The sequence below is a fragment of the Anolis sagrei genome, chromosome 1, assembly GCF_037176765.1.
Source record: "Anolis sagrei isolate rAnoSag1 chromosome 1, rAnoSag1.mat, whole genome shotgun sequence".
NCBI classification, from domain to species: Eukaryota; Metazoa; Chordata; class Lepidosauria; order Squamata; family Dactyloidae; genus Anolis; species Anolis sagrei.
This window is the reverse complement of record NC_090021.1, coordinates 99289347-99424638: the sequence shown is the minus strand read 5'-3', so window position 1 is coordinate 99424638 and position 135292 is coordinate 99289347. Positions and strand designations below refer to the sequence as shown.

The window sequence follows — 135292 nt, the reverse complement described above, 5'->3', positions numbered from 1 at the left end:
GCATCCCTCTTGAAACCCTGTGTCTGCTTCCTTCCTGCAGAATCCAATCAAAGAGCTGGTCACCCCTAAAATTAGTTTACATTGATATTTATGACTTTCATTGAAAACAGAAGGCACAGCTTAATTGGTATACAAAAAAAAATCTCATTGGTTTTGGCTGACAATTATGGAATCTCATTGGTTCTTCTACGAGGGTTGAATGAAAAGTAATGCCTCCACCTTCGTAACTCTTCAACAGATGGCAGTACTGGTATGTGGCAGGTACTGGCTTGTTCAGTAGACTCTCCTCTACTTTGGCCGGGAAAGTCTTAGCATTGAACAGTTATGTTGTTAAAGTGCGAAGTATCGAACCCTGTCCAGATGGTCGGTCAATGCGACTTAAGCAACTTGTAGTCATTGAATTCTTCCATTCTTCTTTCTCTGCCTCAATAAACTGCAACTCCCAGGATTCCCAAGCACTGGGCCGTGGCTTTTTAAAAGTGGTGCCAAACAGCATTTGTACTGAGAAGTATAGATCTGTGCTTTCCAAACTGTAGCCGGTAGTCTGCTAGAACAAAAAGTGTACTCATTCCATTTGAAGCCATGTGTCTGCCCCCTTCCTGCAAAATCCTGGGGCCTGTAGTTTAGGGGCAGGCCTATGAATGCTCGGCCAGAGAAGCCCTGGGCTTCCCTAAACTACAAGCCCCAGGATTCTGCAGGAAGGAGGCAGACTTCAAGGTGTTCAGCAGCTTTTCCCAAATCATTTTTGGAGCAAGACCTTGGTTTATCATTTTAAAATGGAATTTCAAGTATTATTTTAGCATAGTGCACTGTGAGCCCTTGCAATGCAGAAGATGCTGCATTCAAGAACTTTAATATTAATCTGTTAAAAGCCAGGGAAGAAAGCAACATGGTGGAGCAATTCGAACATTGGAATGGAGATGCACCTACGCTGTAGAATTAATGCAGTTTGAACCCACTTTTATTGCCATGGCTCAATACTGTGGAATCATGAGAGCTGTAGTTTTACCAGGCCTTTCACCTTCTCTGCCAATAAGTGCTGGTGCCGTACCAGACCACAAATCCCAGGGTCCCATAGTAATGAGCCATAGTAGCTAAAGTGGTATCAAACTACATTTTACAGTGTAAATACACCCCATGACTCTGGAGATCAGGGTTTAAATGCCATCTCAGCCATGGGTTCTTCCACACAGCCCTATATCCCAGAATATAAAGACAAAAAATCCCACATTATCTAAGCATGGACTCAGATAACCCAGTTCAAAGAGGATATTGTGGGATTTTCTGCCTTGATATTCTGGGATATAGGGCTATGTGGAAGGGCCACATGAAAAGCCTGTGGGTGATCTAGGGCAAGTCACACTTTCTCAGCCTCAGGAAAGCAAAGGTGCCAAATCCACCTCATGAAAACCCTGTGATTGCCATAAGGTGCACAACAAACAATAAAGCATAAGGACCTGTGTTTATTCCCTTATTATAGGCTCATTGTTTGCATATTCTTCCTTTTGTAGTCCCAGGGCCCTTCCACACAGTCATATAATCCAGAATATCATGACAGAATAACCCACAATATCTGTTTTGAACTAGAATATCCGAGTCCATACTGTCATATATCCCAGTTCAAAGCAGATAATGCGGGATTTTATTCAGCTATAGGGAAGGGGCCTCACTTTCTAAAAACCACCATCTCTGAGCTTCTTGTCAAAACTATTTTCTGTATTCCCATTGCCTCATACAGATCCTCCACTTTATTCCACAAGTTTAATGCTTCCTTAAAGGGATGTTTTCCTATTGTAATATATCGTGTTTTCCCCAAAATAAGACACTGTCTATATTTATTTTGCCTCTCAAGAAGACACACTATGGCATATTTTCAGGAGATGTCTTATTTTTTTTAAGTATGGTACAACAATCTGCATTTATAGGATGATCTCTCTAGGCTCAGTAACAGACTGTTTGCCGAAGCTTTCCCCTATCCCCTGATGTTTGTGTGGGGTGAGAGAAACCCACAGGCTGTTGCTGGTCAGTGCTGGGGAGCAACAGCTGTATTGGTGTTTGGGGTGGGTGGGTGAGAGAGACCCACAGACTGTTGCTGGTTGGTGATGGGAGAGAGAGACCCACAGTGCTGAGTAAAATGGCAGCCATGGCTTTACTTCTTCCCGCTGAGGACACACAATACCTAAAACAGAGCATCCTGCTCCTCACTTCACCAAGGAGACTTTTACTTTCCCTCTATGCCTCAGCTTGCATCACACACAGAATGATTAGGACCTGACAGGAGGAGGCGACCTTGTACACTGCATAGCCATGCCTATTACTATGTCTTATTTTCAGGGTATGGCTTATATTGTGCAAATGCTTAGAAATCCCATTAAGGCATATTTTATGGGTATGTCTTATTTTCGGGGACACAGGGTGTGTAAATATCAGAATATGGCTAATTGGACAGATTTTGCATTCAAAAGCGGGTTTTCAGATTGACAACCCCTACCCCAGTCTTCCACTTGTCAAAATACTGACAATCGTATCTTTTCTTTCCCAGTCCACCTCTACTCATGAAATATCCAGACAGCAGCTTCAGTCATTTCCCAGCAATCACTTAATATCTGCACAAATGTTACATTGGACTTTGTAGGGACATACTTCAGAGCAGGCAGCTCCAGGCTATCTGAAGAACGATCCTGACCTAGATATTATCCTGAGGCCTTAATATTGAACTGAATAGGATAAACATTGAAATAGTTATCATTTTAAAATAATTTAAATTAAAAACAAGCTCCAGCATATTTTTGCTTCTTTTTGTTGCACATTTGTGAGCTGGCATGTAAGTTGTTATAATGGTTAGATAGTAAGGAACAAGTTCAAGGCAATGAGATTATCTAATTTCTTAAGGAAATGAGAAGAATGTAGCAAAATCTGCAATGTAATGTAACAAGGAAGGGTAGAGCTACTTGAGTAATGAGTTGCTTATAGGGATTTTCAAATGCTTGTTTTAAAGAGCATTCTGAATTTTTTTTAAAAAGTTTGATGCCATTCAAGTATCCTTTTTGAAACAGAAAAGTAACATGCTGTGCAACAAGCAATGCAATGTTTTCCCAATACAGCACTGTGGGAATTTAACAATGTCTTGGTTTTCAAATACTATAATGAGAAAGTGAAAACAGTTTATTTTTAAAGCTCTACTAACTTTAAGAAATTAACATTGCATGAGTTGTCATGGCTTACCTTCTTGATCTCTTGACTCCTACTTTCTCTAGGCCAGACTAAATACAATTAACAAGCATGGTGCAAACACCGTATCTGTAAAAGACATGGTCCATGACTCCCTGTGGATACCTGAAACTGGGAATTACAGGTATACGGTACCTATGCCATATACCAAAGAACCTCATTGGAGGACCTTAAGAGGCCTACTTTGTTATGTGTGTGAATATATTTTGAAGTGTGGGTAAGCGAAACCATGGATATCAAATCATGGTTAAGGCGAAGGGAGTTACACTGTCCATTTCACAGGGCCAATAATTCTCCAGTCATATTCTAAATATAGAAGAATGGGCGGCACTGGCAGACGTATCAGGTTCAGGCTACTTGAACTGTAGACTCATTGAAATAACAGCACTACAATTCTCTAGGACAGAGTTCTATGTATCAAGGTCATCCTAGAATGGAGTACAACAAGAGTGATATCAAACCCCTCTGAAAGTGTAGTGCAGAAACCCTTTCTAATGCTCCCTGGTGTTCACCTGGTTTCTGTGCTGCTGGAGGAAGCCTAAAGTTGCCTTGACTGATTAGTAGTGAGTTCTTTATACAGGTGAAACATCCCTTATCTGGAATTCCAAAACATTAGCTGATATAATGACACCTTCTGATGTTTCAATGTATACACACTTTGTTTTGTTTAACAATTATAAACATGTATAGGGTGTGAATGAAACATAAAATGAATTTTGTGTTAAACTTGGATCTCATCTCCAAGATATCTCATTATATGCAGGTATTCCAAAATCTGGGGAAAAATATGGAATACTTCTAGTCCTAGGAATTTCAGTTAAAAGGTATACAACGTGTATCAAACATTAGGAGTGAAAACAAGAGCCTCCCATGTCAGCAGTAAAACAGAAGGCTCTTCAAGCTCATAGTGAATTATCATACCCAAGCTGCAAGCCACATACATGGATCTACCTTACACTGTCTAAATATTAAAATAACTCTGAGCTTAAAATGTAGGCCTGATAGTATTTTGAAGAGAGGCTTACTGGATGGTCTCTATATTCTAAAGAACATAGATTTTAATTCAATTGACTCAAGTGTTGTGCAGCCTTATGAAATAACCAGTGGTGTCAACCACCTGGCACAGAATTGGGGGATTTTGTCCACTGCGGATCTCTTCCATAAACTTCCAGTTTACAGGTGATGACGATGAATTTTTTTTTTCTATAAAGAACTGCATTTTGTAAGCCTTTTGACTTTCCACAAACATGAATTCTCTTCAGGTACATCTTCACTCATCAGGTGCCAGCTGTGCGTTACTTGCACTTCCAGTTGGTAGGACAAATGACGCAAATAGCATTGGAGGGGAGAAACAGACACAGAAGTTCAGACAGATGTTGTTGCTATATTGTCTTTTTTGGGAACACAAAACATTGAGACATTTCTCTACACCGGTAAAAAAGCAAGCCATTTCATCTTTCTCTGTACTGTGACTGCACTTTTTATGTCTTATCGATATGACTCAAAATAACTCAAGCCCAGGCCCTGTACATATTAAATCTCTCACTCACTAGAATCTGGTTTTGTAAAAGGGTTAGGTGAGAACAAAGACATTTTTCCCATCTGCACGTTGCTCTCCAATTCTGGGTCCTCGGTTTTACAAGAGATAAAAAAGGGGCACAAGTTTGTAACAGACGGACGCAATAGGCCTGTTGCATAGAGTTCTGCCTGCACTTTCTGGGATAGGAGTCTTTTAATTCATTGGTTTTACTGTGGAAAGGAAAACAACATGATTCCAGGCCAGCCTTCCAAGGCTCAAATAAAGCAAGCTGTACCTTTATTTAAGGCAGACCTTTCCAAACTGTGTGTCATGACACATTAGTGTGTCGTGCAAACTAACGAGAAGTGACAAAAATCTTGGAAATGTGTTATTATTGGACAAGTCATATATATTTTAAAAATACAAATGAGAAGTTTTCATGAGGTATGTTGTGTTCCCATACATTTCATTATTACAATTTATGTCTGTGTCTGTATTTTTTATAATGGGTTGGTTTTACCTCAGGTTTCTCAGTACAAACGAATTACTGGGCTGCAAAATAATGCATGTCTAAAAGGTGTGTCGCCAACATGAAATGTTGGAAAGCTCTGATTAAAAGGCTCATTGCTTTGAAAAATGAAGATGATCCTCAAGTTAACAACGCATTATATATCAAGGAAATAGCTGGAAAATTGCTACAATGACAAAAATATGGGGATGTACAGGATATATTAAACGCTGCCTCTTTCCTTTCAAAATGAAAGCATTCCAACATAAAATGACATTTTCATGTACACAAAAGTCAATTGTTTTTAACTCCAGTGCTTTTTTCTGATGTAAGTGCCATATATATGTATATATACATATATATATACACACACACACACATACCATTGAACAAAAATTTTTTGCTACTGTAAAAACAGAAGAGTAGGCTCTCTTTATTGGCACACAGTGATTACCGAGATCAGTGCACTTGTGTGAAAGGGAAAGCAATTTCCAGGTACAGAAAGTGACAAATCCAGGTAGTGGAATATATAAGAAATGTCATGCACATTATTATTTAACAGATAATAGAAGGCTGGAATTAAAAAAAACAATGAAAAATATCATAGTAAGATGGATTATCATAGTAAGATATATTCCTGATCTGTTCATTTTAAAACAAATGGTAGAAGCTTTTTAAAAACACCTTATTTCCCCAGTTCAGCTTCTGAAATTAGCCTCTTCCTGAGATTCTTGTCTAAAAACTAGTTTGTCAAGTAACAAATTTGATATTTTTCTGAGCTCCTTCTCCCCACAACTACACTGAGTTTATGGGCTGAAGGGAACAAGCCTACAAATGTGTGTTGTGCAACCCTTTCTATGCATAGAACAGTGGTTCCCAACCTTTTTTTGACCAGCAACCACTTGACCAGGGACCACTCTCCAACATTAATACCAAAAGGGTTACGAATCAGTTTTTGGTCAACTTTGGATTTGGTTTGGTTTTTGGGGTGCTGATTCAGAAAATTGCATCGGCTAGACCACATAAACTCTTGTTTCTGATGAAGAACATATGCCATCCAGTAGGTGCCATCTGCTTGCCCACAGAAAACTATATTTATTAAGCACTGTAAGAGGGTTTCGCGAGACCAGTCGCTCTCATGGCAACGGTGTAGTAACAGTGAGGCTGCAGACCATATTTAAGTTCTTCCAGACTACTGGTGGTCCACAGGTTGGACCACAAGTTGGGAACCACTGGCATAGAAGATAAATTCCACTGAATTAGGGATCTTCTCCCAAAAATTCAATTGTATTGTTGTATTCTTAATTAAAATAATTTCTTTGAAAAACAATAAGGTAGATATAGAGTGCATAACTATATTTAAAGAGGAGGGGGAGAACAAAATGCCAATAGTCCCCCATTCAAATTATCTTACATCTTGAAGTTCACAAGAAATGCATGCTGATTATTCATTTCAGCAGGAACATTAATCAATTTTTTTTTAAAAAAACTGTTTTCATAAGAATCCATATTGTTCAGTTCTATCCGTCAAATTCTATTCAATTTTTAATCAATAGAGCAGTTTTTTAAATAGCAAATAAAATTCTAGCAATAGTTACAAGACCAGAGCTAGCTAAGCTTGTTAACTTTGTAATACATTGATGTATTTTAATGTTTTTAATGCAATAGTTAAAGAAAATTAGATTTCCAGCTTCTTAACTATACAAACCATTCATGTTGTGCTTTTGGATACTGAAATATAATACTGAAGAACAGAGTTCCAAATCTACAAACTGATGCCATATGGTTACTCGTATTTGTTGCTATTTGTGTCTGGCTAATTTTATCGTGTTTTACAATCAAAATTATCTACATTTTGTTCACATTACAGTATGATGATTATTCAAGAAAGTTTTTTAAAGAAAAAAAAACCCTCAGTTTTTACCTAGAAACTGACCATGATGCATCCTATCCAAAATGAAACTAAATGTTAAAAACATATGACGTATTTTTAAAAAATCAAAGTGCTCTGTAACCATACTGTAGTTTTATAATAAATTAAAATGCAAGAATTTAAACAAAAATGAACTAAAGAACTTTATTGACATCACAGTACATTCAATAGCAATTTTAAGAACATTACAGCTGAAAGAGAATGGCATATTTTATAGTCTTAGTAAGCACTACTGTTCTGAAAAAAATGTAAATACAAGGAATCCTAGCACGTACTTAACTCCGAGCAGATTTCAAAAAAAAATACAGCTATTTACAGATATTCTTTTAAAAAGGGGTTCAGTTTTCACCTACACAGCCACAATAGTAGCTTCTATAATGAGCCTCTATAATGAGACAAGCCCTTTAAAACTCATGGAATTTTTAAATCATATGACTAGTGCCATATCATTCCTCAGCGTTTACGACGAGGAGTCACTGATCTGAAAAATAAAAAGAAAGGAAAGAAAATTGAAGGACAAAGGTCCACTGACTCAATTCATACTATAGGTTTAATAATATTCACTTTCTTAAAAGTAAAAATAAAATGCTATCAAGTCATTGCCCCACCCACCAAGATAACAATTTGAAGCAATTATCTTAATTTGAAAATTATACACATATATGTTGCAGGCATGATGATGATTAAAAACATAAATAAACATATAAATCAAACAAGATACTTAAAGGAATACTACCTTGATCGTGATTTAGACTTGTGTTTGCGGCTTGCCTTCTTACCAGACCTTTGAGATTTCTCCACGGACCGTGATCGACTATGCTTTGATTTCTTAGGCTTCTTTTCTTTGCTGCTTCCTGGTGACTCCGAACTGCTTCGTGTGCTAGATTCTGAACCTGAACGCTTTTTGCTATCTTTGGTAGAACGTCTCTTGCTTTCCTGCCTAGAATTGTGCCTTAACAATTTTGAAGATACTGAATTGCTGCTAGACAGAGCTCTTTCACTATCCCTTTTCCTCTTTAATCTCTCATCATGGTTGCTCGCTTTACTGTCTTTTTCTTCTTTTCTCTGTTTCTCTTTGCGTTTCTCAGAGTCCCTGTCCTTTTCTCGGTTCTTTTTTTTATCCTTTTCTGTGCTCCTGCTGCGTTCCTTCTTTCTTTCCTGAGCCTTACTATCATGGCTGTGTTTGTGCCTGTTGCCACTTACATTTCTATGCTGGTCCTCACTTCTACGTCTATCTCGACTTCCACTGCGAGTGGAATGACTAGCAAGCCTGTCCCTTGAATGGCTATCGCTTCTACGCCTTTCCCAGTTTCGGTCAAGGGAAGGGCTACGGTTCCTTCTCCTTTCCCCCCGTTCTGCGCTCCTGTGCTTACTAGACCTGCGCCTCTCTCTTACCTTGCCCCTGCTCCTACTCCTCTCTCTCCGGTTTCTATGGGAATAGCTCCTACTTCTGCTACGCCTAACCTTATGCGAAGGGGACCTGCTGCGACTACGCCTCTTTTTCCGTTTAGGGGAGGAAGAATGTGAAGAGCTGCGGCTGCTGCCGGAGCTACTACTGTAGGAGGAACTAGAAGCTGTGCTGCTACTGCTACTACTGCTGCTTCTGCTATTGGCACTTGAGCTACCACTGCTTGAACTTTTTGACCTACTCCTCCTTGTTTTCTCTTTTTCTTTATTAATCTCTTTTTTTGGTTCAGTATCTGGTGTTCTTTCCTTGGGAGATTTTTTCTTTTCACTAAACACATCCTCCTCTTCTACTTCTTTTGCATCCTCTGGTGGTGAATTGATGTTTTGCTCCTTACTGGCAAGTTCACTCATCTCTTTTGCAAATTTCTCATTTTGGAGTTTTTCTTCTGCAAATATACAAAAAGAAACACAAATCATACCAAGTTAGGTGGTAGAGATGTAACGTCTTTTATTATGTTCCAATCACTGTACATGTATTAAACATCAATCAACAAGATAACACAGAGTAACACTATTTGATCTTTCCCTGCTCTTCGCATGCTCATTGGAAAGTCAGTGGAGTTTACTTTAAAATGAACTATCAACCAACATTTCAACCAACTGTTAATAATAAACAAAATCCTATTTTCAGGAGAGACTGACATTAAGAATATTAATGGAGTTTAAACATTTACAATATTAATCATGTTTAAGATCCTAAATACGTTTTTTCATCAAATAATGGAACTTAACTAAAGTGCCCAAAATGAGATCCACTGACCCTTAATAAGGAAATATTTTTGATGACACCAGGAAGATCAGGGCCTTTAAAGCTACAGCAGCAGTGAAAAAAGATTGGCAGTTTAGGTGGGAAGACATTTGTATATAGTGGTTGGAGGTGGGCAGGGTGACTGCCAACAAACTTACTGTATATACTCACGTATAAGTCAAGTGCCGGTTCTGAGGGCAAAATTATGGATACTGATATGACCTGCAGATAAGTCAAAGGTCATTCTATGGAGAGGGGAAAGTACCAATGCCGCCTCAGGGAGTCAGACAACTCTGGCAGGCACCACTATTTCCACACGAAAGCATTCAAAAGTCCCAAAGTGGCACCACAGTGGAGAGAGTGTAGGGGGTTGGTGCTTCTTTTAGGTTCTTCTGGGATGGACTAAACTCTTGCCTTTTACCACTCCACTCAGAAAAGGGTTAAAGTAAAGTAGTCAAATAAGTCAACCCAAATTTTTTGACTGATTTTCTAACTAGCGGTTCTAGACTTAAACAAGAGCAGACAACAGACAAGGAACTGCTGCACCTCCATATCAACATCAGCCAGAAGATGAATTCGCAGGACTGGGACAAAATAGACAACCTCACTTACAGGAAAATGGAGAAAAATGTGGCTGTCCACACCAACAGACAAAAACAAAAATTCCACAAATACCAAAAGCAACAGCCGAAACCAGAACTGGATACATCACGGACCATCATCAACCTTACAGAAAACTCTCTGAAGTCCAAGTATCCATACTAGCGAGAGGAGGAAATTTTGCTGTAACCACCACCAGGATTCCAGCAGAAAACATCATTGCCAATATCAAATCAGCAATTTATCGCCTCCCCGAGGAAGAAGCAGAAGTATGAGCAGAAACAGCAAGGATCCTGAAAAAGGCAAAACTCCCCTCCAGTAACAAGGAAGGAAAGACAAGCCATCAGAGATCTTGACATCATCATTCTCCCAGCAGACAAGGGGAATGTCACAGTAATCATGGATACAGAACAATACAAGGAGAAGATCAGAAAACTCCTGGATCCTACTATATACAGAAAACTTAAACAAGACCTAACTTCCAAAATAACCAGGAAAACCTAAACTCTGATTAAGAACTCTTCAATCAACTTTGACATACGACAACAGCTATGTAAATCGGAAGCCCTTCCACCTAGGCCTTATGGACTCCCAAAAATCCATAAGGACTCCACCCCACTCAGACCCATCGTGAGTGCCATTGGATCCCCCACGTACGACTTAGCAAAATTTCTTGCTGCACAGTTACAAAGCCATATTGGGCTCACTACACACTACATCAAGGACTCAGCCCACTTCATAGAAAAAAACAGCAATCTCAAGCTAAAGACCAACGACAAACTGATCAGCTTCGATGTGGTGTCTCTATTTACCATGGTCCCGGTAGCAGACACCATTGCACTAATCAACCAGAGGTTCCCAGAAGACATCACAACTCTGTTTCATCATTGCCTCACCACCAGCTACTTTCAGTGGGACAATGAATTATATGAACAGAAAGATGGAGTAGCTATGGGGAGCCCTCTCAGCTCGTTCATAGCTAATTTCTACATGGAGCACTTTGAAAAACAATCCCTGGAAACAACAACAAAAAAAGCCCACGATATGGTTCAGATATGTGGATGACACTTTCATCATTTGGAGCCATGGAGAAGAAGAACTCAACAGGTTCCTCGACCATCTTAACAGCATCCACCCAAACATCCAATTCACCATGGAAAAAGAAAATGAAGGAAGACTGCCTTTTCTAGATGTCCTAGTCATCCGCAAACCAGATCAACAATTGGGTCACACAGTTTACAGAAAACCCACACACAGAGATAGATATCTACATAAAAACTCCAACCATCACCCAAGTTAAAAAAGAAGCACCATTAAAGCCTTGGCAGACCGTGCAAAAAGAATCTGCGAACCCCACCTCCTCCAAGATGAACTGAACCACCTCAACTGGGCTCTACAAACCAATGGATACTCCACCTCAGACATCAGAAGAGCTGCAAGACCGAGAACAAGCCACGAGAGTCAGGACAAAGATCCACCAAGAGGAAAAGTGTTCTTGCCATACATCAAGGGAACCACTGACCGCATAGGAAAGCTGATGAGAAAACACAATATAGAAACCATCTACAGACCCACCAAGAAAATCCAACAAATGCTATGTTCAGCAAAGGACAAGAAGCATCCTCTCATCTCTGCAGGAGTCTACCGTGTACCATGCAGCTGTGGACAAGTCTACATAGGGACCACCAAACGCAGTGCCCAAACACGAATCAAGAAACACGAAAGGCACTGCAGACTACTTCAACCAGAGACGTCAGCCATACAGAGCACCTGATGAACCAACCTGGACACAGCATATTATTTGACAACACAGAAATGCTGGACCACTCTCACAACCACCATATCAGACTACACAGAGAAGCCATTGAAATCCACAAGCATGTGGCCAATTTCAACAAAAAGGAGGAAACCATGAAAATGAACAAAATCTGGCTACCAATATTAAAAAACTCAAAAATTACAACAGCAAAACAACAGAGAGTAAACAATCAGGCACATCTAATCACCTCTCAACTAAAGATTCCCCCAGGCACTGCCAAGCCATCAAATGCTAATTAAGGTGGTCAGTTGAAACATTCACACCTAGCTCCAGCAGACATGAGTCCTTTGTCCCACCCTGATATATAAACCCTTATTTCCTAGTTCCAACAGACCTCACTACCTCTGAGGATGCTTGCCATAGATGCATGTGAAACATCAGGAAAAAAATGCCTCTAGAACATAGCCATATAGCCCAGAAAAACCTACAACAACCCAGTGATTCCGGCCATGAAAGCCTTCGACAATACACACATTTTATTGTACTCTACTCAACTGGCAAGTCTTAACCCAGAGGCAGGACTGCCACACTAGCTGACAAATTATTGGGGAGCTGTTGTGCCTTTATGTTTTAAAATTATGCTGAAGTACAATTTTGAGAGACGTTGTGTTCCCAACAAAAAGATAAATTATAGGTTTTGAATCCTATCTGAAGGCTACTTTATGCAGAACAAAAACATAAAATAACATACAGTTTGAAAAGAGAATAACTTCTCTTTTGGAGATATTGGGCAGCTTTCCAGAAAACAGATGTAGCTGAATACAGATAAATTTATTACTCAGACGATAACCCAGGACAGGCAACAGCAGAAACAGAAATGTATGGAAGCCTTTGTTCAATTAGTGTTATAGAAAAAAAAATGCTTCACTGTGGGTTTTTTTCTTTTTGCATGATTGTAGCAAAACAGGCTGTCAACCAACTGCATACTAATATAAGCATAGGATAAAAGGTTATTATGTTTCAACTAAAATGATAAATTAAACCAGCAAAGGAATTAGGGGCTTTTTTGGCATGCTGTATTCAACAAAGAAAATACAGTGAATGCTTTCCTTTCCATGTTTCTTGCATACATCGTTGGTCTCAGAAGAATATATTGGCATTTATTTTCTGTGCTTACTAAGAATACACTTCTTTAGCTCACGTTCAGTGATAGGGATGGGGCCAGGATGCTTTAGCCAGCTCCAGCTCTGGCTCACAGTGCATTCAGAGGAATCTCTGTGTTGTTCCCAGGAGTTTCTGCACCAGAGTTTACAAATTGATCCCTGAGGATATATCTATGCTTTGTTTCTATTGGGTTAGATCCCGTATCCCTCTGTGCTTTAATTCTAGTGGGCTAGCCCTGCAAGGCTGGGAGAAATCAGGTTCCCTCCTCCCAGGAGGCTCTATACAAAATGCTCCAAGGTTTGTGGGACCCTGCTGAATAAAATGGCATGCCACACAGGGAGGACAGCAGGACTCTCTCGGATTATGGTGGAACTATCAAATGGAATTCATTTCTTCCAGACGTGCTACATAAACCTTTACAGCCAACATACTGCTTTGATTGCATTTGTGTTCTGATAGAAGTACCTTATATGAGAGCAAATCAAAAGGATACAGATAATAAATTTTTAAAAAAACTTTGGTGGGCACTTTATCCCACACAGCATAGTTCAGACTGCTATACAATACACTATTGTGTATAAAATATACTTGTCCTAGATGAAAACATAGCATATTGCAAGTATGGGCTACAAATACAGTCAGGGTGAAAATCATCATCATTGTAGTCCATTTTAAACCAAATTCAGAACTTACCTTCCAGCTGTTTCTCGAGCAATAGTTGTTGTTCCCTCTCCTTCCTCCAAAATGCCTCTTGTTTTTGCCTGATCCTGTGTCGCAGTTCCTCATCATCTGTATCAGATGACTCAGAGCCTCTGTCGCTCCTCTCCTCGTCACTGTCTCCTGATCCATAACCACCCAGTCCACCTGCGTGCATAAAGCCTAGTCTATCATGAGGAAGGATTAATCCTACTTCTTAATATTTCTGCAGGGCAAAGAGGAGAGCACATTGCCCATTGTTCACTTCTTCACTGAAGAAGCCACTTATTCTGGAGGAAGTGCCAAAGCTGGTTGAGTGGAGTGTTCAAGGACCACACATTTGACCTGTTGTTCAGTATATGGATTTACTTCTTCTGGAATCGCCTGCCATGTTTTCCAGCAAGCAAGCACTATGGTTACATTGCCACTAAATATATGGGTAGAGCCAAACCACATACTTAGTATACATAAGTGAGAACATATATGCAGAAGTGCAGTGCCTAAAAACCTGTCCTTAAAAGTATCTTTATAGTGATTTCAACCAGTTTCAATATCCAGGGCTTTTAAAAAAAGTCCCATAGGCCAATCAGTGTTTGGATATTTAGAAAAGGCTGTACATGCAAAGGTACAGTTACAGGATAGGAATGGACTTCTCTTCCCCCAAAAGACAGACCTGAAAAACTGACTGCTAGACAGTAATCCTGAACATCTAATACAAAAGCATTTTTACTTTCTTTTCCAGGCTCTCACTCTTACAAAGTTCATTTACACTATTGTGAAAGAAATCATCACTAGTGGTCAGAATATTTATTTATTTCGTATGACACAATCATAAAACACTGCATTACTGATGTTACACTGACATGCAAACATTTCTTAAAAGCCTATTATATTCCAGAATGCAATTCTGAATTCCATATCCAGCATGTCCTGCTGTCAAATAAATGAAAGCTATGAGAATTCACAATGTGCATTGGTTGTGTGAGTTTTTGGCAAGACAAAGGTTATTTAATCAAGTCCATTATACAAACTAACAAAGGTGAATTAAAAACAGAAGGGAAATTACTCAGAACCACTATATCTGGGCAAACCTTGCACTCCAAGTTGCATTCAGAAGACAGGCTTATATTACACTTACAACGGAAATAAGGCTAAGGTACAACTTTGTAGACTTCAGTGTATTTGCAGAATACATTCTTTATAATATGCTTGTATGCTATCAGTTGTGTGCCTAAAGCACCTTGGGTAGTTTCAGTCTACTTTCAATACAGATTCAGAAATGCAATTCAGAGCTATCTCCCCCATATAGTCCCACTCGAAAACCAGGAGCGTACTTACCAAGTCCAGTGAGGGAAGCCAACGCACTGGACTGTGCCAGCTGTTTTGCAGGAGCTTTGTATCACATCAACAACAGGAACAACATGTTAACACAAATAGCCACGGTTTCATAGTCATGAGAGTCTATGGTATTGTTAAATCTACTACTATTGCTGTTTTGTGGAGGAGAGAAAAAACCATTAAAAACGTATCATCCATTGCAAGCCCAATAATATTCTGGCCAAGAAAGTTTAGAAATTTTAACAGAGAGTTACGAGAACAGTGGATAGATTTTTAAAAAGTAAATCCTTTCATAATTACACATTGCCAAGTTAATGAAGTTCAACTTCAATCAGCATATTATTTATACGTAACTTATACGTAAGTTATAATAATATAATAATAATAATAACTTAAGTTTTCTGTTTTGTTAAAAATATAGCTGGCTAAGAAAGAAAACAAGTGTATTGTCTAAAGCTTGCCTTAGTTCTTACTCAACTATATTTAATAGTAGTAATTGTAAGTGGTATATACACATATGAAAATTATAAAAGTTTAAAATAAAATTCTATCAAAAAATGGAATAGCCGAATTTAACTCAATACACTGCACAGAACAACACTGCACAGGACAACTGGTTATTACAACAGAATGATTTCATCCTTTCTACTTTGTAATGTTTTAGGTGCATATATTATGCATTTAAGATGTTCTAGGACATGCAGAAGGCTGTTTAATGGTGCTGCCATAAGTGTACCTTTTATTGCTTTACGGTGAACATCTTTAGCCACATAATAAATTTCTTCATTTGTAACATCAAGGAGAATTTCTGTCAGCAGCATTTTTGTCAGCAACATCTGAACAAAAGAGAATACAAATGCACCTGAATTTGTTCTCAGCTACACACTTAACATTTCACATTAAAAGACGTAATAGCTCTTTTACTCACAATTTTCTTCAGCTATTAAGGATTACATGAAATGCATGCCAAAAAAATTGCTTATTTGATGGTATGTTCAACCACAAGCAGTCTACTGTCTTAACTTTAAAACGTCCTTAACTGTATAAGTATGAGTAAAGAGGGAAGAGATGGAAGAGATCTCTGGAATTTTTCTTCTGCCTTGAAAGAATGTAAGACAAGAACCAAGAGCTTGAATAAGGAGGAAGTTGACTGGATACATACAGGCTTTTCAGCAGGCCAAAAAGACCTGTCCCAACTATAGCCAACATGTATCTCCTGTAAACCTATGCACATTGTCAACTGAATACTGTATCTATAATATGCAGTTCCATCCTATTATACAACTTTCCACTAATGCCATAACTACAGTAAAAAAACATTCCTGTTTCATCCTTTTGTTTGGTTTCAGGTAATAGCAATTTCTAAAGCATAATAGTTGAAACTGATTACCATCATGTTAGGCTACGCATGCAGAAATTTTCTCTTTGCTTTAATAGCTGCAAGCACTTGAAATAGAAGCATAATTTTAAAAACCTATTCATTCAGCTCAGTGCAAGATGGTTGCCAGCAATATTCACAATCACCACTTATTCGAAAGAAACCATCATCCCAATGACTAAGGCCAAGATTCAATGAAAAATTGGAAGTTTCTTCTACTTGCTGCAGTATTGATGGCAGCAAAAACTTTTCCAGAGGATTTCCTAAATTGTCAGCAGGTTTCTGGGATGCACAGACAAATCCAAGAGGGACGGATGGTTGCTGATTCTTGCAGAGGGAGCAGGATCCAGTGGAAGGACACTTCTGGATTCTGGTCTTGCAGTGCATTACTTTGAACTTCATCACACTAGAAAAATCTATTCAAATCCTGTGGCTGCCTCCTGCAGAATACTGGGATTTATAGTTTAGTGAAGTCCAGGACCTGACTGAATAGTTTAAAGCAACCACCCCTAAAAAAAAAAAATCAAAAACATCCCTACCAATCACAGAATTCTGCAAGAAGCAGCCACAAGTGGATGGAGGCTCCAGTGCAGTGGTTCTCGACCTGTAAGTCCCCAGATGTTTTGGCCTTCAACTCCCCGAAATCCTAACAGCTGGTAAACTGGTTGGGATTTCTGGAAGTTGTAGGCCAAAATAACTGGGGACCCACAGGTTGAGAACCACTGGTCTAGTGTGATGAGATCTTTAGAGTAATCATTAAGTTGCTGTAATCAACTAATAAATAATCTCTTGTTTAATAAAGTTTTTTGTTAACATAAGCATAAAAATTTAGATGGCAGTCACCTCACAAATGAGGGAATACTTCTTAAGATGTCATGTGCTATATAAATACAACACATTTTTATAAACTGCTGCCTTATTTCTTTAACTATTTCAATCATATGCAAATTTTATAAAATCTACATGAAAGCAATTAATTCTTACTCAATAGATTTATTGATCAATTTTCTCTTAAATAACCAAGCATATACAGGCAATGTTATTCAAGTTATCACCAAGCTATGCATACCAGCTGAAACTCCTTTTCTTCCTCAGTCATTTCTGGTTCACTTTGCTCCTCTTGTGGAGCCGGAGAGGGACTCCTGCTGACTTTTCCGCTACTTGTAGTCTCTACATTATCAAGATCTTCATCTTCCTCGTCACTATCCTATTTTTAAAAAGGAAACAGAATACTACTTAAAATTCAAGTAATGTATATTGGCAAGCAAGGATACAAGTTCTCTGTACGTATTATCTTTTATGATAGCCCTGGTATCTTTCAGAACAGGAGTGGGAAACTGACAATCCACCCAAAAGTTGAGTGAGAACGACTCTCATAATAGCTGGTGACTGGCCATCCTTGCTGTGACAAACAACATCTGGAGGTCCATGGATTTATCACTCTCCTTTAGTGGACTAAACAAAAGCTAAAAGTGGACTAAACAAATGAAGGAGAAAGTGAACCTTTACTTTCTAAAGGGCAAGACAGAATTAAACAGAAAGATAAGAACAATAACTTTAGGAAAAAAACATCTCCACTTACAAATTTACTTTTCTGGGGTAACCGAGGCCCACCCTCTTCTCCTGGCTCTGAACGTTCCTTCTTTTCTTTTTTAGATAGCTGAGAACGTTGCTGTTCCATTCTCTCTTTCTCCAATTTCTTCTGTTTTTCTCTCTCCATCTTTTCTAAGCCCTCACGTATCCAAGCAGGTAGAGTTCGGCGTTTAACTGCATCTAAAGAATCACAAAAGAAGACAATCTCCTGAACAGATTCCCACAGCAGATAATGTTTTCAATTCATTACAGCTTTACAAATGTATCTCTCTGGGCCAAACTAGATACGTATAGAAGAAATGTATATTTTTATGTATATGAGTTAAGCTGGATCCAAGCTTTGATAAACACGTGGTAGAGAGATGTGTGCCACTTGAAACTGTTTCCCCTGCCTGGTTTGGCCCATTTGGAAAAGCAGCTAGGAAAAGGGGGATCAATCCAGATCCTGCTCATGCTTTCCTGGACATTTTTTCTTCTTAGTGAGGCTCAAGAGACCTGAATCCAGCTGCATCATTTGCCCAACCTCTAACAACAAAGGCGTATTATAGTGAATATGCTGAAAACATACCGATCTGAGGAGGCTCCTGCTTTACAGGTAAAGTGATGGGAGAACGCTGGCGATCTCTGAATGCTGGCCGTTCCCTTCTATTTTGCGGGGGAGCAGGAGGTGCTGGAGGCCCTGGGGGCCCTGGTGGACCAGGCTGCCAGTAAGGCGGATGAAACCCACCTTGGGGTGGACCAAAAGTTGCCCCATGCTGAAAGAGTAATGGAGTTCATTTTCCTTCACATCAATGCCACGCCCTCCCTAACTTTGCAAAAGGTAAGCTGGGGAGAACAGGAAGTCAAGCACACAGAAAACCGCACCGCCTCTTACAAAATGTTTTGTGTTTTCTATTAAGGATCTCAATGTTCCACATTTTGAGTTAGATGCATTAGCTGGGGACCCAGAGCAACTTCATAAGCAGGCAGAATGGGAGTTTAGCCTTTTCAAATTAGAATCCCATCACGTCACAAAACTGGTTTTTGAAAGACCACTTGGTCTAAAAGCAGTTTATAATGCAGCACTGAAGTCTGCCAGTCAAGAAGTACAAGCTCAAAGCATCCATAGAAGCAAGTATTTGAGGCGCTAGCTAATTTTTTAAATAATGACATTGGAATATTCCTTATGCTTCAATTCTTTCTACTGTAGTTAATCCTGAAGAGGAAAGGGGAATGCAGACATTAATTCTAATGAGCATAGTGCATAGACTTTTTGAACTATAACTGAGGTATCATCCAGTTATAGCAAGTACCATCCTATGCAGGTTTATGTGCCTGAAATCAAACTGTCAACTGATTTCCAAGCAAAATGTACTTGGGCACTTTAAATGAGTTCATTATAGCACATTATATGCAATCCAAATCATTTCTCAGAAAACTGATGAGCTGTTGAACATCAATAAAAATAAATAACTTATATGAATGAAACACGTTTTTAATAAAATATTATGCATACCAATTTTTTTTTAAGTAACCGTGTTAGTCTGTTTCAGTGTGAAGTAAGAAAATGTTGGGATAGGGGAAATGAAAGGATCCGAGTCTAAAGATGGCTGAGAATAATCCACTCCTTTAGATGCCCTGGTAGAGTTAACTGAGTTAATAGCCATGGCAGCTCATGCCAAAATAAACCAGGTGGTCTTAAAGGTGCTGATGTTAATGAAGCACAATAATGTCAAGGCATAGAAAGATATCAAGATTGATCCACAAAGATGGGGAAAACAAAATCATCACTGCTGGGGAGCATATCTGTAATCACAAGGATAATGCTTTTTGTTTCAAACTATATCAATTTTGCGAGTGAAATAGAAAGTATGACATATAACACACAAAGCAGAGGAGAGACTTCGGGGTTCCAGACCCAATACTATATTTTGCTACTTGTTGTTTGATATGGTTTTGAGAGTGAATGGTGTTGCCAAATAGGAGATTGTTGGATCTGGAAGGGCATGAACTAAGGTTTGAATAATAGCATGGGTCTTATGATACAGTAAAGTTAAAGTTAACATTTTCTTAGAAATGCCTTACTAAGAATATGGAATAGATACAAATCAAGATCAACTCAAAATGGGTTTAATCACAAAACATTTTATAGGAAAGAAACAACATTCAAAAAAGAGTCCTTGACTTATCAGGATCTTTTCGAATTTGATTATGAAAAATACTGAAATAAGTCCAATGAAGACCTATTAATAGGAGACCATCAATTTTAGTAGAAATGTTATAAACAAAGATTTCAATTATTTAAAATAAAAGAAAAATCAAGATTTCATACAGTTGTGTACTGATGAACACTGGACCGGTAAAATAAACAAACTTTTAAAAAAATGGACATGGAAGAGCAAGTTAAAGATTGTATGATAAAGTGGGTACAATATTTTGGACATAGCATAGTTGGAACAACAGGATAAACTATGGCAGAAAGGAATGATATTTATATTTTGGTATTATTTGGAAGAGGATTTTTATAAGATGATGTACCAGTGGTCTCTGACACCAGAAAAAAATGATTAAAATGCATAAATAAGTTTTTTATGTAACAGGAGGGATCTTTTTATCATATGTGGTGGACTTGTTAAAAGGCCAAGAAATTCTAGAGTCAAAAAAGCAGTATAATGCAAAAAGCCCTGCAAGTTAATTTTTAAATGACACCTGGATAATATTTGCTGGAATCTATGGAAAAATAAACAGAAAAGAAATGTTGAAATTACTATGATACAAGGCTACTGTAGAAAGAGAAGTGGAAGAATGGTTGCTGAAACTGTGGTACTTAATTGTAATGCTCAAACTGACAACTTGGATTTAGAAAAATCATTGGGTTTTTTCTGAATGACTGGAAGCATTAATAAATGTTTACCAAAAAAGTGAGAATAACTACTTGTGTGTTAAAAATTTAGCTGAAAAATCTGCCACATACACTAAAGCTTGCAGTCTTTTAAAATGAAAGCAAATTAAAACAGCTAAAATTAAAATTAAACCACAAAAATAAACTGCTCTATTAACAATTACTTATTAGGCAAAAAGGTTCAAGAATGATAATAATTTACTTCACATCTGACAGCTGAATGCCTGACCTCATCTCTAAAAAGCCGGTCATAGTGGCAATTCATGAAAACGTAGACAAACTTAACTGGCACTGAAATGAACTGAGCTCTTGACACCTACTTTCTTAATTAGAGAAGAAAGCTACATTTAAAAGTCCACAGAGCCTCACAAACAGGCATAGAGGCTGTGTACCTTTTCCTTTCATCTATATGCCCAAAGAAATGCATACAGCAGTGCTGCTCCCTCCACTAAAATGAGGGCGCTTCTGTGGGCAGATAAGCTCCCAGCATGCATTGCAGCTCTCTTGTACAGGATATATAGTCAAAGGTCAGTTATGGGATGGAATCTGGCACTACTGTATATTGCTAAATTACACTAATTTCAAAATGGATGAGACACATTTAGTGCGATCTGATTCACTTTTCATCCTCATGGTATACTTCACATCAGGGACAGGCACGTCCAGACCCTGAGTGGGCTGGATCCACAACTGGAAGTGATATTTTTAACAACCAGAAGTAATTTCCAATCATGTGCAGAATCATTTTTGTCTAATTCAGGGTGCCTTCTCAAAGTGCACTTAGGGGCAATATGGTTCCCTAGAGGCTATTTTTAAGCCATAGGGGTGTATTCTGGCTAGTTTATTTTAAAAGAAATTCTGGTTTGTGGGAGTCTGGACAGCCTAAGGGCCACATACAACACAGCCCATAGGCTGCACAATTCCCACCCCTTGTTTTACATACACTAAACACAATTGTTTCCAAGAGTAAAAACAGTGGATAAAAAGTCAACTTTATTCAGAGAATAAACCAGTGAGATGGAAACAATCCACTCAATCGTCTGGGCTGTTTTCTTTAAAAACACCATTCTTACTTACAATACCTTTTGCTCATGTTTTCAAACATTCTGTCCTCTCAGATTTATTGATTTTTCTTTTTTACAAAAAGCATATTGCACTGAAGAACAGGGAGTTATTTAAAACACAGATTATGTTGTAGATTCTGTTGAAAACCGGCACTAGAGGAAGGCTTCCACGGAAGGGACTCCACACGTTTACAACACTTAAGCAACAAATGTTTCACCTGATAGTCAAACTGGTTCACTGGCCCCATTGCAAAGTTATCAGGTGGTGGTCCCCCAAAGTTGTGATTATTCTGGTTAAACATATGCCTGTTGTCAGGGGCAAATTCCCCACTGTCCTGACTGTTACTGTCTTCTGATGGAGGAACAATATCCATTGGCCCTGGGGCTGGAGGAATCCATGGTTGATCTGGAGGTGGATGAGGGGGTTGGTGAGGCATGCTCCATTCTGTTTGGATTTAAACAAAACTATGTTAACAACCCACTTTTAACCAGTCAGATTTTCTTTGTTTCCTCTCTCGGGATTACCAAATGTCAAACAACTGATGTAAAACAAGACATATGAATAAACTACAATAAAACCTCAATGTTTGTGTCATAGTCAGGATAAGACTGGGACTCTCGAATTTCTTTACATCAGCTTAACAAACTATCACATCTACCGCTACCAAAAAAGTGCTGTGCTGCATCACCAGAGATAAGCTAAGCAGTAATTGTGAACTCATAAAAGGGTTATGGTGAAAACTAGGGCAGAGAACAGGACTGTCACCTAGAATTAATCCAAATATTATCCCAAGGCCCTGCTTTTACATTAGCACACACTAGTATCATTTTGGCAAGAGACATTCAGGCAGACAACAGAAAGAAAAACTTAAACTACAGTTTTTCCCAGTATTTAAACAGCTTTTAATCTGTATCATAACACACACACTAGGCACAAGACCTGAGACGTCCTTTATGCCTCCAGCCTAGGAACATACAATGCAATATCACGTGGAATGCAAAACTTTAAATAGCTTTCGGCCAAGATTAGTTTCCAGTTTCCTTACAAAGGAGATGAACAAGCTGTAAATCTAGGCTTACAGCTAAAACCTGTTGGTAGATAAGGCTAACAGCCCATCACCAAGGAAAGCTGGGATTTATACTGACCACCCCTTATTTGTGAAAGTAGTTTAAAAAGAGCTGCAGTTTCTACTGGCAGTAAATTGTGTTATAGGAAGGGCAGACCATTTGCTCTAGGCTGAAGGCGGCCTATGGTGTTGGGTTGCTGGATGTCCAGAGACTATGTATTTGAAGTTGTGTATACACTGAAGAATATACATTCTCTCTCACACACCCTCCATAAAGCCTACTACAAGTTCCTGGAAAGGAAGTTTAGAAATGGTAAGGCTCAAAAGCAGAAAGAAGTATAACAAAAACAAAAACAAACCTGGCTGCCACATTCTGTTGAAGTTTGGATCACCTTGAAAGTTACCATGGTTGTTTGGGCCTGGCTCCATTCCTTGCATCTCCTGGCCATTTGGCACCATCCCTTGTTGATCCACTACACCCTGCTGACCCGATGCTTCCCGCTGTGCAATCCATGCTTGAGCTAATGCAGCCCAGTCTATTTGGCCTAGAATTAAAACCAGATTTTCAATTTACAGATTTCCATAGCAGAATTGGTGAGATGCAATCCCATGAAAACATCTCCTTCATTACACGAAAGCAATAGAAGTTCTAATGCTAAGTGCCCATCCAGGATATACCACTGGTGTTCTTAACATGATTTGCCCATTTACTCTGGGACTACAGAAGACCACACTCTGACTTTTACCATTTGTCAGAAGGCAAAGGCCACTCCCTTAGAATAATACACTGGGAAGTCGGCAGACCAGCTGGATCACATTCAGCAGCCAGAGAAGGCACCATTACAAGAGGCTTCCTTCTGTCTTGCCTATGAGAATGTTTAACTAATGAACTAGTGTGTCCGTTTGTTTGCTTCCCTACCTCTTTTATAATCCCTTCTCCTTTATATGTGTTTTACACTCTAGGCCTGAGGAGGTATTAATGATGGTAAAAATTCTTTAAATAATAACTGGAAGTACTAACCTACTTCATAACTAATCTATTGTCTCCCTTATACACATGAATGATACTTCAAATAATCTCTAGATATACAGTACCTGACAAATGCAATCCTTTGAAAATTTACACAAGAAGAAACCCCATTAAACAAAGGGGGAAATCTCGATGGTTTTACATCTTAAAGCATTTTATTATCATATGCTGTTGATAATTCAGCTTCAATCCTCCAAAATGTGATCCATTAAAATGTTGTATTCATTAAGCTGCTACAATGCTTTCTGCTTCTAACACTGGAGTGAAACAACACAAGTACTCTCCTGGAAACGGCTGCAGTCAATCAATGTCCAAATAAAACTGTTAGTTCCCAAAAGGCAACAGAATATGGAAACTTGGTGGTCCAACACTTACATAAATTACAAAAATTGAGTAGGTCTACTTTAAATGGGACTAAATCAGATTCTGGCTCAAATCTTATTGCACTACAATTATAACACCTTGATATGATTACAGTGGCCACTATACCCATACTTTTAAAAAAGAAACAAGGGATACAGACAGAGACTAGAGCACCACCTAGAAAAACCGGAAATCAATGTATTACACCAGGATTAAACATGGGTCTGAAAGTGTGGAAGGCTACTTCACCAAATGGAGGATTCCCATCAGCAGTCACGGCTTTATTTCTCCATTTTAATCTAATGGATATTTATGAGCCAAAGACAATGATCACTCTGTGGAAAGATTCTAACAATCCTAGTGTATATATATATATATATATATATATATATATATATATACGCACTAGGATTGTATATAAAACATGGTTGAGTCTTAGTAAGTTTTGAAATATTTACCTTTGCTTTATCACAAATAATTTGGGTTGCTTTTGATTTTGTTTTTCAAATCAACTGATTAAATCTTCCATTTTGACTGACACATGTTAAGACTTCTAAAATCACTAATTCTGCCCCAGTCCTAACCATTATTAATCATGCAGAGACAAGACAACAGAAAAACCCTAGTATGCTTTCACGGGATCTAGAAAATCCAGCAGATGTAGATCTCCACGCAAGCATAGGAAGAAGGAGGGAAGCAATGTGTAGAAAGAAAATGCCCATAAATCATGTACTGCAAAAGTGTGCATTCAGTAATTCTTCTAATATTTGACAGCTTTAGTATACTCAGGAATTGAAGTCTATACTTTTTGTGCATTTTCTTATTCCAATTTATTGATAGCCATGGTACACAAATGATAGAACATGCTGCAGTGGCATGTAGCACATGCACCAATCTAGCAAAATTTATGATCTAAAGAACCATTTGGAAATAGATCATAGTTTGTTTGTTTTTTAAAAACAATGATTCATAACAATGACTGTACAAATTACAAGATATTCCTTATACAAATGCAGTAAGATGAAGGTTACAAAAGGTTACAAACACTAAGGAGATTAGATATATAATTTGTTATGCTGGTATATTTTTAGTTCAACAGTATAATTTCTTTAAGATTGATGACAGATTAGTGCCCTAGATTAATTCCTAACAGGCTACTATGTTGGCTTTTGTCTAGAAAGCCCTATTTCCGCTATTTACTTACTTGGATCTTGCTGGTGCTGAAAGGACTGCATCCACTGCTGTTGATTCAAAGGCCACTGTTGCCAAGGCTGCCCACCTTGATCCCACATCTTTAGTTCTTTATATTTTCTATATTTAATCAAAAATAACATTGCATTTTGAGTTGAGGCTTCATATGTTCTGCAGCATTCAACTGTATAAAGCCACATTCAAAAGACACTCAAAGTGAAGCATTATGAAGGAAAAATATATTGTGCTTTAATAAATGAAAGAAAAAATGCCAAATTGCATGTAATACCTTTTAGTTTAAAGAAGCCACGAGTTATAGAAGAACCACCCAGAATATACCAACAATAACCATCATATAAGTTACCATTACAAGCATCCCAATGTATGGACAAATGTTGCACAATTACCCTCTTTCAAATAAACATATCAATAAGGGAACTGCTCTGCAAATTTGCCTTGATCAAGATTATGGAAATAAGTGTATTGTATTCCACATACAAGCTCACAGAACAAGAAAGAACGAAATGCCCAGTCACAACCTAAACAATTATAGGGTTATTCTACTGAAATATTAACTGCTACCAGCCCTATTGTCCTCAGTTTAAAAATTCTACAGTTTTGTATTGCCTCAAATGACAAAGGGATCTGAAACATGTCAGATCCATTTCCGAAACAGAAATATCCAACTGAAAGCCTCTGATTCGTTAAGGGATAACAAACACAGGTATTTCTGAATGCAAGAAGACCACTATAAATCCTGAGATTAATCCTAATTAACATGCATAAAAGCCGTATCACTCCCCTCCCCCAAAAACCATTTTAATTAACATACAATTCCTTATTCAATTTAGAACAACAAAAACATCACATGGATACTCCGAAACAGTTCTGTCAGTTTTTAAAACAATAGCTCTCCCATCCCAATGTGACTCAGTTTGAAAACAGAAAACAATTGAAAACCAAAAGCTGGGATGGGGGGGGGGGGGGGGGAAGGCTTTTTAAAACAAATATTTTGTATTCTCACAAATACAGACATCTTTGGAATTATAAAATATGGCTGCATTTCTTAAAATGCTATGCATGTGCCCATAAGTAGTGAAACATACTTAAAGAAACAAAATTTCAAAAATAGGTTCCAAAATAGACTTGTTGGACCAGGTCCTCCATGCTAGTCCAGTCACCATAGATGTCATCATCTGAAACCCTTTGTCAGGTAACCTCCTTGACTAAGTTAAATCGCAACCAGTGTGGGCATCTCCCTGCAGAATTTAATCCCCAAGGAACCTCAACCGCTGCAACCATTCCCCCCACCCACTCCCAAACAAGCTATTTAATCTTTTGTTAGTACTGGTGGCTTATTATTCTTTAAGCTGTTATTTTTATTTTTGTCTTTAGTATTTCCTGGGGGACGGGAGACGGGACTGCTGTAGGAATGGGAAGGCAACATATCTTGGTTGCTGCCATGTCAGCCTGAGAGAACATAGCCAACATGGAGAGATGGCAGGAACTACAAGTGAAGCACATTTGGTGCCAAAAATGTGCCTACTCCAGCCTGCAATATTAGGCAAATATAAAATTTACATACACTAGCATAATTATTAGTTTGATTTATCAGGCTAGTCAACTGGAGAAAGTAATTTACTGGACTGTACTTAGTGTCCCTTGAAAAGTCTGTACAGCTTGTCTTCTATCGTGTTTCCAAAAGGTTACTGACAAGAAGTGTAATTATTTTTCTGATGACATTAGACTGAAAATCTGGGAATCCACTAACATCCCAGCTATTCATGTAAGTTTAGACTTGTATTCACTATAGGATTTGATACTATTTTTTGCATGAAACAGAAGATACAACTGTTAATTCTATGGACACACCTGAAAAGCAACCCTATTATCTATTTCCATATGCATCTTTTAAAAGAGGACATTTTCTAAATTACATGTTTTGACTTATTTTCTTCAGCATTATTACTGTTTCCATATATTGGGAACTTTGTTTCCAAAAACATTCTAGCTTCTACTACAACATTAATGTAGTTTTCAGTCTCCTTGGCTTTTATTCCTTTTACTTAAAAAATTAAGCTATATACCATCCAAGGGTTTTTATAAGTGAAGTAACTTTTGTTAGTTTGTTTTCACATGCTGCAACCTGTCAAATAAGGCTTATTTATTTATATTATTCATTGATATTTATTTATATTACTCATTTGTATCCCTTCTTTCTCCCAATAATGGAACCAAAGGCAGCTAACATGTTCAAAACAACAAACAATAGAAAGGCATTAATGAAAGTATAAATATAAAAAACTTACATGATTTCTTAAGTTAAAACTATCAACATTCAGATAATTAAAATTCATTAAATGGCTACATTACAAGACCTTTACAAAAACACCATACAACATGAATTAAAAAAGACTAGTGATACAAAAATATTTTCATGTGCCAGCAGGACAGCAAGAAAGGGGGCCATCTCTCTTAAGAGGGTTCCAAACTTTAGCAGCTGTCACCAAAAAGACCTTCTTCCCTATTCTCACCAGACAATCTTAAAGTTTGAATGAAATTTAATAGACTCATATAGACAGGGTAGCAATTGCCTGAATATTGTTAGTACAACAGTAAATACACAATCCTACAAATGACTAACCCCAAGGTCTTTGAAGAAGTCCCTTCTTCAGTTAAAGAAGCACAGTGACTGGCTAAAGCAGTGGTTCTCAACCTGTGGGTCTACAGGTGTTTTGGACTACAACTCCCAGAAATCCCAGCCAGTTTACCAGTTGTTAGGATTTCTGGGAGTTGAAAGTCAAAACATCTGGGGACCCACAGGTTGAGAACCACTAGGCTAAAAAGAAGGGATTCTTGCCTCAATGGTGGACCCATAAAGGTTCATGTGCTCCAGGAGGGTTCACCTGGCACTACCTTGGTCACTTCTGTATCAGGCAAGGACTCTTATTTCCCAATGCTTGTCAATTACCTGCCCATTGCTTTTATAATGTTAGGTGTTATTAATTTTAAAGGTTTTATATCTATTTAATATTTAATATTTGCAAGTCACCCTGGAAAGCTGTTCAGTAATGAAACATAAATCAAGTATATAACTCCATGTATGTAACTAAATCAGGATCTAGATCTATCTGGAAAACTAGTGACCAGATCCAGTTACAGGCCCCATTTATTTATTATTATTTATTTCATCTACTTATACCCCGCCCTTCTCACCCCGGCGGGGACTCAGGGCGGCTTACAAAGGAGGCACAATTAGATGCCCAAATCACACAACAAACAATGCAAAATATAACAGTTCAACAATTAAAATGAAACATCAATACCTATTAAAATCATAAAAACTATCTCATGTCAGAGTCCATATATCAGAGTCCATATATCCATTCCATTCCATTGTCCTTGTCTATCGATAGGTCCTTTGATCAGTTGTCAGCATGGCCAAAAGCTTGGTCCCACATCCAGGTCTTTAGTTTTTTCCTAAACGCTAGAAGGGAAGTCGTCGATCTGATCTCCCCGGGGAGTGAGTTCCACAGGTGGGGGGCCACCACTGAGAAGGCCCTGCTCCTCGTCCCCGCCAGTTTCACTTGTGCCACTGGCGGGGTCGAGAGCAGGGCCTCCCCAGAAGATCTTAAACTTCGAGGTGGGATGTAGAGGGAGATCCGTTCGGACAGATACACTGGGCCGGAACCGTATAGGGTTTTGTAGGTCAAAACCAGCACTTTGAATTGTGCTCGGAATTGGATCGGCAGCCAGTGGAGCTGACGCAACATGGGGGTGGTGTGCTCCCTGAACGCCGCTCCGGTGAGCAATCTGGCTGCTTCTCGCTGGACTAGTTGAAGTTTCCGAGCGGTCTTCAAAGGCAACCCCACGTAGAGTGCGTTGCAGTAATCCAACCGGGATGTGACAAGAGCGTGGACCACCGTGGCCAGATCCGACTTCCCAAGGTACGGGCGCAGCTGGCACACAAGTTTTAATTGTGCGAAAGCTCTCCCGGCCACCGCTGAGACCTGGGGCTCCAGGCTCGCGATGAGTCCAGGATCACTCCCAAGCTGCGAACCTGTGTCTTCAGGGGGAGTGTAACCCCGTCTAACACAGGCTGTAACCCTATACCCTGTTCGGCCTTCCGACTGACCAGTAGGACCTCTGTCTTGTCTGGATTCAATTTCAATTTGTTAGCTCTCATCCAGTCCGATACAGCGGCTAAACACCGGTTCAAGGTCTGGACAGCCTCCTTGGTGACAGGTGAGAAGGAGTGACAGATTTGGACGTCATCTGCATAGAGATAGCATCTTAGTCCGAAACTCCGAATGATCTCTCCCAGCGGCTTCATGTAGATGTTAAATAACATCGGGGACAAGATAGAACCCTGTGGGACTCCACACAACAACGGTTGTGGGGCCGAACAGGTGTCACCCAGTAACACCTTCTGGGTCCGTCCCTCAAGGAAGGATCGAAGCCACCGCAGAGCAGTGCCTCCGAGCCCCATATCCATGAGGCGGCCCAGAAGGATACCGTAATCGACGGTATCGAAGGCCGCTGAGAGGTCCAGCAGAACTAACAGGGACACACTCCCCCTGTCTAGCTCCCTGCGTAGATCATCTACCAAGGCGACCAAGGCTGTCTCAGTTCCATGTCCCGGCCTAAAGCCAGACTGTGCCGGGTCTAGATAATCAGTGTCTACCAGAAACCCCTGGAGTTGTGTTGCCACCACACGTTCCATTACCTTGCCCAAGTAGGGGAGATTGGAAACAGGCCGATAGTTGTCAAACTGAGTGGGATCCAGTGATGGTTTCTTCAACAGCGGTTTTATAATAGCTTGTTTTAAGCTCGCTGGAAATTTTCCTTCTTGTAAGGAGGCATTAACCATCACCTTCACCCACTCTGCCAAACCCCCTCTGGCTTCCTTGATCAGCCAGGAAGGGCAGGGGTCTAGGATGCATGTGGTGGGTCGCACCTCTCCAAGGATCCTGTCCACATCCTCAAGCTGAACCAATTGAAACGAATCCAACAAAACTGGACAAGCAGATGCTCTCGTTACATCCCCAGAGACTGCCGTTAACATGACGCCAAAACCCGACCGGATCCGCTCAATTTTAACCGCGAAGGATCGAGCAAATGCTTCACAACGAGCCACTGAGTTGTCCGAGGCCTCGCTTTTTGGCGGATTTAACAGGCCCCTGACAACTCGGAAAAGCTCCGCTGGACGATTCTTCGCTGATGCAATATTGGCTGTGATGAATGTTTTCTGAGCTGCCGCTATTGCCACACCGTAGGACCTTAAAAAGGCATTCAGGTGTGTTTGGGCTGGATTGGTGGGATTCTGGCGCCACACGCACTCTAACCTCCTCTTCTTTCGCTTCATCGCTGCCAGCTCCTCGGTAAACCAAGAGGCTGGTTTAGCTCGGTTACTCGAGAGGGGGCGTTCCGGAGCGATAGTGTCAATTGCCCTGGTCAACTCATTATTCCAACGAGAGACCAGAGCTTCAACAGTATCACTAGCCAAGGAGGTGGAAAGATCCCCAAGAGCCGTCAGGAGTCCATTTGGATCCATAAGTCTCCTGGGGCGGACCATTCTAATGGGTCCACCACCCCTGCGGAGGTTAGGAGGCCCAGTTAGTCTAAAACTGATCAGGTGGTGATCGGTCCATGGCAATGGGGCGATGGTCGGCTCCTCCATCCCGTCACCTTCATCCCATCCCTGGGCAAAAACCAAATCTAAAGTGTGCCCGGCACTATGGGTGGGACCAGATATTAATTGGGACAGGCCCATGGTTGCCATGGAGGCCATGAAGTCCTGAGCTGCACCAGAAAGAGGGGCCTCGGCATGGACGTTGAAATCTCCCAAGACCAAGAGCCGTTGGAAGCTCAACGCCATGTCCGAGACCACTCCCGCTAGCTCAGGTAGGGAGACTGTAGTGCAGCGGGGTGGTCGGTACACTAACAGAATCCCTATCCTGTCCCGGTCACCTATCCTAAAGCCGGCACATTCAAAGGAAGATGATTGTGGGATGGGACACCTGATCAGTGGAATAAAGTCCTTATAGACCACTGCGACTCCGCCTCCCCGCTGACCATTTAATGCAGTTTCAAACTGGTATACAGATGATTACGTACACAGATGCACACTAAAGGCTTTCTTTTTGCACACTTTTGTGAGAGTTTGTTATTTGGCTGCAGCAGTTTGAGGTTAGCGTTGAACTGCATTAAATGGTCAGTGTAGATATGGCTTTAGATATCCTTAAAGCAGATCTCCTGAAATCACTGGTATTTAATTGAGCTAATGCTAAGCTATAACTGTTTCTATGAATCTATTCTAAGCACAATTAAACCCAATGTTTCCTATTGACAAAAATATCAATTTAACCATGAATATACAATCATGAAGAAATGCAGCCTACGCTATCCTGATGTCTTCGCCTAAAATTCTCATTATTGCCAACCCAGATATTAATTCCAAGCATTTAGAATATTTATTTATTTCAAGTACTTCTACCCCGCCCTTCTCAACCCCCTAGGGGGGACTCAGCTATTTTAAGCCTAAATATCCCTTATAATTTTTTACAAAATCTAATACAATAGCCTGTCTATTCAAAATTAAGCTTGATAATGTTTCCAGCAAGAAGCCAGGGACATCCATTACTGCTTTAACAAATGGCCTTTCTCAAAGTATTCTACTACTATAAAAAAAATGAATGTACGTGAATTAGCTGAAGACGCAGGATTCTGGTCAACTGTAAACTTGAATGTGAACTATTTTGATGCCCAAAATACTTTCCAGAAATATTTCTGCTTGAACTAATTTTATCAGCCAGATTTAAAAGGTCATTTAAAGTCAGAGCTACCTTACTTTCAGAGTATTTCAACTGGATATCCTGCTCCTACTGCATTTTTCATTCCAATTAGTCATCATAAACTTTTGGAAGTAATGGGATAGGAGCTAAAACAAGCATTTAGTGGGTAGTATTGTGCAAAGAATACTGGGAGTATTTCCAGTGACTTTTTCAAGGTTTCAGTATATGTTTTAGTATTAATGATCAAAAGAACTCTGTGTTACAATGCCAATCAACACAAAGTTATAATAAAGAGTGAATATGCCAGTCTTTTGGGAATTCAAAACATTTCATAAATGCCCCCAAATGATGCAGAAAGGTATACATGGTTACAAGACCTGTAATTTTCTGGGGGAGAAATCCAGTGCATAATTTTTCTGCAAAAAATATTAAAATGCCTCAGGAAGTTAACTAGTAGCAACAAATATAAGCAAATGTAAATGTTAGGCAAGTTTGGCAGCTTCCAAGCTGCAATGAATGTTTTAGGTAGGTATTCCTATGGAATTTGGATGAGAGTACACATGTTTTATTCTTTTATAAACCAGGATAAAATAAAACCACAATGACATGTAATAAATTAAAACTGATGGAATTACAAACTATGAAGAGGAAGTGGAATGTAGAAGTAGATATTGTTACATGTAAATGTTTACAACTAGCCTAATTAAAATAATGTACATATAAAGTACATTAGAACTATTTGAATATAAAATATTTAAATAACATTTTGGCTTTATTTCCTAATAATTTTTTTACTGGTAATCAATTTTTGGAAGTTTATTTTGCAAGCATAAAGAAGAAGCAGGTGTAAATCAAACCATAATTTGTTTGGAGAAAATACTCCATTTCATTTTTTTCCAGAAAGCCCTCATCACCTGCTTTGATAGCATTTTAAGATGTTAGGCAATGTTATTGACCATTTAAATTATACTATTAATATACATGGCACCTCAGAAAACTTCATCAGGAAGAGATATACAAGCAGTCCCCAAGTTACGAAAAAGATACGTTCTGTAGGTTCATTCATACGTTGAATGTGTATGTAGGTCGAAACTGGTACCCTTTAAAGTGTAATTCCAGTCTATCTAACTATCTAAGTTTTGGATAGAATAGGGAAGGGTTTACACGCCTGTGATGCTTGTTTTGCTGTCTGTGCCCCTGTTGAGATTATTTCACTTAACTTTCTGCCCCTCTGATAACTGTATTTTGAAAAATTTGGCTTGTATGGAAACAAGGATTGATGCTAAAGCTTCAGTGGAGACACCTTTTCCTCAAGATAACTCTTTCAGGGGTGATTCTCTCTTCCAAGGGGTAGATTTCTCTCACTTCCTGTTGTCTCACCCCTGTTCTTAACTATGAGATGTTTGTAAACTGAATGTTTATATCTTGGGGACTGCCCACAGTAGTCTGCCCCAAGAAATTTGCAATCTAATATACCAAATCTATTCCACACTCTTTCTTCTGTTGCTTACAAATATGAAATGGTTTTAAATTACTCTTTTCCATGATTTTTTTAAACTCAGCATACTCAAACCAGAAAAGTCTGAGAATGTCAACTGTGAGTTCACTGGTTCAAATCCTACTGCCAAAAACTTGGTGCACAGCATTAGGCAAATCATTAAAACCTTTTCATTTCACTTAGTACACATTTTTTCTAGCATGATACATATGGTTGCAAATACTATCAGCATTTTTTTTGTATTTTATTTACATGCCATCCCTCTTTCATCTTAGAATTATTAGTGAAGTACAAGAGATTCTCAGATTACTCAGATACTCATGGATCCCAGGCTTGATTAACTTCAATCAAGTGGATACATTATGTGCCTTCAGAACATGGTCCAATGTAAGACTCATTTAGGGCTGCTGTAAAGAGCATTGTTGTCTTCTCTTACATTCTGTTAACAAATCTCCAAGTAGTTGGGATAAAATTTTCAACTAATTTTTTTCTGTACAAAAATGATGAAATTACCAACAAAGGCAAGCCAGGATATTGCTAGAATGTTACAGAATCGTAGAGCTAGAAGAGAACACAAGGGCCATCCAGTTCAATCCTCTGCCATGCAGGAATGTGCAATATAGAATCTTTTTCAGGGCTAAAGAAATAACTCATTGCCTCATTCAGTTTTTTTAAAAAAGAATATTTAACTGCAATCTGTAAACAGGACTTAAAACCTAGTTAAGATTCCTAGTTGTCAGCATCTACTTTTAGCCATTTAGGCCCCAGAGAACTGAGGTCTTTTTACAACCTCACTTTGCTAAATCTCATGAGATTTTCCCCCACTGTTTCAGTTCTAATATTTTAAAAATCTTTTCAATATCCCAATTTTCAAAAATTTTGAAAGTGGAAAATCAATAATACCGATGTACCATGTCCTTTCCTTGGGATCAAAATACATGAACTTAGGCTTCAAAGGAGGCATGCAAGCTAAAGCAACACAACTCCTAAGTACAACTATGTGCCCTTCCACACAGCCCTATATCCCAAAATATCAAGGCAAGAAATCCCACAATATCTGCTTTGAACTGGGTTATCTAAGTCCATACTCAGATAACATAGGATTTCCTGCCCTGATATTCTGAGATATAGGGGTGTGTGGAAGGGCTCTATGAAATTTGGATGATTTCACTGGTCCACCAAAAGACTTCACATATTCTGTAGTGAGCAGATCAGGAAAATGATTTGCTTCATACTGTTATTTTTAGAAATAAACCCTCAGGCTCATCACTCTCACTCAAGTCTTATCTATTTCAGAAAAATGAAGTGAGATTGAAACAGGAAAAATCATATGAATGGTGGCTTGAGCTACTGTCAAGAAACATGTATGTTTTTTTTTAAATGGCAATAATTTAAGCAATGCACACCATTGCATACCTCTAACCTAGTGCATCTTAAAGCTATCTGATGTAAAGAATAAGGATCTCCCTCCCCCCAAATGCATCAGAGACCATGGGATCCCATTATGTATATGCATAATGAATAAATAAATAAATAAGGTCTTCCTAATGCTTAAGTGGAACCTTTTCCTTGCAGCTTGAAGCCATTGCTCTATCACCTGGAGCACTTCCAGACGGGCCCTATATCACAGGACCCGATCCCAGGTTTTCTGCATTAATCTCCACTGCCAGATTATCTGGGATAAACAGAAAACCTGGGATCAGATCCTGGGACATACTACGGACGGTATGGAAGCGCCCCTAGCCTCCAGAGCAGCAGCAAACAAGATTGTCCCCTCTTCAATGTGACATCCTTTCAAATATTTAAATATGGCTAGCATGTCATATAAGCTAAACATAAAGCTTACTAAACTGTTGTGCGTGTTTATTTAGAAATAAACCTCCAGCACAGCTTACTTTTGAACAGACACACAGAACCAGATTCCAATAGGGACAACCCTGCAGCTTGAAACCAAAATACAGGTTGAATATTCTTTCTCCAGAATTGAGCCTGCAAAACACAAGAAAATCTATACCAAGGATGGGCAAACTTGGGCCCTCCCTCCGGGTGTTTTGGACTTCAACTCCCACAATTCCATTGTAAGAGTTGAAGTCCAAAACACCCGGAGGGAGGGCCCAAGTTTGCCCATGCCTGATCTATACAAACTGTTCCAAGAACAGCTTTGGGGGAAGAACCCTGTACGATTCCGGACCAGTTTACCTGTCCTAACGTATTCTCCCCTATGAACCATCAAGAGTGTCAAGATGGTCTGGAGAGGCCCTGTTCTTGGTCCCACCACCTTCGCAGGCGCGTCTGGTGGGGACGAGAGACAGGGCCTTTTCTGTGGGGGCCCCTCGGCTATGGAATTCCCTCCCAAATGAAATTAGATCTGCCCCCTCCCTCCTCACCTTTAGGAAGCTAGTGAAAACCTGGCTGTGCAACCAAGGACTTTGATGATGGACAGGAACTGACTAAGTGGAATGGAATTATGGAACTCTGAAAGATGAACGCTGAGCATGAGATTAGTTTTATTGATTGTGTTATTTACCGATTGTTTTTAACTGTGATAATTGTTTTAACTGCTGTTTTGTACGTTTCTGTATTTTGTGTAGGCATCGAATTGTGCCTTTTTGTAAGCCGCCGTGAGTCGTCGTCGTCGTCCCCGGGGGGTTGAGAAGGGCGGGGTAGAAGTACTCGAAATAAATAAATAAATGCTTTTGTGGAATGATGTCTGAGACCGGCAATCGTCTAATGGTACTGATCACAATATATGGACTTGACATATGGACTGAGTTCGACACGATTTTATCTTATGTAATTTATGTAATGTAATTGGTAACTTAATGTGTATTATGTTTTAGATTTTCAGTGTTATCATTGAGTCTTTGTTGTTAGCCGGCCTGAGTCGGCTAACAACAAAGACTAAATGGTAAGTCGCTCGGAGCACCTTGGTGGAGAGCGACTAATTAAGAAATAAAGTGATGACTAATTAAGAAATAAAGTGATGATGATGATGATGATTCCCTCTGCAGAGGTAGAGAAGATCGGGATATAAAAGTTTTAATTAAATAAATAAGAAACGTAAGAAAATCGAGCCAGAGTTGCTTTAGCAACTTAGGATCAGGCATGTCTGAAAAAGGGTTGTGCATTCACCGCCGCTGCAGCCTGAAGCCGGGCGCCCTTCGAGGCAGAACCGGTGCCACCCGATGTGTTCCATGCAGGCCGGCCTGGAGGGCAGTGACGCATGCGCAGTGCAGGCCCGTCACGGGCCCAGGCCCTTCGGTACTTCGGCTAGGGCAGCGGCGCATGCGCACAAAGGGATGGGGTGGAATCGAGGGGTCTGCCCCTGGTTTCGTGACCAGGAGTCCGCGATGGACGCAACCAGCCACCCGGGGAAGAGGCGTTCTCCTCGGCAGCCATTCTCCCGGCCCAAAGCCACTCGCGCCCCTCCCCCTTCGCCGAGGCCGGCCCCCCAAGAGCGGGGAAGAGGCCCAGGCCTCGCCCTCAGCGCCCTTCTCCCCCGAGCCCGACTCACCCCGCCCAGTCCAGTCCTCTCCCGCCGGGCGGTGGGTGACCACTGGCGGCACCGCGACTGCCTCCGTCCCCCGGCCGCCTTTTCGCGAGCCACACAAAATGGCGCCCGCTGGCCCTGCCCCGGAAGAACAACTCGCGTCACCCTGGCCCTTTACTCTGTCAGACATCTTTGGTAAGGGCACGTGACGTCTCCATGGAAAGGGTAGCACGTTTTTAAATATATATATATATATATCGGAAGAGGACTCATCGCTTCTCTACACTACACCCAAACAGAGGAGTCGGTGCTTTGGGACAGTCCTCTACCTTTTTCTCTAGCGGCAAGCCCATCTTTGTTAAGGGTCAATGTCAAGTCGTTTCTTCGGGCGCCATGTTAAGTAGGGGCATCGCTGTGGTCTCTGGCTGTGGCGCATGCGCAGTCAAAAGGGGACGGAGGCGTTCCTCCTGCTTAGAATTGAAGATTAAGGCGAGCTTCTCTCCTCCTCCTCCTCCTCACACAAATACGGGATAGAAGCGAATTGTGGGCCCTTCCACAGAATCAAGGCGGAAAAACCCACAATACCTGCTTTAAACTAGGCTATCTGAGTCCACACTGTCATATATTCTAGTTCAAAGCAGAAAATGGGGGGTTTCATTCAGTTGTGTGGAAGGGGCCTTAGAAAATTATGGCAGAAAATCCCACAATATCTGCTTTGAAGTGGAATATGGCAGTGTGGACTCGGGGCCCTTCCACTCAGCTAGGATATCAAAGCAGAAAATCATTTGAACTGGTTTATCTGAGTCCACATTGCTATATATTCCAGTTCAAAGCAGATAATCTGGGATTGTATTCAGCTGTATGGAAGGGGCCTGTGTCACATGAAAGAAAAATGTACACATTGCAGTCTTACATACTCTAATCAGAATGTCACAGTTGCTTATTTTTTTGTGCAGTTTATTACTAATAAGTGTGCAGAAGCTTGTAGCCTCGTTTCAGGAAATGAGTTTAATTAATTAGGGTTGTATTCAATCCCCTCGTTTGGCTTTTATTAGGGATGTAGTGTTGTACTTTGCTACCTAGCCCCCCCATTAGGGTGTGTCTGCACTTTAGAATTAATGCAGGTGTAGGCTTTTCGACTTAGAAATGGATTGAGCACCACACCCCAGAGTCGGACACAACTGGACTTAATGTCAGGGGGAAACCGTCACCTTCTATCCCACTTACACCAAGGTCAAAGAAGAAAGTGCAAAATATGGGTTGCAGTGAAACGTTAAAAAAACCCAAGATGATGGCAACCAGACTGATTGAGAACTGGCAGACAGAGGGAGAAAACGTGTAGGCAGTGACAGGCTTTGTATTTCTAGGCGCGAAGATTACTGCAGACTCAGGCTGCAGCCAGGAAATCTGAAGATGTTTACTTCTTGGGAGGAGAGCAATGCCCAATCTCAATAAAATAGTGAAGAGTATAGACATTACACCTGCAATGAAGGTCTGCATAGGGTTTTTTTTAATCGTGTCAGAAGTGACTTTAGAAACTGCAAGTCACTTCTGATGTGAGAGAATTGACCGTCTGCAGTGACAGTGCCCAGGGGACGTCCGGATGTGTTACCTCCTGTGGGAGGCTTCTCTCATGTCCTATTTGCATAGTCAGAGCAGTGATATTCCCAGTAGTAACCTTTGGATGCAAGAGCTGGACCATAAGGAAGGCTGAGCGAAAGTAGATGCTTTTGAACTGTGGTGTTGGAGGAAAATTCTGAAAGTGCCTTGGATCGCAAGAAGATCCAACCAGTCCATACTTCAGGAAATAAAACCCAGCTGCTCACTGGAGGCAAAGATATTAGAGGCAAAGACGAAATACTTTGGCCACATAATGAGAAGACAGGAAAGCTTGGAGAAAATAATGATGCTGGGGAAAATGGAAGGAAAAAGGAAGAGGGGCCAACTAAGGGCAAGATGGATGGATGGTATCCTTGAAGTGACTGGCTTGACCTTGAAGGAGCTGGGGGTGATGACAGCCGACAGGGAGCTCTGGCATGGGCTGGTTCATGAGGTCACGAAGAGTCAAGAGCGAATGACTCAGTGGAAACAACAGATTCCACTTCAACTGCCATGGCTCAATGTTATGCAATCGTGGGCAGTTGTAGTCTAGTGAGGCGGCAGCCCTCTTTGGAAGCGAAGGACCAAGACCTTGTAAAACAATTCCATAGCATTTGAACCAGAACAGTTAAAGTGATGTCAAACTTCATTAATTCTACCATGTAGATCAGGAATGGGAAAACTTGGGCCCTCCAGGTGTTTTGGACTTTAACTCTTAGGCTGTTAGGCATTGTGGAAGTTGAAATCCAAAACACTTGGAGGGCCCAAGTTTGCCCATGCCTGGGGTAGATGCAGTTTAAGTCTCAAAAGGGATTGACTGCTGAGTTAAGACACATAGGATACGTTTTCATTGCTTTATGGTGTTTGTTTTCTTACTATTTTCATTTCATTTCTTTGTATAGTATTTTTTATTTTTTTTACAGTTGGCCTCCCTTATCTGTGGATTCAACCAGACATATGCCATGCAAAAAGTATTTCAGCCTTTCATTATGTCATTTTATAGAAGAAACACCAATTTATTATGTTGTTTTATATAATGGGACTTGAATATCCATAGATGTTGATATCCATAGGGGAGTGCCCTGGCAGAAGATATGGAGGTCCCACTATTTAATTTATTTTTTTTTTAAATATTGTATTTCTGGTGTTATTTCTTCTGTTATTTTATTCTGGTCGTCTCTCTCATAGCCCTTTTCTAATGTGGGAGGACAGAGCATCTGCATGTGTTCTGAGCTGCTGGACATGTGATCCAGCTCCTTGCATCAATTATAACAATCTCAGAACGATCTTAGGTTCCTTCTATACTGCAATATAAAATCCAGATTATTTGCTTTGAACTGGCACTGTATGGCACTGTAGACTCATATAATCCAGTTCAAAGCAGATAATATGGATTGTCTGCTTTGATAATTTGGATTATATGGCAGTGCAGAAAATGGCTGACTCAGCATTCTTTCTGGATCTCTTTTCCTCACTGAAAGAAATTTGGGCTTTCTCTGCTTTGCTACGTCATGGTTTGTGAAAAAGAACATACTTTTTTGGTGTGAATACAGAATGAACATGAAATAATACCCCAACAGCAAAAAAATGTTTTTGGGAATCTTCTTTTAGCCCAGTTGTTTTTGTTATTACGAATTTCTTTTCAACTGTACTTAGGAAATATTTGGAATATGGCAAAATTGTTGCAACTCTCAACAGCTTTTGACTATCAATAGCAAGATGATGCTACAATTATTTTTTATTGCAAAAGGACTGCTATAGATTTAGTGTGAAAAAGGCTAGGATGAAAAGTCAGAAAAGAACTGCACAGTCAGCTTTCTACATTTACACATATCACTTTTGCGGATTTGCTTATTTGCTTATTCATTTGATTAATGTTTTCTCTAGATACTCCGACACGACTCTATGGTCAGCTTCCACCATGATGTTGTTCTAGAGGACCTAGAGATTTTTACAAAGATCCTCTAGCATGATTCTTTGATAACGTCCAGAAGAAGTGGACTATGATGTTGCCTTTGAGGATCTAGAGCAGGCATGGGCAAACGTTGGCCCTCCAGGTGTCTTGGATTTCAACAATCAGCTGTTAGGAATTGTGGGAATTGAAGTCCAAGATACCTGGAGGGTTGAAGGTTGCCCATGCTTGATCTAGAGATTCCTAGAGAGGTATTATCTCAGGTTTACTAAAAATAGTACTTTGACTCACTTTTACGGGGCTACTGCTTCATTAATGTCAGCAATGTGATGGGCTGACTGTAAATATTTGATCAGGAGACATTAGATGCTCCATAAATATGGAATGAACTTTTGAAATGGACATTGGTCAAATTATGTTCTTGACTTTAATTTCTTTTCTGTAAAATATATAAATAAAACCATTAAGAACTGTTCTTGTGGTCACCCCTGCCTGCTTGATCCCAAAGGCAAGTTATACAGGACAGGATCTTTCACCTTGATGTGTGGATTCAACCACACACAAATAATGTGTGTGTCTCACAGGTGAGACACACACATTATTTATAAAATACATAATTTATGGGTTGAAATTAATTTTGAAAATTTCTTTTAGAGACATTGTAAAATAAGCCACTTTCCAGCCAATATTAAGATAACTTCAATTAACCAAATTTATGTAAATGAGGCAACCAGGAGAAAAGACAAGAATCCAAAGAGTAGAACTAAACATTTATCTTACAAATAAGACTTACATTTCCTTTAAATAAATGTATATATAACATTTCACTAAACATGTACACTGATCTCATATTTTATGCTGAAAGAACAAAAATAGCATATTTATCTTTGCATCCACAATTAAATATATTTAGCAATCATCTTCAAATTTTGCCCCAAGTCTACTATTTCTATTGACATTTTAGACATTTTATACATTTTATATAAAGTATTTGTAAAAATACAATAGATTTATTCATCACACAAAGTAAATTCTGTTTGCATTTCTATTTGCATCATGAAAGAATGATGGTCTTTGCAACTTTTTGTATCATTCATTACCTGCCAATATATTGTCATTAAATATAATTCAACTGTATAGCAACTGAAGTGCTGTAGAAAATCTATTTTTAAATGTTTTCTGTGGCTTCTTTGATAAAGTATTACCTTGCCACGTCAGTTTGTCTCTTTTCTTGTGAAGAAAAAAATGCATTTTCATCTTTTAATAAGGCAATAGAATTTACATATGTAAAACAAAACATTGATTTTAATATATTTTTTAAAAAAGTTAAATTGCAATACTTTCGTCTAAGTCATGAGAATGTCCCTATGATGTTGATTTAAAAATTGACAGATAATTAGGTATAATAAAACAGTTACAAACCAACCACTGAGTTATAGAAAAGCTTTTTAGTAAAACAAATGAGTAAATACATATGGGATTTGTTTACTAAGCAGCCAATTGAAAGGATCACACAAGGACTTCAAATCCAAGAAGAGTGACACACAACATTGGAGAACCCTAGCAAACAGAGTTGTGCACAGTTCCCTCTGGAGTTTTTTTGCAGGACTGGGAATGCAGGTTAGATCTACCCCTCACTCCTACCAATATTCTTTCACATCACAAATTTACTAATGTTCTGTACTCTGTTTTAAACCATTATTAACTGCTTGTGATACTTCATAGTTTTTGTCCCAATAAAACCAGATTTTAAGGTATGCAGTTTCAAGATCAAGTCAGAAGGTGGTGCTACAATAACTAATGTTCAGTTGCCATTGCTCCTAATAATTTTATTTATGAGTTCAGGAATTTTAATGAAGATGGGATCTCTGTAGGTTGAATTACATCATTGTCAGAAGCAAGTTAAGGAGTAATTTATGAAATGCTGTATCTTCATAAAAAGCGAAGATGGAAGAGTATTGAACAATGGCTGTTTTATGAAAGGTGAGATGGATATTTATAGAATCATAGAGTTGGAAAAGACCTTGTGGGCCATCCAGTTCTACCCTCTGCCAAGAAGCAGGAAAATTGCATTCAAAGCACCTCCGACAGATGCCCTTCCAGCCTCTCTCTAAAAGCCTCCAAAGGAGGAGCCGCTACCACACTCCGGGGCAGAGTTCCACTGTTGAACAGCTCTCAGTCAGGAAGTTCTTCCTAACAATCAGATGGAATCTCCTTTCCTGTACTTTGAAGCCATTGTTTCATGCCCTCGTCTCCAGGGCAACAGAAAAAAAGCCTGCTCCCTCCTCCCTATGATTTCCCCGCACATATTTATACATGGCCCTCATTATGTCTCCTCTCAGCCTTTTCTTCTGCAGGCTAAACATACCCAGTTCTTAAAGCTGCTCCTCATGGGGATTGTTCTCCAGACCCTTCATCATTTTAGTCACCCTCTGATCAGTTTAGGTGCCCTGATGGCGGGGATTTTAATATCAACACAATTTCTAAAAGCTAGATAGAGGCAGTACAAGCTAGAGGCAGTACAAGGGGATTAGCAAAGAAGCATAGGGCAAAATTTGGTTCCTTTCCCAATGTTAAAGAAAATAATATGTTACAATATAGACTTTCCATTTGGTGTCATGGGCCATATCCTGCCTAAGTGAAGTACATTTAAATTTGCTTTGATTTCCATGGAACAATTAAAATGCATTTAAATCTCTCATTTGAGAAGCCTTCAAATCTTTTCCGCTGACAACCATAACAATTCAGCACCATTTGTACACAGATGTGCACATAATTATTAGAGTTCTGTATCTCTGGATTTGAGGAGCTCTGAGCAACTTTCTTTGTTGAGCTCACAAGAAAGTGACAAATCAGGGGTAGCAAAATATTCTTTCCAGGTACAATAAGTGAGAGTTAGATCACACAATTGTACACATGTGAATCCAGCCAGAACTCCCTCTTCTCCTTTCTCTTTCTAGGTTTATTGTGTTTTCTTCTCTCTATGGTTCTTGTTCCAGTCTTCCTCACGCATGCCTTTTGCCTTATTCCAGCTTCCCTCACTTTTCCCCTTTTAATCTTCTTTGTTTTACTTCTTTTGTCCATCTCCTCCTTTCATCGTATATCCAGAATTTTGTATTAAATTGTGAATCGTTTTTATTTTTCTTGAACTTAGTTTATGGTGAGAATGATAAAAGAATGAGTAAATTAAGTGAAGAGGAAAATAATTTTTTTAGAGCAGTGGGGATATTAATTAAGGTGATCCCCCTCCTAATCTGACCTTGCCATGATTTTGGATTAGTGTTTTTGGGGAACTCAAATTTTGGCATATCGTTTCCATACTAAAGTTGTTGTTTTACGAATATGTGTTTGTAAAATGGTCCATGAAGAAACTACTGCACCAGCAATTTTTTTCACGTGCATTAAAAAATGTTCACAGCCACTTAAACTTTTTCTTATTAAAAAGGTAACTAAAATTTGGAATTAAGAACTAGTATTTCAGATAGGGAACAAATTAATGGGAAAATGTATTTTATCAAAACTGATTTGTATAAGAATAATTCTATTGAGACTGATTTGGATATGACGTTAATTTGATGGCTTTGTGTTCCATGAAACTTACATAAATTATATAAATCAGTATATATAGCATTGGTATGAGAGGAGATGTGTGTATTTGTATGCAAATGTCACATAGATTTGAGTTCTATGATCCTTTGGCCTATTTTTGTTAATTAATAACAAAAATAGGCCAACTCCATCAACTAGGATTTTTTTAAACTGTAGCAATAACAAGACTGATACGTTTTATTTGTCATAACCTTTTGTTGGACTGTAGATGTGCTTCATATGTCTGATGACAACCCAAGAAAGTTTAAATCAAAATGTTTTAGGGGCCCAAAGATTTTGATTTTTTTTTTTGTTGCTAAAATTAATGTGGGTTTAGGCAAGCAGCACAGTTGGTCCTGTATCGCTTCCATTACTTAGAGTGTCAAGGCCAAGAAGGTAGACATTGGCAGGTGGGTATCTTTGTAGATTACCCAAACACACACCCCCACCTCTAATACCAATGCTATAGAACATCAAGAAAGAGGTCCACTTCTGCTACCATTAATTTATGAACTGGATCAAAAAAATTAAATCAATGCAACTAGTGGAAGTTATTTCCCCAATTACTCCTTCATTCTCTCCCCAGGACACAGGGAGAGATGGAGGAGCTCAAAATCTAACAAATGCACCTTCAATCTCATCAAATTTTTAAGGGATTCCTCCCACTCATTCTTATACAAGAGCGTATTCCACAATTTAGCAGAATACCTGAGCCTTTGGGAAGAGGATTTTGGAGTAGAGGAGTCTACCAGGAAGAGCTAGGAAATCCATAAACATTAACCTCCATTTGTGTTTATTTCTTGCTCTAACCCAACTGCTACAATTTAAAAGCCCATTTAAGTACAAAGACTTATAGTGCAAAGAGGGACTTTTAGTCCTTCTCACCCTAACAGCAGCGACAAGAATTTGGGAAAGGATAAGGGGAGGGCTTTGGGGAGATTGGGGGGAATATGAGTTTTAAAGGCCATTTCAGTGTGTTTACTGTATTTTAATTCTGTTTTACAACACTGTTACTATTTGTTTTTTAACTTCTGTACTGCACCTTTTAAACTTGTCTAGTGTGGAGTGTTGTGTGCCTTGAGTCCCCATGGGAAGAACGGTGGGGTATAAAAAAGATAATAGTAGTGGTAAAATAATAACAACAATAACCTACACAGAGAAGAAGGTTCCTTTGAGAAATATTCGAAATTTGAAATGCAGATTGAGATGTGATACAATGCTTTGAGGGGGAAGTCCAGTGTCACATTGCCCATGGGAATGGAGTAGGCCAATCTGATTTTGCAAATACTGAGAATAGCAAATGAAAAAATAGAGCCAATTCTTTTAAGAGTCACTGACTAGACTCACTCATATACCTTCATTCCTATTCTTACTACAAAAAAAATGCAAGGGTATCCTTTGGGAACATGTAGAATCAGCGTTCACTTCGGTCATCTGGAGAGGCCCTGCTCGTGATCCCGCCTGCGTCGCAAGCGCGTTTGGTGGGGACACAAGACAGGGCCTTTTCTGTGGTGCCCCCCCCCGACTCTGGAATACCCTCCCCAAAGATCTTAGACAGGTCCCTACATTGGCAGTCTTCAGAAAGAACTTGAAGACCTGGCTGTTCCGATGTGCCTTCCCAGATTAGGAAATCTCCAATACCAAGTCCCATAAGCACTTTACTAGAACTAAGATTGCTGTACACCGCACACTGCACTTGCCCTATAATCCTACATACCTCCTGTCACATCAGCACTTTTAAGCCGGCCCAGTTTTATTGTGTCTTAGTGTATTGTTTATTGTTTATACTGCTTTAATTGTTTTTAATTTGCTTTAGGTTTTGTATTGTTATATTGTATGTTGAGGCCTTGGCCTTTGTAAGCCGCATCGAGTCCTTCGGGAGATGCTAGCGGGGTACAAATAAAGTTTAATAATAATAATTAAAAAAATAATACTATCTAGTATTTCAGCACATTTGAGATTTTCTCTGCAGATATATTTCATCAGTTGTAGAGATTGTAGAGTATCATGTACTACTGGTGTGCCTCAATTTGCCAGGAAGTTTAGACTTCTCTGAGAAAGTCAGAAAAAGTTATGTGATAGAGTTTTCCAAGGTTCGTGCCATCTTCAGAGGTCAAGGGGGTGGAGGTTAGAATACACTGCCATGCTAAGAACTTCCTGAATGTAGAAAGCCCGCATATCTGGGCAAAAGCTTCTCTATTAGCTTGCTCTCTTGCAGGTAAAAATTTCCACATGTAGTGACTTTTGGTTTAGATGCATGCATATTCAGATGTGTAAAATACCACATATATTCTGAAGTGGTTCAGCTATGAGAGAGCTATGCCATGAGAGAGCTTTTTTGAATATATGAACTGATTCATAGCTTTGTCTAGTAAACTTTTATTTCCTGAAACAACTGCTTCCCATTCAATGAAATTATAACTTTGTGCAATACATTCGAGAAAATTCATATGCCAAAGGTGATATGCAATTATCAACATGAACTAGAAAATGCAGGCATTACTCAGTCTTATCAAGGTCTTTTCTGGTATGTTTTTATAATGTTTGTTTTGCTAGCCCACATTGAAATGTTTCGGGTTCAGAGTACATTATTTCTAATGAATCCTGGACATTGAAACATAAATGCTTGGGCTTGGAATCAGAAAAACAAAATTGCCCCATTCAAATATTGGTCTTTTTTTGATGGCAACACTCCGCATTCCACACAAAATAACTAAAGTTTGGGGTATTTTTAAGCAAAATTCTCTTTTGTATGATAGATGACAGACAGCAAAGTTGGCCAGCAGAATCTAAGCATGCATGAAAGTGCTCTGTGCAGACTTCGGCTTTTCTGGATTCAAGCCACAGTTTTAGAGTAATAAATCATCATAAACTTTATACTCAAGAACATATGAAGGCACAACGTTTACACATACTGCCATTGTCTGTTGGGTTTTAGTAAGTCAAGTTAACGGCTACTGTTTTAATGACTTCAGTACTGTTTGTAACTACAACATTCGTTCATAGAAAAGTAAATAAGCTTGTGAATTCAAGACTCTTGATTCAGGAACTGCTTGTACATGGGTATCGCTGACAAAGACCCACTGTCCTATAGATGTTCCTCCTGAGTCTTTTAAACCTGCAACACAACACAGCCATTTGTTAATCCCAGCCAAAAAAGCAGGAGAGAATATGAAGCAGTCAAGTACATTATTATTATTATTATTATTATTAGTAGTAGTAGTAGTAGTAGTAGTAGTAGTAGTAAAGGTAAAGGTGCCCCCTGACATTAAGTCTAGTCGTGTCCGACTCTGGAAGATGGTGCTCATCTCCATTTCTAAGCTGAAGAGCCAGCATTATCTATAGATACCTCCCAGATCATGTGGCCAGCATGACTGCATGGAGAACTGTTACCTTCCTGCAGGAGCAGTACCTATTGATCTATTCACATTTGCATGTTTTCAAACTGCTAGGTTGGCAGAAGCTGGGGCTAACAGCGGGAGCTCATCCTCGCTCCCCAGATTCGAACCACCAACCTTTCGGTCAGCAAGTTCAGCAACTCAGTTGTTTAACCCGCTGCACCACCCTATTATTATTACCATATTATTTTTCAGAAGCAACTATACTATTGTATTCTATTCATGGAAGGCTTTGTTTTCACATCTCAGCTCTACCTGTTGGAGGTTTCCATAGGTGTGAAACTGCCCTAGCAAAAAGACATTTTGAATCAATGAAGCTGCCTATGGAAATGCTTTTCTGCTTGAGGAAGCCAACTAGGCTACTCTGAAAAATGCCTTGAAAGGTGCCAAGTATGTTAAATACCTCTAACACCTCGCTTTTGGGCAGAGAGACAAGGAACATTAGTTGTAAGGGTTTATGCACCAAACCCTCACTACACAAGGAGAAAAAAATCCCCTCCTTAATAACTGATGTTAACACCAGAGAAATGCTCACATTACCAAAATTACCTAGATACTTCCAAGAAATCTAGAACAATGCCAACACTGATTTATTTAAATATTTATATTTCATCCTTTATCACAAGACCTCACAATAGCATGGATATCAGGATGATTTAACATGTATTTAAAACCAAACCACTTGTAGTGCTTCTTTGGAAAAAATTTGACCCTCCTTAGTGTTTTTACAAACTATGCTTTCTTATATGCTGGTCATGATATGATATGTAAAATCAACAAGGCAAAAAATGACTCTACTGAGAACAACCAGACTCATTTGACTCTATAACACTATGTAATATGATTTTTGTTCTTGGGTAATAAATGTCATTTCCTAATTGGTTCTGGAGACCCCGGAGGTGCAGTGGGTTAAACCGCTGAGTTGCTGAACTTGCTGACTGAAAGGTCACAGGTTCGAATCCGGGAGCAGCGTGAACACCCGCTGTTAGCCCCAGCTTAGCCCCTAGCAGTTCAAAAACATGCAAATGTGAGTAGATCAATAGGAACCCCTCTGGCAAGAAGGCAACAGTGGTCCATGCATTCATGCTGGCCACATGACCTTGGAGGTGTCTATGGGCAATGCTGGCTCTTTGACTTAGAAATGGAGATGAGCACCAACCCCCAGAGTTGGATACGTCTGGACTTAATGTCGGGGAAAACCTTTACCTTTACCTAGTTGGTTCTACCACAAAAACATGGAAAAGGTTTATTAAACTGCAAAAAAAAATTGCTATAGTTTTTCAATGAATATCTCATAGGGTTTCACTAATTCAACAGTTTGTGACAGCCACAAAAACAAAGTCTCTGGAGTATAACTACTTTCAAAGTAAGTACCACACAATTAAACAGGAAATAACACTTTAAAATCAGAAACATTTTTTCTAACTTTGTTACATAGTGTAATGTATAATTTTCCATAGGTACCTACCTTGAACATTTTTATTGCTTGAAATGTGTTCCAAAAGCTTTTTTGATGGTGTCCTGACTTTCACATACGCTGCATAGTGACCTCCTCGCATTGACCCACTGTGCTCCACTATTCCATAAAGGGCATAGAGAACTTTCCCACCATCTGTCACGTTCTTATTTGCAAAGCAAAAAGCAAAAAGGAAAATTGTGATTTTTTTCATAACGAATTTGGCAAATGGATTCACTTTCAAAATATGGAAAACCAACAAAAGAATTCACTAGCTAGATTAAGTTGTGCCGTTTTTGTTCTTGCAAGACCATTTCTTACCTATTTCTAATCTAGTATCTCTGGAAGGATGATGAGGACAAGCAAAGCGGCCTTGATTTCATCACCAAAAACTTTTCCTCTCATATTAGCAGCCTATATGACAATGATTTTCCTGTTGCTTCATGGGTTTTTACAATAATACTATACTCATATTACACACTTTTCTTATATTTTATAAAATGTATTATATTTTATTTCTTTTAACTGCTGTTGGTTATTCTGTGTGGCATCTAAACCACAGAAGAATGAGATATACATTTTTACATAACTAAATAAAATAAATTAATACTATGGAACATGGCCATACAGCCCAGAAAACTCATAGCAACCCAGTTAATACTATCTTGACTTCTCAAGAGCATAGAATGCCATAAGACGTTCATTTTCAAACAATATTGGACTTCAAAAACAATGGCTGCAGAATTGCTAATAGAAATATCCTTAAGTAAGTAAATTTTATTATGGTCGATGACCAACAGATAATAACAGGGGGGCCTGTTCCACACATCCACATCAAACCCAAGGGGTTATATACTTCAAACTTCAACACATTTTAAAATCTAAGCTAAAAACCACATGTAAGTAGTTATTAAAACCCAACTCAACCCACAAGATCATCTGAAGGCAGTCTAAAGAGAGGTAGTGGGATGGCACCAGAGAGGGGGGAATATCCAACACTATAAATATCAGTCTATATCTGATTTCCCATCTACATTCCAGAGGTGAAGCTTAGGTCTTTTGACCCCGAATCATCGTCTGCCGAATTTTAATCGCAGCCATGCAGAACTTAGTGACGTTGTACATCACAGCTGAGTTTGTGTCTGAGAGCAGCAGGGCTACGTAGAATTGTCCAGAGCGTCCTGGGTATTTAAATGTCCATGACGAGATAGAATGTCTCTATAAAAAAGGCACTGCAGAAGCACATGCGCCGTTGTTTCTATGTGGCCTGAGTCACAGGGACATAGCTTCTCAGAGTATGAGGTCTTCTGGTAACGACCTTCCAGTATGGCAGAAGGAAGCACATGGCATCGTGCCAAGGTGAAGGCTCTCCGATGGCTGGCTACCACTAACATAGTAAGATATTCCATAAGATATTTCTGTACATATCCCAGAAATATCTGTAAAATTATCCTCTACCTTCTACTATTTCTGAACCATACCTTGCAAAAAGCAGAACAAAACGGAGCCAAGTCCAGAACAAGTGGGAAATCCACATGGCGGTTTACTTTCCTTAGACTCACACCAGCCTTAAAATGAAATGAAAAAATAGTATTTCTACAAGGGTGCCATTCAAATTCAACTGTATTGCAGAATCAATATATTGAACAATTTCAATTCCAAAACTGCACATATCCTAAGGTAATGGCATGCATCAACCTACAAAGCAGATCATTTTTCTTGTAAGTATGAGCAGAGTTTCTAAACCTGGTATGGGCAAACTTCGGCACTCTTACTGACTATTAGGAATTGCGGGAGTTGGAGTCCAAAACACCTGGAGAGCCGGAGTTTGCTCATGCCTGTTCTAAACCATCTCCACATAAAATTTGTCTTGTGTATGATGACAGCATAATGGGCTTTTGTCCCTTATTAAACTTCACATTTTAAATTCAAGGAGACTCATAAAATGATTTAAATTATTACCTAAAAACAGTCCCACAATTACTATAGTATATTAAAGTCTCCATCCCCCCTTTTAAAAATGGCTTGACTTGATCAAATATTCTCCTTTGCCTATTTATAAAATGGTCAAATTGGATCTGAAATACAAATTCACTATTAAAATGTGCCAGGGTTGGTGGGTAATTTTCACAGGAGGAATAACGTATCACCCTGTAGAAACCAAGCCTACTGAGTCATGTATATACACATTATACATCTGAAGTATCAGACAACTGAAAAGATTCCCTCCCAATCCCTTTCTTCTTTCGTCTTCCACACTGTCATCTTGTCTAATTGAGATGATACTGTGTATTGTGGAAAGGACAGTTCTTGCTTTTGATTAATCCTTTGCTTCATTAAGTAATGTGAAAATCTGAAAAGTTTGCATGCTCGCCCCCAAAAATTGTCCAGCCAGCACTCTACCAATTAGGACTCATTTCAAATAGTCCATTTAGAAAGAGGCCTTCACCTGGTGGAATCTTTTCAGATGGAGAACAAGAACAGCAGGAACAGAAGAAATCAACAGCTGCTTCCTGGCATTTGTGTACACACCTTCTGTTTTCTTTTCTGCACAGAGGAAAATGCAGCAGTTTAAATGGCACAGGTCATCACATCAATTCTGTAGTAGCCTTTAGAATATACAGTGCAGTACAAGCCTCACAAAAATCCCTTTTTAACAGGTTACTAACATGCCAGATTTACAGATGGCAGCTCAAGTTGGGCAAATAATGATTTCCCTAAAGCCACCCACATGGCTGAGCAGAGGTCTCCATGTTCTAGATTCATCCGGCTTTCCACTGAGAACATTGTCTCAGAACATACCCAAACGGTCAAATGCAATTACAAAGTAAACAATTTAAAAAGCTGCAATGTCAATTACATTGTGTTAAAAAAAAAAAAGAGGGAAGCAGCTGTATTAATGTGCCACTTCCCAGAGGAAGGTGTGACTTATCCTGGTTATATAGCTGAGTGGGAAATAGGCCAGTCTGGTAGAGATGTAACCATCTAATTATCCCTTTATGTTAATTTCCTTTTATTGTTTGCATGTTATTGTTTTATGGTTGTACTTCATTTTAATTTCTATTTTGATTTTGATTTTATTATTATTTGCTGTATGTATCTTACTGTTTACTATATTCATTGGGCTTGGCCTCATGTTAGCCATCCCAAGTCCCTGAGGTGAGATGGTGGCGGGGAATAAATAAATATAATAAAGCCATGTCTTAACCTAAGAACAATATACAGTGGACCTGCAGTATTCACTAAGTTTAAGTCCCAGGTCCCGCTCCTCCTACCCCCATGGGTATGAATGTCTGTAGATGCTCAAGTTCCATTACATGCAATGGCATACCAAATTGGAGTCTGCTATATATAAGGTAAAAGGGTTTCCCCTGACACTAATTCAAGTCATGTCAGGGTTTCCCCTGACATTAAATCTAGTCATGTCCAACTCTGAAGGAGTGGTGCTCATCTCCATTTCTAAGACGAAGAGCTGGTGTCCGTAGATGCCTCCAATGTCATGTGGCTGGCATGACTGCATGGAGCGGTGTTACCTTCCCGCAGAAGCGGTACCTATTGATCTACTCACACTTGCATGTTTATGAACTGCTAGGTTGGCAGAAGCTGGGGCTAACAGCAGGAGCTCACCTTGCTCCCCAGATTTGAACCACCAACCTTTTGGTCAGCAAGTTCAGCAACTAAGCGGTTTAACCTGCTGCACCACCAGGAGGCCCTAGAGATGTTATATATAGATATGTAGAAATGTATAGATATATAGGGCCAACTATAAGTGCCTCAACACTTCTTTGCTCCACTTTTCCATCCTAGATCCAACCTCAGTGCTTCATGCCAGTGCATTCATGGACTGGAGTAAACCATACCAGAAACAAAGGCAGAGCCCATTGTGAAGCATGGCCTGAGGTAAGCCCAGAGGTCAATTCTTGGATTATATATATTTCTCAAAGCAAAGTTTTTCAATTACTAATTAGAGCTTAGAGCTAAAATTGATTCTCCATTTCCTTAACTTCTAAATATTTTACATATTTATTAATTTTATTAAAAAAATAAAAATGACTCTCAAAGCCACAAATAACATTAAAATGCAAAATGAAAAAGTTTTGAACCACAATTGAAGTAATTGAATAAAATGGAGGACCATCATCTATTAAGTTAAAATTTTGTTTCAACAGCAACCATGCTGTTGAAGGAACTTCTGCTTGCTTTCAAGGAGCTGTGGTGGCACAATGGGTTCAACCATTGTGCTGTTGAACTGCTGACCTGAAGGTTGGCAGTTCGAATCCGTGAGACAGGGTGAGCTCCCGTCTGTCAGCTCCAGTTCCTGCCAACCTAGTAGTTTGAAAACATGCAAATGTGAGTAGATAAATAGGTACTGCTTTGGCGGGAAAAGCCAAAGAGACACTCCAAGCAATCTTGCTGGCCACACAACCAGGAGGTGACAATGCACGCTTCTTGACTTGAAAATGGAGAAAGCACCTCCCCAGATCCAGAGATGAGAACCACCTCCAGAAGCCAGAAATAAAAGGATAAGCCTCTCCCTATGTTTGTGTGTCTCATATATAATTGTAAAGACATTGAATGTCTGCCTATGTATGTTAATGCTGTAATCAGCTCTGAGTCCCCTAGAGGAGAAGGGTGGAATATAAATGAAGTGTATTATTATTATTATTATTATTCTGAAGGGCAACTGAGAAGGAACCAGTGCAGGCTTCTCGGGTGCTAAGTTCAAACGAATGGGGAAAACTTGAATGAGACAGTCTATTACAGCAATTTTAATATGGTTCATGGAATTTTATTATGGTTCATGGAATATTATTTTGCCATGAAGAAAATGTTAGGCTTTATATGACTACATTATTCCACAAGTATGCATATCCCTAAATCCAATTTATAATATGCCCTAGTGATTTGATATGAGGGGAGGTGGGATATAATGATTCAAAAGAAAGTTGAAAAAAAATGTGCACATATTGTCAAAGGCCTTACATTTGTGCATATATCTCCACCACAAGAGGGCACAAAATGATGATAGTTACAAATACAAGAAACATCTAGGATCCCTGAAATAATAATCAATCTCAAAATGAAAAATAAATTATGAGCTGGAACACATTGCTAACTGGTGAACAGTCATGAGTTTTCATTGATTCACAAAATTTATACTACTGCTATAGATGTATTATTTAAATATCCCAGAGTGTCTACTTTCATTTCATCAATGCACTACAACCCACTTTCCCTCATAATCTCTCTGTTTTCTTTAGCACATTGATTCCCATGTTGATCCCAGCAAAACACATGCAATTAAGACCTTCAATACAGGATGGATCTCTATGCATGTCTGGCATAAGACACAGGAAAAACATCTGGATGTTAAGAATTTTACCTCTTTCCAATCTTTGCTACTTGTGTATTTATTTATTTTTATTATTTTGGAATTACCTGTACTCTAAATGTCTTGTAACTAACTTAATATAAGTCCTTGGATGCTGCAACCGAAACAATGAAACTCTCCAAACCCTCGGGGACTAATAAAAACTAAGAAGCAATTTTCCCAGGGTCTAAAGGCTTTGTACGAAGAACCACTCAGGGGATGTGATTTTATTTAGGTCTTTAGCACTGTCTCTCAGGTAATAAATTAATAACTTAACAAATAGCTTGCCTATAGGAAGCTCGAAGCTAAAATTCCAACTCATATCAATCACTTTTGTTTTTAAAAACCCAAATTTCATTATGCTGTCTTTTTGTTAGAAAATGTCTGACTTAATTGAAGTTAATTGATTTTAAGTAATTAGTTCCTATCCTAGAGCCAGAACACTGAACAGAAAGGTTTCACAAAGAAATGTTTTGCTCGAAGTACCGCTTATAGTTGCATGACAAGGGAATGCTGTTAAACAGTCTGTAGACATAAAGTAAGAGCAGGAAAGTCCCCTGAAAAAACACCCCTAAAGTCACTCTATTTTTCTATAGTTGTTCTTGTACTTTTGGCTCATACAACAAAGCACAATTGTAAGGCTATGATGCTTGCCCGCTGTCTATCTGTCTGTCTATCTACATATACACATACTCATATATCCTGTTTCTCCAAAAGTAAGACCTAACTGGAAATTAAGCCCTAACATGATTTTTCAGGATGCTTGTAATATAAGCCCTACCCTGAAAATAAGCTCCAGTTAAGTTTGTCAGCTAGGTGGACACATTTCTTGGTAGTAACACACAACCAATGTACTGAATTATATATTTTAAAAAATTATAATTAAATGGAAATGATAGTATTGACATAATATTATGATGTTCCAGAATATATGACTGTATTTGAATAAATGTAGATTTTTGTAAATGAATAAATGTAGATTTTTTATACATGAAAAAATAAGACATCCCCTGAAAATAAGTCCTAATGCATCTTTTGGAACAAAAAATAATATAAGACTCAGTCTTATTTTCAGGGAAATACAGCACATACAAATGGCATAGCCACACAGTTGAACTTAATTATATATGAGCTAGAATCACAAAGACAACTTTTAGCTTGCTATGGGAACTTTTCATTCCCAATAAAAGTTCTGCATTTGGTCCCTGAACAGCTGTGTCTTTGCTTAGATCTGAAATGTCCCCTCATTTCAAAAGAAGGCTGCAATGAAGTTTGAAAGGCTGCAAGTAACCCAGATACCGAGCATGCAACTGTAAACATGAAGCAGAAAAATACATTGAGCAACCAGTACATTACCAGTGGTATTTGATTTCTTTTGATACTTCTGTTTCCGGTCTGTGCAGTTCTCACAGAGAAGCTTGTTGTTTCCCATTAGCAGTTCCACAGAGGTAAACTGGTAGAGGCATGACTGCACAGAACACTCTTTGGAACTAGTGGTGTAGCTCTGTGACAGGGTCTGGAAAGCATTTTGCGGGCCTTGCACTAACAGGGGGTTCTCTGCCGGAAAGTTATTTGACAGGCTTGATAGGGGATCCTTATGGAAAGGTCCCGCACTTTCATTGGCTCTGTTGCTGAAGCGCAGTTTTGACAAGGCATCCGTGAGCGTGTCTGTATTACTACAGACTGAATTGTTGTGCTGCAATGTAATGCTTCCGGGTACGTGTTTATGCTCAATGGTGCACAAACCAGGCGTGCAGCAAGCTCTACTGGAAGCTGTTTCACTTTCAGAGGCCTCGCTATCTGCATCCATGCTGCTTTCGGAGTGGCTGGCTTCCTTTTCGCTCCCTTCGATTGGGCTCCCATTTGCTCCTCCTGAATCTATGGCCGTATTGCTGTCTCTTGCATACGAACCTTTAGCTCTTCCTTCAGCATTGCTATGGCCAATTTCTTCCTGCATAATAAAAGGAATTGCTTCTTCTTCACCAGAGGAGGATTGCTTGGTAAGTCTTTTCACATGGTTCACCTGGTTCTGCCAATCGCCACCAAAGTTTCAAAGGGAGAAGAGAAACAGGCAAATCTGTTCAAGATCCATTTAAAAATTACAACACCCCACTCACACTCTTCTCTAGTATTACATGGAAACACATACTCCCTCATTTCCAAATATATAAATATATTGTATATAAATATGAATGGTAACAGTTGTGAGCATTTTCCCCATCACTGCTATGAACCATCACAAAGCTTAAGATCATCAGGAGAGGCCTGCTCTCAGTCCCACCACTCTCGCAAATGCAGTTGGTGGGGACGAGAGACCGGGCTTTCTCAGCAGTGGCCCCCCGTCTGTGGAATTGCCTCCCTGAGGACATCAGGATGGCCACCTCCCTCCTGTCCTTTAGAAGACAACTGAAGACCTGGCTCTGTGGCCAGGTGTTTGATTAGATGATAGTGACAATAGGAAAGGAATTTGGGTTGTGACACTGGATTTCCCAGTTTGATTTTTGGTTTTACTGGCAATTTAATATTATCTGGTAAATGAATGTATTGTCTGATGTGCTTGATGTTTTAATATGATTTCACTGTTTTACTGTTTTATTGTATTCTTTGATGTATATGTTGTAAGCATCGCTGATGCCTATGTGAAGCCGCTCTGAGTCCCCCTTGTGGGGATAAGGGCGGGATAGAAATGTACGACATAAACAAACAAATAAATAAATATTGTCGAAGGCTTTCATGGCCGGAATCACTCAGTTCTTGTGGGTTTTTTCGGGCTATATGGCCATGTTCTGGAGGCATTTCTCCTGACGTTTCGCCTGCATCTATGGCAAGCTTCCTCAGAGGGTGAGGTCCTCACCCTCTGAGGAAGCTTGCCATAGATGCAGGCGAAACGTCAGGAAAAATGCCTCCAGAACATGGCCATATAGCCCAAAAAAACCCACAAGAACGAAATAAATAAATAAATTGCAATGCTTGGCTCACTCATATGGCAAGCAATGAAGTCCCCAATCAATTGACCACAAACAATATTTCTGCACTTATATCTCAGAACCGGTGGCACAATGGGTTAAATCCTTGTGCCAGTAGGACTGCTGACCAAAAGGGCAATGTCCAATTTTCTCACACCAGAAGCGACTTGCAGCTTCTCAACTTGCTCCTGACACACACAAAAATCTCAGAACCATCCAGATTACTTCTACCAAGTAAGGAGGGGATAGGGGTTTTCATTCATCTGTTTTCTGTACCATGTTGTATACTGATAAATGGATCACTATTTTTCATAGTACTGCTTTAACATATCCTGATGGGTATAATTCTACAGTCTCTTTTGTAACTATAACTGTAACTTTGAGGAAGGGGGGGGGGGCTTTGTGAAGAGGCAACAGGAACTGAGCTGTAATTTTCTGATCACAAAAGATCGCTCCCACTGAAGGATATTTCTCAACCTAACTCCTAATGGATTTTAAAACCTTTTTCTAAGTAAAATTGGCTTTAAATTAGCAACCTGATTAGTCTGTTTTTAAGGTTTGAAATTTCTGCCTGTCAACTGCTGTTTTCATTAACATGCAATTTTATCATTTTACTGTATGAAATTGTATTGTGTGCTATTGTTATTTCAAGCACTGGGATAATTATTTTAATAGAGAACTAGTAAAAGACAAAGGTTTCCCCTGACATGTCCAATTCTGGGGGGTGGGGCTCATCTCCATTTCTAAGCCGAAGAGCCGATGTTGTCCGTAGACGCCTCCAAGGTCATGTGGCCAGCATGATGCATGGAGCACCATTACCTTCCTGCCAAAGCGCTACCTATTGATCAACTCACATTTGCATGTTTTCTAACTGTTAGGTTGGCAGAAGCTGGGACTAACAGCAGGAGCTCACCCCGCTCCCCAGATTTGAACTGCCAACCTTTCAGTCAGCAAGTTCAGCAGGTCAGTGCTTTAATCCACTGCACTACCGGGGGCTCCCAGTGAATATAATCCAGGGTGAATTTGAAATCACATTAAGAGAGCCACAGATAAATGTTATTTAGTGACTATAATGTCGATTTATGATAACCTAATCATTCCTATTCTGGAAGTGAAGCACATGTCCTGTTTCCGCCTTTCCTTTCTCTAACTACAAAGATAGAGACAGTCAACAATCACAGAATTTGAGGAAAAGTAGATCTGAACAATGAGGAAAGGGTGTATAGAAATGCAAGGTATCCTACCACTAAGGAACTAAAAATTAATATGAAAACAGTTTGGAAAAAAATGTTTACATACTGTGGGCCTTTGCTATCCGCTGGGATTTGGTTCCAGGAACCTCCCCCTTCCCCCTGGACAACAACATATGTGGATGTTCAAGTCCCATTATATACAATGGTATAGTAAAATGGTGACTGTTATATAAAACGGCAAAACCAAGGTTTGCTTTTTGGAATATTTGGTTATATTATTTTATGTCCCATCTTTTCCTCAAAGCTAGGACTCGTGGTGGCTAACCAAAGAAAAAGAATGAGAGGCAAAAGCACATGAAGTTATGGTTAATATAACATCACATTAACTAAAGAATTAAACCCATTTTAAAAACGGAGTCCTGAAGAAAAACAGTTTAAACCAATCTTGATAGAATATCTTAATCTAACATATTCACTTTCATTTAGATTTTTAATATAAAACTTAATGAACTTAACTTATTATTTATTTATGACATTTATATCCCGCCCTTCTTACCCTGAAGGGGACTCAGAGCTGCTTACAAGATATATATACATACAATATACTATATTATTAGCATAGTACAATATCAGTATTATATATTACTATATTGTACTATACAATTATATTGTAATATTATTAGTAATATTACATGTAATATAAAATATATTGTATAATTATAATATTGTATTATTATTATTATTGTGTTATTATTATTAGTAGTATTAGTATTAACTTTCACAAAATTTCCTATTAAAAATGTTGCAAAGGCTCATACATTTCTGCCATTTAAAAAAAAAAATACACAGCAGTGGCAGCTGCCTGTTATCAGAAGTCAAATTCCACATTCTTTCACAGATGGATGATTGTTGAAGAAAGACAACTGTGCTTTGTTGGATATGGCTAATAAATAGGATTTGGAACCACATTGAAAATCAATGTGCACTATATTCCATATATAAAATACTTTTTAAAACAAACTATACTATTCATTTACTGTGAAATTTTTAAACTTTGATTAATGAAAGCATTAGCCATGGTAGCAGAAATTTAAAATCCTGCCTTCCAACTGCATGTGGATTTTTTCCAAATGCCTTTGGATATTCAGCTACTTGGCTTTTGCTTCTGCTTGGCTGGGGATGAAGGATCCGAACATGTTGTTGGAACATGTTGGAATGTCCCCTCTTGCAAACAGACGTTTTCCTTAAAATACAAAGATGGTACACATCTCATAAATTACCATCCTCAACTGCATCACACATAATTAAGGTCCACTTTCATTCAGCAGTGGGATACACATTACAAGTTAATCAACATACGATTTACACTGTATTAATAGAAAAGAAAATGAAAATAGATGAGCAGTATGAAAAGTGAAAATCACAATCATGGTTAGGAAAGCCTTCCTTAAACCACTTAATTCTCCCATCTAAGAAACTATGTTTACTCTCCATGAACCATATATACTCAAGTATAAGCTGAAATTTTCAGCCCTTTTTTAGACTGAAAAAGCTCCCCTCAGCTTATACTCAAGTCAAGGTTATTTATTATTTTGCTTTGTTGTTGTTGTTGTTGTTGTTGTTGTTACTCCATTTATTATTTTACTCTATTATTATATTTACATGATTTTACTCTCTTTATTATTATTATTATTACATTATTTTACTCTATTATTATTACATTTATTATTTTATTCTATTAATATTAATACATTTCCATTATTTTATTCTATTAATATTAATACATTTCCATTATTTTATTCTATTATCATTTTTATTACGTTTATTATTTTGCTATCTTTCTTATTATTTGAAGGATACGTAAGCACATTCATAAAGGTTAGAATAATGGTTTAATCAGAGTTGGACAGCCTTTTCTTAAATTACAGTTTATGTCAATATTCAACAACATTTAACATACTGATGCCTCAATTAATGTAATTTTATTGGTATCTATTATTATTTTGAAATTTACCAGTATCTGGGTTGTTGTAGGTTTTTCCGGGCTATATGGCCATGTTCTGGAGGCAATTTTTCTCCTGACGTTTCGCCTGCATCTATGGCAAGCATCCTCAGAGGTAGTGAGGTCTGTTGGAAGTAGGAAAAATTGGGTTTTTTTCACTACCTCTGCTTGCCATAGATGCAGGCGAAACGTCAGGAGAAAAATTGCCTCCAGAACATGGCCATATAGCCAGGAAAAACCTACAACAACCCAGTGATTCCAGCCATGAAAGCCTTCGACAATACATTTATTTATTTATTTATTTACTTTGCTTATATACCTCTGTATCTCAAGCCCGAAGGCGACTCACAGCGGTTCACAAACAGTAAAAACAGTAGAAACAGCAGTGGTTCCATACAACATATAACAATTGACTTAACACATTATCCATAAATTACCAATAAGCAATTACAATGCACAATTATTACAAAAAACAACCGTACCCAATCTTCTCATCATCCAAGCGTAGTCCAGGTTCGTCGTCCATTGTTCCATTCCTATGTTCCATTACCAGATTGCACTAAATTACTCAAACGCCTGCACAAACATCCAGGTCTTCACCTTTTTGCGGAATACCATTAGAGATGGTGCTAGTCTAATGTCCGTAGGAAGGGCGTTCCACAGCCGAGGAGCCACCACCGAGAAGGCCCTATCTCTCGTCCCCGCCAGCCGAGCTTGAGATTTACCAGTATCTGCTGCATTTCCCATCCTTGGCTTATACTAAAGTCAATATATTTTCCCAGGGTTTTTTGTGGTAAAATTAGGTGCCTCGGCTTATATTCAGGTCGGCTTATACTTGAGTATATACAGTACTTGTATTCTTAATCTCTGAACAATAAATTTATATTAAGCAGCATTTAGGGTTTATTAGATCATTTTCAACCTTGTCCACGTACCAAACATTGAAACAGATTTCTGAATGTGTTACTTCCATCCACAACTTTATTAATTTATGATGACCTGAGAAACATCTTCTACAACATTTTCCCACCAGGGATCAGTAGGCAATGGGGAAGGAACAAGAGATAGAAAATGCTGCTAGATTGTCCTAGAGCAATGGTTCTCAACCTGTGTGTCCCCAGATGTTTTGGCCTTCAACTCCCAGAAATCCTAACAGCTAGTAAACTGGCTTGGTTTTCTGGCAATTGTGGGCAAAAACACCTGGGGACCCACAGCTTGAGAACCACTGAGCTAGAGGCCCTTGGTTCACTACGCAGTTGCTTAAGAAGTCACTTTTTTATCTGCTTGAAGATAGAGCATGTTAGGGCATTCCTTGTGTTAACATAAAATAGCTTAAAAGTGTCACATTTTCTAAACAATGTACTAAATATTAAAGCTGCTTTCTTCTAAAGTAGTATAGAGTATAACATTTTCAGCATCTTACACACTACTACCTAGCAAATCTCTTGTGTGCTGTGCCACCATTGGGGAAGAAACATGTTGAGGGACTGAACCATAGTTCTGAGGCCCCTGGGCCATTGGCCGCTGAGCCCATCGTGGAAGCCATGTCCTAAGCCTCCAGGGAGACGGTGCTGGCTGTACTTCTCCTGCAGCGCACCCTGCCAACTGATCCACCAAACGGCACTAATGCTGATTTGTCCGCTCTTTTGGCCAGCTCTGCACTGCCTACAATTGCAGCCAAAAGAAAACTTGGATCGCAGTGGAGGGAAGTGGGAAGCCAGAAAGAAAACATAATGAAATTTAAAGGAATTATTTTGTTGAAGTGAGATCACTTTTAAACCTATAGTTTTTAACAGCTTCTCCTAGATCCCAAGTACATATACATGCATACAAACACATTTCTATTTGTCAACACAACACGATAAACCATGAAAGACCAAGGTTTGTCTTCCAGAACTTTACAAAGAATGGGATTCCAATTTTGCTGCTACATTCTTACCTTCTCCTTGGTTAATGACTGCTTCCTAGGTAGTTTTGATTGTTGGTTATTCAGAGAATTAATAGAAGAACAGCTGTATTGATCAATATCTGTTTTATTTTTGCTTGTCCTTCCAAAAGGAACAGGTTTTGAGATCTGGAAAATAAATTTAGTGATTTAGAGTGCAACATATAGTCTCCATAAATTCTTGTATAGCTGGCCCTCCACATTTGCAAGTCTTGGTTTTGCTGATTTGAATAACAGATTTTGTTAAAATATTATCTCAAGGACTCATGCTGGAGGACCTAGAGATATCTAAAGGGAACGCCTCTTTAGGAATCTCTAGATCCTCCAGTGCCATTCTACATTCATCTTTCAGTAGACATTGATCCCAGAGTCATGCTAGAGGAGCTAGAGCAGGCATGGGCAAACTTGGGCCCTCCAGGTGTTTTGGACTTTAACTCCTGCAATTCCTAACAGCCTCAGGCCCCTTCCTTTTCCCTCTCAGCTGATTGGGCTGTCAAAACATGGAGCATCGGACACACAGGTGGGTCAAGGGAAGCACAAATAGAAAGCAATTAGAACTCTCTGAAACTCTTTCTTTTAAGCTTTGTCATATTAAACAGAAGGGGCTGCGTTGGCGCAGTGGGTTAAAAGGCTAAGCTGCAGAACTTGCTGCCCGAAAGGTTGGTGGTTTGAATCCGCGGGATGGGGTGAGCTCCCATTGCTAGCCCCAGCTTCTGCTAATCTTGCAGTTTGAAAACATGCAAATGTGAGTGGATCAATTGGTACTGCTTTGGCAGGAAGGTAACGGAACTCCATGCAGTCATACCGGCCACATGACCTAGGAGGCGTCTTTGGACAATTCCGGTTCTTTGGCTTAGAAATGGACATGAGCACTATTTTCACTGGGCTCTTGTACCCCTAGACCCAGCAAATGTGGAGTGCTGATTATATAAAGCAGTGTTTCTCAAACTGTGCTCCTCCAGGTGTTTTGGATTTCAACCCTCAGAAATCTCAGCCATCTTACCAGCTGTTAGGAACTGTGGGAGCTGAAGTCCAAAACACCTGGAGGAGAAGAGCTTGAGAAACACTGGTATAAAGGATTCATACTACCTATTCTATCTTTGCATGTATTCTATTGCTGGCTGAAGGCAAACTAGACTTGTAATTAAAAAAAAACCCCAACCAGTTCAAGTCTTAAAACATATCTTTTTAAAATCCATTTTTTAAAATATTAGTTTACTAGGAGAGTAACCAGGGACAGAGAGTTCTTTCATAACTGAATAAATCACTGCTCTCTAGTTGTAAGAGGAAGATTTCCCCCAAGGGATACCAGACAGCAGCATCCTCTTCCCAGGATCAAATGTAACAGTTAACTACTAAGCCTGGCACTTGTGACAAGTGTAGGGTTGTACCCTCAAAAGAGTTGAGGAGCCCTAAGCAGAATTTTTTTCCAAAAGGAAAGTTTAAGAGGACCTTTAGACAAACTTTTCCTAAGTGAAGCACCTAGATTTTTTCTCCCTCCTGGCAACTCAGAACTCATATTCGAAACCAAACATTTTTAAAGGGTCCTTAGTGAATAGATTACATGCATCAGAGGTGAACAAATTCCTAGAACCACCAGTGTTCCAACCTGGTTTTGAATTTTTTTAAATCTTTAAAATGATAAACAGTTTAAGGAGTCCCTACAATCATAAAACAAGTGAATTCCTGCTTCTAGAAGTGTTATTTATTTATTTCACATCCACAAAAAGAATGGACTAGGAAATCTAAAAGTTAGAAAACAGTCCCAGACACATCAGGTAACCCTAGTGCTGTGTTTTCTGCATTTTTCAAATATTCCTTGTGACATATATGCACCATCTCTATAACTGTATATTCATATATAACTTTATATTCAAGCATTGAGACTTTACGGCATATGCATGTCCACTATATACTTGACAATGCTCCCAGCTTTGTGGGCCTAATACCCTAATACCATAAAGGCACCAGATCCCACCTGATCTTGGAAACTAAGCAGGGCAAGCCCTGGTTCGTATTAAGATAGGGGATCGCCAATAAACATCAGGTGCTGTAAGCACTAAGGAACTGGCAAAAGCACTCTGAGTATTCCTTGCCTACAAAAAGCCCTATGAAATTAGTGGAGTTGCCCTAAGTCAACAGGCAACAAATGTTCACAAGGGGCCATGGTAGCATAGCTTGTTAAACCGCCAGCTGCAGAAAACCTTGCCAACTGGAAGGTTGTTACTTCAAGCTGCGAGTGGGGTGAGCTCCCACTGTTAGCGCTAGCCCCTGCCTGCTTAGCAGTTCGAAAACAATAATGTGAGTAGATCAATAGGTACTGCTTTGGTGGGGAAGTAAAAGGCACCCATGCAGACATGCCAGCAATTCAATCAGGAAGACATCTATGGACAACAGGTGCCTTGGCATGGAAAATGGAACAAGAGCGCCTCCCCATGGCCAGAGTCGACTACAGCCTCCAGATACCAGAGATGGAAAGGGGGAAGCCTTTGCCTCTGTCTATGTACTATCAATCTTTGTTGTTGATTGTATAATGGCATTGAATTTTTGCCATATATGTATTCTGTAATCTGCTCTGCAAACTAAAAAGAGTGAAGATGTATACACCTAGCTTTGCAAACTAAAAAGAGTGAAGATGTATAAAGGTTTACATAGGGTTTTCTTATAATGGAGAAAAAATGAAAGAGTTATTCTCATATTTCTCTTTGAATTTATATGTACATACAACAGAACGAATGCTTTTTCTAAGCCACCTAGCTTTAAATACAGAGATTTAATCAACTCTGTTGCTGGGAGATGATGTCTGGTAATTCATTTTATGCATCAGAGATGTGTGTCTCAAACTGCCCTGCTTGACTGTCCAAGTAACAGTCTGCTTTCAGGCACATACTTTAAAAATAGTAATTAAAAAGTCTAAAGGATATATTTAAGGGAGTTATGGTTATGGGAAAAATACAATATGATCAACTGATTTTTACAGACCTCTCAGATACCATCTAATTCAAATTCTCAATTGGCCATTATCCACTATGTCTCCCACTACAGAGGGAAAAAAGTAGGGCAACCTAACTATGTAGGTCATACATCTGAGAAGTTTGGCTTTGTACAAAGGATTATTTTGATTTAGGGTAATTTCAAAGTCACAAAGCAAGTTAGATCATTAGTCAGCTAAGGAACTGCCATCTATAGAAAAACAGTCTAATCCTACATTTGTTTGCAGCACTGAATCTAATCCTTTAAGCCATCTCTTACTTACATTGCTGATTAAATTACCTATTACTTTCATAAAGTATATCTTCTTAACTTGTAGGTCCTCCACTTTAGCAGAGGTTAGTGGGCACAGGATCTTTGTTAAAGTAGAAAAACCACTGATTTAAAAATGCTATTCTCAAGGTCCTCAAAGGCGACTCAACGAGAGACTTCTGTTGGAAGGTCACCAAAGAATCGCACTGGTGGAGGAACTAAAGATTCCTAGAGACAGGATATTAATCAAATCCAAAAATAATCAAGAGTCAAACCTGCAAATGTGGAGGTTTTGATTCATTTCTTAATTATGAAAATACATAAGAAGTGACTTTTTTTTTTCATTTCCCCACACTAGAAGACATTAAAGGTGGATCTATAGTAAAAGATCTCTCTGCAAAGCAATTCATTTATACAGCATGAGTGTAAATATTTCTTTAAACCAGGAAACACTGGTTGGAATTTGCAGGAATTCTGCTCCCATTTTATCAGACAAGATGACTTGTTAGGTCACTTTTTAACCAAACAATATCAGTACAAAGCTAGCGCCTAATTTTAATACATATACATCCACCTGTATATGTAAACTGTGATAGGGGTATTATTTGAAACCATGTAGATTAATCTTGTTCAATGAACTTCTCTGGAGATGGGAGAATTTATAATGAATGACTGTTCATTTACTGATGAGTCTATGGACTGTAATAAATATTTTTGTTGTATACCTATACATCCACCTGGAAAATGACTAAAATAGAGGCAATAACTAGGTATTTTTGCTGCAAATTTAAATAAAAGGTAGACTAATTTATTTCAAATCAAATTTTAAAATGACTTGAAAAAGTGTGATGCATGCACAAATCTAACAGTACACCCACCCACAAAAACATGCAATATAGTCATATCTAAAGATATAGCCAGCTTGGCCTGCATTAGTATACAAAGGAATCCAGAAGCATCCTTTAGACCAGAGGTTCTCAACCTTCCCAATTCTGCGACCCCTTAATACAGTTCCTCATGTTGTGGTGACCCCAACCATAAAATTATTTTTCTTGCTACTTCACAACTGCAATTTTGTTACTGTTATGAATCGTAATGTAAATATCTGATATGCAGGATAAATTTTCATTCACTGGACCAAATTGGGCACAAATACCCAATACACCCAAATTTGAATACTGGTGGGGTTGGAGTCGGCGGTTGATTTTGTCATTTGGGAGTTGTAGTTGCTGGGATTTATAGTTAACCCATAATCAAAGAGCATTCTGAACTTCATCAACAATGGAATTGAACCAAACTTGGCACACAGAACTTCCATGAGCAACAGAAAATACTGGAAAGGTTTGGTGGGCATTGACCTTGAGTTTTGGAGTTATAATTCAAGAGAGCACTGTGCAATCTAAAATGATGGTTTTGGACCACACTTGGCACAAATACTCAATATGCCCAAATATCAACACTGGTGGAGTTTAGGGAAAATAGTCTTGACATTTGGGAGTTGTAGTTGCTGGGATTTATAGTTCACCTACAAACAAAGAGCATTCTGAATCCCACCAACGAGAGAATTGGGCAAACTTCCCACACAGAACCCCCATGACCAACAGAAAATACTGTGTTTTCTCATGGTCCTTGGCGACCCCTCTGACACCCCCTTGCAACCCCCACCAGGGGTCCTGACCCCCAAGTTGAGAAATGCTGCTTTAGACTGGGTGAAATTAACTGTGTTTATGTTAGAAACATTCTTCCCTCAATCTACATGCAGCAGTTGCCATGTTTTGGGTTAGTAAAGGTGGTCATGTACAGACTTTAACGATGCTGGTATCCATTTAAGGCAGGAAATAAGGATCTAAATCTAGGAGCTCTGGCAATCTCATGAGAAATTGCCCCAGATATTAACTCAGTGATCTTGAAACATAGCTACATGTAGAGAAAGCATCAATTACAACTTTTTATTAAATAATGTGTTTCTTACCCTCTCTTCTATAATAGGGAGTGAAAGATCGATGAAAGGTTCTTTTACCGTGGAAATCTTAGGAAAACATAAACATAAACATGTAAAAAATAAAGCACTGCACGTTTTTTGATCACATCAGAATGTATAAATAGTATACAATCATTTCATGCTTTTCTTTATGCAAAGCGGGTGAATCTGTGGCCTCCAGATCTTGAAGAACTCCTTTCTGTAATGGGCAATCAATTGGCAATGCTGGCAAATGGAATCAAGCAACAAACTAAATACGTGTAGACATGAAATCAACTTCTTTATTCAGTGAAGTACTTCACAAAACTATTGTTCTAGAAATTTAGAATATGTAAAATTTAGTAAATTCATTTTGGATTTTTGTTTTTTAAATCCAAAGGTAAATATGGATTTTCTTGGCTTGAAAACAAGATAGAATCATAGAATCATAGAGTTAGATGAGACCACGTGGGCTATCTAGTCTAACCGCCTGCCATGCAGGAAAAGCACAATTGATGTACCCTTGACAGAAGGCCATCTAGCCTCTGTTTAAAAGCTTCAAAGGAAGGAGCTTCTACCACACTCTGAAGCAGTGGGTTCCACTGTTGAACAGCCTTTAGAACTTATCAATTATAAAGCAATTATAACATATATAAACATATCTATGTGTATTTATTTTGCTTTATTACACAAACTTTAAGCACCCTCTTCCTTCAACCACCAACAAGTCTTTGCTTTACAACAACAAAATTATTTTGGCTATGGGCCTATGTCAACAAGGACATAGAGGAAAAAGACAGGAAAAATTACATGTTACCCTTAAGATACGCCTGGAAACTTTATAATCTAGAGATGGACACTATTTCTTTCCAAGTAAGTCCACATTTTGGAGGCACTACTGAAATATTTCCGAAAACCAGGGGGGGGGGGGGGAGAGATGGGGATCCAAATTAAAAGTCCAGCTACATCTGTTCTAGGATGGTGGCTGCCAGCAGGATTCTAGTGTGGTTTCCTATGGACAAGGACACTGCATGCCCAAAATGCAAGCCAAATTTTGCAGTTCAGGGCACCGGTTTTCAGCAACTAGTCCCTGCCAATGCTGGCAAGAGCATCCGAGCTGGAAACTTGTTTACCAGGACCTTAGCAAGCAAATGCCTAACACCAGCATGAACAGGATTGCAAGGATGAGGCCACAATGAAATAGAATAGACTGCTAATGTTTCTGGCATCCCAATCCTAGCCATATGCATGGATAAAATTGCTTTCAAGGCTTTGGCTCCATGACATGTTCTGTGACATTTTGCTGATAGAGGACACATTGTACATCATACACTATGGTAACTTGTATGATGTATTTACTTCAGTTCTATTTTCCAGGCAAAACCCGAGGAACAAGCTGCAACTGGGAGTTCACTCATTAGTTTTTGGGAGAAGGTAAATCCTCATCTATAGTGATTGTTTTCCAGTGATGTTTTGTCCAATCAATATTACAAGGAACTTTGCCCACTGCCTTGGAAACAGGCCTGGCTCTGGTTTCTTATTATGGGTTATAGGCTAGTACCATCATTTCTAAGTCAGTAAACATATTGAAGGCCATGTTACTTCAACACAGTCTGAAGTGTTTATTCACAAATAATTCTGAAACCGTCCTTGGAGGGGACACTGTAAGAATATTCTAGAAGGAGGAAATGAGGCAAAAATTGCAAAAATGTCCCTTGTTATGCAGAGAAAGTAACAGTTTTGACTGTTAATGAGTTTTGCTCATCCAAATCAATAAATCATCTTTTTATTTTAAAAAATCAATACCTACATTTTCACACTCCTCACACATGATAGTGCTTGTCAATTCACCAACAAAGATCCTATCTATGAAGTTCATCTTAACACCCTCTCTTCCATAGGCTGAAAAAAAATAAGCACTATTAAAATATGTAAACAGACAACATCACTTCAGGTGCAGCATGGATATCTTTTTCTGGAACCATTTGAAAATGATTATGGTAATGGTAGGATTCTACTGATCTTACAACTCATAGGAAATAAAATTTAGACTTTAAGCACAACAGTGTCTTAAATTCAAGACTTTTAATAATTTACTACATTTCACCGCATAATAGTCGTACTTTCCTCCCCTTTCCCTCTTGACAAGGGCACAGCTGCACGGATGGGTAATGCTTCACCTGTCCACACAGCAGAGCAAAAAGGGAAAGAGTGAGGCAGACAGGGGAGTGAATTCATTCCCCTGGCCGTCTGCCCTCTTTACTTGGCGCTGCAGAGCTTGACTCAGCTGGGAGATGAGTGAAGCTGTATAGCACCAAAAGGGCAGTCGCACCCTGAGTTCACTTGCCTGGGTATGTGAAGTAAGGGTGAAACTTTTATGTGGGGAAGAGCAAAATATTGGGTTTGCCTTACCTAAAAGTGGGGGTGCAACTATTATGCGATTGTGACTATTTTATACAATGAAATATGGTATTTTAAAATAGTCAAAGATTGTGCTTTATAAGCAGAAAATAAATTCACTGAGTTGTATTGCAACTTTGATATTTCAACTCATGCAGCTGTGAAGTCAGTTCTACCATTATCACACAAATGACTTCCTAAGAAATGTAATAACATTATAGGTATATTCTAAGTTCACATATTGTGCATTTACTCTAAATAAGATTTCAGAAACATTGCAAAATTCAAGGAGAAGAAGGGGATGGTACTTCAGTACACTGCACCGCCTCTCTTCCTAAATATATATTCACTACTCGCAGTATGAAAATCTATGTATGTGTCTACATAGACCAGAGCTTTCTAAATGGTGTGTTGTGACACATTCGTATTTTGGGGGCAGTGTACAGGTGATGCATCTTTGAAATAAGCAATAGGTCATATATTTTAAAATATATAAATGAAAGATTTTCATGATACCTTTCACGAATACAATTTATGTATGTGTCTGTATCTTTTATAAGGGAGTGGTTTAACCTCTGGTTTGCTGGTAAAACTGAATTACTGTTGTGTAAAATGATGCGTGTCTAAAAAGTCTGTCACCAACATAAAATGTTTGGAAAGCTCTGGCTTAGACATAAGTGCCACTGAGCTGAGGGGCACATATTTCCAGATAAGTGTACAGAGGATTACAACCACAGTTGATTCCTCTAACTCACAACCATTTTTGCTCTTGAACATCAATATCCATATGCCACAGCCATAAACAGGCTTCACACCTTCAATCATATTAACTTTTATAATATCCATATTTATAGGAGATCACTAGAATTAAGAAACAAACTAGTTTATCCACTAGATATTGACCTAGATAAGGGGAAAAGGTTACTGTGTGTAAAACAATCAGATGACTGGTGTGTTTTGGATGTGCACTAGATGGCACCAGAATAACAGGCACAAGCCCAATAAATTTCACATGGGACTTCAAGACTTTAAAAATGTGATTCACTTTGTAAGGAAATCAAAATCCATGAAAACATATTTCATAAAGGCAATTAATTTGTAAAAGAAAACTTAAAGCCGATTCTATGCAAATAACACAGACGATGGAATTTTGCTGAAGGTCAACATACCCTTGACTTTTCTTTTTGTTTCTTCATCGGCTGTTTTGGTGGTTGGATTATTGAATGCTTTTAAGATTGCAGCTTGTATGCGCTGTAACAGACATTTAGCACATATTTTACAAGCTAGAACATTAGAGATATAAGTACGCTTAATGATATCATAGCAAAATATGCTGAAAGACAATGTCTATTTACATATTTCAGTGAATGACTAAATATGCTAAAACACAATGCAATGCGTAAGAATGCGATATTAAATATAAAATTAAAAACAATATTAAATATAAATATTTTAAATAAATACTTTATTTATAGACTGCCCTCTCTGCCCAAGGGGACTCAGGGTGGTTGACACACAAAAAAGGCAAATGTTCAATGTCGTAGTCAAATTCACACAAATCAAAATAATACAAAGTAACATCAGAGAACTTACAACTAAAGAGGAAATAAAATTAAGAGTTAAAATATAAAGACAAATACAAATATTTGTACTGCATCAAAGGTCATAGCTGAAAGAATAAATACACAGTTTCTACTTTCTCTGACTCTCTAGGACAGGAGTCCCTAAACTAAGGCCCGTGTGCCAGATGCGGCCCTCCAAGGTCATTTATCTGGCTCCTGCCCTAAACTTTAGACTTAGGTTTGCCCTAAGTCTGAAATTACTTGAAGGCACACAACAACAATCCTAATTGACTTGACTATTTCATCATCCAAAAGTAGGCCCATACTTCCCATTGAAAGATGGGTAAATTCATGTTGGTGGAAATTGTTCTTCATTTTAAATATTGTTTTGTCTTTCATTGATTTTTTATTTGCATTACAGATAAGATATGTGCAGTGTATATAGGAATCTGTTCTTATTTTTCCAAACTATAGTTCGCCCCCCCCCCCAACAGTCTGAGGAAGCGTTAACCGGCCCCCCACTTTAAAAATTTGAAGACCCCTGCTCTAGGATATAAGCATTCACAATATGGTACATTATTGTATTTTCCCTTCCATACTGCAGATGGAAGCAAACTGAATTTATCCAGAGTGAATCTTAACCTGTGTTCTTGCTCAGTTGGTCGGATCAGATAATCAGCAGAAAGTAGAGCCTACCCTCTATCTCTAAAAGCAGAAAAAATACACTTAAAAATACACATATACTCTCTTTAGCTTTTACATAACCCCTTTGAAAGAATGGCAATTAATAAGAATCCTAAACCTAGCCCTTTTTCATCCACTATCCTTTCCCACCTTCACTGAAATGTATCTGTAAGGGTCAGAGGGCAGACCTTTAGTCAGCAAGTTCTGCAGCTAAGCAGTTTAGCCCGCCGTACCACCACAGCCCTAGTATATTGGTATATAGGTTTATAAAACAGGTATAAAAATCAGACATTTACTTAAAATAAATCAGTGTTTGCAAAGTTTGCTAAACAGGCTTTTTTTTTTTTTTGCCTTTTTATGAAGTACAACTGAAGCAATTCTTCAGAGCCCACTGTAAATACTGAACATTGTTAACATATTTGTGCAAATGCTTAGGTAGTGTTAAAAAACCTTTAGTGTTGCCAATTTTTTCATGACCTCAACTGAGGGAAGGGGATCCCATTTGGGGTTGAGATCCACATTTAGGAAGCAATGCTCTAGACACCCCCCTCAGTGCAGAATGTAACATTACCTTATTTCAGCCCTACTTTGTATGGATGTTAAGGATGCCAGAAATAATCAAAAGGAAGTGCTTGGAACACTTTACATCATTATAAAGCTTGTGCCACCTGAAAACTTGGGCTTTGTGCATTTTATACAAGTATTAATCAGTCTAATTATTCTGCAATGTTTCTATTTTTCTGGGTTTTATGTTATTCCTCCTACTGGGGGCTAATACAGAAGGATTATTTCTTGAATTAAGCATGGTTGGCAGCTATTGATGAGACCAAGGAAATAGAGAAACAAAAGAGAGGAAACCTACACATGGAAGAAGAAAAACAATATTCAAATCAGAAAGGAAGGAAGTAGTCAGTTCTTTTTCTGAATTGTAACATATCATTTATATAACATATAACATTATAAGATAGACTTGTTAACAGATAAGGTCAATGCATAGTCAAATGCATATGATGACTGAATTATGAAACAAAGTACAATTCTACTAATTTGAAGTCATGTATAGTGTAATATTACCTTGTTATTAACCAATATTACTGGGAAATTACTGATATTACTGGTAATTTTAATTGCATGTTATGCAGTTAAATGCAGCAAGTGTAATGGCTTTCAACCGTAATTCTGGAACTAAAAGCCAAGTCCAAAAGATATGAGATAGAGTTGATGCTTTCTATCTAAAACTACATTTGACACTTTCACTCATTGCATGTATATTTCTTTAGCTTTTATAATGTAACGTATGTGTATATCATTTGTCATAGCAGAAGGGCTCCCAAAGGAAGGCACAAATACAGCAATTGAAATTGTACAAAGATTAAAATGATAAAAAACAATAATTATTTTAAACTTTCCAAAGTTTAAGAACAACCGCTAAAACAAAACAAAAAAGGAGTAATTTCAAACAATAAGAGCCACGAGGAACAGCACTGTTCTAGTTTCCAGCCAGAATCTCAAAAGGAATCTGACTAAATAGCTTCCAGCTATTAACTGATATTAGTAAAATTTACTAAAAGAGATGGGCTTAAATGATAGTGTAAGTAATTTCATGAGATCCTCACAAACAGTAATAAAATTTATTAACAACATGATCAGAAAAGACAGGAAAATGCAACCTGATGCAGAACTTTAGAAGTTTATGAGTTTACCCGCCCCACTTGCATATCAGGAGCACAGAAGCATAAAGATGAACGTAAATTAAACCATTAACACAACAAGAACTAGTGCACCAAGTAATGGTTTCTACTTCACGAATATTTGACCTGGGGAGTGTATTAATTCCTAGTGCCTCCAGCCTCTCTTTGTTCATCTTAAATCCAACAATATACCAAAGAGGACTAATCAATAAATAACTCAGCAAGTTGGAGCCCATAAATGGGTTGAAGGCCATAAGCTACTCCCTTTTTGTTGGGGTGAGTGCGTTGAACCATTTATTTAGGTCAAAGAAAGACATAGTCTTTGAAGGGTTTGGGTGCAGCAAACAATGCATCAGACATTAATCAATTAGCAGCAGGGTTCAAATACTTCAAGCCCTGGTGTGAAGCATCTCATGTGTGCCATGCAGGGGGGAAAGTGCCATTTTGACCAGGGTATTGACTGTTTGTTTCCCTTTTTAAAAGAAGGTTGACTTACATACATTAACGTAATTCAGACGCAAAACAAGAACTGCAGTGTACGAGCAATGGAAAGCATTCCATGTCCATAAAGAGGAAATGGTTAGAAGCAAAAGACTGAAGGCACCTTACAGGATACAACATGCTCCCGAGGATGAGAAAGCACTTTAATTGCATTTAAGTAGTAGAATATAGGTGCTTGCAAGGATCAAGCAGTTGTGCTTTCCAAAAAGTTTGATTTTAGGATATGAAGGCAAATACATAAAATACACATTTTCTTTACAGAAAAAAATCAGATAATTAAAAAAAAGTTTACCATAGGCAAAAAGTAGGGAAAGTGATCTCAATTGGCCATTTCAGCAAGAATGACTTAAGTTTAAATACTTTTCAGTGTGGAAGGAAAAAAGGGAGGTTAGTCGCTGTAATCCTTTTTTAAAGCATTCTGGTGGCAGACAGATTGCTGTAGGCTTCCTTCAATTAAAAAAGCCACATGGTAGTGACACTCCCAAACAATAGCACGATTAACAGCTGTGGCGTTCCCATGACAGACAATGTTGCTCATGTTTGTTTCAAGCTGGCACAACTGTCGCCGCTCACAAGATTGACCAGATCCACAAATCTGACATTCTCGGTTTGTCACACCATCTACAGACCGAAAAGAAAGGGGAAAGGGAGGGGAAACCCAAGAGCTTTGACTAGCCATGTCCCTTTGCTCCGAAGCCTGAGGGGATGAAGCCCCTTGTTGCGGATGGTACTGCACCATTATGGCCAAACATGGATTTAATTGTTGTCCAGGGTGGGATCAGCCCCAACCCCATGGAAGGAAATGGGACTGGTGAAGGACTAGTCAACAAGCTTCCTTTGTAATAATTTAAGCAAGGGTAACATGAAAATCTGCAGGCTTGCCATTAAAAATGATGTTTTAAAAATAGGTATCGCAAAGTTGCTTTATTCTAGCAACAACAATCATAATTAGGACTCTTTGGCAAATAGTTTCTTGCCAAAAAATTTCACAAGGGATAGTTTTATGCCAAGGAATGCATTATTAATTAAATATATGTGTAGTCTGATTTTCACATATTTACTCTTCACAAAATGCATACAAAACAAAAGTAAATATGGGACTGGGCACAAGCCTACATTAACAAACAAACGCAGAATTTATTTAAATTTTAGAAATTATAGTTTTAGGTGGTTGCATGTATTAACACAAAGCTTCCCAAACATTTCATGTTGGTGATGCACTTTTAAGACACAGTACTTGCAACACAGTAATTCAGTTTCACTAGCAACTCCTTAGAAGACAGACACATACATACATTGTAATAACAAAATGTATGGGGACACAACTTATTTCATGAAAACCTTTCATTTATATATTTAAAATACCGGTATATGATCTATTCTTTATTTCACATAGACCCAGAGATTTTTCATTAGTTTTATGCAATACGCTTACAGACTGTAGCCAATTATGTTGCAACACAGTTTGGAAAGCTATGGGTTTAATGCATTTGAAAATTGACAGTCTGAAAAAATAAAGATTGAGCATCCCTTATCTGGATTATGTGGTTTTTAATAATTGGTTTTAATGTTTATATGCTTCTTGATTTCATTATTTATTTTATTATATGTCTGTTTTAAGTGGCATCAAATTGTTGCCTTTTGTGAGACTGCTCATAAAAGGCCGCTCACAACAGAGTGAGAAGGGCAGAGTATAAATACAGTAAATAAATAAATAATTTCCAAATTTGGAAAAAACTCCAAAATTCAAATTTGTCTACATGGATGGAAGTTTTGCTTCTAATAGTTCAGTGTAAACAAACTTTATTTTGTGTACAAAATTATTACAAAAACGGCATAAAATTACCTTCTGGTTATGCAGATAAAGTATCAGGCTATGCAGATAAGGTATATATGAAACTTAAATAAATTTTATCTTGGCTCTCATCTACATGTATCCAAAAACATTCTAAAATACAATAAACCCACCAAAACCCAAAGGATTTCTAGTCCCAGACCTACACCCAGGTACAAAGCACCAGGTAATTAATTCCACAACTAAAAAGGCAAGAGTGGGAAGACTTCACCCTTTTCATGTTAGTAATAAATTGGAAAAGAATAAAAACAAAATATGAAGCTTTGGGCATATTCAAACAGGACCATGTGCTTCTGGTTTCATTTTTTTATGTACCAGTTCACCCAGTCTACAGAAATGAGATGAAGTAAGCAACTTTTACACTGACTCATGCCATATAGGATTTGCTTACTGATAACCTGACAAAGTACAATATCCCTTGGCACTCTCACAAGGCTTTTGCTCCAAGCCTTGTTCATACAGTGACATCTAAGACCTTGAGCTACAAAATAAAGGATTCCACAAGCTGTATCCAGAATGAGTAAGTAGCCCTGCATAGCCAAAGTCAAGTAAATGTGTGCTTCAGCAGTGCCTAGATGGAGAACCACTGAAATTTTCATGTAAACTGCTCTTAGAATTTTAAAGAAAGAGTAAGACACAGATATAAATAAATAAATCACCTGGCCTAAGGCATAGTTTCTACTGTTATACAAAGATCTACTAACTATATCATTTGCATGTGTGCCTCCAAGTCATCTATCAATTTATGATGACGTATTTAACTGGATTTTCTTACACAAGAAATACTCAAAATGATTTTGGCACTTCCTTCCTCACAAGTTTAGGCCACCTGGTATTTCTTGGCAATCTCCCATCTATGTATAAACCAGGGTTGACCCTACTTAGCTTCCAAAATCAGAAGGAATCTGGTGTATTGAAACCCATGTAGGGTCCATTATGTATAGCAGACTACATAAAGTTTATTATATTCAGTAGACAGTAGAAATTATACAGCAGATATATATACATCAGATCCCCTTACCAGAGAGTATCATTTCCATATATTCAACTTTCAAAAAAAAAAGGAGCCTTTATATTTAATGGAACCAGATGTATATTTTTAATGCACATGTAATGTTTTAGAAATTATATACCTAAAAAGTGAAGAGAGAACGTGAAAAACAAATGGATTTACAGCTGACTTCATTCAGAGACTGGCTTGTCTGTGGTTCCCTGCTGTGTATGAAATTGCTGGGAAAAGAAAGTCTGTTGAAGGATAATATGTAAAATAGCCTCTAGATTTAGTATCTTTAGGGTCAGTTTTCTCATATGAAGCCATGGTGCAATTAGCCATTAATGATGAGAAGGCTGCTATCATGTCCCTTCAACAATCTACTAAAACAGAAGAGTGAATTGCTAAGAAAAAATGTGACAGAACCACAGGACACAAGGAAGTATACAAGACTAAATCTTAAATTAAATTTGCATAAGAACCTATTTATGTAGCTATTGGATAGCAACAAGTTCAATACGTATTAACAACCATATTACTGATAGGACCCATGTGATGAATTGATAAGTATGCCAAAGGCCATAGAGAGACAATTTGTTCAGCTGGGCAGACCATGAAACAGTAAATCAAATATGATGATGGAGAAGAAGAAAAGCTGAAGAATAAGAAAAGCTGGTACCAACGAAGTACCACATAGTACTGACTATATGTTTGGGTGTTATTATTTTTTGCTTTTAAAAAAAACTAGGAATACAACACTGTTGTTGAAATATAAATTCTTCACCTTTGTTTCTTCTATTCTCATTGCATCCAGCAAATAGTGGAGAACTTCTTGGCTGTCTTGCTGTTGATATCCCTTAAACCGAGGAGCCCTGCAGAGGAAGAGAAATAAGTAAGTCTCTACCAGAGGAATTTTCAGGTTTACTGATATGGTGGGTATCACATTTGCCCATTTTCATTGGATTTTGATTAATTGGGGAGAACATATTTTGAGTTCTGCATCAACTACTGTAAAGTCTGGAGGTTAACTTTAAAACATAAAGAAAAAAGTTTGCTTTCTTCTTGGTTTACAGTAGTAGAATTCTCTTGTCAGACTAGTGCTAGTAAACATGAACATTTCCATTATCAAAGAGAACAATGCATCCTATCAATCATTTTAAATGCATGCTATCAGATGACTAACAGAAATTCAGAGTACTTTCTACCTCTTTGTTAACTAGCATAGTGCTTGCAAAGTCATCCCCCTTTCCACCAAAAGATGGTTAAGTGAACTGTAGGTTTCTAAGTATTCTAGCCATGTCTATCCAGACAAGACTGTGGGGTGCAAATATGATTTATTTATTTTATTTGTCGTGTCAGAGCAACCAGTCCATTATATTACATTTCTAACAGAACAAAGCAAACAAACAGAAAAATATGATAGCAAATATGATAGAAGTACATAAATAAGTGGTTTCTCCATCGTGAATGAAAACTGCTTCAAATGGCCAGACAAGTAGGGATTACAGAAACTTGACCACAGAGGTTGCTACAGGTGTGTGCGGTGAGACAGGCAAAAAACTGTATTTCTGTGACTGTGACTGAAATATAGGGAAGACTTTTTAAAAAACAGGCCCTGCAAAATTCCACACATTCTTATTTTAGCTGTCCATGAAAGAGTGGCCAGCTCTCCTTTTGGTAGCTGAAAACGAAATACCAGCAAATGTCAAAGTCATCACTTCTTCCCACTGGGAAGCAGAGCAGGGTACTTGCACAACTGCTGTCTGTCCTTCTCAATGTACAGGACACAGTATAATTGACAGAGCTTAGGGTGATATTTAATAAAATCTGAATACTGGAGGAAGAACGTATTTCCTGATTTGCTCAGTTCTGTTTTTAAGAAAGTTATAAAAAGGGGGATCCAATTTTATTTGTAGCCTAAGGAAAGATGTTCTGAACAGTCAGAACAACACAAGGGTTTTCAATCTATGTCAGCAACTTATCCTGCATACAATCATTTCGTTTGTCATTTGCTTAGACAAGGCCTTTTCAGTCAAGACCTTAAACATCTACACAAGTTAGTGAACACAAGAGAGAGAAATATATACAAAAGGACTATGCAAGAGGGGCATGGGCTGAAATAGGACTCAATGAGAACATTTAAGAAACCAAAATGGGAACCGAGCATGCCTCTCACATCATCCAGATTTTTAATGAAAACCTTTTTTATAGCAGCAGTGCCCTGATTAAAATTATTACGTGCCATCAAGACATTTCCAACTGCCATTGCTGGTGGTGGTTGGAAAATGTTGCAGCACATGTCACTGTGTGCCTTCAAGTTGTTTCTGACTTATGGTGGCCCAAAGGTGACCCTATCTGGGGGTTTTCTTGGTAAGATTTGTTCAGATGGGGATTTGCTATTGCTTCCTCTGAAGCTGAAAGAGTCTGTTTTGACCAAGATCACCCAGTGGACTTCCATGTACAAGCAGGGAAGTGATCCCTGATCTCCAGAATCATTTTCTAATGCTCAAACTGCTACACCATGTTGGATCTCACTGCCATTTCTGTTAAAAGCAGCAGATAAATACTGTATGTTTTCATTCCAACTGGACCACAATTTCAAATGAGCAATTTCCTCAGTAAAACAAGAGATCAGTGAAAGCATTCTGCCATTAATTCTTCTCACTTCTTAATGTACACTTTTTTAACGACTCCCCTGTTGTGTCAGCTCTGTTGGCTACCGGATTGTTTCCGAGCACAATTCCAAGTGCTGGCTTTAGCTTACCTATCCGTACATAACTCTCCTTATGAATCTTCTAGCTTAATATCAGATGGGGACGCCCTGCTCTTGATCCCATCTTCTTTGCAGGCATGTTTGGGAGGGGGGGGGGGAAGAGACAGGGCCTTCTCAGTGGTAGCTCCTCGGCTGCGGAACTCCCTCCCAAAGGATATTAGATCAGCCCTCTCCCTCCTGACCTTCCAGAGGGAAGGAAAAATTTGGCTTTTTGAACAAATCTTTGGAAATGCAATGCTATAGACAATCACGGATTTATATGGAATTGAATTGGAATGGCTCAGAAGATGTTTTTTGGACAATGAGATGAACAGTGAAGGCACTGGTTTTATAAATGGTTTTATTGTATGATTTTATTAATGGTTTTAAATGTTTATATTTTATACTGTATATGGTTATGGTTATGCCTACGTTGTAAAGCCACCTTGAGTCACCTTCAGACTTGAGAAAGGTAGGATAGATAAATAAATAAATAAATGGTATATAAAAGTTTTAAATAAATAAATAAACTGAATTTCAATTTTTTATATTGAGTGCACAAACATGACCTGCTAGGCCATAAATAAGGAAACAATTCAAAACATTTAACAATGTAAATATCAAATATGCAGTATTTTTTAAATGTTATGTTCATCAGGTGCCTGTGGCTTCTAAGCAAATATATAAAATTAAATGTTAGCACACAAAACTGCACTCAATTTGGAAAGCTCTAGTATAATTTAAAGATATTCTAAGCGGGAAATGAAAATGAATTTTCAGAGAGCCTTTGACAAAAAGCTAATAAAAGGGGGAGAAGCAGAAGCCCTAACCAATGCTGATATGCTTGGATTTGACAACTAAAAGATGTACATTCTTCTCTCCTTGAAAATATGCTTCAAGCAAGATCCTTGGCGAAAGTGGAGGACTCTAAGATGGTTGGTTGAACTGACCGCTCACAGATGTGCTGACATATGGAAGCCAGTGCCAATGCGCTACAACCTGTTGTACAGTGTCAGCAGTATAAATGACAGAACAGGTTGAATTCCAGTTAATGGCCATAAGTAGTGAAGGACAACTGTGACAGCTATGGTACCGCTACTCAAGTCTATCATCTCAGTGTAGACAAGATGGTGTACAATATAATTGTTTAAACATCAGGCAGATTTTGCATTAATCTTGGGATAATACCTATTTATTAGAAGTTAACCATAAAATACTTTAGTTAATATTGCCTTATATAATTTGCTTAAAATTTTAGTTGTTTTAAAAATGCTCTCTACTCATAAATTGCAAATAAAATTAAAAGTAAAAAATAATTATCTTTGTTCTTCCACTATGGACATAGCTTCATGGGCTCTTTAGCCTGAAATGGGATAAAATCGGTTCTGTGATCTTTAATTAACATGGCTGTGTCCCACATTAGGAGAAGCCGGGAAATGCTCCAGAGCTTTCCTGCACTTTGAAGTAGTATGAATCAGTTCTTAATTGGAACCAGTCCCATCGTTTACATAGGGCAGTGCCATCATACTGGTTTCCCTGTGCTTGGTGGGGCAGTGAAAATCAGATGGCACTCACCTTGTCCACTATTTGTCACTGCAGTGGCAGCTTGAGAGTTTAAGAGAGTTTGGGGCCATCGCCCAGCAGTCTTGCCAATGTAAGCAAAGGCCTCACACAACTCAGAATGGGAAGGGAAGACTTCAACATTATACATTTGGTAGGTAATTTTCAAAACTCGTTTGACGTTGGCCTTGATGTCGTTCTATTAGTCTTACCAGTTTTGGGATAAATATAGTATATATTAAATTCTCACAGCTTACATCCCATTGGCAAGGATGGTAATGTACAATGCTGGCTCTTAATAATTATGTAGTTTCAACCAGCACAATATCAACTTTATTAAAACTCTGTCTTCCAAGGAAGACCCATCTCTCATTGCTGCATCTGACCTAGAGAGAAAGACAAAGTGCAGTCTTATGGACTGAGTTCTGAAAGTCTTGGACAAAGAGAAAAGCATTAACATCACACCAAAATCATTTCCCATTGAATAATCATAAGTGGCTGCTTATGATGCGGAATGCTGTTGATAATCTGCTTTGGTGCTGGACACCATATGAACAGCTGCAGTACAGTTGAAATGCACAATGTATTGTCTGCTTCTCAATCATGATTAAAGTTTACCAGAAGGAAAACAAAAGGTGCCTTTAGTAATGACAGAGAAAATGTATTTTCATATGGTAGGATACTGTTTGAATCTTTGATGACAAATTTGGAGTGCAACATGAAAACATATTTGAAAACAATACTTAGACTATTGTGAAGAAGATGCAGTTTTATAAAATTTTATAGATGCTATATAGGACCAGAGGTCCCATCTATAAAGTGTATACAGAAAAATTATAGTTTTTAAAAAGAGCTGCCACTGCGGTTTGAGGAGTAGCTTACAGGCCTACCCTCCCTATTATTTCACACAACATTCTTGCTTTAACTTGTAACTAAGAGATAAGCCGGTGCCTGCTGAGCGCATCCCTGCAAGTCAGGGTCACTTAAAGAAGATATGAAGTTCCAGTATATTCCGGCTTCTGCTGTTTTTCACCTGTTTGCTTGCTTAGAAATAGAGAGTCAATCAGAAATGTATTAGCTAAGCATAGACCAATTAGATGGACAATGTGTTAACATCAATCGAAATGTGCTTTTTGGATTTCTATAAAACTATAAAAGATTGCAACCCTCATCTTGGGGACGCAGCAGTATTTTCATGCCTAGAGTACAGCTGCCGCCATTTGCTTGGCTGGCAAATAATCTTCAGAGAGATTCAACTCACTGGTGTGTCCTTCCACGCTGCCTCCCAAGTCAGAAGGGGACTTCTGAGAACGTTAAAGTGCATGCCTTTCAATTGAACATAGTCCAATAAGAAATCCAAACATAATGGTTGAAATAAAACAAAATCTCTAGGCCCTGCAAACAGTATTTAATACCCACAAAAAATATCAGTGCTAGCAGAATAGCTCATTCACTCGCTCCCTTTGGAGGGAAGGGGATGGGATGGTGGGGAGGATCGGGGATGGTAGCAAGGAAGATGACAAGGGCTGTGGAAAGGGGTGAGCAAGGAACAAGTGAGTGGCTGGGGCCAGCTACTCCACCAGTTTGATTTCCTTCTAGCAAATATGGACTTGACCACTGATTAAATCTAACTAACTGAACATAGCTCAAGATAGACAGTGGTGTTACCAAACTCCCTATTGTGCAAGGCAGCAGCAAAAGTGGCAAATAATCAAATCTACAAAAATTAAACCCACAAATGTGGAGGGATATCTGTTGTGACTTCTCTAAGCCACCAAAGAACTACCTATATCTTTCAAAGGGAAAGGATAGAGGATAGTTATCACCATATTATCGCATTCAAAAGAAAACCTTGCTCAGAAACACAGAAGCACCAGAATAATATCAAAAACATCAAGCTTAATTTTTGTGAGTACACCAAGCATAGAAGAAGCCGCACTTTCCTGATTTTCTGCTAATCTACACAATAACAAGGAGAACTGCCATAATACCTGGCTTCACAATTTCTTCCACTGAAAAATTATTCAGCTGTAAAAAATAGAAGCATTATTTATGTCCTCTTAGTACATAAATGTTGTGTGAGCCACTAACTCTCTAGATAAGTCAAAAGTCTACATCCCTAATATTCAAAATAGTGGAAAACAAACAGAAGGGCCCTGTAGCTATGCACACAATCTGTCTTAGCAAAACGACTGACAGCTGCAACACTAACAAAATTAACAGTGGATGAATTAGTACCAGACGCTAAACAGTTGCTATAGAAAGAATCATATATTTCTTTATTGTGCTTTAATAACTATTAATATTTTTAGTCTTATAAAATTATTATTTAGCTCTTTCATGTTAAAGCAATGCATAACAATATATTTCTACTCTAAATATAATGGAGTATATTACATGGAATATTTCCAATTTAATGTGGCGATGCCACCCCTGCGAAGCATGTTACTGACATCAAGGAGCCCTTACTTTTGACAGAGCTGGTTGAAAAGAACTTTGGGAGAAAGAGGTCCTTTCCCCATTTCTTTCATGCTGTGAAGGAACAGGAACATAGCCGATGTCAGTGACCCAGGACTTGAAAGATTCACTACCAAAGGATCCTTTGAGATCAAAAAGAAATATCAGATTTTAATATACAATGCTCCACTCAATAATTATGAAAGTAAATTTAACACTTGGTGAAATTTCTAATGAAAGTGGTGTCTTCTCCTCTCCCCCATTTAAAAATATCCTTTCAGCTAAGTGTCAGAAAACCAATTTACCGATTCCTGTCTTCAAAATAGGCTATTATTTTACTTGAGCACCATCAGTGTGGTGACAATTTTGAAAGAGAGACAAAAGAACAAAGCAAGATACTTATCATAGCTCAAACCTACTGATGTCAGAAAGAATGGTAAGAATATAGGAATGGTAAGAAATAGGCGAGTGTAGTTGCTAACTTTACTTTTCATGCAACAGTTCTATCTAGGATCATGTAATTCAATAAAGGATAGACTGAGTTTTGCCTTTTTCCATTTCCAAGAAAGCCTGCTTTCAATAGAAACTGAGGCAGCTTAGAAATTGAGAGGCTTTTCATAGATGGAAATAACATTGTTTCCATATATATTGGATATGTGGATTGAAATAACATTTGGAGACAAAACCAGAAGATATAATTTCTCCTTCAGAAGAGGGTTATATACCAACCACATCTTATGAGATATGATTCTGTAGAACTGCGTGGGTTAGATACCAAATGCCCTTTCCATGATGAGGACTTTGTTCATAGCATACTCTTTGATCCAGCAGATTCACCCATTGGAGGACGATACTTTTTGCAGGATTCCCTTTTCCAATTCAGTCCCTTGTGCCATCTTCACCAGTTCTTTCCTAAGTTTCCCAAACAGTTTTCCTAGGGATACAGCGGGAAGGAAGAATAAGCAAAAAGCCTCTTCTTCCTCACCTTCCTCCAGTGGGAGCCTCCCATGGGCAGAGGTCGGCTGAAGACAACTTTGCATCCCACCATGTAAAGAGTGGGAGACAAACAAAACCAGGAAAAGTATGCACACTATCATTTTCCAATGCCCTGTCAGTCCCATTCTCAAAGAACTTGACTATTTGTACACAAAACTGAAAAGTCACTAAATGCTTACCAGTTGAGATGCTGGACTCTGACCAATTTTTAGCTTTGCCCCCTTTTCTTTCATTTCACACATTAGTTCATTTAACATGTGTGTCTGTGCCAAATTCTAATGGAAAAACATAAAAGATTATAGATGACTTTCACCTGTCAATTGGACTTACACAATAAATTCTTACCAAAAGTGGCTTTTTATGTAAAAGGAAGAATTTATGTATTTATTTACCGTATTTATACTCTGCCCTTCTCACCCTGAAGGGGACTCAGAGTGGCTAACAAAACACACATAGGGCAAACATTCAATGCTAATTATACAATTAACAAGGACAGACAACATAGAGGTAAAAGAAGTTTTCCCATCTTATTTCCAGCATCTTGGAGGCTGTGCTCAATTCTGACCACAGGGTGGGGTGGGCGGTGCTGTTGCTCCATCTTCCATGCTGAGATGCTTTCCTCTGTTCGATGTCCTTAAGGGCGCCTTTATTACCCCACTAAAAGCGGTACCTATTTATCTACATGCTTTTCTGCTTTTGACCTGCTAGATGGACAAGTGAGCTGGAGCTAACAGTGGGTGCTCACCCCAAAAAGGTCTTGAACTGCTGACCTTTCAATTTGTAGGATTTTTCTGCAGCACAACAGTTTAGCCTGCTGTGTAAAGCCCGGTCCCTTATGCAAGTTACATGAGATCAATCCAGAGCGCTCCTTTAGATGAGAGAAGCCCATGCGTATATAGCATGAAACATCTGGCTTCTTCTTTTCATGTGATGATTTCCAAGCCAAATCATACAGTAGTCCTGAAACTCCCTTACACTTCAGAATTACCAGATTGAGAGAGCTGCCATTTTTAAAAGTTTGAAGTGTTCAAAGTTAGAATAACCTTTTCTTCACCTCCTCTCCTTCCCATTAGAAATGTGCCATTGAATGACATTTTTATCTTCATCATGTGGTCACTGGTAGTTGGGTGCTAAAAGAAATATAGCATCACACAGTGCAGATATATAGCCACTCTTTTAATTCTATTTACAGAGGACAGTGGAAAAGTAATAATTCAGTAATATTAAGAATATCATCATGGAAGGAGCTGAAAGGTAATCCCTTTGTTTTTTCTTCTTTAAATGAGTAAATGGGATTAAGTACAACATCAACCATAGAGTGTCTTTTCATCCTCTGCTGTCCTACTATGACAGGGTAGAAGACTCTAGGACAGATCCTGGTTTCTATACCATAACACACAAGGGTATTTCATTTCCCATCTAGTTTTCAAAGTGTTGTTCACAGAGAAGCCGTGAACTTTCATATACAGTGTTACATACTGCAAAACACTTGGAAATAGTAGGTGAATACTCAGAAATCAGGATGGAGCTGTTCTAAGCAGCTAGTGTTGCACAGAGAAAAAATGTATTTCGTTGCATAATAGTTGCCATCACATATAAGTCACACATCCCATTTCTGGGGAGGCAAAATTAGAATTTCTGCTCTTCCCTGCATAAAAGTTGCATGTTTTATTCACTCGCCCATGAATGAATGAAGAATGCGACTCAGCGAGTGCAGCTCCATGCCCTTGCATGCCTGCTCCAATAGCTGCACTTTTTTCACCATTTTCACTGTGCAATAGTCACCACCGCATAATTGTCACACTGTCATTTTTTTAAGTGTGATTATTATGTGGTGAAATACAGAAATTATTCACAACCTTGCTAAAACTTTTATCTGCTCATTTTTGAACATGGGGAAAGAAGATATGCAAGCATAAATCTTGCATGTCTGTTACATTCACATCACAGATTATGGAAGAATGTTCACCTTACCTGCATGACGGCATTAAAGAAGCATGTATTTCCTAAATTATTGATGCCTTTAACTGGAACAGATGCCCAGCTGGAATTTACACCTTTCCCCTTTAATATATCATTTGCTTCATTGTTTTCTTCATGTATCCATATAACTTTTGATGATGAACCTTTAATGGGATAAGCACAACATTAATGGCTATTACATACTGTATACATGTGTATAAAACATTAATGAAAAGTGTCCATGAAAGCTCATCAAAGAAAGCCAACTCAGAGTGACACCACATTCCTAAATTGATGTTCTACAAATTTATAAACATCTAAAATGACAAAGCAATAAGCACTCAGATTCTGACTAGCAAATCCATTTATCGCAAGAATATATATAAATGTCACAGTGCATAAATGAGGTTCATGTGCTATTTGACACAGACACTATAACCAGAACCCCAAAAAAATCAGTTCAATTTTTTTTCAATTTCTTTTTCGTCATCAGGATTTTCTTAAAACCTCCAAAAGCAATTTGTAATACAATATGGGATCAAGCATACAAAAATGTAGACTATACTACAGCAAATACAAACAACATGCTTAAGATTTTCTTAACTCCTAGCCCACAATCAAACAAGAACAGAACCTCAAGCCCACAGTTTCAAGTCTTTTCCAGATTTTAATAAATCTTGTCACCAAAGGGCCAAAAAAAAATCCAGAGCTTTTAATGTATTATAGAAGGTACATTTGGCAATACTAATTACTATTTCCAAAGAACACATCAGCCATTGCTCATTAGTTCAAGAACAATGAGTATATGATTGACCAATTTTATTATGATCAACATCATCCTTAAAAAAGGAAAATATCTAAAAATCCCCCCAATGACTACAGCATACACAAACATATACTTATTGAAATAGAAAAAGCAATGGTGTTTCCAGTAATTGGGTACTTCTCAAAAACAATGCTGTTGTGCCCTAATTAATGACCTTCCCAAATTTGATATATTCCATGAAAACAGGAATCCAAAGGCTGTACACATATACACTCTTTTCTTTTTTCTCCTTTTTTTTGGTATCTCAAAATGCCTCAGGTGTTTCTCTGATGTGTACAACTGGCTTTAGTTTTCACGATGGGTATCACTACTATTGGTGTTCTATGCTCCAAAGGTATTTGGTTTCAGCTGCTCTCAAATTCTCATCTTCATTCTGTTTTTTTAAATGTAATTTTCTATGTGCCAAAATGCAAATTGAAAGTCCAAAATAAAGCCAATATTTTCTAATCTAGACTCGTTTGGGGCATCATTCCAAAAATTCACAGTCAAATGCACACCCCCAATTTTCAGCCCCTTGAAATAAATTGTCTTTATTTCTGTCATCTATAAGAAATGAATGTATCATGCAAAGAAAATGTTTATTTTCTGAAATAAAGTAATTAAAAACCCAAAAACATTGGGTTAGATCCAGGGTGAGTTTCTGGCAGTTAGTGCCTACTGAAACCAATGTGAATATTTAATCTGCTGTGCATTTTCAACAGCTAGATAAGTATAAAATTGACCCCTACCTGTACATTGGACATCTGTCAAACTCAAGCAAAAAAACAGACTACTATTTGTTTCAAACCTTGAAAGCCCAATGTATTTCACAATTTATAATATTATGTGCTACCAGTACACCGTCCCTGTATTTTCCCATTTGCCTTATTGCTTAAATAGATACAGAGCAGTGAAGTTAGGCAGCCATTAACTTGTAGCCTAGAGGTAATGAGAAGACTTGAGACACACTATTTAGCCTAGATTTCTACTAGCAACTTTCATATTGTCATGGCTGCCGTACTAACTATGAACATTACTGACATCTGCAGCATTTCAAGTATTGATTAACAATGCATGTCAATGTGAACAAGTTATGGACTTAATGGATGCCAAGAGCTGCACTGCTACAATCCCCCTTTTTGACATATAAATTCATATATTTGTCCTAATGAGTTACATACTGAGGTCTCATTAAGTGTTCTTGAGAAACCACTAAGCAGACCTATTTGCATTAATGGAACTCTCATGCCAAAAGACTTCTCTACGCATTACCCTTAGATACTTGCATTCTCTCTTGAAAAACAGAGAGGTGGGAGGGAGTGGGAGAGAATTATAATTGCATTTTGCAGAGGGGAAAAGAAAGCAAACATAGCTAAAATACCTATTTTAATTGACATCAGATTGCTGGCATAATCTGCATGCCTTCCATGCAAGACACATTTTAAAAAAATATGCCTGGGTTTGTAATTCCACCCCAACTCCTTCAAGCTCATAATGTTAAAGAATATTCCTTAGCCCACTAATATGAGGCAGTGGGAATGAGGTGGAATTCTCATCTCTTCCTCATCTATTACTTTTTCCCATTCCCATACTAGTCTCTGTGCATGTAACTGTACCAATGGAACAAAGAACATGCGACAACTGTACAATTCTTATATTGCCGTGAGTTTTCTGGACGGTATGTCCATGTTCCAGAAGCATTCTCTCCTGACGTTTCGCCCACATCCCAGAGGGAGTATATTGGAAAGTAAGCAAGGGAAGTTTATATATCTGCGGAAGGTCCAGGGTGGGAGAAAGAACTCTTTTTTGTATTTTTGGCACAGCACAAGCTGAACGTCATGCATGGAAACATGAAGCATTTCTAACAAACACTATGGTTTTACTATCGGGTTACCAAGAATGCTTAGAGTTCAGCATTTCTGAAAGGGACAGACACAGTAGTACACTTAACTCAAAATTGTTTGCCTCCTGAAGAAAAGAACCGGATGACATCTCCACTCTACCTCCAATTCATGTAGAGAAGCCAATCAAACTGGCAGCTTAACTTTACTGCACAAGCGACATAGGGATTGCATTTTCCATCACACCTGGCAGCTGCAGGCACTCTGTATGCTGCTTTCCTACTGCACATGCCTGCTAGTCTGCTTCCCTGGTATCTGAGAAAGCTTTCTCAATTACCCTGCTTGCAAGACAGCTCCTGCACAACAACAGTACGCTCCACATGAATCACATTCTAAGTTTACTTTCCATTGACACAAAACTAAGAAAATAACAAGATCAACAACTGAAGCATCCATTGTCCAACACCTTCCATAGCATAAGAAACTGCTTTTTAAACTATGGGTTCCGATCCCAAATAGGGTCCCCTTAGCTCAATTTTGGGGTTGTGAAAAATTTGGCAACAATAAAATGTTTCTAAATGCTTCCTAGACATTTATACAAATCTGTTAGCAACCACAAACAGTGTTTATGGTGGAATTTACAGAAATTGCTTTAGCTGTACTTCATAAAATAGAAAATCAGTCTGTTTAGTAAGTGTAAAGAAGCACTAATCCCACCGCTTGTTAACAAAATTATGTGAGGAAGTACTAATTTTCCTTGATGCCAACAATATTTGTAAGGAACCTTCTTATATATATATCAATTAAGCTGCCACCAATATGTTTAGAGACGCTGGTTTGTGACTCTATTTATCCTTAGTTGTGTTGTGAGGTGACGCTGGTAGTGTGGAATGCACCAAGCATAAAAGCAATGAAGAAGGCAGGTTTGAAATATAAAGAGAACAAGTTTTATTGTTAACAGAACGTAATTGTTGCAGTTTTGAGAGTTTGAACTTGGCACAAGGCTTGATGTTACAAAATGGCTGGTTTGAGATACATGTTTCTGATGATACAATTCTACAAACTTCTTCTTTAATGAAGTGCTTATACTACTTCAGAGTTCCCTATTGTGAATGTCCACACTGTTTGCCCTATACTCGGAACAAACCACTGATCACCAGTCTTTCCTTACTGGCAATCCTGCAAACCCCCTCTGTTAGATTCTTTTAACCTAAGCAATCTAACAAGGTAACACCTTCAGCTCTCTTGCTGAAGAAATATTCACAAATTCTAGGAACTACTGAATTCTCACAGCTTCACAACAGAGCCCTAACTGGCTATCCTCTTCCCCGGGTCTCTTCCACCGGACTGGAGCTTAACTGCCACTTTCAAACCTTTTACTCCTTTAGCTCCGCCCACCTCCTCTGCTGCCTTGTCTTGTCACCATGGCAACCTATCCCTCACAGCTAGGCCATGGCAACAAATGTAAACCACAAATACAGTTTTAAACACATTATAAATAACACTTTATAATAAACATTATAAATACAGTTTAAACACATTATAAATAACACTTTATAATAAACACATCTTTACACCTTTCTCCCCAGAAATATATTTTTGCACATTTCTTAATCCTAGAATGGCAAAAATAATCCTACATATCATTTAACAATAAATACATATACACCAATTCTGAAAGGGAAACATATTAGGGTTAAATACATTTCAATTACACATACATACAAACCTTTAACCTACGAAATTCTAGTATCATCTATGGATGTGGTATCCAAGTCTCACATTTTTATATTTATACATATATTCGTAAATATCTATTGCCTATTGTAAAACATATATACCTACCACACTTTATTATAATGGGATTATATCTTATATCTATGGTATGAAACATATACAGTTCACCACTGTAATAACATCCTATATTTTATAAGTCTATAATAAAACAGGATACCAATTTTTTTTAAATATTACACTATACTATATTATACTATATTATATATACATTACCTTTATATAATTCAGATCTATCTGTGATCATCTTCTATCTATTCAATTTTCCATATCAACATCAAATATCCTTGTCCAAATGTGTTTCTATCCCATTAACATATATAATTGACCTTCTACCTAGTTTGGTCAATTTATAAGACATTTATCTATATATCATACCACAACTTTTCTCCATACATATGGTTCCAATTTGTTAATAGCCCACACAATAGTTAAATTTCCACATTTGATCATCGACATAGATGTCTTAGTGTCCAATGTCCCATGGTTCAAACACAACCTCGGTTGTACTGGACCAACTGTCCACAGCAATGTCTCTTTATGATGATCTTTTAGCTTCTTTCTTCCACTTCTTCGTTTCTTCTTTTAATCTGACCTTCCAATTATCAGGAACAGTTCTGCTTCCATCGAGTTTCAAGGCTTGAACAACAGCTTGCTTCCATGAAGCATCAGGTTGTAGTGAATAATCTGGAATTCCTCGAGCATCTTTTCTTGGCACTGAAGAGAATTCACTGTCCTTGGAAGAACGAACACGAATACTGTCTTTCTTTATGGCAAACTCATCACTGCTATCTGGACAAACTTTCAAAGCTAGAAATTGCAGCTTTTTCTTTTTATCACCACCAATATAGTCTGTGTATATTAGTTCTCTTGTCAGTCTATCAGCTTGGTTTTTATTCTCTCTTTCTTCTTTGTTCAAGGATAAAGGAGATTTCTCTTCCGACACCTGGCCAAATCTTCTTTTTCTGTTCACCCTCTCTTCAGATGTAGACACACCGACATGTTCAGAGTTAGCAAGGAAGAGTTGATCTAAAGTTTTACTCTCAACAAAATGTCTCTCTTTTTCACCATCACCTGTCATAGGGTACAATCTTGTATTTATCATTTTGTTGATGCCAGCTCTTTGATAAGTTTCACATAAACTCTTATCCTCAGCTATAGTTCCATTCTTTAGAACTTCTTTTGTTTGATCATCTGGAACTTTTACAGTGGATGAATCATGTCCAGAAGTCATCTTAATTTCAATTAGCCCTTCAGGTGTATGGATCTTTGTTTCACAGAAGACCCCTGGATATTCTGGACTCGCATCAGCTTCTACTGTCACGTCCAGAGTTTGTTTTCCTTTAGCTTTCCCTTTAGATTTTATTTTATTGTCTTTGTCAAAAAGTTCGGCTGAGGTAATTTCTTTATGTGGAGCTGAAGGAAATACATCTTTTAAGGCCAAGGATTCCTCTTTCTCCTCAGAATTTATCACTTGTCTTTCCAGACCTATTGTTTCTATACTCTCTTCACTGGCTCTCAAATAATCAGCCACTGGAATCGGCTCCGCTGCAGGGCTTGTTCCTCGTTTGCATGGTCTCTCCTGGCTGTACACTTCTGACTTTATATTTGGAACACCATCTCCAGCAATAAATCTATAGGGTTGTTCTTCTGCTCTTTGTTCCTGTTGAATTTCCTCAACTCCTCCTGTCTTCTTAACAACCTTAGCAACTGTAGCACTGGCTTCTGGGCTCTCATCCCCATCTTGTCGGATGGCAAAACACAGGGCTTTCTGTTCAGGGCTTTTGTTGATACATTTTTTCTCCCCACACGCCATCTTACAGTATTTAATCTCCTCAGCCAAATCATTTCCAATTAAACATTGGTATGGTATATCAGGACTGACTGCAAAATCCCACACACCCTTCCATCCTTCATATTCTATCGGCAAAGTCACGACTGCTGATGGAATCGCCGGTCCTAAACCTTTTAGTTTTATTTCAGAGGTTGGCTGCTGAAACTTCTGAGGTATTATTTCGGGATGCGCTATGCACACTTCGGAACCTGTATCTCGGAGTCCTTTCCTGTCTTTGTGATCAATAGAAATGGTTTCTAAATAGTCCTTAGATGGGCTGCCTGACAGGATGAACAGACATTGTTTCTCTTGAGGCTCTGAGCTTGAACTCTCCTTTGAAACAGTATCTGCTTCTGCCCTTGGTGTTTCTTTCATTTTATTCACAAAGAGGGTTGTTTTCTCCTTCTTTAACAGGGGACATTGATATTTTAAATGATTCCATTCTCCACATTGAAAGCACCGTCGTTTTACCTCAGGAGCAGTTGGTCTTATTACACTCTGCCTCCTATAGGTGGTGTCTTCTAAGTCAGCACCCTTTTCTTCCTGTGGGCGCTTTTGTTGTGAATAAAATGGCTGCCTGTTTGTTCTTTTGTCCCCTGGCAGATCTTCCCTTTTAAATCCTTCTTTCAAGGTTGTTATTTGATCTGCCATACCCGCTGCCTCTACAATCGTGGATGGCTTGCGATCTTGAATCACCCAACGAATTTCATAAGGAACTAATTGGAAAAATTGTTCCAGCTTCAAAAGTTCCCTCAGCTGTTGATAATCTTCTACCTCAGACGTCTTTATCCAACTATCGAACAGTTGAGACAATCTAGAGGCCACCTGAGCAAAACTTTGTGTTTTATCTTTCTTCAACGTCCTGAACTTAAATCTATAATATTCAGGAGTCAATCTATATTCCTGTTGAACCTGTTTCTTAAACAGATCATAGTCTCTACAAGACTCCTCCGGCATCTGTCCATAAATCTGTAAAAGCTTCTCATTTATCTGAGGCCTTAGGTACATCATCCATTTGTCTTTAGCTAACCCAAAATCTTGACAACATCTCTCAAAAGATATAAGGAATTTCTCTGGGTCATCTCCTTTAGTAAATTTTGGGAATTTCTTTGTCAAATCTGGGGTATCCACTCCAGATCTCCCTTCCTGAACATCACTGGATGTTTGAGACAAAGCCAATCTTTGCTTTTCTAGCTCAAACTCCATTCTCTTCAATTCTAACTCCCGTTCCAATTCTCTCTCTCTTTGTCTCTCTTCAAATTCTCTTTCCCTTTGTTTTTCTTCCAATTCTCTTTGTTTCGCCTCTCTTTCCATCTCCAGTTCTAATCGTCTCATCTCTAATCGTTTTTCCTCCATCTCCAGTTTGTATTTATAAGCCATTTCTGTCATAGGCACTGGCTCTGTCTCTGACTCAGAGCCCGAACTTTCTCCTTGGTCTTCCTCTCTTTCTTCAGCTAGCTTTCTCTGCCGCCTGGTAGCCATTTTTCAGCAACTTTTACCTCACAACTTATTTTAAAATTAAACTTAAGGCACTCGATTAGTTGTTACACGAATCCCGTCGTCTGCCACCAAAAATGTAAAGAAGCACTAATCCCACCGCTTGTTAACAAAATTATGTGAGGAAGTACTAATTTTCCTTGATGCCAACAATATTTGTAAGGAACCTTCTTATATATATATCAATTAAGCTGCCACCAATATGTTTAGAGACGCTGGTTTGTGACTCTATTTATCCTTAGTTGTGTTGTGAGGTGACGCTGGTAGTGTGGAATGCACCAAGCATAAAAGCAATGAAGAAGGCAGGTTTGAAATATAAAGAGAACAAGTTTTATTGTTAACAGAACGTAATTGTTGCAGTTTTGAGAGTTTGAACTTGGCACAAGGCTTGATGTTACAAAATGGCTGGTTTGAGATACATGTTTCTGATGATACAATTCTACAAACTTCTTCTTTAATGAAGTGCTTATACTACTTCAGAGTTCCCTATTGTGAATGTCCACACTGTTTGCCCTATACTCGGAACAAACCACTGATCACCAGTCTTTCCTTACTGGCAATCCTGCAAACCCCCTCTGTTAGATTCTTTTAACCTAAGCAATCTAACAAGGTAACACCTTCAGCTCTCTTGCTGAAGAAATATTCACAAATTCTAGGAACTACTGAATTCTCACAGCTTCACAACAGAGCCCTAACTGGCTATCCTCTTCCCCGGGTCTCTTCCACCGGACTGGAGCTTAACTGCCACTTTCAAACCTTTTACTCCTTTAGCTCCGCCCACCTCCTCTGCTGCCTTGTCTTGTCACCATGGCAACCTATCCCTCACAGCTAGGCCATGGCAACAAATGTAAACCACAAATACAGTTTTAAACACATTATAAATAACACTTTATAATAAACATTATAAATACAGTTTAAACACATTATAAATAACACTTTATAATAAACACATCTTTACAGTAAGCTTTGCAAATGCCTGTGTATTATTAGTGTTTGATTTGTATACTTATTTTATATACCTATACACCTGAGGTCATATATAACTTTCTCAAGAAGGAAAGGGTTGTGAGTGGGAAACGTTTAAAAAGCCTTGGCATAAGATATGTAGCAGAACCAGAGCAATACATTAGTAACGAAGAAAGGCAAATGCTTTCAAGCATATTTACTTATTATAACTATGTCTCACCTAAATGGAGACAGGCAGTAAAGTTTCATCCTACCTCATGAATACATTTGTGAGTTCCTTTTCCTCCCATACTTATTTTCAAAAACAACCTTATGGAATTAGGTTAAGCTTGCTAAGAGATAATCTAATCCAGCATTGCCCGATGAACTTTACAGCAGAGAAGGGATCTAAGTTATGTTGGTTTTAAATCCAATGACAGTCCACTGCCTTTTTGAAAAAATGAACTGAAGCAGGGGGCATTTGCATTTGAAAATGTATAAACAGATTGGTTGGGGTTTTTTTCTTAAAAAGCCAAAATTATGTACATAATTTGCATATTGGATTGCCACAGTTGTTGCATTTCTCCATCGGCATTCAACAACATCTGGGCCAACATCTTAAAGTAAACAATGCTCACAAGGCCATCTGGACAAAACTGCGGGCAAAAATTAGAGCAGAAGCATATGGAAAAGCAGATTTTTCTCTCCCCTTCAGCAGTGCAGGATGACAAATGTCAAACCTAGATCTGTCCACGCTTCACTGTGTTATGCTTTGCAGCACCACCTGGCTCTCCTTGCACAGCCACCAAATATGGACAGCACTGCCACAGCGGACCATATCTGCAGGGCAAACTCAATAAAAGCATTTCATTTCATGGTTAAATGACAGCTTCACACAAGTAGCAAGGTTCTGTTTACTGAATCTCCAACATGAATCATTCAGGAAGAAAAAATAAAACAAAACCCACAGAAACAAAACAAAATCCCTAAACAATAAACAGAACAATTTTGTAGCTCATGTAATTACAGGATGCAGGAAACCATAACTATAACTAACTAACTATTATATGTGTGTGTGTGTGTGTGTATATCACATTAGCTTAAGAGGATCAGAAACATAAACAATAAGATATTTTATTAATTCTTAAAATTCAATTCACCATTCAGGTTAAACCGTACTGAATATTGTGGAATTTGTTCATGAATAAATCTGCAAATGATGAAACTTTGAAGCTACGATGGATTTCCACTGATTGCATCCACAATCCTAGGAACAGTAACTTTTAACTAAGTTCTATTGAACACATTTCTGAAAAACCATGCATCAGATCTGATTGTTCACACAACTATCATGAGAAATGAAATATACGTTCGTTGTCTTAGCTAGTCTCCGAGTAGAATCACTGTATTCAATAAACATGATAAAAATTTAAATATTCAACAGTGATTAGACTTTTGCTAACCTTGTAGCATTGACTGGTCCGGGCTTCTTTATTCTCTTCCTTGACCTATTTTATAATCCTATTTAAAATCTAAAGTGTAATACATCAGACCCAAAGCCTTTGGGAGAAAAATCGCTGCCGCAAAATGGGAGGAAATGCCTCCAAATGAAAGGGTAAGTCTTTTTTAGGTTTTTTTTTTTTTAAGTGGGGAGAGAGACTCATGCAGTCCTTCCCACTGCAACCTGTATCTTTCAAAGTCTTCCTGAAATGTCCACAAACTCTCAGAAAAGTCTAGGTAAGTGAGGCTGGGTACGATAGGTGAAGGGGAAGCTGGGGAAAATTACATAATGGTCCCACCAAGTTTTGCAGACCCAAGTAAACTTAACACAGGATGGCAGCTTCTGTTTAACTTTTCCTGACTTATTCTTCTGCACATTCAACAAGAATTGTTGAATGGAAGAGTCATGATTTAACCCATATAGCTCTTTTTACATTCTGTTGACGCAACAGACAAAAAGTCTGAACAGTGCTTGATGTCCATTTATCATGTGAACTGGTGGATAGTTTGGACATACTTTAAGCAATTAATTTAACAAAGGATGTTAACTATACTTGTTTTCTTTGTCTACATGCACATGCATGGAAATGTGCACACATACACATATACTTCCCATATTTGTGTTAAAACCGAAAGTCAGTGTTATGTACAGATGGTACAACATGCTACAAAACACCAATTTGTCCTGTTGTGCTTTCACCAGGGGAGAACATGGTACTTCCTTTATCTCTAAAAAAAATGAATTGAGGGAACGTTTCCAAGGTCAAGATTTCTCTGTTGTCTATTCCCTCAGCAGTTCAGCTGCAGCATTACATGATATAAAGCAATTATTCCTTTTCAGTACATTCACATCATGCCACCATTAGAAATAAATTGTGAGGTCCACTGTGAGGTCCGGAAACTGACCTAACATTTTTTGAAAGGAAAAAAGTGATTACCCTATTGTTTTATGCTTTATGTGCCAAAATATCCATTCACTTTCATAGCAGAACTCATGTCAAAGAATGCAAAGTGAGGTTGTAATTACAGGACTCACAGAATAAACTGACATTGCCCAAAACCATTAAACAATTAATTTTTGAAAATAAGTCAGCCAAATGTATTTTTTCAATTTCTCTGGCATAATCTATCAATGTTGCAATAATAGAAGCATTTAAAACAGTTTCAATAAATCTGCAAACAAAGGCCCCTTCCAGAAAGGTTGTATATCCCAGGATCTATCCTAGATTTTCTGTTTATCCCGGATAATCTGACACTGAGGACTCATAATCTGGGTTAAAGCAGAAAACCAGCAATCAGATCCTGGGAAATAAGACCAGATTCTGATTAAAATAGTTTGTAAAAATATTGAAAATATAATTATTTTAGCAAAAAACCCAGCAAAACATTACAAGATATATAAAATTCTAGTTGCCAATATTACGTATCTTAGAAGTCTGGGTGGCATTATAAATTGTGCAAAAACTTTTCTCATAGGAAAAACTGGTTTGCCCATTAGGTGAAAGAACAAAGATGCTGGGGGAAAAAATCTTTATTAGTTTTGTACTTAGTGACCAAATCTACTCATATTTCTAATTTGATTCTGTCCTAGAAAACAGACACACAAAGCTTGGTTATTGAGCCCTAGCTGTGTGTTAGGCTCATGTGAAATGCTCTGTGTGCCATTATAACAACAATGCACCTGCTTTGGTTATTAAATACCATGTAATAGCTTTCCAGCCTTTTCCGGAAAACTAGGTTCTGCTGAGTGGTTGGTTACTCTTTACAAAATACATGCTTTATTCTCCCAAGTAGTGCCACAAACGATCCGTTAATAGAGCCGACTACTTTTAAGAAAGCAAAAATAAAACAAGATTAAAAAGAGGAACGCGTACAAATTGTAGAGCAGAGTAAACCATAAGATCAGATATGAAGCCCACACAGCTGCAAGCATTCTTTTGGGAACCCCACACTTGGGTTCATCTGAAACGCTTAATGTAATTCCCTAGGTCAGTCATGTAGAAGTAATATAATTTGCACATTTCTGGAGCAAAAGTTGAATATAAGCTGCTGAATGAAAAAGCAGGGATCCTGCTACCAGACTAATTCTTTGTGTCTTCACCAACAAATATAATTTTGCTTCTGTTTATTTCCCACACTATATTTGTTAGGAAATCTGGGCTTCTTCGCACAATAAATTTCTATTTTTTCCAAGTGCATTTCCATTTAAACTCAATAAACAAATATCCCTACATCTTATATGCGTCTTGGGTACAAATCCAAGAAGGGAAACATTCACATCATAGTTGTATGCAAGTGGAACACATTTTTAAGCATTCACATCATCATAAAGCAAAAGTTCAATTTATTTTTTGGGAAAAGAACAAATGTTTATTACACATCTAAGAGGCTATTTTTCTCTTCTATAAGAAAATACTATTCACAAATGACAAACTAGAGAAAAATAAAGGAACCAATAACTACTAATGGAAAAATATGATCGAGACTTACTAGAATAAAAGCCTCCATCAAATTACTTATTAGTATCATCCAGATCCATATATAATCCACCATACTATTGCTAGACTAAATCTAATATTTCCTGTGCTTAATTTCTGTAAAAATTGGCTGCATTAAACAATCAATTGGGATTTTTCATTATTTCAAAAGGAAGGGAAGCATGCTTTGCTCATTATCCAAAGAATTTGTTTGCATGCATGGCAAAATAGATCTATATCAAATAGATGATCTTTAGATGATCAGCCAATTAAACCTATAATTTAAAAAAATATTTTATTTAATAATAATAATAATAATAATAATAATAATAATAATAAAACTTTATTTGTATGCCACCCTATCTCCCTGAGGGGACTCGGGGCGGATTCCAACATAACAATGGCAAACATTCAATGCCTACACAAAACATATGTTACTGACATAAAACCCCTGAAAAACCCACATAAAAATAGTATTAAAACCTAACATCAAATTAAAAACCTAGAATCAATAAATTAAACTTGACATCAATAAACTGAACTAACATAGTCAAACAAAAATCTATAATAACACAGATCTAAGCAAAACATCCACACTAGTGTACAACAGCTAGCAAGAGTTCACCAAACAGTGCGGGTTTGTTATGTAGTCGTTGGGCTGGTGTGCACCAGACAAGCCTAAATAATTCTTAACAGAGGCCCGGCAATAATCTCTCAACCATCTAATCCTCCTCCTCTCCATGTGTTAGTGTGCATAAGTAGGTCTTCAGTTGTTTTTTAAAGGAGAGGAAGGAAAAGGGCAACTTAGTTTCTTTAGGGAGGGAGTCCTGAGGTTGGGGCAACCACGGAGAAAGCCCTCTCTCTCGTTCCCACAAGCTGTGCTTGGGATGGGGTTGCGACCGAGAGCAGGGCCTCCTCCAATGACCGCAGTGCCCGGGCTGGTTTATAAGAGGAGATGTGACCGGTCAAATAAGAAAGGCTTCTTTAAGATTTCACTTTAGGTTAATTATCAGTTTCTACATTTCACTTACTTTCATCATAACTATAATATTTATAAAAACTGGAGACAGCAAATGTTTCTTACAAGAAGAAATCTCACACATGGAAGAAAATACCTGCTACAATACATAACATGCATCAATTAAAAATAAGCATTTTTTTTTCTAAAAAGCTACTTTGGTCATGATTACGCAGATAAAATATATTCAACTAACAAATTAAGATCGCTATCCTAGAATCACTTATATGGGGATAGCAACCTAGAATTCAATGGGATGTTCTATGCAGGCATGGAGAAGAGTGCAATCAAAGACTGATATCTGTTAAAATCACTGGAGCATACTTCTGAGAAAATCTGTGAAATAGTGCATTATAAGGTCTTTGTAATCAAACAACTGCCTCATATTGTTACTAATTTGCTGCCTTTTTTCCTAGAGTGAACCTTTTTTTAGCTACTCCTAAAAACTCTTGTGTGTCCTTCAAACCCACTTACACATAGTCAACTCAAACACAAAATCAAGATATACTCGAATTATTTTGATTTACAGTCAAACTTCAGGTGGTCCAAAGAGCTGCAGCCAAGTTGCTCACTGGAGATGGCTACAGAGAGCGGACAACCACCCTGTTCAAGCAGCTCCGCTGCCTGCCAGTCTGTTACTGGGTACAATTCAAAGTGCTGGTTATGACCTTTAAAGACTTAGATGGTTCAACACCAGGCTATCTGGCCAACTGCATCCCCTTGTACCAACCTGCTCAGGCCCTGAGATCTTCAGGAGAGGCCCTTCTCTTGGTCTCACCTCTATCTCAAGTTCAGTTGATGGGAACGAGAGAGTGGGCCTTTTCGGTGCCTGCCCCTCAACTCTGGAACTCCCTGCCCAGGGAAGCCAGAATGGCCCCCTCCCTGCTGTCCTTCAGGCGGCAGGCTAAAACCTTTTTATTTAGACATGCTTTTAAAGAAAAAGGTTTTTAAGATTGGCAGGGGTTGCTATGATTTTATATGGTTTTAATGGTGTTCAATACTGTTTTAATACCTGTATATTTGTATATTTGAAGTATTGCAATGCTTTTCGTTGTGAGCCGCTTTCTATCTCCATATGGATAGAAAAAGCAGGATATAGATAAAGATAATAATAATAATAATAATAATAATAATAATAATAATAAACACAGCACACCAGACATCACAATTGTGGAAAAGAAAAAAGTTTGGGTTATTGATGTCGCCATACCAGGTGGCAGTCAAATTGACAAAAAACAACAGGAAAAACTCAGCCATTAGCAGGACCTCAAAATCGAACTGCAAATGCTCTGGCATAAACCAGTACAGGTGGTCCCAGTGGTCATCGACACACTGGGTGCTGTGCCAAAAGATCTCAGCTGGCATTTGGAAATAATAAACATTGACAAAATCACAATCTGTCAACTGCAAAAGGCCACCTTACTTGAATCTGCGTGCATCATTCGAAAATACATCACACAGTCTTAGCTTGGGAAGTGTTCGACTTGTGATTTTGTGATATGAAATCTGGCATATAGATCTCATTTGCTGTGACATACTGTGGTTTTGTGTCAGTAAAATATTAAGGAGGCTTAGCACAGCTGGTAAATCATCAGCAATTATAAGATCTATCAACCAAAAGGTTGCAAGTTCGAAGCCCCAGATTGGCGTGAGTAACTGTCGGCCCTAGCACATTGTTTACCTAAACAACTCGAAAACAGCTTTAGCTGTGATTAGAGAAATTAGGTACTGCTAAACAAAAAAAGCGGGGGAGGTTTTTTATGACGCCATAAAGGAGGAGAATGCTGGACTACCGAAAGGAAGGAGGAAGTCCTGACGGCTCTCCGTCACAGAGAATGGAGCAACAGAACCCCCTGGACTCAAGCCCAACCTTCCATGGCACCTCCTGTTCTGTCTGTCTGTGTATTGTCTATACAAAGCAGCATTGAATGTTTGCCGTGTATGTGTACTGTGATCCAACCTGAGTCCCCTTCGAGGTGAGAAGGGCGGAATATAAATACATTATTATTGTTGTTGTTGTTGTTGTTGTTATCATCATCATCATCATCATCATCATCATCACAGCCAAGGCATGATTTGACTTTGGCATGATTTGACTTTGGCTTCCTCTAAGGTTGAGAAGATTACCGTATATGGAACCACAAGAATTTCAAGGGCCATCCAGTCAAACACTCTGCCATCTAGGAATACAAAATCAAAGCACTTCCAACCGATGGCCATTGTGCTTCTGTTTAAAAATCTTAAAAGAAGGAAACTTTACCATACTCCGGGTAATCTAGTCCTCTATTGAAAAGTGTTAATTTGATGTGCTTGTTAAGAAAAATACACTGAAGGGTCTTATGAAAGGTCTTACTAAAATCAAGATACACTACAGCCACGGTACTCTCATCTACTCAGATTGTAACTCTAAGAAAGAGATAAAATTAATTTGGCATGGTTTTGGGGAAAAAAACATGCCGATTTTTTGTGGGCATGGCATTTCTTACTGACTATATAATGCTCTAGAATCTTTTTTATTATTGATATCAGATTGGCAGGGCAGTAATTGTTAAGGTCCTCTTTGTTTCCATTTTTGAAAGGAGGATACTTTCCCTCCTCCAGTCTGCTGGGACATCTCCTGTTCTCCAGGAATTCTCAAAGTTGTTTGTGATTGTTTTTTAAATTACTTCTGTCGGTTCCTTTAATATTACTAGATGTAATTATCTGGCCCTGGAGACGTCAGTTCGTTTAGATTAGCCAGATAATCCTGTACTGCCTCTTTACCTATTCTATTCTTTATTTCTACTGCTGCATCCTCTGTTCATCCTTAAGTTGAGAACTGTTAATTGTTTGGTAGAAAACAGAGGCAAAGAATATGTAGAGCAGCTCTGCCTTTTTCTTTCTCCCCTTTTAACATTTTGTCATTTTCTCAACGCAGTGGCCCTACTGTTTACGTGTTCTTCCAATACGCAAACTAATACATCAAGGTGGCTCAGAGTTTGGAATTTCTAAAGGCCATTCTGGCTCCTGAACCTCAAATCACTAACATTTTAAAGCAAGAGAAAATCAGTTTCAGACCCCCATACAATTTTTTGATGTAACTTACTTGATTCACTTCTAGCAACATGTCTTTGGAGGAAATCAACTATCTGTGCCAAAGCCTTCTTGTTACAGTGTGTTGACAGCTCTTCATTACATTCATAACACCTAAAATAAGCATTTCATTATTGTAATAACTGATCTCAAGACAACAAGCAAATTCTTATTGCACTAATTCAAGTACTGTGATTTTTTATCACACAAAAAAGACACCGGAGCTACCACTGCATGAACTGTATTTTACAACCCCTTATATGAACTACATCATACAATTGCTATACAACAAGAAGTATCTGAGGTGATGGTCCCTGGACTAGTAATTATCTGCTCTAGATTTTTTTTAGCAAGTTCTCAGAAAAGAAATAAATAACTGCACCCCGCTATATCAGATACCTGGAGAATTGTCTTAGGGGATTTTGGAGTCTAGAATTACACATTTTAGAATATTCAAACTAGATTTCCAGGATGTCAGGAGAGCATGCTTCTGGAACATGGCTATACAGCCTGGAAAACTCACAGTAATCCTATATGTGTATAAATTAACTGCAACCCCCACATGTAAGCCTCTTCCTCAATCAATTTCAAGACTCTGGTCAGGCAGATTTCATGGCCAATAGCAAGACAGTCTTCCCCTTGGTTTTAAAATATTTTTACTGGTGGGAAAATCTAGAACAAGAAAAGTGTATACCATATATTGTTTCTGACTTCTGAGTTTGCCAAATGAAAGTATTTTGTGGCTTTTCTTTGGGCCAACACAGTTATTTGTCTTCTTTCATAAACATAGGCAAGTCTCTCACTAAATAAAACAAAAATGTACTTACCATACAATCCATGTGCTGAGATTGATTACAATGCAATGAGGTTCTACCCGTACTGTTTGGAAATGCTTTAGAGAGTGCTGGCCTTCTGAGTTTTGACTGCAGCCCTAAGCGATATGAAATACATTTTAAACTACAGCTATCTAAATTGGCACAATCAGTAATTTAAAAATTCCATTAACACAATTTAGTTAGAAATTTCTGTAAACAAGACATGTCAATTCACCTTTGTCTTCTTGCCTGATCTGGGATATCCTGTTCCCCCCACAATGCACAGTACACGCAGTCCCCAAGTTACAAGAAAGATAGATTCTGCAGCTCTGTTCTTAAGCTGAATTTGTATGTAAGTCAGAACAGGGACATTTCTTAAGTGTAACTCCAGATATAGAATATATATTGCTTTGGATAACATAGGGAAGGGTTAACATCCCTTTGGTGATTGTTTTGCTTTCTGTGCCCTTGTTCAGAAGATTTCACCTCACTTTCTGTCCCTGTGACAAATGGATTTTGAAAATTGTGCTTGTTGTGGAAATGAGGATAAATAAAGCTTCAGTGGAGACACCTTTTCCCCATGACAACTCTTTTAAGAGTGAATTTCCCTTCAGTAGGTAGATTTCTCTCACTTCCTGTTGTCTCATCCCTGTTCTTAACTATGAGTCATTTGTAAGTCAGATGTTTGTAACTCGAGGATGGCCTATACACTATGTGGACTGTTCCCATAAAAGCCAACAAATTCCTCCTTACGGATATATACTACCTCAATGACACATGAGCAGCATCACAGATATGTCATTCAATCCATGCTAACTCTCTGCGTCTCAAAAAATCCAGCTTAGAGTTCTGCATCAACTAACATGATGTTCTACAGATTTCCACTAAATGAGCAACTTTTCCTCAAAATAGCCTGATTCATATAACCAAGAGAAAACAAGATGCTGCATGTTTCTAATCATGAAATGATACTATAGTGACCCCTCGCCATCAGGGTTAGCCCTTATTGGTACATCCCTGAAGTTTCATATACCCTGCCTCCATCTCCCCAAAGGGGCTTGGGGCAGCTTACATGGGGACAAGCCCGAACAGCATAATAAAATAGCACATTAAATATATAATGGCAACATAAAACAGAATAAAACAACAACATTATAACAAAATAAAAAAGCAAAACATCAACCAACAACCAATGAGCTCTGTGACAACCATCAGTTTCTGGGTACAAGTGGTCGGACTGGTGCAAAGACAATTGTGAGGATAGGGCTGATGGATAAAGTGCATAGATTACATCACAACAGTGAAGATAGAGGGCAGTATGAGAATAGAGAGAAAAATCAGAAGTTTATTTACCTGAATGCCACATTTCAGGCAGAGCCATATGTCAGAAGGCATTACGGGCTCGCCATCACATATTCTTCTTTCCTTCAAGCACTCTGTACATACTGACCAGAGATTTTGAGCCACTGCCCTCTTCACATTTCGCACATCTACTGCCTGACTTACGTGCTGGCACGTAAGGCCTACAAAAGAAGTTTTAAAACTATAAAATCTTTAAGGAAGACATTTAGTAAGTGTTATGTCTGACATCCTGTTCAGTATTTACAAGATGGTAAGCCAGACAAACTATCACATAACTTTTAAGAGAGTACAGTTACGATAATTCATGACCAAACATGATCCTCCCTCTAATTTCCCCCTTTTAAGACAGGCAGCACTTCAGCAGAAAGATTTCCAAGGTGTTACAAACTGGAGTACTGGGAAATACCTGCTGCTCACAATAAACAATAAGATATATTGAGAGAAGCAATTGCAGCAGGACCCTAAAGGATCTCTCCAGATACCTGTTTCAATATATCTTGCCACTAGGAAAGCACTGATGTTATCATTATCCATTTCCCTCATTTGGAAACAGTTTGCTTGGGTACGGCCTGGCTTAAGAGATAGGATGTGGGGGTGGCATTGGGATAAGTAGTCATGATTTCAGACCGCCATTACTGTGGCTATTTCTGAGAATGCTGGATCTTGGCCTATGTTCGTAACTTAGGAATGTGGCACAGACCACAGGACAAAGTGAATGTCATTTAAAATCTCCCATTCTATAAAATATGTGTGCCTTTCAGAGCATCACTAATAATAGTGGTCACAGCTGAAGCTGTGGATGTTGTATAAGTTTCTGCATCTTCCCCCCCATCTTTAAAAAAAAGCCATATTCCCAAAACATTATGTGTCCTTTTCTCCTTTGCCCCACCCCGCACCCACCCAGCATATGTTGTTTATAGATTGTCTCCATTAATTTAATCCTTTCCAACCCAAGGTGTTGCAGACTGGAGTACTGGGAAATACCTGCTGCTCACAATAAACAATAAGATATATTGAGAGAAGCAATTGCAGCAGGACCCTAAAGGATCCCTCCAGATATCTGTTTCAAATACCTATAAAGTATGATCCCCTTATCCATGGACTCAATATCCATGATTTCAAAAAAAATATTTCTTCCAGAAGTGCTTGTGGGTCTCTCTAAGTCAGGTATTGGAAAACCCAGGAACCGGATGCAACCCCTTGGGTTTTTTTCTCAAGCCCTTCTCTCTTTCCTTCCTCCTTCCCTTCCTTCCTAACCTCCCTCTTTCTCCCTCCCTCCTTCCTTCTCTTCTACCTTTTTCTCCTTCAGGCCTGGAGGCTTTTCCGCAGGGGCTGTCTATCAGGAGTGCTTTGATTTTGCATGACAGGGAGTTGGACTGGATTGCCCTTGTGATTTCTTTCAACTCTAGGATTCTAGGATTATATATCAGGAGTAGGCAATATGAGGTCTAATGGATACACTTTTTCTTTCCTGTCCACCATCTCATCCTGACCAAGGCTAACCCTTTTGGGATCCAAACATTTCCTGTCTTTCCTTCACTTTCTGCCTCCAAAAGAGAAGAGGAAGGGGAGGAAAGGGTAGAGAAGGGACTTGGGGAGAATCCCCTCTCTCCCAGTCTACTCCGGCATGCCATTTGGCCCCCAAGTTAGAAGGTTTGCCCATGCAAACTTTCTAGGTCCTCTAGTTGTGATTATATGATATTCTTCTAATTCAAGCATTCCACAAAATAGCACTACAGAACCTAGAGGGGCCCACATATGGATGTTTTTGCGGTTCTCTCTAGGTCTGCTTTTAGCCCAAGTACAGTCAAATATAAGCTTCACTATTATTCACAATTGCAAGTATCTACATAGAATCCTGGAAGGTACATAATTTCACTATAGTTCTGCAAGCATACTCCCAATACTTTTCTAAGGCTAAGATTCAATCATACATAATTAGGGCTTAAATGCAACCAACTCTGCCACCAACAAACTCCAATTAAATTAGAAACATACATGCTTTTCAATGCCCCATATCTACACAAGCCTGTACCTTGCTTGGTGGATAATGGTGTATCCTCGTTTGTTGATCATTAGACTCACAAAATATTAAATGCAACATCTTCAAATATAAGTAGCTACCAAATACCCAAATTGGCTATGACTATGGCATAGCTTTCATACCTGCTATATCATCGGAAGAGTCTTCATCCTGAGGATGATTTGACTTTTTGTGTCTCTTACTTCTGTCAGAGACCACTCTTGATGGATCTTTTACCCGCATCTATAATTTACTGGAAAAAAGAAACAAGTGAGATACACATTATAAACATGAAAAGATGTGACTTCTATAGGTAACCCCTAACATATTGCATTATGTTCATAGATATATAAAAACAGTTTTAATCTTAGCTCAAAGAAACCAGAAACTTCCCTGGAAGTAACTCTTCCCACTGTCACATTGGCTCCCAATGACTTTTTAAAAGCTGCGATTGTGTACTATGCCACATCTTTTAAGTCTCGTTTATGTATCATACTATATAATGACAAAGAAGTCTGCCAAAAACAGAGGATGAGGGTACATCAAAATATAGCTATGTTAATATAACACTGCCAATATAATGCAAACTAATTAAGTAACCTGAGATCTTTGGTTGGAAGAATATTAGAATGCCATCGCCGGCTGGTAGTATTATTCAGGCAAGTAGCAAGTTATCTCTTTCCCCAACATTTAACTGTGACTCACATCTCACATTACATTCTATTCCAGTCTTCTTTCACAAAACTCAGAGTAGTAGGTGTTTGGGAAAAGCTACCCTGAAATAAAGCAGAGCATCCAAAATACAAACAGGATACTAAAAGTTGAGCATTCAGCTCATTAGCGACCGGAGCGTGAAGTGCCATTGCTGGTGGCTGTATAGAATTCAGAGCTTAGGCAGGAAAACATGCAGAGTCCAACCTTTAAAAATCACAAAAGATGTATTTTACAATAATAAAAAGTGACTGCATTTCTCAGTAATCAAGAACTGGGTCTGAGTTACTGTAACACCCATCTCTTCTAAGGTTTCAAGGGGGGGACGGGACACCAATCACTACATCTCTCTAACACACATGTAGAGAGATCTCAAAGCACACAGCACATACAAAGATGTAAGAAATTGAAGTCAGATTTTAAAAGGCTTGCAGTACAGAAATATCCATTCTACACAACCAATCTGAATGAGATCAGAAAGAGAGAAGAGAGAAGAAAAAATATATTCCCAACAGTCATATCGGGAATCCCTCAGCCCAGGCATGTAGCCGGGGGGGGGGGGGGGGGAGGGAAGATGAATGGACGGAGTAAGTTGTCATGCCATAAACATTAACTTAGCTTCATGTCCAGTGATAATTTGAACCAAGATCGCCCAACTCCAAATACAAAGCTTTCTCTATCATATTAATGAGGATTATTTAAGTTGTTATCTATTTTATCAATCAATGGTTGCCAAACACTTATACTCATGGTCTTTCTGAACAAGGCTAGATTGCAGATCACAAACCACAAACAACAACAGGAATTGCTTCCTCCTCATTCTAAGAATAACATATTTCATACGAAGGGATGCAGATGCACTTTGTAACTACCTGTGGCATTTTTTGATGTCCAGAGCTAGCTAGCCTGTCATCCAATTATGGGCAGGATCACATTCATCATGACTAGCTACTGGACAATTTCATCAATCAGCAGATCAGATGTTTCAGCACAGTGACAGCTCTGAAAGCCTTTCAAGGGAACAAGCACTTAATGCTTCCTAGAGCAGTAAAACAACCAGAACCACAGACTGGTAGTGGCAGCAACACTCCTTTCATCCCCCAACTGTCATCTGAAATTCTCAGTGTGTCACAAACATCGCCTTTTGCACAAGAGGATGTCCCACATACAATGAGTACCTCTTGTGAAACCTAAAAAGTTTCAAGAAGGTTGTGTCAACGATTCATTGTTATTGTCCTGTAGGGTTCAGCACAAATCTAAGAATGGCACCATGGTCAGATGTCAACATATCTAGTCAAATTTTCCAAGGGGATTCATGTAAACGTAATACAACCAATAACATTCCCAGAGGGAGCAGAAGCAGTGCCTCAGGACCACTTGTACTTTCCCCCCGTAAAGTAAAAGTGTATCCGCTGAAGCACATATACCTAATTCATTTAACTGGTCCAAAAAGATACCATATAATCAGTGGTATCGAAAACTGCCGTGATGCCTGGTAGAATCAGTGAGGTCAAACTACCACCGTCAACAAAGGCCATCCCTAAAGCAACCAAGCAAGTCTCCATCTCAGACTCTTGTTAGAAATCAGATAGATTACCTTGGTTCCATTTCATAAGCACCTGGAGCTGGCCCACCAGTGTCTTTTCTGCTACTCTGGGTAGGAATGCCAACTTGGAGGCATTCTTGATTTCCCAAAGGAACTAGAAAAGGGCTTCTTCCTTAATTGCCTTTATTTCAAAGAAGGTGAAATAAACCTTTCTCATTGTAAGCTTTGGCCCCATTCATCTCTGAGGCTGCTTTGACTGATTCCAATTCTTTACACTGATCTCAAATGCCAAGGATTAAAGACACAATGTAACATGGATTGAATCAGGCACCAAACCCGTATTATCAAATGTCACCAATTACAATTAATTAACAAACAGAAACGTTATTGTAAGGAGCTGTCAGGACTCAAACTGTGTTCTCCATCCATTCATTTTCAGCATCTGGGCTGCAAGTCGCTCCTGGTGTGAGAGAATTGGCCGTCTGCAAGAACGTTGCCCAGAGGACGCCCGGATGTTTTACCATGCTGTGGGAGGCTTCTTTCATCCCCCCGCCCTTCATCACAAGTAGAGCTCTAAACCCTCTTCTGGAAGGTTTACCACAGAGAAGATTGAAAACCACAGCATCCACTTTGCTATTTATAAGAACACTCAACCAGTCTGTACAGTTTACATATTATCAGAACTCTGGAATCCCCCATGGTGAAATGAGTTAAACCCTTGTGCCAGCAGGACTGCTGACCGAAAGGACAGTGGTTCAAAGCTAGGGAGCATGGTGAGCTCCCATCTGTCAGCTTCAGCTTCTCATGTGGGGGGACATGAGAGAAGCCTCCCACAGGATGGTAATACATCTGGGCGTTCCCTGGCAACATCCTTGCAGACAGCCAATTCTCTCACACCAGAAGCAGCTTGCAGTTTCTTAAGTTGCTCCTGACACACAAAAAAATCAGAACTCCAATGTGTTTTCCAAACAAAATGCAATCACCATATGGAAGCTACAACATAGCAAAATTAGTAGCTGATGGTTAGTCCACTGCAAGTGCCACATTTGTGTACATTCTAAAAATAGTTTTATTCTATAAGAGCAAGACCATGACAAGAATGCACAAGATGCACAGCACAGTACCCTCAGAGCAAACAGGAAACCAAAGATACCAAATTCACGTACATGTTTCACTACTGTTTACTTTTCTTCATCACTAATATATTCAAGAAACCTTCTAAGAATTCAGGGATATGGTGAAAAAGGGAAAAAAAATCCTTGCTTGGTGACTTCACTTCATGATCCTAATTTATAAGTTGCTTTTATGGTCAAAGATCCCGCAGAGCTTGGAGATAATGGGTTTGGATGTGCAGCTCTGGTACAGCCTAGGGAAAATATATATGTATACAGCGGCCAACAAGGAGGTAGGATGTCAGCCTGATGAAATGATTAGCACTGTTTCCCAGGAAGCCAGTGACTAACTGCCAGGAGTGTAACGTTACATCATTTTTCCTCCACATAGCAGGCTGCCCCAGTTTGTTCTTCATGACACATGTCAATCTCAAACCAAGGACAAGTTGCTCTACTTTGGACACTACCAGCAAAACCCAAGAGACAGATGGTGTGCTGCTACACCACTTAAGGGGAAACTAATTTAGAGAATACCAGCTTTGCAATATTTCCCCAAGAAATCTGACAAAATCTTTACAAGTCAAGTAAATTATAGGGGAACTTCACAAGTCAGCAGCACACAGCATACTGGCGAGCTAAAATACTGCCTCCATTTTGGAGTATGAAAGACAGGTTTCTAGGATGTTAAATTCTAACAACTAGCACCAATAATATGAAGCATTTGTCTCACTGCAAATGCATAAAATTAACTGAAATTCAAGCTGCGAATGTCTCACTTGCATTGGAAACAGCTAAACCAGTGGTTCACAACCTTCTTTTGACCAGGGTCCACTTTGACCAGGGACCACTCTCCAACATTAGTACCAAAAGGCCTACAAATCAGTTTTTGGTCAACTTTTGTTTCGGTTTGATTAGGAGTGCTGATTCAGAAAATTGCATTGGATAGACCACATCAGCTCTAGCTTCTGATACAGAACATATGCCATCCAGTAGTCACTATCTGCTCACCCTCAGAAAGCCATATTTAATAATCTTGAGGTGATGTGGTAGTAGTAATTTTTCTGGGTAGTCAGCCTCTCCCCTCCTGACATCCCAGTTGCCTCGGCACTATAAGACGGTTTTGCGAGACTAGTCACTCTTGTTACCATGTGGTTTTGAGATAATAGTGTAGTAATGATAAGGTTGCAGACCGTATATTTGTTCTTGTGGATCACAGGTTGGGAACCCCTGAGCTAAACAAACCATGGAGCCTACCTCCAAAATTAGTGTATTAGAATCATAGAATCATATAGCATTATTTGTAATCAAGAAATATTTATTCAGTTTTGTTTTCTTCCTTAACAAATCAGAGAAAGAAGCTGATAACAAATCTTGCATTCTTTCTCAAGGTTTAAGGGAAGCTGCCAACCGCACAACAAAGTGCTTGGACTCTAGAGACCAGAGTTTAATTTCCTGCTCAGGTATGGAAACCCAGAGTATGTCACACTCTCTCCGCTCCAGAAAACCCTGGTTTATTTACATGCTTTCACTGCTCATCCAAGTACCCAAGCAGCATACCATTCATTCATGACAATCCACACTTTTGCAGAACTTCACTTCTCATGGTATGCAAACACACCCTTTGTAATCAGAATTACAGTTTGAGAGTGCTGATTCGCCAAACAATTATGCTCTGTACTATCCATTAACCTTTTAATTTCAATGCTTCTTATAATCTTCTTTCAGTAGAAAGTTTTACTGGTCACTAAGTTACCAGATGCTAGGGGCGCATCTAGTGTAGAATTAATGCAGTTTAACTGTCGTGACTCAAAGCTATGGAATATTGGGATTTGTAGTTTGAGGAGGCATCAGTACTCTCTGGCAGAAAAGACTAAAGACCTTGTAAAACTACAACTCCCATGACTCTATGGCATTGAGCCATTGCAGTTAACATACTGTCATAATCCATTAATTCTACAGCATAGATGCATCCTAGGTGACTAATGAAATCAATAAGGCTTGAGTTAGTCTGATTACTTTTTCAATCATTTTCAATTGCATCAGATTACAATCAATGCAAGGTTTGTTCCAGGTGAGGCTTTTTGTGCAATTGCTCTGCCTCATTCATAGCATTTTATGAGCAGGTGAGATTCCAAATTATGGCATCTTCTATTTATAACTCTCCCGTGTGTTCTCCTTATCCTTCTATTAAAAGTATTAAGGACTAAATGATGGGATAGTTTCAGAGTCCTTTCATCTGGTTGCATTTGGAGCTGTCTGCCTGGAAGCACTGCTTGTCTGTATCCAGGTCACTGTATCCACATACCACCTTCCAATCACAACATTCAGGCAGATATGTCTCTTGACAGTTGTAATAAAATGAGTAAACAAGCACAGCTACCCAGCACAGACATGTTCAAAAGAAGCCATTCAGTCTCTCCTGCCTATGCTTCTTATTTGCTGTGTGTCCATTTTGCCCCATGTTTTGGAGTCACGTTGCAACTACATTGAGTTGCTTGTCTGCTATTTCTTTAACTATGGTACATTTAGCTATAGGCCTTTACTTGACATCTTGTCACACGAGAAAACTGCATTTAATCAAAAGGAAGCTGGATACCCAAATACTAGCAAAAATCTGTTACTGCATACATGCAATGTGGAATTTCTACTAGCTCAAAGAAAATTAATGAAAACAAGGCAGAGATTGATAAATTGATTTTACAACTATGTATTAATGTTACAATTGTGGGGGGGGGGGAGTGAAATATGTGCCACATTAGGAGAATTAGTGTTTCAATTCCATACAAAACAGCTTCCTGTGTTTTGAGAGAGAGTGACTATGTTGATCAACAGATCAGGATTTCAAAACACTTTCCAAGAATTTATTTTGATTTAGAAGGAAAGGGATAGCCGCATGCTGTTATCTATAAATATACTTTCTGCTATGCCCTTCACCTTCCAACACTGAGATATGTGGGCAAAGGGCAAGGCACAAATGCTCTAAGGGTCTACTGATGTAACCTGAAGTGACAAGGCAGATAGCTTGGAGTTTGTAAAAAGTTATACTTTTTACTGAACCAGTTCCAATAATCTATATGTAGGAATTAACTGCTATTAAGTAATAGAGATCTATGAGATACAAGATAGGCAATAATTCATCAATGTTGATAATTTATAAACACCATAAAGGTGTTGTTTTCTTTTAAACTGCTTGTGTCAGAAATGGTTTAAAGTATTTATTTATTTACTATATTTAAATCCACCTTTCTCTACCCCGAAAGGGACTCAAGGGGGCTCACAGACAGGCAATAATTCAATGCCTTAACAACAATATGCAATTAAATAGACACTGAAAAATTAAAATACATTAAAACATTTTAAAAACATTGCAAACACTTTAAAACCACGCTATCCACAATCATAATCCAAGTCATTCTGGTAGTCATTTCACATAAAAATAAATTGGGTATTGCAAATAAAAATGAACTGGGTATTTTTATTGCAAAAGTGAGTCAAGCACTGAAAGAGTTAGTAGGCCGAAGCCTGTTAGAATCAGTGGACCCAAGCTAGTGTCGTCCTGAGGAGTGTGAGGTAAACCTCTGTGGGAGAAAACCCTCATGTGAGACACCTCCAGTGTCAAGGATTCTGCATGTAAAGCTACTATGTATTTGTTTATTTGTGCTATGGAAAGCTAGTTCTTGTAAATAGTGCAACTGTATTATCTTACTATAAAGAAAAGCCTCCTATGAAAGAGATAACATTGATCTCTTTGTTTTTTGTTCTTTTCATAACTTTGGACTATTGGTGCTGGGTCACTTTGCTGCTAAATTTCTCTGCTGTTCATAAGGAGGGTCTTTTGTTAATAAGCCCCCTCGCCCAACAGCTTGGTCCTGGCCAATATAGTAAACGGAGGGCAATGCTAGGAGCTGTGATTCATCAGTATCTGGAAGCCACATATTTCCCACTCCTGCCTTGCATATTGAGTAAGCCTTCATTCACAGAAGGTTGTCTAATCAGAGCTCTGTTTAGATATTTTGTTCTAGAAACCAGCTTGGAAGAACTCTCTACTTGTTCTTAGCATTCAAAATAACAATTAGAGCAGTAACAGAATCAAAAATATATTCCTCCTCATTGAGGACTCCGTGCTTTCACATTTTATATTCTCGGAGACCAGGTCTGTTGTGACCAGCAGTGCTGCAGAATTTGAAGAGGCACGAATAGAGAGCTAAAAAGAGAAACGTGCCAAGAGGAAGGCACGTCAAGCCAACCCCGACCGGGACCACCCTCCACCTGGAAACCAATGCCCTCACTGTGGGAGACGATACAGATCAAGAATAGGGCTCCATAGTCACCTACGGACCCACCCTGGAGAATTATCTTACTCAGACGACGAGAGATCGCCTAAGTAAGTAAGTAAGTAAGTAAGAGAGAATTGGCCATCTGCAAGGATGTTGCCCAGGGGACGCTCAGATGCTTTGATGTTTCCTTGTGGGAGACTTCTCTCATGTCCTCGCATGGAGAGCCAGAGCTGACAGAGGGAGCTCATCCATGCTCTCCCCAGATTCGAACCTCCAACCTGTCTACCTTCAGTCCTGCCAGCAAAAGAGTTTAACGCACCGGGGGGTCCTATCCCACAATTATCCATGAGGCTTTTGCACACACATTTGACATCACTTTAGCTGTCATGGCTCAATGCTATGGAATCATGGGAATTGTAGTTTTTCCAAGTGTTTGGCGTTCTCTGCCAAAAAGTGATGGTACCTCACCAACTGCAACTCCCAGGATTCCACAGCATTAAGCCATGGCAGTTAAAGTGATGTCAAACTGCATTAATGTGATAGTGTAGATACACCCTTGGATTCAAAGTGGTGGTCCATGGGCTAGTGTTAATCTGATTTATTGTGCCAGCTGACTGGCACAACCTGGGGATCACAACCAGACACAGTGAAGACATCTGTCCTTATACTTTGCTACTCTGCTGCTGAGTATGCATGCCCAATGTGGAACACATCTCACCACACTAAGACAGTAGATGTGGCTCTTAATGAGACATGCCGCATTATCACGGGGTGTCTGCGCCCTACACCACTGGAGAAATTACACTGTTTACCCCTTATTCCACCACCTGACATCCGCCAGGAAGTAGCAGCCAATAGTGAAAGGACCAAGGCAGTGACATCTCCAGTTCATCCCTTGTTTGGGTATCAGCCAGCACGTCAACGACTTAAATCAAGAAATAGTTTTTTAAGATTTACAGAGAGGGTCCAAAAGTGGCAGGCTCAAACCCAGAACCTCAATCAATGGCTGATACCCAATGAGAAACTCCCCCCTGGGCACACAGAGGACTGGGCGACTTGGAAGGCGCTGAACAGACTGCGCTCTGGCACCACGAGATGCAGAGCCAATCTTAAGAAATGGAGCTACAAAGTAGAATCCACGACATGTGAGTGTGGAGAAGAGCAAACCACTGACCACCTGCTGCAATGCAACCTGAGCCCCGCCACATGCACAATGGAGGAGCTTCTTATAGTAACACCAGAGGGACTCCAAGTAGCCAGCTACTGATCAAAGGACATTTAATCAACTACCAAGCTTGCAAACTTTGTTTGTTTGTTTGTTTGTTAAAAATGCAATACAACTGTTTGGCTTGCTCCTGACATGATAAATAAATAAATCTGATTTATTTATTTTATTTAGCTACTGTATATATTTTATTCTGACGTAACTTCTTGTTATCTGCATTCTGTATTTTATTTTGCTGTATTGTATTTTTGGGCTTGGCCTCATGCTAGCTGCCCCGAGTCCCCTTTGGGGAGATGGTGGTGGGGTATAAATAAAGTTTAGTATTTGAAACACCACAAGGTGAGTCCACAGCAAACAAGATCACTCGGCTGGCTGTTGTACTGGATCACAACTGGGACACTTCCCTAGTGTCCCCCCACTCTGGAACTCACTCCCCAAGGATATCAGACAAGCCCCCACATTGGCAGTCTTTAGGAGGAGCCTGAAAATGTGGCTGTTCTAGTGTGCCTTCCCTGAATAAAGGAAACAATCCCCTGCAAAATATCCCAAGAAGCACTTTAATTACCCGTTGGGTTGCTCTCCCTACATTTTGTTTAAAACCCTCCTACTAGATACATCCTACCTCTGTTCATGCCCAGCATTTATTTTTAAAATGTTAACTATTACATCTGGCCCGGTTATAGGTTTTTTAATCTTTGTGTGTTATTGTCTATATTTGAATTATATTAATTGTATTGTTTATTTGCTTATTGCTTGTTGTTTTTACTGATGTGGGCTTGGCCTCATGTAAGCTGCTCCAAGTCCCTTGGGGAGATGGTGGCAGGGTATAAAGTTTTATTATTATTATTATTATTATTATTATTATTATTATTATTACTGTGTGATGTATTGGGGGATAATGTGTGCAGATCCCAGTAAGGTGGCCTTTTATATGTTTTATAATTAGATATGTTATATTTATTATTTGTTGTTGCACTTATTGCATTTATGTTTTGTTTTATAATTTGATATATTTATTATTTGTTGTATGATGCGGCATTGAATGTTGCCACAATCTGTAAGCCGCTCTGAGTCCCCTTTGGGGTTGAGAAGAGCGAGGTATAAATACAGTAAATAAATAAATAAAAATTTTGCAGCTGGCAGATGGTAATCTTGTCAGCGCCGATTGTGTTTAAGTGCAGGCCAAGGTCTTTAGGCACTGCACCCAGTGTGCCGATCACCACTAGGACCACCTTGACTGGCACGTCTTTGCAGTTCGATCTTTAAATCCTCATATCGTGTCAGCTTTTCCAGTTGTTTCTTTTCAATCCTGCTGTCACCTGGGATTATTATTATTATGAGCAAACTTGAGCCCTCCAGGGGTTTTGAACTTCAGCTCCCACAATTCCTAACAGCTTACTGGCTTTTAGGAATTGTGGGAGTTGAAGTCCAAAACCCCTGGAGGGAAGGCCCAAATTTGCCCATGCCTGGTGTAGATGCATCCCAGGACTGTTAGAAAAACCAAGAAGCACAGAGAGCTCCTCAGTTACCTGGAGGCCAAAGAAAGGACCCAAAGGAGCACCTGGAGGATACCTAAATACATCAGGGAGGGTGGTGTGTGTCTAGTCTGCAGTGCAGAAAGAACCAGGAAGCGATGGGGAATCTATACTGATTCAAGGAGGCTGGACTGACCCTTTCCAAAGCTCAATCCTGGGAGCCAGAAAGGGCGACCCAGCAAGCTCAGCAGAAGGCCCCTCTGGCAAAGCAAACCCCGAGCCCTCTAAAACCCCGGCAAGGGCGAGCAATGCGGCGCCTCCTTGGGCTAAGGCAGCCTCGCTCCTGGCCGGCCTTCTTCCCTCCTCCTCCTCCTCCTCCTCCCCGTCTCCCTTCCTTCCGCACTCACAGCTTCGCCCGGTCAACCAGCAAGCCTTGGAAGCAGCAAAAGCAGCAGCGACGGGAAGGGGAGGAGCAGGAAGCCCGGGAAGGGCCTCCTTTTCCCCCTTCGGCTGGGCCTCCCTTGGTCCCGCCTCTCGTGGCCAGCCTGCCTTGGGGCGCATCTCCATCTCTAGGCTAAGGCGCTTTGACCGCACTTGACCTGCCTGCCTGGGCTCCCTCCATGCGAGCCCTCCTTCCGCAAGCCTTCTCGGCCCTGGGAGTTGCAGTTTGCCTTCCCAAACGGCAACTCCCAGGAGTCCAGAGTAGCCAAACCTCTGAGCATGCCTGCCTGTTGCACTCCAGGCCAAGAAACCCCTCTGATTTTAAACACCACAAAGCTGAGTAAAATGCAAGCAGTTTGTTGAAGATAATTAAAAAGCAATCGCAGTAAAAAGGTGATTTGAATGCAATATTCCTGCTTCTTGGCAGGGGGTTGGACTGGATGGCCCATGAGGTCTCTTCCAACTCTTTGATTCTATGATTCTATGAATCCACAAAAATAGGTAAATCCAAAAAAAGATAGGAACAGCAAATCCAGGAAATAGTCCATTGGAGTTCATGACAACAAATACAGGAACTTCCAAGGCAAAACTCCCAAAACTTTGGACAAAATTTTTAATTAATTAAAAACTCCTCTGTTGTGCCGGCTCCGTTGGCTGCCAGTTTGTTACTGGGCACAATTCAAAGTGCTGGCTTTAGCCTATAAAGTCCTATGGTTCTGGCCCAATTTACATGTCCAAATGCATCTCCCCTTATGAACCATCTAGGACCTTAAGATCATCTGGGGAGGCCCTGCTCTCATTACCGCCTTTGTCACAAGTATGTTTGGCAGAGACGAGAGACAGGGCCTTCTCAGCGGTGGCCCCACGGCTGTGGAATGCCCTCCCTACAGATATAAGATCAGCCACCTTCCTTTTAACATTCCAGAAAAAAGTCAAGACGTGAGGATGCCTGCCATAGATGCAGGTGAAATGTCAGGATAGAATGCTTCTGGAACATGGCTATACAGCCCATAAAACACACAGCAACCCAGGAGCAAGAATCCTCTGAGTCTGTGAAATGAGCAATAAATCAATGTATTTAAAAAACAAAAACAAATGGAAGGTTTTCACGAGATACATAGTATCCCCATAGGTCTTGTTATTACAATTTGTGTATAAGGAGCCCCCGGTGGTGCAATGGGTTAAACCCTTGTACTGGCAGGACTGAAGACCAACAGGTCAGAGGTTCAAATCCGGGGAGAGTGCGGATGAGCTTCCTCTGTCAGCTCCAGCTCCCTATGCGGGGACATGAGAGAAGCCTCCCAAAAGGATGATAAAACATCAAAACGTCCAGCCGTCCCCTGGGTGATGTCCTTGCAGACGCCCAATTCTCTCACACCAGAAGCGACTTACAGTTTCTCAAGTTGCTCCTGACACAGAAAAAAATGTGTATGTGTCTATATCTCTTATAAAGGGTTAGTTTAAACTTGGGTTTGCTAGTAAAACTGAATCACTGTGTCGCGAAATGATGCCTGTCTAAATGAAATGAGCATCATCCTACCCTTCCTCAGTTTTCTATGGGTTCAGAATGTCATTCTATTCATTCCTCTTGAAAGTTAATGTTTCTGATACAAGGTGTTACAGACACATCTGCTTCTAATGTGAACTTTTATAACTATTTTGTCTTACCTTAATTTGTTCGTAAAGGGTTGACAATATTTCCTACATTTTTAAAATATATATTTAAGTGTGGGATTTTGTCTTTTAGCCCTGGGCAAAGTGGGGGCGAGGGGAGATCACTGCTATATTTGGGCCTCCCACATGGCGAGCCTTGTGCTACCAGCTGACACGACCGGCTGGTGATTCACCCACTAGCATTATGACAAATTCCTTATGAAAAGATCTTTCCATTTGCATTGCTCTTTATTAAGATATATTTTGATACAGGTGAGTCTAACTAATTCCTATTAAGTCCTGGCTACCAGCAGGTTTCCTTTCAAGTAGTCATTTTTTTCCCAATGCTTCTTTTTTGCCTGCAATAGTATGCATATTATTTTAAATAATGTTTCACAATATTTTGAAAGCCCTTTAACAGCCAACCTCATGGCATATGGTGGCTTTGCCTTTCCACATGCAAGACCTATCACTGGTACAAACCAGTCATGTCATATGATAGCTAGCTACAGTATGGCACTTCATAAACTGTTATCTGAGTTCGAGCTGAAGAAACAGACGTTGATGTACTTGGAGATTAAAGCAAACATTCAGAATTAAGAGCCTTCTGCTGGAATTGTCAGTGCCTCTTCTTCAGGATAGGCCCCCTCCGCTGCTCCCACTAAATAGCCACATAGAAGTGCATTATTACAATACAAAATAATCCTTCACTTTGTTGGTGAAAATATTTCTATTCTCGCAAGCTTCCTCCTGCTCACTGCTTGTTTTGTTTCAAGCATAAACTGTAAATGAGTTGCCCTTGAGATATATCAGATGTGATGAGAATTTGGCATCTGCTGAGGTTTGGTTCCTGGACCCTCTATATACCAAAATCCATAGATGCCCAAGTCTAATTATATAAATGCAGCCCCTTACATCTGTGGATTGAATCTGTGGATATGAAGGACCTGCTGCACTCCAAAATTTCACAAATGAAAACCAAGTAACATCAGTGTGTGGTCAGGATAGCAAACATTGTTAGTAAGGAAGAGCATGCCAACTAGTAGAGACTGCAACAATTTGCTTTTGCCTTCATCCTCTACTAGTATACATGCTTTGTCTCAAAAGTAATGACAATGTTTTTTAACTGAACATACATGCAAGTGCAATTTATCCCATTTGGAATAGGCTTCTTGAGATCAAATACAGCAATTCCTGTATTTGATCGCTAGGGCAGTTGCTGCTGAAATTCGTTCTCAAGTCCTCATTTGAGATATTGTTGAAATCTTTCATTGTAGCTGGCTGGACTTTTTCAACTACCCCAAGAATTATGTTATTTGAGGTGGGTTGACCAGACACACACACTTTGCTGATGCACTGCCTGCTACAAAGGCATAGACATAACTGAGGAAGGTCAAACTGCATGTGTGGGTTGCTCTGTGTCAGTGGTTTCCAACCTTTTTTTGACCAGGGACCATTTGCTCAGAGACCACTTTGACCAGGGACCTCTCTCCAACATTAGTACCGAAAGGATTATGAATGAGTTTTTGGTCAACTTTAGATTCAGTTTGGGGTGCTTATTCAGAAAATTGCAATCGATAGACCACATCAGCTCTAGTTTTTGATATAGAACATATGCCATGGTCAGTGACAGGGAAAGAGTGGCAGGCGGCGCGAGAAGAGTAGAAATAAAATAAATGAAACAAAACAAACAAATAAATAAAGAGGAAGGAGGCTCGTGGACCAGATTTTCATCCTCATGGCTCACTGGTGGTCCGTGGCCCAGAGGTTATAAACCACTGCTCTATGTGGAATATCTATATTATTGAAGATATATTGTTCAAAATAGTTGCTGTCCTTCTGGCAGCAAGCTAAAACCTTTCTATTCAGGCAGGTTTTTAAAAATGAAGGTTTTAGAGATCAATTGAAGAGGAGCTGTGGTTTTAGCTTTGAATATGCATCAAATACTTTTGAATGGTTTTAACTGTGGATCTTTTAATATTGTTTATGTTTAATTCTGTTTTAATATTTGTATATTTTAAATGCTGTGCTATCGTTTTTATGTTACGCCGCTTTTAGACCCCTTCAAGGAAGATAAAGCGGGTGTAAATAAATATAATAATAATAATAATAATAATAATAATAATTATTATTATTATTATTCATTGGAACTTGTGCCACAAATACCATCTGCCTGTGACAAAGAACTGGTGGGATCACAAGCCTGAAAGGGTTACAGAAAATGAACATGTCAAATTGCTCTGGGACTTCCAAATTCAGAGTGGCAAAGTTTTAGAGCACAATACTCCTGACCTCACAATCATGTTAAAAAACCAAGTAGGGATTGCTGATGTTGCAATCCCAGGCAACAGCAAGATTGAAGAGAAACAACTGGAAAAGCTGACACTATACGAGGATTTAAAGATCAAACTGCAAGGACTCTGACACAAGCCAGTAAAGGTGGTTCCAGTGGTGATCAGCACACTGGATGCAGTGCTTAAAAACCTTGGCCTGCACTTAAACACAATTGGCGCTGACAAAATTACCATCTGTCAACTGCAAAAGGCCACCCTACTGGGATCTGCATACATTATTCATCGAAAAATCACATAGTCCTAGACACTTGGGAAGTGTCCGACGTATGATCCAGTACAATAACGAGCATAGTGATCTTGTTTGCTGTGTACTAATCTTATTGTGTTTCAATAATATTAACAAAATAATTAAAATTTTAGACAACTAAATCTCTCAGATTCCAGGAATGGGACAGAACTTTATATACAAAAGGAAGTTAAGGTTTGCAGCTAAAAACAATATAAACTTGTGACGGATCCTTCTACAACTTTTGTCAATTTGGTTGAACATTCCTGACCAGCATTGAGCTATTGTGATCCATTGAAAGGAATGGGATGTCTTTGATAAACAACTGATCGGATGCATACAGGATTTTGTCCAATATGCAGTAATTTCTGTGTTTGCACATAAATGCAACAATGAAAAGGAATATCTCCATATATGTATTCCTCTGTATCAGGGGACTAATCAGTGTTAATGGGGACTATTTCATCTTTTTAATATAATTTGATATTGCTCATAAAGGAGTGTTATAATTATTATTTGTTCTTACATTCATTTAGAAGAAGTATAGTATTGACTTTCTTGAGGGTTATATTTAAATCAAGGGTAAAGCATCTTTATGAAGGGAAAATGTGACAGATATAAGCTGGCACACAAAAAGGGTTCACTAGTTGCTGGCTGCCAGCCTGTCCATATGGCACCCTTTTTTACAGATAGGTTCAAAACCATCTTTTAATGACAAAATAATTTGAAGAAAAACCTAGTGAAGTAATATAATGAGGTCTTTAAAAAGAGTTTAAATTAATGAAGGATAGCTAGGGTTCCTGAGGATTTAATACTTTTTGAAAAATTGGAAACTATTTTTAGATTTTTTTAGTGATGTGGTCTATAATTATGAGCAATGTTAATAGAAATATTAAGTAGATCTGTAATAGAATATTTTTTTCCTTTTTAAAAAATTACAGCAAATTGGAGGTCAGAGCCCTATGTATCAGTTATACAGTATTTTCTCTCTCCTTTTCTTTCTGACTGTGTAGGCCTGCTGGAAAATATAGGTCTTCATAAAGTGGCGTATGGTATATATTTTAAATGTATTTTGCTAGATTGGACTCTTTTGAGACACTGAGTGTGGTGGAGGCTCCTTCTTTGGAGACTTTTAAACAGTGGCTGAATGGCCATCTGTCACGGGTTCTTTGAATATGATTTTCCTGCTTCTTGGCAGGGGGTTGGACTGGATGGCCCACGAGGTCTATTCCAACTATGACTCTATGACAGGATTACAAGCTCAGAATATATTGTACATAAATGTAAACATTATTCAAGGATTATTTTTATAAAGAAGGGGAAGGGGGAGAAGAAAATGTTATGATTTTGCTTTTGTAATATCTTCTATAAGTTTAAATAGTGGCCCAGAACACCAACTAATTTTTTTGCATATATGTGTATGTATCAAGGAGACTCGGGGTGGCTTACATGGCAGGGCAGGCTGCAGACATTAAAAGTTTAAAAAACACTGGGTGAGAGAGCAATGTAATGTATCTGGACAGGGGATCTGAGGAACGAAATAAGATTCAATTGCACTAACAAGTAAAATAAAGTGCTTCCGAAGGCATTTTATGCAGGGTTTAGTCAGGTCAGAGGTTATTGTTATTCATTCATTGAAGGCACACTGGAACAGCCAAGTAACTTTCCAAGTTATTTGCTTTTAAACATTTTAAAGGCTAGCTCCTCCTGGTCTTCTCAGTTTACTCCACACAAAAAGGAAATATGTTATAGGGTTGTTGTGTGTTTTCCGAGCTGTGTGGCCATGTTCCAAAAGCATTCTCTCCTGACGTTTTGCCTGCATCTATGGGAACATCCTCAGAGGTTGTGAGGTCTCTTGGAAACTAGGAAAATAGGATTGATATATCTGTGAAATGTCCATGGTGGGAGAAAAAACTCTTGTCTGCTTGAGGCAGGTGTGTATATTTCCATTGGCCACCTTGATTAGCATTGGACCTTCCACAGATATATCAACCCCATTTTCCTAGTTTCCAACAGACCTCACAACCTCTGAGGATGCCTGCCATAGATGTGGGCGAAACGTCAGGAGAGAATGCTTCTGGAACATGGTCGGTCACATAGTCCGGAAAACACACATCAACCCAGTGATTCCAGCTATGAAAGACTTCAATACAAATATGTTATAGTCAGGCATGGGCAACCTAACTTTCAGCCCTCCAAGTGTTTTGGTCTTCAATGCCTACCGCAGTGGTTCTCAACCTGTGGGTCCCCAGATGTTTTGGCCTTCAACTCCCAGAAGCAGGCCAATCACTCTGCTTGATGGGGAAACACCATGATTTCACCAGACTTTTCAGTATGGCTCTTCTGCTACTGTTATTTAGTATGTTTCAATTATGTCAAATGGAGAATCTATTTTAAATCTTTCTTTCTAAAGTAAGATTTTCAGTATTATAATTGTTTCTATAAAAATAACTTTGTTTGAAAATATACATGCTGTTGGTAAACTTGCTGGGATTTCTGGGAGTTGAAGTCCAAAACACCTGGAAGGAGGGCCCAAGTTTGCGCATGCGTGGTTTAGACCTATCCTGAGCGGAGACCATATCTTATCCCCGCAGGTGGAACAGAGGCCAAGAAGCAAGCAGGCGAATGCCGCGGCCTACTAAGGCGGGAGGAGGACCCCGCCTCCTCTCCTAAGGAAACAGGCATGTGGAGGGGCTCCTGGAGGCAGCTGGGCCGTGTTAGTGGCGCCCTTGGCCTCCGGGGCCCAGCCACACAGCCTTGCCGAGGCCCAGGGCTGCACCAGCTGGCTCGGGGTCCCTGCCAAGGCGCTCTCCTTCAGCCCGGCTCTGGCAGTAAGTGGCTCGGGAGGCAGGCAGAGAGGGAGGGGCCTCCTGGGGTCCTTCCATGAATGAGCTTGAACTGCTCTGCCTACAGGCCTGGGCAAACTTGGGCCCTCCCTCCAGGGGTTTTGGACTTCAACTCCCACAATTCCTAACAGCCGGTAGGCTGTTAGGAATTGTGGGAGTTGAAGTCCAAAACCCCTGGAGGGAGGGCCCAAATTTGCCCAGACCTGCACAATATTCTGTTTACCACTTCTGTACTACACTTGAACTTGGTGTCTGACTGGCTGTATATTCTGGTGTTTAATTGTGAGGTTGTTTTATTTTTCCTCTACAGATCGCAGAACTAAGCCATTCCCTGTTTGCCGTTTTTATACCACCGAGGAGGACCACAACAAAGTCTCCTACAAGGAACTCAAAGAGTTGCTGGACTCCAAGGCCATTTCGCTTATTGATGTCAGGGAGAAATGGGAGGTCGGGAAATCTGGGGGAATCCCTGGGTCCATCTGCATTCCACGTAAGTTATAAAAGTTTCTCATCCTGAGACTTAGCCCCCCTCCGTACAGCTGAATAAAATCCCACATTTTCTGCTTTGAACCAGAATGTATTTATTTAGCATATTTGTATCCCGTCCTTCTTTCAACCGGAATGTATTTATTTATTTCGCATATTTATATCCTGTCCTCCTCACCCCTGGGGGAGGACTCAGGGCAGCTTCACAATTCATTCAGTGCCAACAATAGTAATAAATGATAAAAGCAATTAAAACATAAAATTACCAAAACATTGTTTAAATCATGCAGGTTTGAAATCATAGTCCAGGTTAGTCCATTATCATTCACACAAATTGGGTCCCATTCTAAATTGCTGCCTCTACTGTTTGAACATGGAGCCCCCGGTGGCGCAGTGGGTTAAAGCACTGAGCTGTTGAGCTTGTTGATCGAAAGGTCGCAGGTTCGATTCCGGGGAGCGGTGTGAGCTTCCGCTGTCAGCCCTAGCTTCTGCCAACCTAGCAGTTTGAAAACATGCAAATGTGAGTAGATCAATAGGTACCGCTACGGCGGGAAGGTAACAGCGCTCCATGCAGTCATGCCAGCCACATGACCTTGGAGGTGTCTACGGACAACGCTGGCTCTTCGGCATGACTGGACTTAATGTCAGGGGACTACCTTTACCTTTACCTTACTGTTTGAACACTTGCTCCCATAGCCAGGTTTTGGGTTTCATTCTAGAGGACAAGAGGGAAGGGGGCAATCTAATGTAACTTGATAGAGAGTTCCACAGGCAAGAGGCCACCACTGAGAAGGCCCTGTCTCTCGTCTCCACCAGTCTTGCTTGCGAGGATGGTGAGACTGAGAGCAGGGCCTCTTCTGTCGATCTTAGACTTTGCGATGGTTCACAGCAGGAGATACATTCATACAAGTAGCTGGGCCAGAACTGTTCAGGGCTTTATAAGCTGAAGCCAGGAATGTAGCCGCTGAAGCCCCCCCCCCCCCCCCCCCGAAATTCTCATGGTGGTTCGCGAGAAGGCCTTACTGGTACATTATTTAAACTGTTATGTTTATTCATGTAATGACCTGATCACCATGCTCAATATATCCCATTTGCTTGGGGGTATTGGGATAACGATACAAAAGGTTTGCTAGGGTAGACCCTCTTTCACTCAGACTCAGCGCCCCCCCCCCCGCCCCCCCCGGAAACAAAATCCTGGCTACAGGCCTGGCTGAAGCCAACACTTGGAATTGTGCTTGGTAGCAGATTGGCAACCAGTGGAGCTGGCGTAGTAGAGGGGTTGTATGCTGCTCTGGAGAGCAATCTGGCTACAGTCTGTTGACTTAGGGCCCTTCCACAGTCATATAACCCAAAATATCAAGGCAGAAAATCTCACAATACCTGCTTTGAACTGGGTCATCTGAGTCCACACTGCCATATATTGCAGTTCAAAGCAGATAATGTGGGATTTTATTTAGCTGTGTGGAAGGATCCTCAAATAACCATTCAAAACATGCATTTTGGGATTTTCTGCTTTGATATTCTGGGTTATATATGCCTGTGGAAGAGCCCTGAGAGGGAGAAACAAGTCTATCTTCTGCCCAAGCAGTTCCCTATACATAATATTCACCTACAATCTGGATTTCATTACCTGTAGTTCTTTGTCATCGTACCAACTTGTCATGGAAGAAATTGATTAAACTAATAGTTCCTTTGTGTCCTTTCAGTGGGTGAGGTTGCAGAAGCATTACAGATGGACCCAGACGATTTTAAAGAGAAATATAGGCAAGATATGCCTTCAAAATCAGACCACTTAGTCTTTTCCTGTCTGGCAGGAGTGAGAAGTAAGCAAGCTCTAGCTGCTGCAAAGTCTCTGGGCTTCAGTAGGTAAGTGAAAAAGACCTACAAGATAGATTTATACCTGTAGACATTTTAATTCAGAGTAAAGCAAAAGCAGAGGTGGAAAGCAGGGGAGGCAACATAGTACTTCCTGTAATTTTTTTTTTTTTGCCCTTGGTGTGGCAAATCAGCAGTTCTAGAGATCTCATTTATGTTTATGTGTAATTTATGGGTGGCTGAACATCTAGATCTGCAGAAATGAATTGTGTTGGAAAGTTTTCACCAACCAGTAATCATTACTCCCTTCTTGAAAACTTAAAAGTAGTTAATATTAATATGCACTTCAAAGTAGTTGGAGCAAGTCTGGAAAAAGAAACATAATTTCTTTTTTTTGGTTTAACTGCTTTTATTAGTTTGACTGCATTTATTCACTGTTTTGGATTATTATTAGTGGCAATAGTAGAAGTACCTCACTTTTTTTCCTTTGGATTGAGACCCAAAACAATTCAGCCTTAAAAATGCAATTTAAAACCAATAAAATAGAATTAAAAACACAATTATTAAAATTTAAAATCAGAAAGTAGTGCATTTGGGAGCATTAACCATAGAATAATACTGTAATGTAAAGGGTCTTGAACATCTATGTTAATAGCAAATTACATGCTTTGGAAACAAGATGAAAAAAGTATCTTATGAGAATAACCAAGTATTATGTGGCTTAAAAAGTTATTTAGGGTTGTACCTATAGCGATATATCAGTACCATGTTTTAAACTTTAATTAATTACTTTCATAATTAAGAGTAATTATATGTCTATAAGGGGAGCCAATGTGATGTATTGTTTTGGTATTAGACTTTACTCTGGAGATCAAAGTTCAAATCCCCACTTAGCCATGGAAACCCACTGGATGACTCCTCTGAATCCTGTAAATTTAGTAAGAGATGTTTTTTAAGGACAATCCATGGAACTAAACTGAAATTGCCCAAAGGCATTTTAGAGCTTTCCCCTTTGAGACAAGTTTAGCTGTTACCAAAGGAACTAAGGCCCCTTCCACACAGCTAAATAAAACCCCACATTTTCTGCTTTGAACCCAGTTCAAATGAGATATTGTAGGATTTTCTGTCTACAATATTCTGTTATATGACTGTGTGGAAGGCCCCTAAGATAGTGGTTTCTGCCTGTTTTGTCAGTCTCCAGGTGCCATGCAGAGATTTTAACGAAACCTGCTTTGTGTTAGCTTTCACCAGAATTTCAGAAGCCCCTTTTGGTTCTGGTCCACAAAAGCTGAAATAGGGTGATTTAAAAATAAGGTGCTACATTAAAGAGAACAGTGTGAACCATACTGTTTGTTGCTGTCCCTTTACCTTGTTTAAAAGATTACTACTGCACCAATGCACATTCAGGGGTTGACTGTTTAAGCTTGACAACTTCACACAGCTATAAACCCACTAAATGGTTCTGGTCTGACCAATGTGATCTAGAGCATTGCTTCTTAACCTTTCTGAAGTGGACCTACAGGCTTTATTGTAAAGAACCAGGTACTTGGCATCATATTTGTGTACATTTGTCATAACTCCTTACTTTCCTGGAAATGAGTTGTTGTAGGTTTTTTCGGGCTATATGGCCATGTCCCAAAAAACCTACAACAACCCAGTGATTCCGGCCATGAAAGCCTTCGACAATACATTTTCCTGGAATTTTTACACGCATGCAGCCAAGAACTTGGGGGCTGGCACCAGTCCAGGGACTGCCCTTTTGTGTGACCCAACTCTAGGACAAATAGAGGAAGTAACCGCTACAGTATGAAATGTGTTAAACATTGAAATATGTTCTTTCAGAGTTCGGCATTATGCTGGTGGCTTCAAAGAATGGAAAGATATGAATCTTCCGTGAAGAAATGCTTTCTGGAAAAATATTCAGCATCTTGAAACTACATGGGAATGTTGCAACACACATTGAGGCAGATCAGCCTAAGATTCTTCTTAAAATGTCTAAGGTAGATTTTTTGAAAGGGATCATATGGTATTTAAATTATTAGCTCTTCCTATGATAATGGTATGTTAGTTGACTTTAAATGGCATGTGGGGTTCCTTCAGTCATTACATCAAGATGAAAGCTATGTATTATATAAACTAATAGATGAAACTAGCAAGAAAACTTACACTAATTTTTGTTCAGAGAGAAGTGAAAACTACTGACTTCGACATTATATCTACTGTATATAACTGTAGTAGCCAGTTACTATCTTACAAAGCTACAGTTAATGAAAGATGCAATCTTATTTTATTAAGACAGTTTCTTGTGATTTTATAGGTTCCAGTTCTTTTGATATACCTGGTTTATGTCTTGACATGAATTTTTAGTTCTAGAATAAAACCAATCAAACTTGTCCATCTGCATTTATTTTTATTCCTACACAGCTACTCCATACTACAAAGTAAGTTTAAATCCTCAGGAAAACACAATTTCCAAAATACTATGGACACAGTATCTTCAAACAATTATGTTAGCAAAGGTATGATATAAGATCAATGAACAAATAATAGGAGTTGGAGGAAGTCAGAAATTCATCATGTCTCACATAAATGTTGTAAGCCAGTTTCGGAACACATTTTATAAAAATAACTTCCAACAGTTAAGTGCAAAGTGCCCAAGCATTTGCATACAAAAACACTTTGGTTACACTTAATTGAATGACAGATCAAGTAGAGGCAGGCATTCCTGCTTTTTTAAAATCAAGTTTTAGAAAAAGCACCATGTGACTAGACTTCTATCAACATTCTTCTGTTTCTATAGAGCTCTTACACTGAAAACTGGTCATCATTTTCACCTTGTTTTAGGATAGGAAACAAACACTTGTAATGAAATGCAGAATTTGTTCATTAAAACCCTAAGGAGTTAGAGCAAATCCCATTTTCATGGGGAAGTCTGCCTGAGTAAGCAGCACAGGATGTGGCCCTCTGATTAGAAAAGAGCAACAAAGCTCTTGAATGATCTACAATAAATACTTCATTGTGGAATAAAATCTAGTCTCATCTCAACAGCTGCTACTTTCTCAAGAGGCCCTTGTTAAAAATCATTCAGAGCAACAAATGAAGGCAGACAAAATTGTAGCACACACCCACCAGCACAACTTCAAATAGATTCTACGCTTCACAACTTGATTGGATTGCAAAATTTGACTTGCAGTTTGCACAAGGACTTAATAATTTTGCATTTATAAAAAGTGAAATGTTCCCTTAAACGGCCATAATTTGTTTTACATATTGCACTCTTTTGGATATGCTAGATGCATATCTATAGGTACCAAGAGTTTGTAGTTCAGATGAAGAATGCAATGTAGCCTTATTTTTGAGGGTATTTTTTCCAGTAATTTACTGAAGATGTGTTCTCCATCCTGTACAATATCCACTGGCATTTAAATAAAATATACCTGGAAAATTAGAATTTCAAGTCCAACGTTTCAAGTCACCTTCTGTGTTCAAACTAGTATTAGGGCAACAAAGATCCAGTTAGTTACACAGCTCCATAATAACAAGGTTTCTTAAACTCTTCACTTTTTAAAGTAGCAAAAGTATCAAACTCTTCACTCTCTAAACTGAATGGTATATGCTTTTCCTAGCATTATCCAAGGTTTTTGATTTGATTGGTAACTCTTTGTGGCACAATTCAAAATCTGTTTCTAAAGGAAAGCTTTCAATACACTTGACAGAAACATTATTCAAGTTCTTTCTGAAAAGCCGTTATTGAAACCTTCTGTCCATGTCTTCCACCAAGGAAAAAAAGAATCCCAGTGTGTCTTCATCCAAAATGGTCCAGAGTGAGTATCTTTGGAATGTCTTAAGACTGGCTGTAACTAGAATTCTGACTCCCGTTTGGCCCTTGATCACCTTCACTGTTTGGAATAAAGCAGATATGAACACATCAAACATTTGAGCCTCTGTTAACACTCAGAGCAGGAAATCATGAGCTTTGCTACAGCAATTTACACTTTCAATACTGCCTGAGGCCTTCCCAATCCATCCATACAGCTCTCAAACTGAAAGAATTCATGTGGAGGCATCTGTGAGCATAACAGGAAGCATAGGTTGGAGCATAAAGATCTCCCACATTTTGAAGAGGTATTAAAATTGAACAAAGCTATCTAGAAAAAATGGTATATACTTCTGAAAAGTACATAAAATAGTTTTGTTTTAATGGGTTTTAAAAATCATATCAGACAGGTGGCAGCCATTTTTGGCAAGACATCGCTGAAGACATTCCCGGAATTTTTCCATCACTGCCTGGGTCACCTCAGGTGGAATGGCGTGAAGTGTGTACAGAACGCTCTCTGCGTCGTTCTCACAGAACATTTGTCTTCATAATATGGTTGAACAACGCCCCGATGTTCACTAGTCCAACTCATGATAGGTACTGAAAATGTCAAAGCTAACCTAATGAGTTATATTTACCCCATCTTTCTACCCCCACTATAGCCCACACAGTGCTTCCTAGAAATTTGAAAGATCTCTATGCCCCACTCTGTATGTAAGAAAAATAGTTTCATAGGAATTTGCTTCAAGCTTAGAGAATTCTTTATGTTGCAAGATTTATGTAAATTGGGTGTAAGAAATTGGTTTGATGTGGCATGTAAGTTATGTGTCACAACGCTTTTTATTAAGTTGTACTATAATGTGAAGAGATGAGCCACAACAAACTTTAGACATGCCTGCTCCTCTCTCCTCTGCCAAATGGCTACAAAGAGAGTGAAGCTTCATTTCATTTCCATAGTTTAGGTTCAAACAAGAAATATGAAAGCAAAAACTTCTGTCTTCTCACATCATACCACAGGAAGGAGTACATGGGACTAAAACATGCTGTGGTTTATTTTAGTAATGATCAACCATGATAAAAAATCCATTACATCTGAAAGCATATGGCCTAACACTTTGGTTCAGTTATTACCAGTGTTTCTCAACCTGTGGATCCCCAGGTGTTTTGGCCTACAACTCCCAGAAATCTCAGCCAGTTAGGATTTCTGGGAGTTGAAGACCAAAACATCTGGGGACCCACAGGTTGAGAACCATTGAGTTATGACAGTCCCATAACTGAAGCCTCACAGAACAATGCCTAGTCTTAAATAAGTGTTAGCTAACTTGATAGCTAATTTCACAAAATAAAATAGGGAAATGTGTAATTGATCTAAACACTTCTCAATTATATCAAAAGTTAAACCTTTTCTCACAGACCCAATGTCACAACCAGAAATATACTCCAATATAAAACAATATCTGTAGATAGAACTTTACTAAAATGCTGTGTTTACATTTCAAATATGCTCTCTTCAAATTCAGTCATTTAAGAATTACTGTTGTTTCACAGTTTGAAGACACCTACCTGTTTGGAGGTGGTTTTGGTTTAGGCATCTTACTTAGGATTGTAGCCATTTCTTTCCTTTCATCAAAGTTTTTCCATTGTTCATACAGTTTCAAGATAACCCTGATTATTTCTAAAATCTAAGCAAGAACATGAGTGAATGACAATATTTTATATGCTTGGTTTTGTTTTCAATAATAATAATAATAATAATAATAATAATAATACAATCTATGGAAGGGGGAGAATAAAGGAGAATATATTTTAATGCCATCCCAAAGTCTGCAACTTCAGCGATTATTTATACTTTAAAAGGATAAAGTTCAGATTATATAAATACTAGACTGTAAGACGAAGGACAGGAAATTAACATATCAACTACTTTAAAGCCACTTTGGCCATCTCTTTGGTTGAAGAACTGGGAATAAATACTTTAAATAGATGAAAATGTGTTATGACAGTTTTCCTGAATGTTTGTCTTCCTGTGGAATTCTCATGAAAACTTAGAGTGCAATCAACTGCCTGTAGTTTGCAATCTGACGCAAAATTGGTGTGATCACTTAGACTAGAATCTGGTTGATGCATTACACCAGCAGTTATGAGGAAGAAGAGGCACCAGGTACTGGAGAAACTGTTTTATCTGCTTCCCCTTGCCACCACAGCAAAACCCGGAAACTACAATCTAACAAGACTATTAGAAAAACAGCTGGCTGAGCTCAGGGTTGCATGTAGCTCTCCAATTCCAGTTAAAGAAACTGGTACACGTTTTCTGCTTTCATGGTTTCCCCAGCAAATGGTGGCTCAATACATTTTGCAGCTTACCCATTTTGTTCAATATTCTTATGCTATAAGATACAAGTCTAATGTGGATAGCCTGCAGTTTTTCTCATGACAATCTAAAGCTAATAAATAAAATGTAACTACCTTTTCCATATCAACAGAGAGCTCAGCAAACCATTGTCTAGCATCTTTTTGCTGGACAACACAAGCCACGTGTAGACAAGCTGCAAAGTAAACAAATGTTGGATATGGCGTTAGATACATTCTTTGCAAAAACAAATATTGGTAAAAACAAAGCTTGTTGTCAGAACATTGTGTCTGTATTACAGGATTTCAAGAACACATTTTCCATGTTGCCAGGTATTTCATGTTACTGACATTCACTTGAGATATAAATTTACAGATTTCTAGCTTCAATGCCACTTTCTTTTTCTAGAGGTCTATCAAAAATGTTTCCATTATTAACTGAAAAGAATAAATGCATTGAGGTTTTGATCTCAACATTAGATATTATATGAAGATGGCTAAGGATGGAATGCCACACCAAACCTTTCCATTCAAATAATGATAAACGTCTTTAGCAATTACCTACCTAGAGCTATCATGAAAGGAGGGTACAGCAGGCAAAGATCAGTTCTATAGGTGTC

General features: G+C 38.9%; 4 protein-coding genes across 5 annotated transcripts in view; 1 reads left to right on the top strand and 3 right to left on the bottom strand.

Moving 5' to 3' along the window:
* Positions 1-7309: 7309 nt before the first annotated feature.
* PNISR (PNN interacting serine and arginine rich protein) lies at positions 7310-37450 on the bottom strand. Its single transcript, XM_060753082.2, has 12 exons — positions 37337-37450; positions 25544-25650; positions 23306-23491; positions 22098-22324; positions 18503-18689; positions 17924-18114; positions 17411-17548; positions 15700-15799; positions 14964-15017; positions 13623-13793; positions 7928-9044; positions 7310-7672 (listed from the first exon to the last, which is right to left on the bottom strand). The coding sequence occupies exons 2-12, from the start codon at positions 25629-25631 to the stop codon at positions 7645-7647; spliced, it is 2487 nt and encodes an 828-aa protein (XP_060609065.2). The 5' UTR covers positions 25632-25650; positions 37337-37450; the 3' UTR covers positions 7310-7644.
* A 9324-nt stretch (positions 37451-46774) lies between these two features.
* USP45 (ubiquitin specific peptidase 45) lies at positions 46775-119329 on the bottom strand. Of its 2 annotated transcripts, none has more exons than XM_060753083.2 (18): positions 119093-119329; positions 108483-108592; positions 106308-106477; positions 104967-105070; positions 104153-104253; positions 87369-87520; positions 85574-85669; positions 84411-84541; positions 78414-78501; positions 71515-71596; positions 69756-69847; positions 67958-68014; positions 62737-62871; positions 55993-56665; positions 51715-51812; positions 50747-50833; positions 49278-49431; positions 46775-47529 (listed from the first exon to the last, which is right to left on the bottom strand). In XM_060753083.2, exons 2-18 carry the CDS (start codon positions 108580-108582, stop codon positions 47399-47401), a joined length of 2451 nt encoding a protein of 816 aa, XP_060609066.2. In that variant the 5' UTR covers positions 108583-108592; positions 119093-119329; the 3' UTR covers positions 46775-47398. The 2 variants fall into 2 exon arrangements, with proteins under 2 accessions (XP_060609066.2, XP_067323505.1); XM_067467404.1 differs by having other exon boundaries at positions 56548-56665; positions 119093-119327.
* Positions 119330-126042: 6713 nt separating this feature from the next.
* On the top strand, positions 126043-130899 carry TSTD3 (thiosulfate sulfurtransferase like domain containing 3). Its single transcript, XM_060753085.2, has 4 exons — positions 126043-126190; positions 126516-126695; positions 128398-128557; positions 130349-130899. The coding sequence occupies exons 1-4, from the start codon at positions 126043-126045 to the stop codon at positions 130401-130403; spliced, it is 543 nt and encodes a 180-aa protein (XP_060609068.2). The 3' UTR covers positions 130404-130899.
* CCNC (cyclin C) overlaps positions 130897-135292 on the bottom strand; it is a 13908-nt gene continuing 9512 nt past the window's right edge. The window contains exons 9-12 of the mRNA XM_060753084.2: positions 135238-135292; positions 134790-134869; positions 133887-134005; positions 130897-132405 (exon numbers count right to left, since the gene is read on the bottom strand). The exon at positions 135238-135292 is cut by the window's right edge and continues 13 nt beyond it. Coding sequence (XP_060609067.1) covers positions 132351-132405; positions 133887-134005; positions 134790-134869; positions 135238-135292 — 309 coding nt within the window. The 3' untranslated portion in view covers positions 130897-132350. The remainder of the gene's footprint in view (positions 132406-133886; positions 134006-134789; positions 134870-135237) is intronic.

Coding starts and splice junctions, on each gene's coding strand:
- USP45 (XM_060753083.2), bottom strand. CDS start 108,582: ATGCGGGTAAAAGATCCATCAAGAGTGGTCTCTGACAGAAGTAAGAGA. Junction 104,254..104,966: donor CTCAGCACATGGATTGTATG/GTAAGTACATTT, acceptor TGCTTATTTTAG/GTGTTATGAATGTAATGAAG. Junction 62,872..67,957: donor TCCCTATTATAGAAGAGAGG/GTAAGAAACACA, acceptor TTTATTTTCCAG/ATCTCAAAACCTGTTCCTTT.
- TSTD3 (XM_060753085.2), top strand. CDS start 126,043: ATGTGGAGGGGCTCCTGGAGGCAGCTGGGCCGTGTTAGTGGCGCCCTT. Junction 126,696..128,397: donor TGGGTCCATCTGCATTCCAC/GTAAGTTATAAA, acceptor GTGTCCTTTCAG/TGGGTGAGGTTGCAGAAGCA. Junction 128,558..130,348: donor AAGTCTCTGGGCTTCAGTAG/GTAAGTGAAAAA, acceptor ATGTTCTTTCAG/AGTTCGGCATTATGCTGGTG.
- PNISR (XM_060753082.2), bottom strand. CDS start 25,631: ATGTGGGATCAAGGTGGGCAGCCTTGGCAACAGTGGCCTTTGAATCAA. Junction 15,800..17,410: donor AAGAAAAGGAGTTTCAGCTG/GTATGCATAGCT, acceptor TCTTTTGTTCAG/ATGTTGCTGACAAAAATGCT. Junction 13,794..14,963: donor GGCTTCCCTCACTGGACTTG/GTAAGTACGCTC, acceptor TTATGCACGCAG/GTGGACTGGGTGGTTATGGA.